The 144,179-nt window shown below is 46.7% G+C and overlaps 1 protein-coding gene across 1 annotated transcript; it reads left to right on the plus strand.

Annotated features, from left to right (window-relative positions):
* Positions 1-3,221: 3,221 nt before the first annotated feature.
* On the plus strand, positions 3,222-119,545 carry LOC142295086 (sulfotransferase 6B1-like). The gene is made up of 7 exons (XM_075338155.1): positions 3,222-3,432; positions 63,180-63,289; positions 73,885-73,974; positions 93,068-93,194; positions 97,195-97,289; positions 110,486-110,642; positions 119,415-119,545. The coding sequence occupies exons 1-7, from the start codon at positions 3,222-3,224 to the stop codon at positions 119,543-119,545; spliced, it is 921 nt and encodes a 306-aa protein (XP_075194270.1).
* Positions 119,546-144,179: the final 24,634 nt, after the last annotated feature.

Below are 144,179 nucleotides of genomic sequence, written 5' to 3' on the forward strand. Positions count from 1 at the left end.
TAAGTCAACAGTAAAGAGAAGACTCCATGAAAGTAAATACAATGGGTTCACATCTAGATGCAAACCATTCATCAATTCCAAAAATAGACAGGCCAGAGTTAAATTTGCTGAAAAACACCTCATGAAGCCAGCTCAGTTCTGGAAAAGTATTCTATGGACAGATGAGACAAAGATCAACCTGTACCAAAATGATGGGAAGAAAAAAGTTTGGAGAAGAAAGGGAACGGCACATGATCCAAGGCACACCACATCCTCTGTAAAACATGGTGGAGGCAACGTGATGGCATGGGCATGCATGGCTTTCAATGGCACTGGGTCACTTGTGTTTATTGATGACATAACAGCAGACAAGAGTAGCCGGATGAATTCTGAAGTGTACCTGGATACACATTCAGCCCAGATTCAGCCAAATGCCGCAAAGTTGATCGGACGGCGCTTCATAGTACAGATGGACAATGACCCCAAACATACAGCCAAAGCTACCCAGGAGTTCATGAGTGCAAAAAAGTGGAACATTCTGCAATGGCCAAGTCAATCACCAGATCTTAACCCAATTGAGCATGCATTTCACTTGCTCAAATCCAGACTTAAGACGGAAAGACCCACAAACAAGCAAGACCTGAAGGCTGCGGCTGTAAAGGCCTGGCAAAGCATTAAGAAGGAGGAAACCCAGCGTTTGGTGATGTCCATGGGTTCCAGACTTAAGGCAGTGATTGCCTCCAAAGGATTCGCAACAAAATATTGAAAATAAAAATATTTTGTTTGGGTTTGGTTTATTTGTCCAATTACTTTTGACCTCCTAAAATGTGGAGTGTTTGTAAAGAAATGTGTACAATTCCTACAATTTCTATCAGATATTTTTGTTCAAACCTTCAAATTAAACGTTACAATCTGCACTTGAATTCTGTTGTAGAGGTTTCATTTCAAATCCAATGTGGTGGCATGCAGAGCCCAACTCGCGAAAATTGTGTCACTGTCCAAATATTTCTGGACCTAACTGTATTCATAGTGAACGTTCTTCCAGGTATCAGACCCCATTACACCAATACATGGAGTCAACATGATCAAATCAAGTCTATACTGGGTGTTTGTAGAGTCTCCAGTATAGGTAATACCACATGGAAAACATTGTACATTGGATTGTACTGGGGCCTGTATATAAAGATATATTTCATATATGGATTTCTAAATACAGGTAACTCTACAAAAATTACAGCAAAAGTCACTTCATTACCAGCGCATAGAGCCTGACCCCCAATAACAGTGCCAGGACACTAACCCCACTGACATTAGTGGTAAATAATGCCCCAATAAATAATACCGGCAGCAGTGTCTTGTGTAACCTAAACTTAAACTTCTTCTTTCCTGCAGCCACTATGGGGAGCACAGTGCCCCAGTAAATACAGATTACACTGATAGCACCCCCTAGTGGTCGGTGACAGCAGCCGTTGTGGCAGAATTCTCTGCTATGCCCGTTTTTTTGCCTATTTTGAGTTTAGGTGAAATTATAAAATCATCAGCGGGTTCCAGATAACAGGAAAGAAGCATTGAGGAGATTAGATAAATCAATATCAGGTCCATCAGGTGATGTGATGGCAGCTACTCACCGATATACAACTCCACTCGTCACTGTCTGTGAAAGACTGAGGATGAGTGACAGCTTGTTTGTATTTTGCATCAAATTCAAATCCAGCAATCTTATTGGCTGCTGACGAGGGTCATGGAACACACAGAATTTAAAGGTACAGGACGCCCTTATCTCTGCACAGTGCATGGACGTGCTATAACTCAGCTTAATATATGAAGCTATGGTGATAATCTGGGGGAGCAGCTTTCCATTTTCATACACAGCAATTAAAATGTCACTATCAATATTATGTTCTACATATTATTAGAGTATCTGTGCATGAAGCAGTTAATTATAAATTATATTATTTTCAATTACCTCTTCCTGAACAGGGTATTTTACCAAATTTTCTTTTTATCACACGGCTGATGGTTATTTCTACATTATTGTAATTTAAATGAATGAAGCTGACTGCGGCCGAGGTGTCAGCCTGACTCCAATATCATAACTGGGATCCATGGTTGCAATAAATTCTGAGCTGATGGCGCCGAGGGATATTTTCTGATCTAGAAGGGAAGTGATCATGTTATGTCTTTCATCTGCTGAACTGTTTCTTTGACTGACCACTGCATGTATAATGCTCACCGTTGCCCATTACTTGGTGCATCTTTAAAATTACTTGAACAACAAATCTTGAAACCCCAGTCTGCTTTGAAATTGTTGCCACTTTTTGCTGTGCTCTGTCTTGGCATGAAATTGTTTTCATCAGCCTCACCTTTGCAGTTGAGTACATAATAATGTATATTTCCAAAAAAATGACAAAAAAATGAGGAAGAAAAAAGAAGAAAGGAAAAGAGGAAAAGGAAAAAGATGAAACTGACGTGCGATATTTAGATAGGGTGAAGCTGAAGAGGATAAAGTGCTGGAAGGAAAAAATAACAACACTCAGGTAAGTGGAGTGGAAGAGGATTCCAGTGGCTCCTGTGAAGCTCTAGTGAACTCCATGTCTGAGAAAGTTAGGGCAGTGCGTGAAAGTAATGGTAGCCACATGAACTATTGACACTTTGGCTACAATTTGACTGTTTTCATTTAGGGATGTACTCACTTTTTTGTTAGCAATTTTTACATTAATGGCTGTGTGTTGAGTTATTTAGAGGGCACACCAAATTTACACTGTTATACAAGATGTACACTGACTACTTTACATTGTATAAAAATGTCATATCTTTAGTGTTGTCCCCTGAAAAGCTATAATATTTACAAAAAATGTGAGGATATTCTTTTGTGATATACTGTATATTAGAGGCAGCATCACAGCCTACTATGTACAGGAGTTACACAGGCTTCATCAAAATAGTAGGAATTTTTTAATTAATATTATTTGGCTAATTTTGAATTTGGGAAGCAAGTAAGCAATACAAATAAATCGACTCTAAATCTTTTATTACCATGCAGTAGCATTTATTACAGGTGTAAAATACTTATACAATTGGTAGCTGTTTCCCTGGAATATTATGTTACACATACACTGGTAAATGACTTGAAGATTATTGGCATTTCTTATTCCCTATTGTATACACACACCTATTGCCTATATAAGCCAGATGCAGCGGAAGAGAGTGGATAATCCTGGTCAAGTTCACACTGCAAAAAGATGAGTGATTCTAAGCATTCAGGTAAACATGATCGGGAAATGTTGCTGGAAATGATGCATTCTACTACCAAAACTTCAGCTGAAGATTTGCTAATTTCTTATAAAGGAATATTATATCCAAGCGTTCTGTGCTGCTTAGAGACATTTCAAGCACTAGAAACCTTTGAGGCCAGAGAAGATGATATATTGGTTGTAACCTATCCAAAAAGTGGTAAGTTATGTTATATGGTATTATGCTTTTTCGTTGTTCTTTCTGATAATTCAATTTATGTTGTACCAAGTGTTTACGTAAACATACAGTAAACACTTTATATTCTCACATCTTTGCAAACATCATTCTGAAAAACTATGGTCACGTTAGCATTCTGGCTCTCATTTAAAATATAAGCCATAATACACTGCTGATTCTTTCATACAACAGTCAACTTTCTTCTTCTTGCGCTCTGTGCACACTGAGTGATGTGAATAATGCCGCTGTAAGAGCAATAACGATGAAGTTCAGGATGAATGGCTGCAGTCTTGGAATTGTCCAGAAGTTAACATTAATTTTGCAATAGCTACATAAACACTTATTTATAATAAAGACATGGATACAAACATTATGGGGAGGCTGATATATTGCTCCAAACACATTACCGTATGTTTCGGACTATAAGACGCACCGGACCATAAGACGCACCCTGGTTTTAGAGGAGGAAAATAGGAAAATAAAATTTTAAGCAAAAAATGTGGTCATGACACACTTATGGGGCAAGGATCTGCTGCTGACACTCTTATTGGGGTAATGTCCCCAAATTCTCTACTAAGGTACCCCAGCCTGGTAATGATCCTCCTGCCTTGTATATACAGTATATGTCCCTTATCCTGGTATAGCCCCCATCCTGCTATATACCGCCATCCTGGCATATGGCCGCAACCTGCTATATGCTTGCATATGGCCCCATCCTGCTATATAACCAATCCTGGCATATGGCCCCTCCTGCTACATACCTCCATCCTGCTATATACCCCCATCCTGCTCATATACCCCTATCCTGCTCATATACCCCCATCCTGCTCATAATATACCCCCATCTTGCTATATGCCCTCATCCTGCTATACACCCCCATCCTGCTATACACCCCCATCCTGGTATACGGCCCGCATCCTGTGGCACACAAAAAAAAATAAACGTTCATACTCACCTTTCCTCACTCCCTGCAGCATCGCTCCTCCTCCCGTCTGTGTCAGCAGCAGCGCTGGAGTGTGGAGCCGGCCAAGCTCCATGCAGCATTGCAATGTCCTCCTGTCTGTGCCGGCGGCGGCTGCGCGTGGACACGTGCGCACAGCGATGACGTCATTGCTGTGCGCACCGTTAGTCTTCACACAGCCGCCGCCGGCACAGACAGGAGGAGATCGCGATGCTGCAGGGATCGTGCAGGGTGAGTTATACTGATTAACTGCACCCCGCGCTGATGATGATGCGTGGGGGGCCGTGAATACAGCCGCACATGATCACTCCAGGCTGTACTTGCCAGGGGTGATCATGCGGGCAGACTGTTTAATATACTCGCATTCCCCGCCCATCACCCCGCCCACCTGTCAGTGCCGGCTTCAGTGCTGAGAGATGATGGGCGGGATGATGGGCATGCATAGTATATGAGTGGGTCCACGTGGTCACGGCAGGCTGCTACAGCCTGCTTGTGCCACTGGTGACCCGCTCCACCGCAGCACCCTCATTCCCCGGAGCCCTACATTTAGACTATAAGACGCACCCCCCACTTTCCCCCAACATTTGGGGGGAAAAAAGTGCGTCTTATAGTCCGAAAAATACGGTATATAGATAAATCCTGATAATAAATTCCTTTTGGTGTAGACACATTAGCGCATAATCTTTTGTGCAAGAGAATTGGATGGATTATGCCAATGACACTCGTCTCAATCTCTGATCTGCATGTGAGCCGAAGGAGCAAACTGGGCAAACTGGGCTACACTAATAATAATATTGAGACAATTAAAAAAAAAATTGTATTACTGTGTTTCTTAAACGTCCGCTCTATCAAAATATAAAGTAAATTAATTTGATCAATGTAACGCGAAAGATAATAAAAACGCCAGAGTTTCATTTTTTAGCCACCATAACATTGCAATAAAGTGCAACAGGAGGCGATCCAAACATCATGTCTACCCTGAGATGGTGCCAGTAAACATGTCAGCTCAGGGCACAATAAATAAGCCCTCATACAGCCTCATATCCCAAAAAATGGAATCATTACGGGTCTCGGAATTGCAGAATGTTTTTCACCACAAATAAAAAACAAACAAAACTGTACATGTTTAGTGTTAATGTACTCGTACTGATCTGAAGAATCATATTGACAGGTCAGTTTTACCATATAATGAACATGGTAAATTAAAAACTCAAGAAAACTTTGTGGAATTGCAGGTTTATTTTTTTAAATTTCAATTAACTTGGAATACTTTCCTGTTTTCCACTACACTATATGGTAGAATGAATGATTTCACTCAAAATTACAATTCTTCTACAAAACAAAAACCCTCATACAGCAATGGAAGGAAAAATAAAAAAGTTATGGCTCTTAGAAGAATGGGAGGAAAAACCAAATTTGCATAAATGGAAAATTCCTTGGGAGTAAAAGGGTTAAAATATTTCTAATATCCATATAAGAAGAGCAGGAGAACGCCCTACAGGCTCCATTCATCAGATGTTCATGGTGGGTTTACTAAGTAAAAAAAAATCAAATTATAAAATGTAATAAGGGTTAAGGTACCTCCTTAATTCCTAAATTTGTAGACCGTTATCAGGCAGGCAGACCTTACAAGGGGTCTGCCTTGTCCCTCATATTTTGATACACAGCCAAGATGAAGCACTCAGCTGGGGGCTGCAGCCTGTAGCCATATGCTTTATCTGTGCTGGGTACGAAAATATGAGGGACCCTGCACAATGTTTTCAAATTATTTATTTCTTTTTAAACTCCACTTCTGGGATCTAGATAGCTAGTGTGAGGGCAACCAATCACAGATGGGGCACAGAAGGTGGGTGGGGGAAGCAGGACTGCAACCAATCACTGACAGCATTACAGAGGGTGAGTGGCGGAGGAAGTGCATATTCATGAACTTTAATGATTGGACTTAAAAGCAGTGTGACAGCTCAATAATTATTATTCATCTGCTTTAATGAACACAGTACACTTTCTTTTTCATTGCTACTCCCAATCAGAGCAATGCCAGTAGCAAAGATTGCTGCGGCATTACTGTAATTACTGGCAAGCAATCCCCACATGTTTAGTGGCTGAAAATCAAGGGCAAACATGCAGGGAGGGGACTCGAAACTAGCGAGACTAGGACCAAAATACTCGACGAGTAATGAATATGGCGAATATCTTAACCCCTTCACGACCGGCCGATTTTTCGCTTTCCGTTTTTTTTTCCGCCATTCTTTTTCTAAGAGACGTAACTTTTTTATTTTTCAGTCAATATGGTCATGTGAGGGCTCATTTTTTGCGGAACGAGCTGTACTTTTCAATGAAACCATAGGTTTTACCATATAGTGTACTGGAAAATGGCAAAAAAATTCCAAATGCAGAAAAATTGCAAAAAAAGTGTGATAGCACTATTGTTTTTGAGATATTTTATTCACTGTGTTCACTGTATGGTAAAACTTATGTGTGGGTGTGATGCCTCAGGTCAGTGCAAGTTTGTAGACACCAAACATGTATAGGTTTATTGTTATATAAGGGGTTAAAAAAAATTCGGAAGTTTGTCTGAAAAAAGTGGCGCATGTTTTACGCCATATTCCGTGACCCGTAGCGTTCTCATTTTTCAGGATCTAAAGCTCAGTGATGGCTTATTTTTTGTGACTCGAGCTGACGTTTTTAACGGTACCATTTTTGCGCAGATGCTACATTTTGATCGCCTGTTATTGCATTTTGCGCAAAAGTTGTGGCGACAAAAAATGTCATTTTGGCGTTTGGAATTTTTTTGCCGCTACTCCGTTTACTGATCAGATTAATTGATTTTATATTTTGAGAGATCCGGCGTTTCTGAACGCGGCGATACCAAATGTGTATATTTTTTATTTTTTTAACCCTTTAATTTTCAATGGGGCGAAAGGGGGGTGATTTGAACTTTATATGTTTTTTTTTAATTTTTTAAAACTTTTTTTTTTTACCTTTTTTTTTATTTTACTAGTCCCCCTAGGGGGCTATTGCGATCAGCAGTACGATCGCTCCGCACTATCTGCTGATCACAGCTACACAGCTGTAAACAGCAGATACGTGCACTTTCTGCTTCCCTGGCCTCCGTGGAAAGCGAAAGTGAAAGTAGTTCATGTCTAGCACAGGAGTCATCACATGACCCTGTGCTACCATGACAACCATCGAAAGTCACGTGATCATGTCACGTGACTTCCGGTATCGGGCGGTAAGTAAAACTTTACCGCGATCGAGTTTATAATGGCGATGTCACATATTGACAGCGCTATTACAGGGGTTAAACGGCACGAGCAGATAATGATTCTGCTCGTGCCTAGCAGGCACACATCTCAGCTGTGAAAATCAGCTGAGAAGTGCACCGATCGCAGCATGCTGCTGCCAGGAGGCCGCGGGCAGTAACGTTATGACCGCTCGGACGTAATTTTATGGCCCGCGGTCGTTAAGGGGTTAATATTCGTGTGACTAACAAACAATGCTAAGTATATTCGCTTATCATTAAACACCATCTGTAAAAAAGCTGAAGTTGAAAAGAGGAGGGCTTCTACAAATTAATGATCCCAAACACACATCAATATCCACAATAGACTGCTTCAAAAGGCGCAAAATGAACCTTTTTGCAATGGCCCTCACAGTCCCCTGATCTGAACATCATTAAAAATCTGTGGCTACACCTCAAAGGAGCAGTGCAAGCAAGACGACCCAGGAATCTCACAGAACTGGAAGACTTTTCCCAGGAAGAATGGATGAAAATCCCTCAAGGAAGAATTGAAAGCCTTTTGGCTGGCTACAAAAAGTGTTTACAAGCTCTGATAGCTGCCAAAGGGGGTACTACTAGGTACTAATCATGCAGGGTGCCCAAACTTTTGCATCGGCCCATTGTCCTTTTTTGTTCATTTTAAAATGTAAAAGATGAAAATGTATATATTTTTTACCTAAAATACAAAGGAAACGTGTCATCTTTATCCTTATGCTTTTCAGAGAACATTTCACAATTACAGTAATTTTGACCAGGGGTGCCCAAACGTTTGCATGCTATATGTGGCCCAAAATGGTACCAATTAAAATGCTATCCTGCAAAAAACAAGCCCTAAAACAACTCATCTGAAAAATAAAAAATCCTATAGCATTCACAATTTGGTGATGCAAAAAACTTTTATGTAATAAAAAAAGGGCGGTTTTAGTGTGATAGTAGGCAAAACCAAAAAAATCTATATAAAGCTGGTAATGCTGTCATCGTACTGACCTGAGAAATAAAGCCGCCCTATCACGTATACCACAAGGTTAACGGCATAAAAATAGTAATAAAGCCAATTCTTCATCTGTTGTTGATTTATTATACCTCCTCCCAAAGATCACAATAAGGTGAGCTTCACATTTATCCTGCGCTAAGGGCTTACACTGGTAATTAGGTGTACATCTCTGGAAAACATGATTCAGACAAAATTCCCAACCAAAAATTCACTGTAATGAGGCAAAGGGAGTCATTCTAAACTTTTGTCTGATCTGTGATCCGGCGGTGTCCACCTTTTTTATGTGTTTTTTTTAGGCGTGCACAAAAGTGCAGTCAACAATAGTTTTGTGCACCTTTGAAAAAAAGGAAACTTAGAACAGAGGCCAAACGGAGTCCGACATAACTGCTGTCTCATTATAGGGATTAATTGTTGGTTTTACCTGAATCAAATATTTCGGAAATATAGATAGAAACCCTGATTTAAGTGCTCAGCATAAACCACAGGATTAATGTGAACTAATCCAATACGTTCTGTACCCCAAATTGCCTACAATAGTATTCAACTCTATCCACAAAAAATCAAGTCCCCACATCATCTGTTAACAGAAATATAGTGGGCTTCCACATTACTGCTAGTACAAACACTCTGGAGAAGCGCTATAGATCCCCCTCAAAAAGAAAACCAGCAAAATCTGCACTTGTGTGCTGCCCCGGTCGAACCGCTCGGATCCGGGGGTGATGATTACTCATGGCTCGAGGATCTCCGGACCCGGGGGCTTGGGACCACACTCAAATGAAGAGGGGGGTATTTACAGGGGAGATATAGTTCGTGACGCCAACCGTGGTGTACGGTAATTGGGAGTTTCGCCGCTGCCGTTGAGAGTACCCGGGGTGATGGAGTGGGGCAGCTAGATGTCGTCACCCTCCACGGGTAGGGGAAGGCCCCAGGACTCTGGATGGTGGGGACAGTGCAGGGGGAGTGCAGGCTTGCTGGTTGCAGGGGTTAATTAGGTTCTCACTCAGCAATAAAGCAGACACTGACAACAGGGTAAACCAAGTCTTTGACTGCCGCTGTCTCCTGAGGGGAGCTCGTCCGGGTCACATCCCCTGCAGCACTGCCTGGTGGTCCATGACCTGCGTCCTGGCACATTAGTTTTAAAGTGTCCTTTGTGGCCTGTCAGCTTAGAGCTTTCCGGGCCCCGCTCCCCACTATGGCTAACTGAAGGAACCTGCTCTCAGGAGCTCACGCTTAGGATTTCAGTGGGCCGCTTGTTTGGAAAGCCCTATCCACCTCGTTGCGCTAGTGCCCCCGATTTCTGAGCTTCGTGGGAACAGTCCATAGAGGTCCTGTCCTTCGCAGGTTAATTGCCGGGTCGCCTGAAGCTTCTCCCCGACCTAGGGTCCGTGTACCCCACCATGCCTTCGGTCCCGGTCTGGTGATTAGGCCCAGGCTACAACTCCCAGCTTCCTCAGAGCTCTTCACAGCTCGAGGGCTATTCTCCTTCTCCAGGGAGCTGCTACTACTAGCTCCTCTCTCACTGGGATCTACTGTCTGCCTGTCAGCTCTGCTCTGTGCTCCACTTCCTCGCTGACTTCCCCCCTCCCACCACTTTGTCTGACTCCTAGATGGACTGCCCTATATCAGCTTAAGCAGCCCACTGGTGTGCCTGACAGGTGTGGTGCGAGGTGTAACTAGGATTTGTGAATGCTGGTGGAGGCAGTACTTCAGGATGGAGACCCAGAACCATGGGGGCTTGACCGCTGCACGGGGAGAGAAAGATTGTGCAGAACCCTGTGACGACCTGAACAGTCCAGGGCGTCACACTTCCAAATCCAAATGCCCTACTCCCTTCTGTGTATCTCAAGAAGCATGAGCTAGTCACAATGTAAAGGCTCTACGCACAATATAAAGGCTCTAGGTTGCAGTGGGCAGTACAAGGGCTTATTTGCAATTTTAATTTTGCAAGATTCACTTTGTTTGACTATATGTTTTCCAGAGACAAAATCATAATTTCACCGGTAGATAAATTCCCGGAGGGGTGTAATTCAAAAAATAAAGTCACTTGACGATGGTTTCTACTGTTCTGGCCATTAGGGGCTCTACAAATGTATTGCAAAAACTATTCTAGGAAAAATACTACTTCCCTCTCTAGCCCTGTGCTGCAGTCATACAGTACATACAGTCAAATGTGGAGTATTGCCACGTTCAGGAGAAATTATGTGATATTATGGGGTTTTTTTTTTTACCTATTCCCCTTGTGAGAATTGGATATCTGGTTGAAATACCATTTTATTGGCAAAAATATAAATATTTTTTCTTCACCTCCCAAAAGTATAACATTTTGTGACAATCCTGTAGTGTCAATATGCTTACTGCACCCCTGGAAGCAATTTGTGCTGTTTCAACACCTCAGTAGACCTGCCCATGTAACATGGCACCCGCAAACTAGTTAAGCTAAATTTGAACTTTAATATGGTGCTTTTTTTCCTTCTGAGCTTTGTACTGTCCCTTAAAAGTACGGTAGTTTTCAACCTCGTATGGATTATTGGTGAACTCAGTAACAAATTCTTCATTGGCAACAAATTCTTTTATTTAATTTTCTCCTATTACCCCTTTCGACAATTAAAACTTTGGTGACCAAAAGAACAAGTTTGGTGAAAAAAATGGTGTTTTATTTATTTTCACAACCCAATGTTATACAATTCAGGGAAACACCTAAGGAATAAAATTGCTTGCAGCACTTCAAGATTAATTCCTTGAGATGTGTAGTTTACAGAATGGGTTCACTTGTTGGCAGATTCTGCTCTTTTAGAATGTTAGGGGCTCCTTAAATGTGTCATGGCATCCACAATGCATTCCAGCCTAAATGGCGCTCCAAAATTCAAATAATTTCACGGCTCAATGTTATAAAATTCTGTGAAGCACCTGGGGGTTCAAGGTGTTCACTACACAGCTAGATAAATTCTTTGAGGGGTTGAGTTCCAAAAGGGGGTCACGTGTGAGGGTTTCCACTGTTTAGGTACATTAGGGGCTCTGCGAATGTGACATGGCATTTCTAGATTCCTGACGATTTTGCTCCTTCCATTCCAAGCCCTGATGTGTGCACAAAGAGTAGTTGTCCACCACATATGGGTATCGGTGTTCTCAGGACAAATCTCTCAACAAATTGTATACTTTCTCCTTTTACCTTTTTGAAAATACAAAATATAGGGCTAAAATAACATTTTAAGGAAAAATGTGATTTTAATTTTCACGGCTCAACGTTATAAAATTCTGTGAAGCGCCTGTGGGTTCTATGGGCTCATCACACATCTCAATAAATTCTTTGAGGGTTCTAGTATCCAAAATGTGCTCTCACTTGTGGAGGATTTCCACTGCTTAGGCACATCAGAGGCTCTGTAAATGCGACGTGGTATCTGCTATCGATTCTAACCGATTTTGCATTCTAAAAGTAAAATGACACTCTTTCCATTTCTAGCCCTGCAATGTGCCAACGCAGTAGTTTTTCCACCACATAGCATACTCAAGAGAAGGTGAGCAACAAATTGTATGGTACATATACTCCTGTTACCCTTGTGAAATTGCAAAATTTGGGGCTAAAATAACATTTTTGTGTAAAAGAGTAAAATTTTCATTTCTTCCATCCGCATTGCTTTATTTCCTGTAAAGCATCTGGAGGGTTAACAAACTTCTTGAATATGGTTTTGAGCACTTTGAGGGGTGCAGTTTTTAGAATGGTGTCACTTTTGGGTATTTTCTGTCACCTAGGCCTCTCAAAGGTACTTCAAATGTGATGTGGTGCCTAAAAAATGGTTTTGTAAATTGTGTTGGAAAAATGAGAAATTGCTGCTAAACTTTTAACCCTTCTAATTTCCTAAGAAAAAAAATTATGTTTGAAAAATAATGCTGATGCAAAGTAGACAAGTGGGCAGGGCCGCCATCAGGTCATTACTACTGGGACTCCTGTACTGGGCCCGGTGAGCAGCAGGCAGGAGGGGGGGCCCGGACACGCTGACAGGCCCCTCCCCTTTCATTCCTCTGCTTACCGGGCCCCAGGGGCAGGGGGCATTCACAGTACATTTCGCAGGGTGGGCTGGCCGTGCAGTGAGCAGGAGGCAGGAGAAGGGGCCCGGACACGCTGACAGCCCGGGCCCCTCCCCTTTCATTCCACTGCTAACCGGGCCCCAGGGGCAGGGGGCATTCACAGTACATTTTGCAGGGCGGGCTGGTCATGCAGTGAGCAGGATGCAGGAGGAGGGGCCCGGACACGCTGACAGCCCGGGTCCCTCCCCTTTCATTCCTCTGCTCACAGGGCCCCAGGGGCAGGGGGCGTTCACAGTACATTTCGTAGGGCGGGCTGGTTGTGCAGTGAGCAGGAGGCAGGGCCCGGACATGCTGACATTCTGGGCCCCTCCCCTTTCATTTCTCTGCTCACCGGGCCCCATGGGGCAGGGGGCGGGGACGTTGCACTGACAGCACCTGCAGTCACACAGGGGCCCCAAGCGGGAGCGGGCCCCTAGAGCCTGAAAACGTGTTAACCCCTTAGCGACCTATGATGTACTGGGTACATCATAGCTCCCTGGTACTTAAGGACCCATGACGTACCCAATACGTCATGGCAAGATCGCGGCCCTGGTAGCTGCGATCGCTTTGCAAATATCTTAGATTCGGGGAGGAGGGGCCCTCTGCCTGACCTCAGGAGGGGTGTTGTCTCCTCCCCGGACCTAAGGAGGCTGTGATTGGCTGACAAACGCCGCTCAGCCAATCACAGCCACTGTAATGTTTTAGCCATTGAAAATGGTTGAACATTAAAATCCAGCCATGTTCAGTGCAGCTATAGCACCGATCATTCGCTGGAGCTGGGTGACCTCAGTTTCACCCGTCCCCAGCTCTGATTGGAGAGACCGGCTTTGTGATCGCTCTCTCCAATCACTGTGGATCCGGGGCCGGAGACCGCCCCCTCAGCTTCACTCTGGAGTCTGTGGAAGGTGATGGGAGCGATCGGTAAGTTACAGACACTGTCTCCTTTCAGCCACCGCCATTGCCCAGCAGTCACTGCCCCTGATCCAGCGGCACTGAACCATTCTGCTTCATCCCCTCCATCTGCCACCGCCTCCCCCATCAGCCGCTGCCCCCTCCCTCATCTGCTGCCCCCCTCCCTCATCTGCTGCCCCCTCTCCCACCTCTCACCTTCCTCCATCTGCTGTGATCCCCCCACCTGCTGTGATTCCCCCCCACCATCTATCCGTCTCTCTGTCTATCCGTCTCTCTGTCTATCCGTCTCTCTGTCTATCCGTCTCTCTGTCCATCCGTCCCTCTGTCCATCCGTCCCTCTGTCCATCCGTCCCTCTGTCCATCCGTCCCTCTGTCCATCCGTCCCTCAGTCCATCTGTCTCTCATCTATATGTAGCACCCACGGGGCAGGGGTTAAATGTTACTCGTCGCCGAGCCGGTGATGTCGAGTCAGGGATGTCACAGGTGGCCCTGACCAGCTTCGTGGCCCCGAGGTGTACAATAAAAGGGGATTTGGATGATGGTGGGAATGATGAGGATGATAGTCTTGTGACGCCACCTGTGGTATGTGGCCAAGGATTAGCCGCTGCTGCTGTCGCCCTCCTTCGGGGCGGATGGTGTTGCAGCAAGGATGGTTCTGCTCCCCACAGGGGGAGCGAGGCCCCGGGGAGGATGATGAGGAGAGTAGTGCCCGTTGGCGCAGAAGTAAGAGGCGACGGCAATCAAAAAGCTGAATCAGATGCTGTGGTTCCAGCTGTGATGGGCCCCAGCCAATCCCGGATCCGTTGGAGGTTAGAACCGGTATGGTGGTCGATGGGCCCTTCCTTCTTGCGCCTTTCAAGATGGATCCCCGTGGCTTGAAGCTGCTTGGGGACCCCGGTTTGTGTAGTGTTAGTTCCTGTCCCGTGTGTAGGTGACGCGGGGCCGCTGTGGGGCTTGACTGTAATCACGACTCTGGACCCCATGTGGAACTGTGATCTGGGATCTCGTGGTGGCCAGAGGGACATGCAATCCCCCTGTCCTGCAGATTCTGGTGATACAAGGTGAAGTCTGTTCCACCCTAAGGCTCTGCACCCTGAACCGCACCAGTCCCGCTCCTGTTCTCTCCTGCTGGAGAACACTAACTGTTGTGTAAGCTCCTAACTCCCCCTGGTGGCTGCACCTCCCCCGGTTCCCTGTCACTAGTGGGAGGCTGCCCCCCATGTTTGGTGACAACCTTAAGACCCGACCATAGCCTGGTCCCCAATGGGGAGGGCAACCTGGTTGTGTATATGAGTTTGTGTTGTGGAACTGGTACCGACCTCCTCTGGATCCAGGATGAGTACTGCACCTTAAGTGAGGTGCAGTACCCTGTGGGAACTGAAGCATCAGGGGCGCCACATATTCCTCTATCTATCTATGATTCTATCTATCTAGCCATCTATCTATGATTCTATCTATCTATCTGCTGAAAGAGCCTTAAAGTGAATCTGTCAGCAGGTTTTTGCTCCCCCATCTGAGAGCAGCATAATGTAGAGACAAATACCCTGATTCCAGCGATGTGTCACTTACTGGGCTGTTTGCTTTCATTGTGATAAAATCAATGTTTCCTCTGCTGCAGATCTAGCATATATACAGAGCTCATAAATATGCTGGATTACCTGCAGCATGACGAGTAGCCCTGTAATGATAATCTCCTGCTGATTAATCAGTGATGTTATCAAAACTATACTAAGCAGCCCAATAAGTGACAATCGCTGGAATTAGGATCTCTTCCCCTATGTTATGCTGCGCTCAGATTAGGTGTTAAAAACCTGGTGACAGATTCCCTTTGAGGGGGTTGTCAGGTCTAAATCCACAAGTGTGCATTATCACAATTTGGTTTCAATTACTTTAAAAACTGTATGTGACACATTCCCTTAAAGAAAAAAATAGATATACCAAAAATAAATATATACCAAAGAAGTTAGACTTAAAAAGAAAAAAAAAAAAAGTTAGAGTAAAGTAGGGCCCTTCCAAAAGAGTCTACCTTGTTGTGGTAGCAGACTTAAAAAATATTTTGGCCAAAACAAAATCTGATGGCTGCGTGTGTGATACGGTGTTCAATGTAAAGGGTTAATGTGTGATTGGTGAGGCTGTAGTGCAGAAGTGAAGTTTTTCCAAGAGTGGCGGTGGGACTGTGGAAGATTCGCGGGGCGGAGGCGGAGCTGGGGTGGAGCCTCAAGGGGGCTCCGAACTTTTGCCAGTATGGGGCCCTGAAATTCCTAGTGGCAGCCCTGCAAGTGGGAAATGTTATTTATTAGAATATAATACTACCGCGCTACCAAATAGAATGGGAAAAGGATGTGGAAGACTAGGTAAGGTGTGTAGTAAATAAAATAAAACTAGTTAGAAAGTGTAACTTGCACAATACATAAGGAAAGGTAAGTGAAATAAAAAATGTTTATTAGTTTCTTAAAATTAGATAATTAAAAAATATTTTGTCTAAAAATATCAATTGAAAATGCCAAGCTCCAGATGTCCGGGCAGGGAGCTGGGTCGGTGTAGGACCTGTAAAATGAAAAGAGGAGGGCTGTGTGAGTGTCAAAAAATTGACAGGTATTATGATATGTTGTACAGTGTTTAAATGAAGTTAAAACACTATATGGATAAATTTACCTGCGTATTGTATAGAATAAGTTCAGATACAGGTTAAGAGGGGGAACGTGTGGCAAAAATGGCGAGGTTGAGGCCTAAGATAAAAAATATATAGTATATACACAATGTTAAATAGGTGGTCTAAAATCAATTGACTGAACTGTATAGGGTGAGCGCACTTACCACGGAAGTGGTTAATCATGAAATGAAATGAAAACCTTCTTGAGCGAACACTAGTTCTGGATGTTTGTAAGTAACGGAGGTTTCAGTTAGAAGGCTGGACTTCAGAATGAAGGTGCCTTTTTGTGCAATTTTATACAGGTTGAGTGCTGCTGGCTTTTCCTGTATCTGCAATGTAAATATATGTTGTATGGTACTTTTGAAAAACACTTTTCTGTGATGTGCACAATAGCTTGATGAAAGTTACCTGGTAAATGATCTTTTGAAAGATACTTTTCTGTGATTTCTCTATGTGCACAATAGCTTGATAATAGTTACCTGGTTAATGATGAAAGACACTTTTCTGTGATTTCTCTATGTGCACAATAGCTTGATAATAGTTACCTGGTAAATGATGAAAGACACTTTTCTGTGATTTCTCTATGTGCACAATAGCTTGATGATAGTTACCTGGTAAATGATAATGATATGGTACCATACACCACATATTTACATTGCAGATACAGGAAAAGCCAGCAGCACTCAACCTGTATAAAACTGCACAAAGAGGCACCTTCACTCTGAAGTCCAGCCTTCTAACTGAAGCCTCCATTACTTACAAACATCCAGAACTAATGTTCACTCAAGGGGTTCATTTCATTTCATGATTAACCACTTCCGTGGTAAGTGCGCTCACCCTATACAGTTCAGCCAATTGATTTTAGACCAACTATTTAACATTGTGTATATACTGTATATTTTTTATCTTAGGCCTCAACCTCACCATTTTTGCCACACGTTCCACCTCTTAACCTGTACCTGAACCTATTCTATATGTGATGGTGGGATATGGGGGGAGGTGTATCTTGCTGTACAGATTCCTATTTTAAGCTTGGTTCACTGTCCATTATTTGTACTGCTTCTGTGTACATTGTATTGTTTGTAAGTAATCACCCCCTATAATGCAAGGTTATAGCCTCTTGAGGTGCTTCCGTCCCTGGGTGTGGGGGGAGGTGGGCCTAGAGTCCACCTACTGTAACCTTTTTGCTTACCTGGGGCATGGGCAGTCTGTTTGAGAACTTCAAGAGTGAAGCAGGAAGATTCAACCTCCGGGAGAAACTGGCTTCTCAGAGAGACCTGGATATTTATTGGTTACTGGACTATATTTGTGTTACTGGACTAATTTTACCCTCTGTTTTGTGGATTATGTTATAGACCATTTGATTTGCTTGCAATAAATGCTCTTTGGATTGTACAGCTATCTCTCGCTCTGTTGATTGTGTGATATGGGAGAAGGACCCCGTCACACTATACAATACGCAGGTAAATTTATCCATATAGTGTTCTAACTTCATTTAAACACTGTACAACATATCATAATATCTGTCAATTTTTTGATACTCACACAGCCCTCCTCTTTTCATTTTACAGGTTCTACACTGACCCAGTTCCCTGCCCAGACATCTGGAGCTTGGCATTTTCAATTGATATTTTTAGACAAAATATTTTTTAATTATCTAATTTTAAAAAATTAATAAACATTTTTTTATTTCACATACCTTTCCTTATTTATTGTGCAAGTTACACTTTCTAACTAGTTTTACTTTATTTACTACACACCTTACCTAGTCTTCCACATCCTTTTCCCATTCTACTTGGTAGTGCGGTAGTTTTATATTCTATTTTCTAGTCAGTGTTTACCACTTCCAGACAGGATACACGCGGAACCCGTCTACTACCTGCGGCTTCCGATTAGTTACCCTTCTGTCACCAGAGTCCAACACTAACCCTAATCTAATTCCCTGAGGTATACGTTACCTACTCCGATTTATCAGCCAGTTCATCCACCCACCCCAAAATCCTTCGCCTGTGAGCGCCGGTGTCCATTCAGTCTAAATGTTATCTATTAACTATTTTATCTGACATACTGTAAAGGGGGCTTTACACGGTAGCGATATTGCTAGCAATTTGTAGCGATAGCGAGCGTGTAAGTACCCGCCCCCGTCGTGCATGCGATTGTTTGTGATCGCTGCCGTAGCGAACATTATCGCTACGGCAGCGTCACACATACTTACCTGGTCGGTGGCGTCGCTGTGACTGCCGAACAATCCCTCCTTCAAGGGGGAGGGACGTTCGGCATCACAGCGATGTCACCGCAACGTCACTAAGCGGCCGGCCAATCAAAGCGGAGGGACGGAGATGAGCAGGACGTAACATCCCGCCCACCGCCTTCCTTCTGCATTGTGGCCGGCGGCAGGTATGGAGACGTTCCTCGCTCCTGCGGTGTCACACATAGCGATGTGTGTTGCCGCATGAGCGATGAACCACCTGGATAAACAACCCTTACCGATTTTTGAGTTTGGGACGACCTCTCCATGGTGAACGATTTTCACCATTTTTGAGGTAGCTTAAGGTCGCTGGTCAGTGTCACATGCTGTGATATCGTTAATGACGCCGGATATGCGTCACTAACAACTTGACCCCGCCGACCAAACATTAACAATATCCTAGCGTGTAAAGCCCCCTTTACTCTCTGGTTTAACAGCATATAAACTCAAAGTTTGAGAATGGTCACATTTTCAAAATATTCACCAAATTTCTGATATGTTTACAAATAAATATAAGTAATTCCATCCTAAATGTACCACTAACATGAAATACAATGTTATGAAAAGATATTCTCAGAATTACCAGAATCTGTTGAAGTGTTCCAGAGTCATTGCCTCATTAAGTGACACTGGTCAGAATTGTAAAATTTGGCCTCGTCAAGAAGGTAAAAACAGGCTGGGTGGTGAAGGGGTTAAAGCACTAAGCATTGGACAAAAAATAGGTGCAAATACAATAATGAATTGGACCCTTAGTTTTGTCAATAACATAGGTATTGAACTGTAGCACCTTCTGTCAGACGTTCTGCTTGCAAACATTCATTAGAGAATCTGACAAACTTATAGAGGGGGGTGTTCATAAGGGCTTCAAAGTAAAGCTTCATTGCAACATTGCATGATCAAGAGAAAATTAGGAATGCATTAAGAAAACATGCCGCACATTGTAGGGAGCTTTGCTCTCAAGGGCTCACGCTTGGGATTTCAGTGGGTTGCATTGGGCCAGTCCATAAAGTCACTATCCTCTGCAGGTTAATTGCCGGGTTGCTTGAAGCTACTCCACGACCTAGGGTCCAGTACCCTGCCGTGCTTTCGGTCCCGTACCGGCTACTGAACTCGAGCTGCTGACTGTCCTCCAGAACTAAGGGGTACTTTACACGCTGCGACATCGCAAGCCGATGCTGCGATGCCGAGCGCGATAGTCCCCGCCCCCGTCGCAGCTGCTATATCCTTGTGATAGCTGCCGTAGAGAACATTATCGCTACGGCAGCTTCACATGGACTCACTTTTCCTGCGTCGTCGCTCTGGCCGGCGACCCGCCTCCTTATTAAGGGGGCGGATCATGCGGCGTCACAGCGACGTCACACGGCAGGCGGCCAATAGGAGCGGAGGGGCAGAGATGAGCGGGATGTAAACATCCCGCCCACCTCCTTCCTTCCGCATATCCTACGGAAGCCGCGGTGACGCCGGTAGGAGATGTTCCTCGCTCCGGTGACTTCACACACAGCGATATTTGCTGCCGCAGTAGCGAGGAACAATATTGGACCGTCGCGTCAGCGTAATTATGGATTACGCCGACGCTGCACCGATGATACGATTACGACGCTTTTGCGCTCGTTAATCGTATCATCAAACCTTTACACACTACGATGTCGCATGCGATGCCAGAAGTACGTCATTTTTAATTTGACCCCACCGACATCGCGCCTACGATGTCGTAGTGTGCAAAGCCCGCCTAAGTCTAGGCACCCAGTCCCAATATCCTGCAACCGGGTCTCCGACTCCTCTGGCCCAGACAACCGTCTGCAACCCAACCTTTTGCTCAGCTACCCTGGGAGCTCCAACTCCCAGTCTCCTCTCCATTAGCGAGCTTCTACTTCCCTTCCTCTCACTTTGCTCCCCTGGAGCCAATTCTCAGCTCCTCTCTCCTTGCTCTCCTGGAGCCAACTACTCTAACCCCTCCTACTAATCTTCCTGACCACTAGGTGGGCGGCCCTATCCCAGTTTAGCACCCCACTGGTGTGTCTGACAGGGTGTGGTGTAAGGTGTGATTGGGATTTTTGGATGCTGATGGAGGCAGTACTGTAAGTTAGGAACCCAGAACCAAGAGGAGTTGACTCCTGCACTAAGGATAAAGAGCGTGCAGTACCCTGTGACAAACTGACTAGTCCAGGGGCGTCACATTGGAGTTGCCCGGCAAAGAAGCAGTCCAGACAAAGAGGGACGTTTGATGGTTTTTAGTCACTGGATTCATGCCCTGGGGACATACTGGATCTCAGGTGCGCCTGTGTCACTGATGACCGTGCCAGCTGACCTGGTGCTGCTCTCCATCTGTGCACTTTAGTGTATGTGGGTCCTCTCTGGCGTGGAGCACTTGGAAGTCCTCCTGGTGTCTGGATCCTACCGCAGGCAGCTTGGACTATTTAAGGGAATATGTTCTTGTCCCCTCTTTGCTGCTGGTGGCTCGGACGTTAGTGGTGGCAGATGAGTCCTGAAAACCACCCGCCTGGCAGAGTTAACAGATGGCTTGAAGTCCTGGTCTCTTCTGAGATCTGCAACCCGTGCGTGCAAAGTACTGTGAGCCCTGGATGTCCAACCCACAGGATTCCTCTGTCCTTGGGGCTTGCTATCTCGCTCTCCAGGTATTTTCCTCCTCTGAGTGGCTGATCTTTCTCCTCAGGTCTTTGCAGTGTCTTTACTACCACTCCGCCGACTTTCTTACTTCTCACTTTCCTTTCTGTTTCCTTCCACTTTTTCTCTGTGTCCCAAGAGTCTCTGGTCTGTCTTGACACCTTTCTTACTACTCCTCTCCTCACAACCTTCCTCTTTCACTTCCTAAACTTAACTGACTGTCCCACTGTCTACCCACACTCCCCAGGTCATTTTCTCCTCCCCCAGGTCTGGTCTCTTCCTCCCAGTTGGCTGTCTGTTATCTGTTAGGGCCAGGTGGACGGGCAGACCCAGGAGGTGGATCCACTGGGCTGAACACCTCACCGAAGGCAAGGTGTCCGGTAGCCGGAGCACTACAGGTAGCAGGACAGTCCGTTCAAAGGGGTGGAGTGTAGAAGTCCCTGGGACCACGGAGTCACTGAAGGTAGTCCGGGTGAAGTAGGTGTTGGAGCGCACCACTGATACTGGAAAGAGTATATTGTTTGGGTGCACACCAGTGCGGAAAAAGGAATCTATGTGAAAAGGGAGAAGAAGATTCCGCACATATAAGCAGAGGCACACCAAAAAATTTGTACTGTATATACAGTACAAATTTTTTGGTGTGCCTCTGCTTATATGTGCGGAATCTTCTTCTCCCTTTTCACATGAAGGTAGTCCGGGTGACGGAGCTCAGGTTCGGAGGCCGAGATGTTGTCAGGCAGAGTCCAGAACCGACGGAGCGAGAAGACGGGTCACCACAGGGATCAGAGATGGTATGTACTGACGGGATGGCGGACAGTCACCGTTCGGGGTTCGGGAATCGTCAGGACCGGATGGCGAGGCAGGAGCGGCTCTAGGAGAGAGATAGGTAAGTATACCAGAAGACACAAGGAGACATGACTCCTAGCTTAGCAAAACACGAAGAACAGGCCCCGCCCACTTGGAAAGGATCCCCCTATATACCCAGTACCTGATCCTTCAATATCCTGTTCGAGGACACTGGCCCTTTAAGAAAGGGTCAATGACCGCGCGCGCATCCTAATGCGCATGCGCGAGGCCCGGGTGCCAGAAGCCAGGGCAGGGAGCGGTGAACAGGAGGCAGGAGAGCCGGGCTGGAGCAAAGCTGCCGACGGGCGCCGGGAGCGGGGACCGGGCCACCTGGGAACCGCAGGTGATGGGGCCTGGAGGCTGTGGAGCGGGGGACGCCTGACAGAGGAGCCGGGGAGCGAGGCAGGGAAGCCGGGGAGCGTGGCAGGGGAGCCGGGGAGCGAGGCAGGGGAGCCGGAGAGCGTGACAGGGGACCCGGGGAGCGTGACAGTACCCCCTCCCCCACGCCCCCCTCCCCGCAATCGGGACAGGAAGGCACGTATCAGGGGAGTACCCACATTCTCCCGGGGTTCCCAGGACCTATCCTCAGGACCATACCCTGCCCAGTCCACCAGGAAGAACTGTCGGCCCCGTACGGTTTTCATGGCCACGATATCCCTTACCGCATAGATGTCATCATCAGCAATAGGAGGAGGAGCAGAACTGGCAGCAGCGGAGAAGGGACCAAGGACAACCGGCTTGAGCAGGGAGACGTGGAAGGAGTTGGGTATTCTCATCGTGGCCGAGAGCTGCAGCTTGTAGGAGACCTCATTTATTTTGCCGATGACTTTAAACGGCCCGATGTAGCGAGGGCCCAGCTTGTATGATGGTAGCTTCAATCGGACGTACTTGGAAGCAAGCCAGACGAGATCTCCTGGAAAGAAACACGGAGGATCCAGATGCCTCTTGTCTGCGTGTCTCTTCATCCGCTGGGAAGCACGTCCAAGGGACGCCTTGACAGAGTCCCAAATTGTTGCAAAGTCACGGATTACAGCATCAGCAGCAGGGACATCCGAGGAAGAGGATACAGGTAATGGGACGGAAGGCTGAAGTCCGTAAAGGACATGGAAGGGAGAGCTGGAGGAGGACTCACTGACGTGGTGGTTATGGGAGAATTCAGCCCAAGGAAGAAGCGTGGACCAGTCGTCGTGATGGGCGTTGACGTAGTGACGTAAGAAGGAGGTCAAGATCTGATTGACTCGTTCCACTTGGCCATTCGACTGAGGATGGTAGGCTGAAGAAAAGTCCAGAGTCACTCCCAGATGTTTGCAGAGAGCCCTCCAGAATCGGGAGGTGAACTGAGTTCCTCTGTCGGACACAATGTGTGATGGAAAGCCATGCAAGCGGAAGATGTGTTGTATATAGGCGTCAGCGAGTTCCTGGGCAGAGGGCAGTCCAGCCATAGGGACGAAATGAGCCATTTTGGAGAACCGATCCACCACGACCCATATGACTGTGTGTCCGGAGGACAGGGGCAAGTCCGTAATAAAGTCCATTGCAATGTGTTGCCACGGAATGGAGAGTATAGGCAGAGGCAGAAGACAGCCATATGGCAGGTGTTTGGGCGTCTTGTTCCTGGCACAAGAGGAGCAGGCTGAGACAAAAGAAGCGATGTCCGTGCGAAGGGATGGCCACCAGTAGTGACGTACAATTGTACTCCATGTTTTCTTCTGACCAGCATGGCCGGCTATTTTCGAGGCATGGCCCCAGTGCAACAATTTTTGCCTGTCAGTCTCAGAGACATAGGTCTTCCCGGGCGGTATCTGGGCCAGGGTGACAGGGGCCACCGGAATGATTTTACTAGGGCAGATGATGGGCTGGGATGTCTCCTCCTCCTGCTCCATGGGCATGAATGACCTGGACAAGGCATCTGCTCGTACATTCTTGTCCGCGAGTCAAAAATGGAGCTGAAAATCGAACCTGGCAAAGAACAAGGACCACCTGGCTTGCCGTGGGTTCAGTCGCTGAGCGGACCGCAGGTATTCCAGGTTCTTGTGGTCCGTGTAAATGATCACGGGGTACACTGCTCCCTCCAGAAGGTAGCGCCATTCCTCCAGAGCCAGTTTGACTGCCAATAGCTCTCGGTCACTGATGGTGTAGTTGCGTTCAGGCGCTGAGAAGCTCTTGGAGTAGAAACCGCAAGTAACCATCTTCCCGGAGGAGGACTTCTGCATGAGCACTGCTCCGGCTCCCGAGGAGGAGGCATCCACCTCCAAGGTGAACTGTCGGTTTAACTCAGGACGGTGGAGCACAGGGGAGGAAGCAAATGCCTGTTTCAGGGAGCCAAACGCGGCGTCGGCCGCAGGTGACCAGTCCTTTGGATTAGCCCCCTTCTTGGTCAAGGCGGAGAGAGGTGCAGTCAGAGCAGAGAAGTGAGGGATGAACTGACGGTAATAGTTTGCGAATCCCAGAAAGCGTTGGATTGCCTTCAGTCCGGAAGGAGGGGGCCAGTTGAGAATTGAAGAGACCTTCTCCGGGTCCATCTGCAGACCGGTATCGGAGATTACGTAACCCAGGAAGGGAAGAGAAGACTGCTCGAAGACGCACTTCTCGTACTTGGCGTACAGACGATTCTCTCTCAGTCTTTGTAGTACCAGCTGCACGTTCTCTCTGTGGGTCTGGAGGTCCAGAGAGAAGACCAGGATATCATCAAGATACACCACCACACAGACGTAGAGAAGGTCCCGGAACACGTCGTTCACCAATTCCTGAAAGACTGCTGGTGCGTTACACAGGCCGAAGGGCATCACACAGTATTCATAGTGCCCATCGCGAGTATTGAATGTGGTCTTCCATTCGTCCCCAGAGCGGATGCGGACCAGGTTGTAGGCACCCCGAAGATCCAACTCAGTAAACACACGAGCTCCTCTAAGCCGATCAAACAATTCGGGGATGAGCGGCAGGGGGTATTTATTTTTCACGGTGATTTGGTTCAATCCCCGGTAGTCAATGCATGGGCGTAGGTCGCCCTCTTTCTTCTTAACGAAGAAGAAGCCTGCTCCAGCAGGAGAGGAGGATCTCCGAATGAATCCCCTTGCCAGGTTCTCCGTGATGTAGGTAGACATGGCCCTTGTTTCAGCAGGAGACAGCGGATATATCCGTCCTCGAGGTGGTGTAGTTCCCGGAAGTAGGTCGATGGCACAGTCGTAAGGACGATGTGGCTGCAGTACCTCTGACTCCTTTTTATCAAAGACGTCCGCGAAGGACCAATAGGCCGAGGGCAGTCCCGGTAGGGACTCCGGAACCGGAGGTCGTCGGATGGGCTGTGCTGTGTTACGAGGGGGACCCGGGGAAGCGTGCCAAGATGGTATATGGACAGCTTCCGCCGGTCAAGGTCCACTGTGCGGTGTAAGGGACCGCTGCTATGGTGGGAGAAGAATGAGCGGGTTGCTGCTAGCGATCGTCTGGAATGTCACAGACGATCTGCGTACACCTGTCCGCCCTAACCCGTGAGGGTTGTATGGCACGGGGCTCACAACTCGGTGTACCTGTTGCACGGGGACGCACAGAGGTGCCTACGGACGTGTGCCAGCGGGAGTCACAGGAATATGGCACGAGGGTAGCACAGAGGTGCCCACGCACGTGTGCTTCAGAAACCAGGTGAGTCCGACAGAGATTCAAGGAGCTCACCTGGGACAGGAACACAGCCTATTAAACGGAATACTGCCGGAGCAGCAAGGCAGGGGCGAGACCTGCAAAATACAATGACGTCTGTACAGTGGCGTGGCAGCACGCTGCCAGACATCCAAACATAGAAGGACGGTCGCGCGCCGCCATGATGGCAGGAGGGGTTTTTAAGGAGATGTAGCTCCAGCCAAGGGCGGGCGCGAGACGGATGTGACCCAATCATGATCTGTGACGTCCTGGCCCGGCCAGTCAGGATTCAGCACATCACCAGCCTCGTTATCTGGCCGTGTGATACCAGTGAGCGAATCAGAAGACGTCACGTGTGCTCAAAGGCTGCTACCAAACCCGGAGCGTGGACATGATCCTCCAATTCCCAGGTCCTATGCTTCGGTCCACGACCGACCCACTCCACGAGGAAGTACCTCTTGCCCTGAACGATTTTTGTTTTAACCAACCTCGCTACTTCAGGGTTGTCGGACGAGGAGTCGGCCGTCGGCCACCAATCATGCCTGGCCTCTAGAACTCTGGTCCTTTTGGACCTGAAGAGGCCCACGACCTTGGAGGTATGGTCCCAGGAAAGTACATCGTTCCGTAACCTAGGGGGAACGAGGGTCTGGCCAGGTGGCACCAGGTCTAGGGGAGTGGGTGACCCGGTGGTCCCGAGGTGTTCCTTACATGACCCTGCCCAGGACGAGATTTCCCCTGTTGTCCAGTTGAGTATCGGAGCATGCCGTTTCAACCAGGGGAGTCCTAGTAGGATCTCATCCGTCCTTTCTGGAAGCACCAGAGAGGACACCTGCTCATGGTGGCCTGGTGGTACTTCCATCCTGAGAGGGACGGTGATCTGGGTAATGGGTTTGACAAGTAGGGACCCGTTGAGTACCTGGATACTGATTGGTTTAGGCAGCAGGACCAGGGGAACAGAGTACCTAGTTGCCAGGGAGGCTGAAATGAAATTGCCGTCAGCGCCAGTGTCTAAGCAAGCCAGGGCAGGGAAGACAGTGGTGCTGAACTGCAACTGGGCGCTGAGGGTTAATTTAGAAGGAGAGGCAGCGTCTAGGGTTCCTCCTCTGATGGAAACCAGACACTGTCTCTTTTCCGATGGTTTTGAACATCGGGTAGCTACATGTCCCCTCTGCCCACAGGCAAAGCAAACGACCGGCGGCCGAGAGCCTGTGGTAGAGGAGACCACTTTGGAGACTTCCATAGGCTCCACAGAGTCATCAACAGAACTGGCTGGGAGACTGGTCTGGTGGGGAAGGAGAGTCAGAGGCTCTGTAGGCCAGGTAGACGTGGGTGCCGAAGAGACCTCGAGCCTCCGCTCCGCGTGGCGGATGTCTATGCGAGAAGCAAGCCGTATCAAGGCCTCTAAGGTGGTCGGCACATCACGCGTGGCCAGCGCGTTTTTGACGAACCCTGACAGACCCTCCCAGAACACAGGGACAAGGACTTTATCTGGCCAGTCCAGCTCTGCGGCGAGTTTCCTGAACTGCAGTGCAAAGTCCCCGACTGAAGTGGACTTTTGCCGAAGGCGTAGGAGTCACAGCGCGGAGTCATGGGTGACTTGAGGCCCGAGGAACACCTTTCTCATGGCCTCAAGATAAACTGGAAGGTGATTCACCACCCGATCTCCGCGCTCCCACAATGGCGTGGACCATTTTAGCGCTCTCCCTGTGAGCAGGGACTGGACGAATGCTACTTTCACCTTCTCAGTAGCATAAAGAGTGGCGGACATCTCCAAGTAGGTGGTAACCTGGTTTATGAAACCACGGCACTCGGAGCTGTCGCCGTTGAAGCGCTCTGGGAGCGCAAGGTGAGGCGACTTTCCGCTCAATTCCACAGCCTGAGTAGCCGCTTGGGTGGCAATTGTCGCTAGAGCAGCCTTATCGGGGGAAGACCGCTCCACAGCTGCCAATCGTGACTCCAACTGCTGCACATAACGCAGCAACTGCTGCTGCTCTTCTGCCATAGCCAGACCTTTGGCGCGACCGTAATGTTAGGAGGGGGACCCGGGGAAGCGTGCCAAGATGGTATATGGACAGCTTCCGCCGGTCAAGGTCCACTGTGCGGTGTAAGGGACCGCTGCTATGGTGGGAGAAGAGTGAGTGGGTTGCTGCTAGCGATCGTCTGGAATGTCTCAGACGATCTGCGTACACCTGTCCGCCCTAACCCGTGAGGGTTGTATGGCACGGGGCTCACAACTCGGTGTACCTGTTGCACAGGGACGCACAGAGGTGCCTACGCACGTGTGCCAGCGGGAGTCACAGGAATATGGCACGAGGGTAGCACAGAGGTGCCCACGCACGTGTGCTTCAGAAACCAGGTGAGTCCGACAGAGATTCAAGGAGCTCACCTGGGACAGGAACACAGCCTATTAAACGGAATACTGCCGGAGCAGCAAGGCAGGGGCGAGACCTGCAAAATACAATGACGTCTGTACAGTGGCGTGGCAGCACGCTGCCAGACATCCAAACATAGAAGGACGGTCGCGCGCCGCCATGATGGCAGGAGGGGTTTTTAAGGAGATGTAGCTCCAGCCAAGGGCGGGCGCGAGACGGATGTGACCCAATCATGATCTGTGACGTCCTGGCCCGGCCAGTCAGGATTCAGCACATCACCAGCCTCGTTATCTGGCCGTGTGATACCAGTGAGCGAATCAGAAGACGTCACGTGGGGCACATGCTCAACCTCCTGCATCTGGGTCATAAAGGCGGGATCTTCGGTTTCACAATGTGCAGAGCTAAGGGAAGTCTTGCTGCTTCCCTGAGCATCTATCCTTTGCACACTGTGCAACCACTCCGACCCTCTGCGATGCCGAGCAGGAGGGCACATGGCAGGCAAGGCAAGGGATGGGAGACCACTCCATTCCTTACAAGGAGTAAACCACTAGGTGTCACCCTTCTGCTGCATCTAGGAGGAGGAAACTCCTGCAGTCTCCCAGGCCTTTGGCGCTGCTGAGCAGGAGGGCTCGCGGCAGACAAGGAATGGGGGACCACCTCATTCCTTGCAAGAGGAGAGCCACGAGATGTAACAGGGCTGTATAGTCTTCAGACAGTTCTCGTGGCAAGAGGAGCCCCATCGGGTGATTTCACCAGTACCCCAGCTGACTGACGGTTCGTGTGTCCGTAACCAGGGGAGTCCCAGCAGGATTTGATGAGACATGTGTGGGAGGATGTAGAGAGCGATGTTCTCGGTGTGCAGGGCACCGATACGTAGTTCCACCGGCTTGGTGATCCACGAGATGGTGTCAGAGAGGGGTCTCCCATCTACAGAGGCAATCACGAGGGGTTTGTCGAGTGGAGTAACAGGCACCTGGTACTTGTCCACCGTGGTCTGCTGGATGAAATTGCCTGCTGCCCTGGAATCGAGGTACGCCTCGGCCGTGAACCGCGTCTCTCCCGTTGTTACTTGAACAGTCTACGTAACCGGGTCTGAGAGAGTCCGAGCACCTAGGGTGGCCTCTCCTACCAGCCCTAGGCTTTGGTGTTTCCCGGCCTCTCTGGACAGGAGCGTAGAAGGTGTGTGCCCTCTTCGCAGTAGAAGCAGAGGCCCTTGGCGAGCCGTTCTGCTCGGCGTTGTTCGGACTGCCGCAAACGGTCAATCTGCATGGGCTTGTGGACAGAGACACCAGACGACGTTGACTGAAGTACAGCGGGCTTCTGCGGAGGAGAGGAATGCCGTATCGGACGTCTCTCACGGGACACCTCTTTGGATCGTTCCTGGAATCTGAGGTCCACGCGGGTGGCTAGTGCGATCAGGGCATCCAGAGTAGAAGGAACATTGCGGCCTGCCAGCTCGTCCTTAATACGACTGGAGAGTCCTTCCCAGAAGGCGGCGGTGAGGGCTTCATTGTTCCACCCCAATTCTGAGGCCAAAGTGCAGAAGCGGATGGCATACTGCCCCACCGTCATGGTCCCCTGGCGTAGCCTGAGGAGTGATGAGGCGGATGCGGCGGCACGTCCGGGTTAGTCAAAGGTGGTTCTAAACGCCTGCAGGAAGTCCTGGATGTTAGTGGTTACAGGGTCCTCCTTTTCCCACAAGGGGTTCATCCAGGCCAGTGCCTCACCCTCTAGATGGGACATCACTTGGTCGGAGGCAAACAGGTGCGGAAGCAGCTTGAAATGGAGGGAGCACTGGTTTAAGAATCCTCGGCAGGTCTTGGGATCTCCGGCATATCGGGGTGGAGAGGCCAAGCGGAGTTTAGAAGCTTCCGAGTGAGCCGCTGCGGGAACCGTGACCGTGGACTGTGCAGTGGTAACCTGAGATGCCAGGGACGTGGCAGTTGCTTGCAGCGTGTTCAGGCGGGTATCCACCGAGGTCCTGAAGGCCAGCATGCGGGACTGAGTCTCGCGCTGTCGTCCGAGTTCCTGCTGCAAGTTGCCCAGCTGGGCCACTAGTGCTTCGGCGGGATCCATGGCCTGTTCTTACTGTTAGGGCCAGGTGGACGGGCAGACCCAGGAGGTGGATCCACTGGGCTGAACACCTCACCAAAGGCAAGGTGTCCGGTAGCCGGAGCACTACAGGTAGCAGGACAGTCCGTTCAAAGGGGTGGAGTGTAGAAGTCCCTGGGACCACGGAGTCACTGAAGGTAGTCCGGGTGACGGAGCTCAGGTTCGGAGGCCGAGATGTTGTCAGGCAGAGTCCGGAACCGACGGAGCAAGAAGACGGGTCACCACAGGGATCAGAGATGGTATGTACTGACGGGATGGCGGACAGTCACCGTTCGGGGTTCGGGAATCGTCAGGATCGGATGCCGAGGCAGGAGCGGCTCTAGGAGAGAGATAGGTAAGTATACCAGAAGACACAAGGAGACCTGACTCCTAGCTTAGCAAAACACGAAGAACAGGCCCCGCCCACTTGGTAAGGATCCCCCTATATACCCAGTACCTGATCCTTCAATATCCTGTTGGAGGACACTGGCCCTTTAAGAAAGGGTCAATGACCGCGCGCGCGCCCTAATGTGCATGCGCGAGGCCCGGGTGCCAGAAGCCAGGGCAGAGAGCGGTGAACAGGAGGCAGGAGAGCCGGGCTGGAGCAAAGCTGCCGACGGGCGCCGGGAGCGGGGACCGGGCCGCCTGGGGACCGCAGGTGATGGGGCCTGGAGACTGTGGAGCGGGGGACGCCTGACAGAGGAGCCGGGGAGCGAGGCAGGGAAGCCGGGGAGTGTGGCAGAGGAGCCAGGGAGCGAGGCAGGGGAGCCGGAGAGCGTGACAGGGGACCCGGGGAGCGTGACATTATCTAACAGTGCCCAGCCCTGTCATCTGGCTAGGTGAGGCTCCTAGCCAGGTACAGCGAGTGTAAATGTCCTGGTGTGCTAGTGTGTTTGTAGTGGCTGGCACAGTTATGTTGGACTTGGGCTGTTACCTTATTTTTGTGACACCTGGTTACCGCAGGGGCGTCACATATGAATCGCTGGTGCTCAAATGCCATGCTTGAGTCTTGCTCCCACATTTTTTGCGGCTGCTTTTCAGCCCCTAAACATGTGCAGATTGCCTGACAATCACGGTAATACCGTAGCCATGTTGACTACTGGCATTAATGTAATTGGCCTAAGACCCAATAACACGACATTCGGCTCACTCTACCCCAAAACAGTGTCTGGAGAGCTGCTGGAGAAGGTATAGTGTATTACAGTGATTATTGCGTACACTCCTTGCTGCTGCAAAATAAAAAATCTATTCTATTCTCTAATAGTACTGCTGTTAGCTTTATTTAGTGTAGGGCCTAGCTGCTGAAGAAGGGATTGTTTAATAGAGGCATCTAGGAAGAGAATATATTCTTAAAGTTCTTGCTGTTACAACATAAAACTAACAGACCTTTTCAGTGCTAACTCTAATCTATTTTATTCACTAATAAGATCACTTAGCTGAATTTAGTGTAGGGAGAGTTGCTGGAGAAGGGCTAGTGTAGCATTAGAGGCATCTCGGCAGGGGTTATTGTCTAATATTCCTTTCTGCTGCAATATAAAAGCAAAAGTACTTTTCAGGCCTACATCTATTCTACTATAGTCCCTATTAATACTGCTTTTACCTGTATACGTAATTTAAAATGCGCAAGTGGGGTGTGGTAATGGACAATAAAGTAAATGTTCCACTGATGATGGTGCATGCAAAAACCATGGTCGTGCGCCAGGGAAAACTGTGCCTGCTGCAGTAGCACAATTAACACACACATCATCTACATATAGCTATCTGTCCCACTTTTCAGGGGTGCACAAGATACCACTCTTGAAGCCAGAACATAGCTAACAGGTGTGGGGTTGGATGGCAGATAATGCTTCCAGTCTATTTCCCAGCAACACCCTATCTTCCACACAATCCAGTCTCAATAGCCAAGAGTCTGGACCACATAATCCTCACCCTGATCCTCCTTCCTCCCACCATGACGAGTCCCAGTAGACAAGTGATCCCATACTAGGATACTCCAAGGAGTGCTTTACATTTACATGTATTGATTCTGGCCTCTCATCCTGCACATTTCAAGAGGGACAAGAGCAGATTGGGTGCAGTGATATCCAAATATATAAGCAGCCACAGTCAGAAGAAGATGATGGTGGCGAACCGCAATTACTGTCTATAGAGATGTATGAGGATGACACAGTTGTTGTCAATAAGTCATGATGTTAACTCAACAAGTCAGGAGGGAGACCAGAGTACAGATGTGGAAAACGAGGTGGTGGATGATGAAGTCACTGAACCAACTTGAGAAAGTTTCATGCAGAGCAAGGACAGCAGTGCAGAGGGGAAGGCATCCGCAGCACCACTACAGGCTGGAAGAGGCAGGGGAGTAACCAGAGAGAGAGGATGGACAACTATTTCCCCAGAGCACCCACATGTGCCAAATTCCCATGCCAAGGTCAGATGTTCCCCAGTCTGGCACTTTTTCAAGAATGTGCAGATGACAAAAGAACGCTCATTTGTAACCTGTGCCATACCATGGAAAAGTGACAGTTTAGTCCAGGAGGTGGAAGTGAGAGGAGTAAACACTTGGGTGTCTGGGTTGGAGCCCAGGCACTGACAGCAAGGTTGGCAGACGGTGGTGGCCGTCTGCAGGAGTGGTGGAGCAACGCGGAACTGTAGGACCGGGGTCGGGCGTTGATCCGCCGGTACCGACCAGGGAGCGAAGTGAAGCCAGCACACACAGGCAGGGCCATCGGACCCCAACCAGGCTTGGAGCTGCTGACAACAGTCAAATCCAAATGTGACTGGAACCCCAGGGGTTTCCTAACAGCAAAAGTCCCGATTGAAGGCAACCGTCTGCACCGTGAGGGTATACAGCCACCGCCAACGGCTAGAGACCCAAGGGCCAGCGCCTGCGGGCAAATGGGCTCCTCCGGCATCCACACACTGGGGAACGGACTACCGTTGGGAATCCATCGTAGTCGAACAAGAACACTAAGGTGCAGGGAGAGACAGCCACCATCACCTGTCCAGGGGATCCGTCCATCCAGCCGTTTGGTTTACTGGAGACTTTGTGCCTCATTTGCTGAGTGAGTACATCTGTGCCTCACCGGCCCTGCAGCCCCATCATATCACCGGGCCCTGGGACCACCAACCCCTACCCACGGAGGGGGTAAACAACATCCCAGCTGCTCCCCACCATCGCTCCCGGGATCCCAGTCACCAGCAGCGGTGGTGCCCATCTTCACCACGACTCGTGGGTGGCGTCGCGGACTAAATCCCCCACACCAAATCACCTCCCCTTTCACTCACGGTCGAGGAGCGCCGCTCGAGTCACCGGATCCGGCCCACCGCTCGAGCCACCGAGCAGCAGCAGCAGCGCCAGACCCGAGCGTTAGCGTAGCGCAGCGGCATCCCCTCCTCCGCCCGCGACACATGCCATTTCACATTTTAGTGGTGACCTCAAGCTGTCGTAAATGAATGGGTCGAATGTTGCAGTGGTGCATTGAGGCAACTAGGTTTGCTAAACCATGGAATAGTAAAAATGGCCAAATCTTGAATGGGTTATTATGATATCATGCTTCATTTGGTCTTCAGCAGTAGCATCTGTTTATACGCTTGCATGGTAGTTCATCTGAAAATACGATATGCCTGAGAACAGTGAAAATGAAGCCAATATTTTCCTGCACAGGTGTCTTTGACAAAAGGATTAAGTGTATAATAGCTTTATATAAATTCTATGATAGAACTTGAACACCTTGAACTTTTTGTTGGTTGTTGTTACCATAGAATAAAGAGGATTATAGTTGGAAAGAGATATGTATTTGTTTGGGCACTAGGCATGGGACCGTGATGGGGACAGTAGTTAAATGAGCTATAAATGGAAGTGTAGTGGCCCGGTCCAGATTGTGTCTGTTTCTTTAAGAACATTTACTTATATGTAATATTATGCTATATGTTATAAGTAAAGCATTTTTCATTTGTTGTGTTCTAGCACCATCTACTGGTGAAAACTGTAAGAATCTGAAGTGTTCATTGGGTGTTATCCTATTGGCTAGTTCTTGGTCACATGGCTCAATAGGTGGAGCTATTCTCCAGCCTCTGTCTAGAAACAACTGGAATGAGCTGGTTCTGGCTGAGTCTCCTCTGAGGGAAGACATTATGTGGAGAATCTCTTCACCACAAGACTCCTCCTAGGCCCGAGGCCTAGAATTTCATCATTTCCTGATTTTTACAGCCAATATGCTGAAGGCTTCCTATCCTGACATTGTGCATCTCTTCAGACAGTAGGGCATACTGACTATATACCAGACCCTACTGCACGCAGATTGGGGAAGTTTGAGGGTCTCCCGCCCCACTGCAATATTAGTGGCTTTCGTGCCATTGTCCACGCACCAGCCGTCCACTCCCCATAGCACGCTGGGCAACTGTCTTCATTTGCTTACAAGTACTGCACGTGTCTGAACTAGCAGTGAAATTAACCCCAGGACTCCAGGTCTGTACAATCTTATCATATCTACCCTCTAAACTCAAAAGACTCTGAACCTAAAGCATACCAGTATTAATTCTGAAACAAATCGTGCACTTAAAGCTCCAGTACCCTAATTGCACTTCAGCATTCAACTCCAAGCTGTATTTGCCGTGGCCTACCCACGAGAGACTGTGAAACATATATTCTGTATTGATTTGCTTTGTTCCTGCTATATTAAAGCAACTGTTATCCCCAAGACCGTGTCTGTGGACTGTCCATCAGCTGTGGATACTGTGTGGGGGTGGATAGCAGGGAACATCTGGGCCCTTACAGAAGCACATATGGAGGGAAGGTGGGAAGAAAAAAAAAAGGTAGTGGGAAAATGGGATTGAAAGATATGTTCCACGCTTTACCATGTTATGGGTTTGACGTTATAGCATACTTGCCAACCTTTGAGAAGGGATGTCAGGGAAATTGAGAAGATGGGGAAAAAAAAGAAAGGTATGAACAGTAGAGATGGTCAAACCCAAATTGAAAAGTTTGAGGTACATTCATCGACCCTGAATATGGACTTCTCAGAAAAGTCTGTGTTACTGTTCAGGTTCGGACACCAGATTAATGATAAATAAATAAATAAAATAAAACAAATGGAAACAAAATGATGATTAAAGCAGGATAGTTACACTGAACGAGTCATTGGTTGCAGTCAGACTGTGATTGATTGCCTCAGGACGTAGCAGAGCCAGGATCGTCGTGCGACGTCATGGTGTGGATTATGTCAAAACTGCAGGGTGTTCGGGGGTTAATAAAAAGACTGGGGTTTTTTTTTTGTTTTTTTTTATTCTTTTATTCGGCGTGTCCGCACAGTGTCGCGCGGACACTCCGAATAAAAGGGGGACATATTTGTACGGGATTGATTGTAGAATGTCTGTGATGCCACCCACGGTGTGTGGTGAAGTGGGACGCCACCGCTGCTGTTGTGGGATACCCGGGGGAGATGTAATGGCAGCCGGATGTTAACCCCTCCGTGGGTAGGGATGGTTGCCCCGGGGCCCAGTGTCTCTGTGCAGGGTATGGCAATTGCAGGGGCTTCCACGCCCAGATGGACCAGGGTATAGTTGGTTACTCACAATTGAATGAATCACACGAGTCTTTTGGTAAACCAATGTGCTGGTGGCCGGCCGCCGCGGCCAGTTGTACTCTGGTCCGCCCACCTGGGCTGGTGGTCGCTGTCCTTTCCTCTGCACTGTTTTGGTGTATTGTGGGCTGCCTGGTTTGGAACTCAGGAGTTCGCTCCCAGGTTTCTGTGTGCCCGCTGACGCTGACCCGTGGGATCTATGGTCCCTGGCGGTTTACCTATCCCTCTCTGTGGGTGGTTGTCTGCTTTTGGGACTTTGGTTGGGACAGGACCTGTAATCCTGCCCTCAATCGGTTAATTAGCTAGGCCGCTGTTTTCGGTCCTGGCTTCAGGGTCCGAGTACCCCCTCTGTGCACGGTTTCCGGTCGGGTTTCCGGTGTCGGTACCGGTGGGCTCCAACCCTTCTCCGGTCCTCCTTGGATCTGTCCAGCCGTCTTCCCATCTCCTGCTGATGGAGACCACCGTCTGCCAACTAGCCACGGCACCAGGGCTCCAACCCTGGCACCGTTCAACTTGACCTTCCTCTGCTGGAGCTACACCTAGCTACAGCCCACACTCCTCTCAACTTGAACTCCAAACTAAACTACTTCAGACTCACTCTTTTCCCGCCCCGGGCTGTCTAGACCCCTGGGTGGGTGTTCCCTAACTGCCTGGTCCCGCCCAGTAGTGTGCCTGTCTTGCCCTAAGGGGGGGTGACTAGGGTTTCAGGTCAGCTGAATGTTACCTAGGTGAGGGAAGGTGTAATGCGGGGGCCTATGTGTGACTACCTGGGAGAGCGGGAGGTTCCAACATACTTGGTGGAACAACCGGCTCAGTCCTAACCATTCCATTTTGCTGCAGTGACTGGAAAACCTGGTCCAGTCTAGGAACCAATTTATTCAATTCATTTATGTCATTGTCCTTGTCTTGGTTTGATTCACTTATTGCACCTGGTTTCTTGGTGGAGGGATTAGGCCAGTGAATAACAGGGATAGTGAGGGTCAGCCACCCGGAGTGGGGGGGTACCCTAAAAATTATGATACCCTCCGTTGACAGGAAGGGCAAGTGGAGGATTTAATTCAGTCCCCTCTAAACGCTATCTAGCTATTTATCTATCAGGATTTTTCCCTCACACCATCCTGTTTTTCATCTGATCTTTCACCAGCACACTGTCCATGTCATTTATGTTATCCAAGACACATTATGTCGTATTTTATTTTTTTTTATAATAAAGATATTTTTATAGAGGTATTGTCTCTAGTGGTTTCATGACTACCTGGTTTTGCCAGGCCGTCACATTCCCCCTTAGTTTAATACAGACCGTCCGCGGGCTGTCCGGCCACCAACATTTATTTAACAGGAACTGTAGAAAAAGGTAGAAAACATAATTACAGGTATAATAACATAATGACTCCCTAACGAAGCTACGTGAAACAATGGTTGGAGTGGTGTGGGGGGGTCTGTCTACACTAGGTAATGTATCTCTAAAACTATCTGTATGGCTAGGTTCACACACTGAGTTTTTTTGACGCTGCGTTTTTGTGCGTTTTTTGTGGCAAAAACCGCACAAAAACGCTCCCGCGTCAAAAAACGCGGCAAAAACGCACGCGTTTAGCCGCGATTTGGTGCGGTTTTTTGCTGCGTTTTGCTGCGTTTTTGCTCACTGCGTCTTTATGCGTTTTTTATCAGTGAACAATGCCATTAAAGATTGTTGAAAAAAAAAAAGGTCTGATGTAATTTCCTTCTTCAATATGTTCTTCATTCTACACTAGTGTATGCAATAGAGCAGACAGCTGCAGAACTACAAGGCTCAGCATGCTCCATACAGGACTGTATGCTGGAGGGAGAGGCAGAGGGAGCAGAACTACAAGGCTCAGCATACTCCATCCAATAGTGTATGCAGGAGAGCAGACAGCAGCTGCAGAACTACAAGGCTCAGCATCCTCCATCCAGGACTGAATGCAGGAGTTTTTTGCCCCCCAAAAAAAATGACGTGGGCTTCGCCATATTTTTGTATGCTAGCCGGGAACCAAAAATATAGGGAAGCCCTTTTTTTATATTTCATGAATTTCATGAAATAATTTTTTAAAAAAATGACGTGGGCTTCGCCCAATTTTTGAGTCCAGCCGGGTACAACTAGGCAGCTGGGGATTGGAATCCACAGTGCAGGGAACCCCCGCTGTGAATTGCAGTCCCGCAGCCACCCCAGAAAATGGCGCTTTCATAGAAGCGCCATCTTCTGGCGCTGTATCCAACTCTTCCAGCTGCCCTGATGCCGGGTGGCTCACTGGGTAATAATGGGGTTAGGGATAGCTGTATATTATCAGCTGACCCTAAGCCCGAAATTCATGGTGTCATGCCAATATTAGACATGGCCACCATGAATTTCTAGTAAAGATAAAAAAACACCACAACACGCAGAAAAATATTTTTATGAAAAAAAACACAACACAATTAGTGACTCCATCTTTATTGAAATAAAGAACCCCCCTCCGCAGTAATCCTGGGTCAGGGTCCCGCGCCGTCCAATCCGGATCCAATATCATCTGATGGGTTTGCTGGAAGGCAAAGCGATCAGATGATGTGTCAGGTTCTAGGGGCTGAAGCACATCACACATCAGCTGATTGTATAAAAACCGTTTATACAATCAGCTGATGCATCGGTGCAAAAAAAAAAAAATACTCACCTATGTGCTGATTACCGGCAGCTCCTGCAGCGGAGTCTGATCCCGTCCGATCGCTGCAGCAGCTGCCGGTAATCAGGGATGAAGTCTCCTGACGCATCCGCTGATAGGTTAAACCGGCCGGGCGCCCGCGTCACCGCGATACTTACGATCAGCTGATGCGTCAGGTGACTGCATCAGGTGATCCATCGCCAGGTCCTGCATCTATCGGAGGTGTCCCGGCCATCTGCACACAGCTGGAGCGGCGATACCGTGAGAGGAGATGGGAGCGGGCATGGCACCGAGACTCTGCAGATAGGTGAGTATGACTTTTTTTTTTCTACTGTTCACTTTTGTTTTCGCAGCCGCTTCCACCTCCCGCCCGAACATGGCGCCGCACGGCAGCATACATGCACAGGACTGGAGGTGGACGCGGCGGTGACGGTACCGGGAGGATTCACGCTTCTGTGTTTACTGACAGAAGGAATCCTCTTCCTGTACACGTCACTTTACTACCCACCTCCTGCGTTTATAGCTGCGTTTTTGGTCTTAGAAATGCACCAAAACGCAGCTATTTGCGTTTCTCATTGCGTCTTTCAACATCCCATTGCACTCAATGGATGAAAAGCGCAGTGAAAAACGTGGGAATAATTGACATGCTGCGTTTTTGTGGCACCACAAAAACGCAGCTGAAAAAAACCGCTGTGTGGGGACAGCAAAAATGAAAACTCATAGACTTTGCTGGGGAAGCAAAGTCATGCAGTTTTCTGAGCAAAAACGCACCCGGAAACTGCGCAAAAACGCCGCGCAAAACGCACTGTGTGAACTTACCCTATATCAGTTTTATATGGACTTTGTTCCTTGACTATATGAGTGATACCCCCCAGGTATATTCATTGAATATGATACATCTTTAACTCAATTGCATTCCTTTACATGGATTTTGCTTCTTTGATATATAAATGGTATCTCTATCTAACATATAATCCTATGGATGCATTTAATTCTTATTCCTCAATGGGGATATCATATATAGCAATTTAATCTTAGTGATATACATTTTCCTTTCCTTGCTTATTAACCCTCACAGAGAAGGATTGTGAATATATGTCTTCATGCTACAATTATGCTAATTAATTACTATGACAGACCCTCCATGTTACACCTTATCAATTTTTAATCATGTCTATTGTGTCTCTTGTGTTTATATTTTTTTTTAATCATGGTAAATAAAGATTTGTTTGTATATACATTTGAAATGGTCTTTGAAGTGATTTATATGGGTTCTATGTGTGACTACCTGGTTTTGCCAGGGCGTCACATTAGTAATCGGGGTCCCATTGCTAACCTCGGTTTTGATGACAGCTATGATTCTTTCACAAATCACAGTTATCATTAACCCTTATATTACCCTGATTGCCACTGCTCCAGAGTAGTAGGGGTCAGCTGGGTAAGCGCCAGGATTGACCCATTAATGGATGCGCCAATTCTGGGGTGGCTGGGGGCTTCTTTTTTAAGACTGGGAAGGGCCGTTTTTCAAAAATGAATTATTTAAATATTAATTAAAAAAAGCCACATGGGGTCCCTCGTATTTTGATACACAGCCAAGATAACGAACACAGCTGGGGGCTGCAGCTTGTGGCTGTCAGTTTTATCTGCACTGGGTATCAAAATATGGGGGACCCTAAGCCATTTTTTCAATTATTTATTTTTACACTCCACTTCGGGGACCCAGATAGCTACTGTGAGAGCAAGCAATCACAGATGCTGGCACGATGGCAGTCTGACTGCAACCAATCACAGATGCTGTCACAGAAGGTGCATAGGGGAAGCAGTCAATATGCAAGAGATTTAATGCGCAAACCCAGAAGCAGTGTGACAGCCATGTGCAAACTCCTTAAGTATAATTGTCCTGCTTAAATGCCCATTTTGCTTCCTTTTGCAGACCCCTAGCCCTTACTTCCACCATTTTACAGCACACAAGATTGGGTCCCCATAAACTTATATAGGGTTCAGGGTCTGGGCTCAAGTTCCGGTTCAAGTCCAGTCCTGAACCAGGACTTTTTTTTTAAAGTCCGTATGGTTCCCCTGAACCTCAACATCTGCAGGTTCGCCCATCTCTAATGACCAACTGTAAGACCCTCTTCAGTGCTGAACCCAATGAGGGTGAGTATCATCTAATGTTATTATTATAACCAAGCAGTGACCATAAGAAACCAGAATAATATACAGGATTTGGAAAACCCCTTTAAACAAATATAGACCACATATCAGATCTTTTAAAAATCTGCAGCCTTTTAGCTTTTTCTATTCTAGCCCTTTATACTGACGCCAGCCCTTTGTACAAACACATACCCAGAACATCTTCTATTCAGATCCCAGACCAGATCCTTCAGTTTACAAACCCATGACCTGTTTATAGGCTCCAGGTATCTCATTTACAGGCTTGGATTAGAACCTCACCTTTCCTTATTCATATGCTTCTATCTACTCCCAAACCAGGGTTAAAAGTTGATTTTTATTTGTTTTTAAAGAACAAAAAACAAAATGACAAAAGGGCATTATATATAATTTTTTTTTTTTTTACAAAAACCTATTGGAAAACCATTGCATCTCGTGAGGAGCATTTTGACCACTTTGATACTCATGATCTATCCTGAAGATAAAACTTCAGATAATATTAAATAATAAGGGCTGATCTGTAGTTCTTGTCAGCAACCGTTAAACAATGTGACAGGGTGGTTACGCGTCATTCTCCACATTGTTTACATTGAGTCACTGAATAAATTGCTAACTGTGCCGCCCCGTGCTCGGCGCCGGCGGCCCCTGCAGGCGGATCCTCGCGGGCTGATAGGGCGGACTCCACTGCCGGTGTTGGGGGCAGCGGACCAAGTGGGGGAGCAGCGGCAACCGGTATGGACAGCAAGGGAGGCAGTATAGAGGGCAGGGGCAGACCGGGTCCCTCAGCCTGATCGGCCGGTCCCTCGGGGACATAGGGGCATGGGTCGCTTACCTGCTCCTCTAAGGTTGTCTCCACTTCGTGTGCTCGCACAGCCACAGCCACCTCCTCCATCTCAGCCACCCACCGCTCCATCAAGAAGCGCTCCTGGGCCTGTAGGTGGCGACACATCTGCGTCGTCCGGGCTTCCACCCACGCCGCTGTTCCGGGCTTGTTGGATGGGTCAGCCATGTCGCTCTCTCGGGGTCCAGGAACCAGAAGGGTGGCAGGGTCCCTGCCCTTTATCTGCTCGGTCACATGTCGCAGAATCTTTACCCGCACCCCTTGGTCTTTTCGTGGCTCTCCTCTCGCCGGCCAGTAGGTTTAGTTTTCCAACTTCCGGCTTTGCTTTACGGCCGTCTTCCCAGGGGGCGAGGCTTCAGTTTTCGCGCTCCTTTCGCGTGGAAGAAGACTCTGGCGGGAATCTTCGCACCAAACAATGGCGGCAAGATGGCGGACTTTGAAAATTTTGCAACGGATCACCGCTGACTTCTCTACAAGGTGCACTTTCACCAGGTAAGTGAATGGGTAAGTATCCTGTTCGTGACGCCCCGTGCTCGGCGGCAGCCGAGCCGCTCGGGTCCGGACCTTCAGTGGGTGGCTCGAGGGTCTCCGGACCTGGGGGTCCCACAGTCACTCCGATCTAAAAGGGGTTGGCGGTATGGGGACATAGGTGTACGGCCGGAGCAGTGTTCAAGTTCGTGACGCCACCCACGGGATGTGGTGAAGGTGGACACCACCGCTGCAGTTACAGGGCACCCAGGGGAGATGTTGCGCAGCAAGTTGTTAACCCCTCCATGGGTAGGGATGGTGGCCCCGGGACCCATTGGGGCATGGGCGGTGCAGGAAGATGGGCGGCCGGAGGGCATTGATGTACTCACAATTAGTAAATACACGAGTCTCTGGTAAACCAAGGTGATGGTGGTCGGTGCCCACAGCAGACTGCAGTCTGGTCCCCCACCCGGTTGGTGGTCTCTGCCTTTCTCCTGCACCCGTTTGTGATGGTGGACTACCTGCGCTTGCAACTTCAGTAGTCCGCTCCCCGGCTTGTGGTTGCCTGAGGAGCCCTTTGCCCGCAGACGCTGGCCCGTGGGATCTCTCTGCCGTGGCGGTGGCTTTCTATCCCCATCATTGGGCTGTTGCCTTTAGTCGGGACTTTGGGTGGGACAGGACCTACAGTCCTGGCCGCAATCAGTTAATTAGCTAGCCCCCAGTAGCTTCTGGACCTATCTTCAGGGTCTGAGTACCCCCTTTTGTGCTCCGGTTTCCGAGTCGGTTCCCCGGGTCGGTACCGGCGGGCCACTACCCTGTCCACCACGGTTCATCCGAGCCGTCTTCCCGGCTCCTGCAGGCAGAGGCCTCCGTCTGCCTCCTAGCCAAAGGTGCCCGGGCTCCTACCCTGACACCTGTCACTCTGCTACTGGCCTGTCACACAGGCCTGACCTCCTCCACTGAATTCTCAAACTGATCTACTGTCTTTTCCAACCTCAGGCCATCCGAACTCCTCGGTGGGCGTGTCCAACTGCCTGGCTCCGCCTCCTGGTGTGTCCATCAAGCACTGAGGGGGGTGACTAGGGTTTAAATATGTGGCTGCTATCACCTTGTTAGAGGACTGGTGTAGTGCGGGGCCCTATCTGTGACTACCTGGCGTCACATAACCACTAACTGGGGGGTGGAACGGTGCAGTTTCGGACTTTACTCAGTGGCTTATCTTGAAACTCAAGGGCCCCAAATGCAAAATCTTCAAGGGTGCTCCCAATAATTGAGACTCTTTGATAGTATTAATCTTTCTCTATAGGAAAAAGTGACTTTTGAGGCCTTCGGAGCTCTTAGGCCCAGGTGTCATTGAAACTCCTGCACCTATTGTATTTACACCTCTGACCTCCCTGATCTAACATTAATGAACTAAGGATAGCTCATCAATGTTAAAGTGGTAGAAACCACATTATGATATGTAATATATGTCTCCAGCATAGAATACTAATATAAACACATTAGCCGGATTTCCTGTGAACCATGACATTATGCCCTGGAGTCAGTTAGATACAGTGCCTTGAAAAAGTATTCATACCCCATGATCTTTTCCACAATTTTTCACATTACACCCACAACCTTAAATGACTTTAATTGGACTTTTGTGTGATATAAAAATACAAAGTAGCAAGTATTTGTGATGCATAAAGGAAATTTTATATCATTTTCATCTAAAAATTATGACATACATTTGTGTTCAGCCCACTGTAGTTTGCTATCCCTAAATAAAATCCTTTGAGTCCAAATGATTCCAGAAAAGGAATAAACCAGACTCTACTGCAAAGTTGTTAGTGCTATGAAGTAAACAGAATAAAGGCCACTTTACACACAGAGATAAATCTGCGGCAGATCTGTGGTTGCAGTGAAATTGTGGACAATCAGTGCCAGGTTTGTGGCTGTGTACAAATGGAACAATATGTCCATGATTTCACTGCAACCACAGATCTGCCAAATATTTATCTCTGTGTGTAAAGTGGCCTTAAATTAAAGAAGAAAATAACTTTGTCACTCATACAGGAAAAAAGTGCTGGAGATAATAAAGAGTCTGTTCATTTTTCTTTATTGTGATGAAAAAAATGAAGACAGTCCCATTATTACCAACGTTTCAGCCCAAACATGGGTCTTTGTCACGGTGGTAGGGATCTGTGTATTATAACAAGTGAAAGAATTAAAAATCACACTCCAAACCAATACAATGTGAGATATTACAAGAAAAGAATATTAATGTTTTTCATGTACAAAATGAAAAAGAGGATAACAAGAGAAGAGATATAACATCGCATACCTATCAACAACAATGATAAAATATGGTTTCACTTGTACTGTCAAGCATAGCGGATAAAGGTCTGCCTAAAGGAAAAAAGTCATATAAGGCTGCTTTCACACATGCGGTTTTTGCTGAGCGGCAAAATACGGCGCTTTGCAGAAAAAACGCAACTGATTTTTTTGCCGCCGGTTGCGTTTTTTCCTCTTAGACTTGCATTAGCGCCGTATTATGCCGCATGGCCTTGCGTTGCGTCCGGCTTTTGCTGGATGCGGCATATTTATCCCATGCGGTGGCCGGATGGAACAATGCATGGCACGGTTTTTTGTGCGGTGAAAAAAACGCATTGCGTCGGATGCGGCGCGATGCGGCGTGATTTACAATGCAAGTCTATGGACGCCGGATGTGATGTCCTGCGGCAAAATCCACATCCGGCCGCCGGATGCGGTTTTTTGAACTTCGCATGCTCAGTATCAAGCCGCATCTGTCAAAAAACGGACGGGCCGCATGGAAAAACGTATGCAACGGATCCGTTTTTTTTGCCGCATCCGTTGCATAGGTTTATGAGCCGGATTGAGCCGCACTGCAGAAACCGGATGTGTGAAAGCAGCCTAAATAAGCTGAACACATGATAAACAAATAAGCCACAAGAGGGCAGTAGTGATACACTCAAGAAAACACAGAAGATAAAGTAAGAAGAATTAAAATGTTCAAGGGCTGGTCAAGAAGTTGCGAGAATGAGTACTCATACCTTATTAGTAGACAGGAGAGAAAAAAATGTACCAGAAAAAAATCCCCGCGTTCATCAATATGTAGAAATAATCTTTTAGAGATAAAAAGTAAAGAAGAAAAACCTCCTAATGAACTTAGACTAGGAAATCTGTACCAATGTGTGCCGACTCGGCATTCCTGTAAGGAAAATATATAGGTATGAGATTCAGTGTAAAGTATAAACTTAACAAAACTATGGAAATTCACATACCTGATATGACCATATGACCCCAAACTGTATACTTATCCATGCAATGGGACTATTATGTGTCTTCGGCAATACAGAGTATCTATGTCGGGATCTGCTGTGACACGTGACAAAGGCAGGAGAATGTAAACATGATACCTGTGATGATATTATAATATTGCATATGTAACATGTGATGCCCCTGAACTAGTCAGGGTGTCACAGGGTACTGCACTTCATCTTCTGGTGCAGGACTCAACCCTCCATGGTATATAGGTACGCTATAGGTTTCGATCTAATGCCTTCTTCCGGAAGAAGGCATTAGATCGAAACCTATAGGTCGGGGTTTCTTGGATCCTCACTCCACGACTCAGATATATGCTATATTATATTGTATTTGAGAGCTTTTCTGCTTTTTCAATTGCACCCGCCTGGTGTCCTCTGAATACCACAACTCTCTACTTTTGAACATTTGATCTTTATGGTATGTGGCATTTAGCCATTCACATTTAACTTTATAAGTGGTAGCCGGTGGACATCTTTGTGTGGTGCTCTTGTTTAGCTGCATTTAATGTCTCTCTCAACACTTTTTTTTTTCTTTCTCTCATTGCCTTACTGAGCTGTGGAGTGAGTACGCCACCTGCTGGTCCTCTCACCAAAGTTCTCTTTTAATCCTTTTATGCATGTTTCTGTCTGGATTAATTATTTAAATAAACTCATTTTCTATTTTCACAAAAAATTGCCGTTGTACAGTTTTTCTTCTCTTTTCTTCTGATAATTAAGCTGTGGAGAATAGTCTCTTTATGAACTTTCCCCAAGAGCTCAGAGATCAAAGGCATCAACACAAAGAGGGGGATAGGGCTTTCCAGCTTATGCTTCCCACAGAAATCCCAAGTGTCAGCCATTGAGAGCACAGCTCCTCTAATTAACAGTACGGAGCGGGACCCCGACAGCTTCAAGCAGAGGGGTCACTCAGAACATCTAAAATACAGTGCATGGAGGCAAGGTACAGACCATCAGCAATACCAACGGGAGAGGACTCCCGAACGAGCTCCTCTGAAGTGGCAGCGGCACCCAGAGACTTGGTTACTTCTGTGTCAGAGTCTGCTTTGTGGTCGCATCACAACCAACACTGCCTGAGTGAGTACGCTGTCCTCCCCTGCTTCCAGTATGCACCACGCTTCCCTACACCTCCACCGTCCAGAGTCCTGGGGCCTCCCCTACCCGTGGAGGGAAGGGCTGTCCCACCCCATCTCTCCCGGGTACTCCCATTGGCAGTGGCGGTACTGCCCTTACCGCTAACCACGAGTGGCATCACAAACTCTTATCCCCTGTAAATACTCCCTTTGCATTTGAAGTGGCCGTGAGCCCCCGGGTCTGGAGACCCTCGAGCCAGAGCAACCCCCAGATCCGAGCGGTTCGACCGCTGCAAGGGCAACACAAACATACCTGTACAGTGATGAAATCACCCATGCGCTAGCTGAATGTGTAACTAAGAAGCAGTCACAGGGGTTAATGGTCTATTAAGAGAATTAAGGGTTAATCAGATCATTCAATGAGGGAATGCTTACAAGCCCCCAAAAATAAAAGTGAACATACCCTGGGATATGAGTATAGGCAAAAGGCTAGATTTTAAGAGCAGGACCTAATATACGAGGGATGAACCCTGGAAGGAATAAAGGTACAGTGAAATAATAGAATCAACAGCAACATAGTGCACAGTGGTGTTACAAACGGGACATACCACTGGTTCAGATGAAGGTGGGAACCGCCATGAACTACGGCATCCCACGTTTTAATGGAGGCTGGAGGTGATGCTGTGGGCTCGCGTGCTTCCTGCTCAGTGGAACGCAAGTGCAGAAGATGGAACGCACGCCGACACGTGCATAGTGTGCCCGCATCACTGAAGGGGTCCGCGCATGCACAGTAGATCACGCTGTGCAGAAACTGTGAGCAGGCAAAGAATAGGTGCTGTGGGGATGCAAGGGAGTGAAAGGGAATGCTGATGATGGAGTAAAACTCAGGGACATCCTGTGTAGGTGCTGTTAATGCCTAAGGAGAGGGGAGAAAGATATATCATTATTAAATAAGGGCAAAGTCCTAGAATATATTAAGGGCAATATAGAAAAAAACTATATAAGTAATAATAGAACTTTAACACCAATGATAGCCTTGAAATGTAAAGAAAGTATATATGAGATGGAAAAAGAACGTGTACTCCAATATCAACATAAAACAGATAATGAGACATATATAATGTGAATGTAAAAATGTGAAGGGAGAACAGGGAAAGGAAGTATATTTAATGTATATAGACTGTTGGTATATGCCATATAGCATTTTTATTTTTAGCTAATCTATTTACTCATCATACCCACATAGATGGTAACACCCGCTCAGGGAATTAAAGCAGAATGCAGAAGCAGAAGGGAAAAAAAGTACAGGTAAGTATACAAAACACAGTAAAAAAATAATACATATTGTGGTGCTAGATACACTCATATCAATGTATTAAAAAAAGAGATCCACAGAGAAAGCCCAAGTACCTAGGTGTCCCGGGCGGAGGAGGGGACACTGCGCTCTCCCACTGCTCGGGTTCGGTCGCTGGTGCTGCTGCTGCTCGGTGGTGGCTCGAGCGGTGGGCCGGATCTCGGGGACTCGAGCGGCGCTCCTCGCCCGTGAGTGAAAAGGGGAATTTGATTGATTGTGGGGATTTATTGTCCGTGACGCCACCCACGGCTGTGGTGATAATGGTGACACCACCGCTGCTCTGGACGGGGATCTCAGGAGCGGTGACAGGGAGCAGCTTTGTTGTTAGTTCTCCCCTCCGTGGGTAGGGGGTTGGTTGTCCCGGGGCCCGGTGATGGGGTAGGGATGGATGGCAGGCGGGTTACGGGGCCTGGCGAGGTGCAGGGTCGCAGGGGCAGCGCTGTACCGCACGGCACGGTGGTACTCACTCAGCCCAATGATGAAGACACAGTTCTCGGTAAAACACTCGGCTGGATGGACGGGTCCCACAGACGGCTGCGGTGTTGTTTCTCCCGGCAGGTTGATGGTGACTGCCTTTCCCTGCACCTAAGTACAGTTGATGGTTCCGATGGGTTCCCACCGGTAACCCGCTCCCCAGCTTGGATATGGGCTGGAGGAGCCCCTCTTTGCCCGCAGGCGCTGGCCGTGAGAAACGGTTGCCTTGGCGGTGGCGGTGTCTCCCTCGGTTGATTGGACTGTTGCCTTCTGTCGGGACTTGACTGTTTGGAAACCCAGGAGGTCCCCTTCACTAACGGATTCGGCAAATTCACGGCGACTCCTAGCCTTGCCGGGGTCCGAAAAGCCCCTGCCAGATGGTGCTGGCTTCTCTTTGTGTACTGGTCCGGTACCGCCGGGCCACCGCCTGTCCACGGTCCTTACGGTAACTCGGATAGGCCACTCCTGCAGACGGTCACCACCGTCTGCCAACCTTGCTGATCTGTCCGGGCCACACACCCGGACCAACTTCAGGCTGCTCTCTCACTACTTCCTTCTGCTCACTTTCACTACCAAACTCTATCTGCCTGGTTTTCCCGCCTCCAGGACTGTGAACTCCTCAGTGGGCGGGACCAACCGCCTGGCCCACCCCTTGGTGTGATCATCAGCCCCTGGAAGAAGGCAACAAGGGTTTTGTGTCTGACTTCGGTGTGCCTGCTGGGAGTGTGGGGTGTGTTGGTGTTGTGCTCTGTGGCCCCTGGCTTGTCCAGGGCGCCATATTCCCCCTTAGTTAAATGCAGACCATCCGCGGGCTGCCCGTCCATCACCGGTTTTATTTTCACCAACTGAAAAAGATAGAAAACGGTAACACACATACAATTATAATAACTTCTTCCCACATCGGGAGGTACTCTTACTTAAAACGTTACGGTTGCAAAAGTTGCCCGAGCGGGTTCTGTTCTTTTCAGGGGAGTCTGGGGTGTGTTGATGTTGTGCTCGGTGGCCCCTGGCTTGTCCAGGGCGCCACATAGGGAACAGTGGTTTTAAGTTATGAAACTGTCATAATGTGAATAAGAATATACTTTAAAGTGACACGGACTGTAAGATTAGTTCTCAAATGGGATATAAGTTCTAATAAAATATTTCATACTCCCGATTAAGGCTATTGGGTTCAAGAATCTGAAGAGTGTGAATCCAAAAGGACTCACGTTCTTTAAGTTTATGTATCCCATTGTGTCCTCTTCTGGATCATGCTCAATAACCTGTTAGCGGAGCTGGGAAACTGTATGTCCTTGGGAGACAAAATGTGCTGGGACCGGTAACAGTGTCTGTTTGCATCTGATTGTCGATTTATGCTTACTAATGCGGTCACGGATATGCTGGTTAGTTTCTCCAACATACCAGAGACTGCACGGGCAATTGATCAAATAGATCACAAAAGATGAATCGCATGTATAAAAATCATGTATGTGAAAGATCCTCCCAGTGCGCGGATGAGAAGAGGTCTCACCCTTTTGTAATGTTGCAGCACTTTATACAGTGTAAGCAGGGATAATACCCTTTACATGCAGTGGCCAGTGTGGTTTACTTCATGGAAGTCTTAAGAGACCCAACATCCGCCCTAACTAATGTGTCTCTAAAGTTACTCAGCCTCTTATTACAGAAGAGGGGAGGAGCAGGAAACTCAGGAATTGAAGGGTATGAATTACCCAAAGTGGCCCAATGTTTAAGGATGACGCCTCAAATTAATGACTGGAAAGGATGGTAAGTATTTACAAATGCCACCCTAGGACCTGCTTGTGATGCCCGGGATCTACTGGTAGAGGTAAGAACAGCAATGTGGGAAGGATAGACTCTTGCCAGGAATTTTCTTCCATTTCTCGATGACGTATTGTACGTTGTGTGGAGTCGAAGACTATAAAGTGCACTCTCATATTTTGCAATATTGGCAGTGAATTTTTGGTGTGCTTAGGATGACAGCTTGTGAAATATAACTGACTGTTCCTATCGGTGCTCTTGGTATAGAGATCAGTACTAAATATGACCGTCATGTGAAACATACCATTGTATCCAGAAAATTAATCCGGTGCGGATTGTGATGCAAGTACTGGTCAGATTGAGTAACAAAGTGTTGATTTCACAAAAAAGGCCTAAAGTGATGCCAAATCGCCCCGCTAGTCGACAAATATGTCGTCGATATAGCGTTTCCATGTACTAACATAGTGACTGTACATGGGATGCGTATAAATGTAGAGGTGCTCAAAATGCACCATAAAAATTTTGGCATAAGGTGGTGCCACATTTGATCACATAGCTGTACCGCAGCACTGCAAGAAGAACTGATCCTCAAAGAGGAAAAAAAAAATTCAAACCCAATCTGTGGTAAGTCTACACAGAATTGTTTCTGTGTCTCCGAATAATGGCTGAACTCACCAAGAAACCATGTAACCACCTCAATACCATGCTGATAATCTATGCTCATATACAAGCTGTTGACGTCAAGGGTTACCAGAAAACTATCAACAGGAATCATGTTCAAAGTGTGCAGATGAGAAAGAAAATCAGAAGTGTCCTTGATATATGAGGGAATACATTGGACAAGAGGGGTGAGTATCTTCTCCAACGTGATTGACAGAGGAGAAAGTACAGATTCGTTGATACTACTTTAGGGTAACCTGGGGGTTTGTATAAGTATTTATGTACTTTTCGTAAAGTGTCTTTTTTCAACCTAAGTAACTATGTAACTATGTAACTATGTAGAAATCCGGCGTAATAGGATGAATTTTTGATCACAAATTCCACTAGTTTATTATCAATGGTGCCCATTTTCTTATAGTGGTCTACCTTCTCTTTAAAGAGTGTCCTAATCTGTGGGGTGGGATCATGTGGACTAGGTGTGTATGTAAAAGCATCATTAAGTTGGCTGTAAATCTCGGATAAATAATAAGATTTATCCATGACCAAGATTGCACCAACTTTATCAGCTGGCTTGATGATGAGTTTTTTGTTGTTCTTGAGGCTATGGATAGCCCGACTTTTAACAGGTGTAAGATTGTTTTTCAGTCACATGTTGCAACTCTCTATATTCTTGGTCACGTTAGAAATATCTGCTGTAACCAAGGATATGAAAGTCTCAACTGGATGATAATTCTTTGGGGACAGAAAGTACTGGGAATCCTAAGGTTCAGTGATTTGAGATAAAAGGTGTCTGATTGAAAGGGTGTAGCTCCAGAAGGATCATTATTGATCTCCTGAGTATGAAAATGTGCCTTAAGTCTTATCATTCTGAAAAAACATTTGCGTTCCTGGTCCAATCGAAAGGAATCAAATGCCTGGATGGGACAAAACGAGAGTCCCTTCTGTAGGACCTGGACCTTGTTTGGTGACAAACTTTGGGAGGAAATATTATAGACAAGGTCTGACCTACTTGAGATCGTGTCTGTATTCGATAGGATGTACTTGGGTTTTCTCGTGCTCCTCCTCATTTTCACGAGGCTGGTGTCGTGGTCCTAAAAAACTGGATGGACGATGTTGGCTCTGGTCGCTGTCCGAACTTGCTGATGTAGAGGATTGTCCATAATGTCTGGGATATCTACTTGAAGGTTCAATAAAATGCCATTTGTAAACATGCTCCTTGAGATAATCATCCTGATCCCTTAGGGTAAGTTCACACAGTGCGTTTTTCGTGGCGTTTTTGCGAGTTTTTCGGGTGCGTTTTTGCTTAGAAAATTGCATGACTTTGCTTCCCCAGCAAAGTCTATGGGTTTTCATTTTTGCTGTCTGCACACAGCTTTTTTTTTAGCTGCGTTTTTGTGCTGCACACAAAAACGCAGCTTGTCAATTATTTTTGCGTTTTTCACTGCGTTTTCCACCCATTGAGTTCAATGAGATGTTCAAAAATGCAATGAAAAACGCAAATTGCAAATATAGCTGCATTTTAGTGCGTTTCTATGACTAAAAACGCAGCTATAAACGCAAGGGGTGGGTAGTAAAGTGACATGTACAGGAAGAGGATTCCTTCTGTCAGTAAACACAGAAGCGTGAATCCTCCCGATACCGCCACCGCTGCTTCAATCTTCCGTGCGGCGCCATATCAGCTCCCGTGCGGCGCCATGGCCAGGCGGAAAGTGGAAGCAGCTGCGAAAACAAAAGTGAACAGTAGAAAAAAAAATGTCATGCTCACCTGTCTGCAGACTCCCGGTGCCATGTCCGCTCCCAGTTCCTCTCCCGGTACCGCCGCTCCGGCAGTGTCCAGTCTCCCCGGGCACGTCCGATGGCTGCAGGACCTGGCGGTGGATCACCTGATGCGGTCACCTGATGCATCAGCTGATCGTAAGTCTCATAGTGACGCCGGCGCCCAGCCGGTTTCACCTATCAGCTGATCCTGCCGTCAGGAGGCTTCATCAGCTGATTACCGGCAGCTCCTGCAGCGATCAGACGGGATCAGACTCCCGTCCAATTGCTAAAGGAGCGGCCGGTAATCAGCACATAAGTGAGTATTGTTTTTTTGTTTTTTTTGCACTGATGCATCAGCTGATTGTATAAACGGCGTTTATACAATCAGCTGATGTGTGATGTGATTCACGTCCTTTAACCTGACATCATCTGATCGGTATGCCTTCCTGCAAACCGATCAGATGATATTGGATCCGGATTGGACGGCGCGGGACCCTGACCCAGGATTACTGCGGAGGGGGGTTCTTTATTTCAATAAAGATGGAGTCACTAATTGTGTTTTGTTTTATTTCTAATAAAAATATTTTTCTGTGTGTTGTGTTTTTTTTTTATCTTTACTAGAAATTCATGGTGGCCATGCCTAATATTGGCGTGACACCATGAATTTCGGGCTTAGGGCCAGCTGATAATATACAGCTATCCACCCATCACCAGGGCAGCTGGAGAGTTGGATACAGCGCCAGAAGATGGCGCTTCTATGGAAGCGCCATTGCTGGGGTGGCTGCGGACTGCAATTCACAGTGGGGGTGCCCAGAAAGCATGGGCACAATGCACTGTGGATTCCAATCCACAGCTGCCTAGTTGTACCTGGCCGGATTCAAAAATTGGGCGAAGCCCACGTCATTTTTTTTTTAATTATTTCATGAAATTCATGAAATAATTAAAAAAAAGGGCTTCCCTATATTTTTGGTTCCCAGCTGGGTACAAATAGGCAGCTGGGGGTTGGGGGCAGCCCGTACCTGCCTGCGGTACCTGGCTAGCATACAAAAATGTGGCGAAGCCCACGTCATTTTTTTGGGGGGGGGCAAAAAACTCCTGCATACAGTCCTGGATGGAGGATGCCGACCCTTGTAGTTCTGCAGCTGTCTGCTCTCCTGCATACACTATTGGATGTAGGATGCTGAGCCTTGTAGTTCTGCAGCTGCTGTCTGCTCTCCTGCATACACTATTGGATGGAGTATGCTGAGACTAGTAGTTCTGCTCCTCTTGCCTCTCCCTCCAGCATACAGTCCTGTATGGAGCATGCTGAGCCTTGTAGTTTTTCAGCTGTCTGCTCTCCTGCATACACTAGTGGAGAATGAAGGACATATTGAAGAAGGAAATGACATCAGACCTTTTTTTTTTGTTTTTTTTTTCAACAATCTTTAATGGCATTGTTCACTGATAAAAAACACATAAAAACGCAGTGAGCAAAAACGCAGTGAGCAAAACGCAGCAAAAAACACACCAAATCGCAGTAAAAACGCATGCGTTTTTGCCACGGTTTTTTGCCGCGGATGCGTTTTTGTGCATTTTTTGCCGCAAAAAACGCACAAAAACGCAGCATAAAAAAAAGCAGTGTGTGAACCTAGCCTTAGAAACTTAGATCTTTCGCGAATCTGGAGATTCTTTCTGAACTCGGTAATATTGTCCTGTGCTTTGGTTTTAACACTATTCCAGTCCATCCCTGAAAGGGCATTGGTAAGTTGTTCCTCGATGCTCTTGATCTTGACATCGACCTCCATGATTTTGTTCTGTAGAAAATCAATTGTTAATAAAATAATGTCTATCGAGCACTTATTCAAGATCATCTCAAACTTAGCACAATATGCAGTGTGATCAGAGAAGAGGGTTGGTTGAAGAGAGACCTTTAAGCCACGTGGAATCCTGTGGGTTCTATGATATCCTGCCAATTTTATGTAGTGCAAATCCAAGGCTGCGTGTCTCTTGAGTTCTCTTTTGTAGTCACGTGTCCAGATTTCATCCGTGGGAATGGAAAGAAACACATTAGATGTAGTCACTTTTGATAGGATGTTAGAAATAGATACATCTTCATCTCTATAGGAAAATGTTGTAGAAGACACGAATCCTTAAATGGGAACACAAGAGCACAGGTATAAAAAGGGCAGTCAAAAGGAATCAACCTGGCTCTGTGGTTCTCTATTTTTTTTAATACATCGTTATGAGTGTATCCAGCACCACAATATGTATTAATGCTTTACTGTGTTTTGTATACTTACCTGTACTTTTTTTCTCTTCTGCTTCTGCATTCTGTTTTCATTCCCTGAGCAGGTGTTACCATCTATGTGGGTATGATGAGCAAGTAGATTATCTTGAAAAAAATGCTAGAAGCATTTACAGTCTATGTACATTAAATATACTTCCTTTCCTTTTTCTCCCTTCATATTTTTACATTCACATTACATATATGTTTCATTATCTGTTTCATGTTGATATTGGGGTGCACTTTCTTTTTGCATCTCATACATACTTTCCTTTCTTTACATTTCAAGGCTATCATTGGTGTTCAAGTTCTATTATTACTTATATAGCTTTTTTCTATATTGCCCTTAATATATTCTAGGACCTTTGACTTTATTTAACCCTAGAACGCATACCTGGGGCCTCGCAGGCCTACTAGCCCAGGTATGTGAAAGTGTACATTTCTATGGTTGCGCATTCTAGGGTTAATAATCATATATTTTCTCCCCTCTTCTTAGGCAGTGACAGCACCTATATAGGATGTCCCTGAGTTTTACTCCATCATCAGCATTCCCTTTCACTCCCTTGCATCACCACACTGTGACGCCCCTGGACTATCAGGTCGTCACAGGGTATTGCACAATCTGTCCTCCCGTGCAGTATCCACCTCCTTCTTAGTTATGGATCCTCAATTATATGGTGTTGCCTACATCAGCTAATCAAAATCCTAAGTACACTCTGCACCACACCCACCAAACACACCAGTAGACGGCTTGAATAGAATAGAGTTGCCCACTTGGGGGGTTGGAGAGTGAGGCTTGAGAAGTGAAAGAGAGAGGAGGTCAGGGGCAGGGCTCCAAGGAAGCTATCTAGGTGGCAGACGGTGGTCTGGGCCTAGAGGAGCTGGACCCCTGGTCGCAGGGGATTGAGGCAAGGGGCACGGAACTGTCAAGGAGTACATAGATTATAGATTAACACCCCGCATCACCAAATAGGTGCTCTGGAGAAAGGTACAGTAATCTTAAGGAGGAACTTCGGCACACTACCCCGAAAAATAATAAAGAAAAAAAGAAGAAACAATGTCCTTGCAGTCACAAAAAGAAACATGTATTGGTGTACAGGTGGAAAATTGCAGTTAATCTGACATATTGCTCAATCTAATATATTGTGACGTTTCAGCATATTCGGCTTTCATCAGACAGGGCTATCTCTAATGAATCTAATACAGTTACGGTGAGTAGTCCTCTGGGAGGGGCAGTCAGACGCCCATCAACCAACAGTTACTGGTTGGGATAGAGCCAGAGCAGAGATGGCTAGGAAAGATGTGCTTATTGATATGAGGGGCTGCAGTAAAGAACTGGCCTAAATAGATAGCTGACGGATGCCGTTATATGGTTTAAGACCTGTGAATTAGACCGGATATAGATGCCCGGTTGCTATAAAGACTACAGATGCCGGAAAAGGACAGCAGCCTGCAACTCAAGCAAGCTAAAGTGAATAGAAGCTACTGTATATCGTGCGTGAACTTCAGTAATGGGGACCTCCCGCTTATACTGAGGAAATGGCAGCCTGCTATTAAGAATATGAGGCATATGGAGAATTAACCCCAAAGGGGCAGAAGCAGGGTCAGATGCCAGTCGTGTTAATCGCGTGTGTGGCCCACAGCACAGCAGGACACACATGTGGGACCTACCTGTGGAGGGTCACAACACCTAATTGCCCCATTCCATTATCCCCAGGTACTCCCAAATGCAGCGGTGGTACTCCTAATTACCACATACCACGGGTGGCTTCACGAACTCTAATACATCCCCCAGTAAATACCCCCCTTCATTTGAGTGGCCGCACGACCCCTGGGTCCGGAGACCCCTCGAGCCACCGCGGATCCGGATCCGAGCAGCTCGGCTGCTGGCACGGGAGCGGCACAATAGCACTTATTCTTTGCTTGCTCACAGTTTCTGCACAGTGCGATCTACTGCGCATGCACGGACCCCTTCAGTGATTCGGGCACACTGTGCATGTGTCCGGGTGCGTTTCATGTTTTGCACTTGCGTTCCACTGAGTAGGAAGCATGGGAGCCCGCAGCATTACCTCCAGCCTCCATCAAAACGTGGGACCCCGTAGTTCATGGCAGTTCTCACCTTCATATGAACCACCACTGCAGGCATGTCCCGTTTGTAACAACACTTTGCACTATGTTGCTTTTGATTTGCCTATTTCACTGAATCTTCACTCCTTCTAGGGTTCATCCCTGGTGTATTCGGTCCTGCTCTTTTCCTCTGGCCTATACTCATATCCCAGGGTATGTTCACCTTTATTTTTGGGGGGTTATAAGCATTCCTTCATTGAATGATCTGATTAACCCTTAATTCTCTTCATAGACCATTAACAACGACAAGCCTGCAACCTACAATAACTGTGAGACCAGTACACCACTCTGCAACCAGCTCTGTCCTCACCTACTGTCCTCCTCACCCATCTCCTGTAGACTGTGAGCCCTCATGGGCAGGGTCCTCTCTCCTCCTGTACCAGTCTGTTTTTGTAATGGTAATGATTGTGGTACTTATTTTTATGTATACCCTTTTCACTTGTAAAGCATCATGGAATAAATGGCGCTATAATAATAAATAATAATAATTAACCCCTGTTAATGCTTCATACTTACACATTCAGCTAACGCATGGGTGGTTCCATCACTGTACAGGTATGTTACATATGCAATATTATAATATCATCACAGGCATCATATTCACATTCTCCTACCTTTGTCACATATCACAGCAGATCCCGAGATAGATACTCTGTAGTGCCTAAGACACCTAATAGTCCCATTGCATGGATAAGTACACAGTTTGGGGTCATACGGTCCCATCAGGTATGTGAATTTTCATACTTTTGTTAAGTTTATACTTAACACTGAGTCTCATAGCTATCATATATATTTTCCTTACAGGAATGCAGAGTCGGCACACATTGGTACAGATTTCTGTAGCGTTCTGTCCAGATGTGCATCCACGGGACCATGCACCGGACTCCCACAGGGAAGCCACCAGGAGCGAACCCCTATACAGGGACTGTCTGGCGACCACCCCAGAGGGCCTAGATGCACAGCAGCCAGAACACAGGCGAGATACGGGGAGTGTCCTTGGAAAGTCCGGGCAGAATACGGGGGCCGCTCAAGCGGTGACTTCGGACCGGAGGAAACCTGGACGGATGACCGGAGTCGGGCGAAGACAGCAGGTGAAGTCCGAAACCAGTGATGAATGCAGGCTGGAGACATCGGATGTAATCCAAAGCGAGTAGCGGAGCAGAAGGAAGATGGTGAGGTCCACTGCTAACGGGCACTGGTAAATCTCCAGGGAGCCGGAAGAGCTGAAGCACACGCTGGGCGTCAGGATCTGAGGGCAGAGACAGGGTTAATCCAGGCACAAAACAGGGATTGAACACTAGCACAAGAGACTAAGCTGCAAGAACTTGTTGAACAAGCACTGCCCGTATGCAAAAGGAAGTCTTTTATACCCTGCACCTGTAATCGGCCATATCCTGTTCCAGGGACACTGGCCCTTTAAGAAGAGGTGAATGTACCCTAATGCGCATGCGCGAAGCCCGGGAGCCGGAGACAAGCACAGGAGGCTGGGGACAGGACGCAGGGGAGCCGGGGGCAGAGTCCCGAGCCGCAGCAAGCCGGCGGGAGCAGGGGAGCAGGAGCGGGAGCAGCGGCTGCGGTCAGTATGCACGTGGACTGGATCAGTGGCTAAAGAGTGGCACCAAGATCCCGAGACCGGATCAGTGAGTAAGGAGCGGCGCCGGGACCCCGGGAGCGTGACAATTTCCTAGTCTAAAGTCTGCTTTACATCGCTAGCGACAATAGCGATCGCACCCGCCCCCGTCGTGCGTGCGTTACGGGCTAATCGCTGCCCGTGGCGAACAATATCGCTAGTACGCGTCACTTGAACTTACCTTCCTAACGACGTCACTGTGGCCGGCGAACAAACTCTTTTGTAAGGGGGAGGTTCGTGCGGCGTCACAGCGACGTCACACAGCGGGCCACCAATAGAAGCGGAGGGGCGGAGAGCTTCCGCACTAACGTCACTCCCAACTCGTTGCCAGAGGATGCAGGAACGCTGTTGTTCGTCGTTCCCGGGGTGTCACACGTAGCAATGTGTGCTGCCTCAGGAATGACGAACAACCTGCATCAAGAACGAGCAACGATATTTGGAAAATGTGTCAACAATCAAATATTTTGTGAGTATTTGGGATCGTTAGTGGTCGCTCGTAAGTGCCACATGCAACGACGTCGCTAATGAGGCCGGATGTGCGTCACGAATTCCGTGACCCCATCGATATCTTGTAAGCGATGTTGTTGCGTGTTACGGGGCCTTAAGTTCATTAGGAGTTTTTTCTTCTTTACTTTTCACCTCAAAAAAATTATTTCTACATACTGATGAACGTGGGGATTTTTTTCCAATACATTTTTTTCTGTCCTGTCTACTAATAAGGTATGAGTACTCGTTCTCGCAACTTCTTGACAAGACCTTGAACATTATAATTTCTTCAGGTAAAATATATCTTTGTACCGTGTTAGCCAGTAGAGATAAAGAATTGTTTAAAAGAACTGAAGTCCTCAGTGGTTGATACCTTTTAATGGGCTAACTGAAAAGATGGTAATTTCTTTTCAGTTAGCCATTAAAAGGTATCAACCACTGAGGACTTCAGTTCTTTTAAACAGTTCTATAATTTCGTCTTAATTTATCTTGTTTTCTTGAGTGTATCACTACTGCCCTCTTGTATCTTATTTGTTTATCATGCGTTCAGCTTATTTAGATGACTTTTTTTCCTTTAGGCAGACCTTTGTACGCCATGATTAACAGTACAAGTGAAACCATATTTTTTCATTGTTGTTGATAGGTATGCGATGTTATATCTCTTCTCTTGTTATCCCCTTTTTTCATTTTGTACTATGTGAAAAAAATTATTATTCTTTTCTTGTAATATCTCACATTGTATTGGTTTGGAGTGTGATTTTTAATTATTTTACTTGTTATAATACACAGATCCCTACCACCGTGACAAAGGCGCTTGTTTGGGCTGAAATGCTGGTAATAACGGGACTTTCTTCATTTTTTTCACAACAATAAAGAAAAATCAACAGACTTTATTATCCACAGTACTTTTTTCCTGTATGAGTGACAAAGTTATTTTCTTCTTCAAATGCCTCCAGGAGACACCTAATTAGTAAATTGAGCCCACATGTGTGTAATTTATTCTCAGTATACCGACAGCTGTTGTGTGGAGCCCTCAGAGGTCTTTTGGGATCAAACAGTATCATGAAAACCAAGGAATACACTAGACAGGTCAAGAATAAAGTTATGGAGGAAAGTAAAGCAAGGTCCGGCTATAAATAGCTCAGGCTCTGAACATCTCATGGAGCACTGTTCAATCCATCATCAAAAAATGGAAGGAGTATGGCAGAACTGCAAACCTACTGTGACGCTCTGGACTAGCCAGGTAGTCACATACATACCAACATACACACCCCCATCCTAGGCAGATACACCAGCCAAACACAAAACCCTTGTTGCCTCCCTCCAGGGTCTGATGTCCACACCAGGTGGGGAGGAGTCAGGCGGTTGGCCCCACCCACCGAGGAGTTCACAGGCCTGGAGGCGGGAAAAGTGACAGTTCAGGCTTGGAGGTGAAAGAGAGAGGAGTGAACACTTGGGTGTCTGGGTTGGAGCCCAGACACTAACAGCAAGGTTGGCAGACGGTGGTGGTCGTCTGCAGGAGTTAGTGGAACTCCGCAGAGCGGTAAGGACCGGGGTCGGGCGTCGGCCCGCCGGTACCGGACCGGGGAACGGAGTGAAGCTAAGCACACAGGCAGGGCCATCGGACCCCGACCAGGCTTGGAGCCACCGTCAATAGTCAAATTCGAATGTGACAGGACCCCCAGGGGTTTCTCAACTACTAAAGTCCTGATTGAAGGCAACTGTGCACCCAGAGAGGATATACAGCCACCACCACAGGCTAGAGATCCAAGGGCCAGCGCCTGCGGGCAAAACGGGCTCCTACAGCACCTATACGCCGGGGAGCGGACTACCAGTGGGCAACCACAGGAGTCAAGAACATTCTCACAGGTGCAGGGAAAGTCAGCCACCATCAGCCGTCCGGGGAGAGCACAACAACAACACTGCAGCCGGCTGCGGGACCCGTCCATCCGGCCATTTTGGTTTACCAGAGACTTTGTCAGTGATTGTCTGAGTGAGTACACCAGTGCCGTCAGGCACCGCGCCGCACTGTCCCTGCAACCCTGCACCCCAGCCATCCAGCCTCCCCGTCTCCACCATCGGGCCCCGGGATCACCAACCCCTGCCCACGGAGGGGACAACATCTCAGCTGCACCCTACCATCTCTCCCGGGATCCCCGTTACCAGCAGCCGTGGTGCCATTATCACCACAACCCGTGGGTGGCGTCACGAACAATCTCCCTAACCAATCCACCCCCCTTTTCACTCACGGGTGAGGAGCACTGCTCGATTCCCTGGGTCCGGTCCACCGCTCGAGCCACCGAGCAGCAGCAGCTGAAGCCCCGGACCCGAGCGTGGCGAGCGCGTCCCCTCCGCCCACGACACTACCAAGACATGGCTGTCCACCTGAACTGACATCCCAAGCAAGGAGAGCACTAATTAGGCCTAATTAGGCCACACGGCGAGAAAAACGTTGTGAGTTGAATGCGATAAACAAATCTCAGACCAATATAACTCTATGGGGCCACTCCCATGAGAGATTATTTTTTCAGCTCTAATCGGACTGAGAAAACAGTCGCAGCATGCTGTGAGTGGAACGCGATCCTGTTCCACTCGCACCCATGCAAGTCTATGGGGCGAGAGAAACATCGCACTGCTCTCGCATTACACCAGCGTAACGCGAGAGCAGTTCGAGAATCACAATTGCTGGCTATTGAGGAGAGAGGGAGATAAATCCCTCCCTCCTATCCGCAGCGTTGGCCCTCCCCTCCGCAGTGCCGGCCCGCCCCCCGCAGCTGTGGTCTGATTGTACGATCGGACCACAGTCGCAATGACCCTCGCATGACACTTGGCTCCCGCTGTGCTGCCAGCGTGAGTGCCATAATCTGCAATCTGAACAGAGTCCAATGCCACCGTTACAGTTGGCAATGTTTGTGCAAAACTCCATGTGACAGAACACCTAAGAGGGGCCACTGGACCCTAAGGATCTGGTCACTCAGTATGGAGACAATGGAATATTCTAACCAGGCGCTCTGAATGGATATCTGAGAGGCTGATACCCAAGTCCACTCCTCAGGACCATAACTCACCAATTAACCAAATACTGTACTATAAAGATCGGTGAACGAAGCAAGAATCATTGAATTTGGACATCTGAAAATCTAATGACACCTAAGAAGAATTTTTTGGGCTAAATTCAAAAAGCTATGTGTGGAAGAGAACTAAGACTGCACATTACTCTGAAAACATCATACCTACCATCAAACATGGTGGTTACAATACCTTACAATGGGAAAATTCATAGAATTAATTTGACTGTTACCTTGATATACTGACAGAAACCTTTCCTAGAATGTTATAAGGACAGATGCCTATGAACATGTACACTAGGAAGCTACACAGTTCTTACCTGGATATTGCTAGAAAGTTTACTGTATAAGGCATTTCCAGGTCACAGCAACTGCTCAACATTCAAAAAGATAGGATGGACCGCAATATGAACAGCCTCTTCTTTTCGCAGCAACCCTAGCATGTCCAGTATTAGTATTGCTGTGGGCAGCAATGTGAATAGTCTTTTTTTTTCTTAACATGCCTCTGTATCTCCAATGTTAGATCAGAAAGACAAAATTGACATCAGGGTAAGCAGCCTCTTCTCACCAGAGTTCTCGTGTCAACTATTGTATTAGATCAGAAAGACATGGTGGACGACAACGTGAGTTGTCATTTCATTCCTCAACACGTCTGGTAGCCTCAGTATTGGAACATAAAGACAGGGTGGATAGCAGTGTGAGCATCCTTTATTCCCCTCAGTGCTTATGGTATCTTCAGTATTAGATCAGGACAACAGGGCGGACAGCAGTGTAAGCAGTCTCTTTTTGCCTCAGCACTCTTGGTATCTTCAGTATTAGATGAGATGCGCAGGATGGATAGTAATGTGAGCAGTCTCTACTTACCTAAACACTCTTGGTATCTTCAGTATTAGATCAGGAAAAGACAGAAGTATGAGCAGCTCCTTTTTGCATCATCATCCTTGGAATCTCCAGTAATAAATCAGAAAAACTTTAAGTAGAGTAATGTGAGTGTCCACATCTTTTACTCAGCACCCCTGGTGTATCTAATATTAGATCAGAAAGACATGGTGGACAGCAATGTGAGCAGCCTCTTCTTTCCTTAGAACCTCTTGTATTCCCAGGATTAGATCATATAGACAGGGTAAACAGCAGAGTGATATATATTTTTTTTGCTGTGCCTACTGTGTAATTTACTATTGTGGAATATAATTTTCTTAAGTGAGGAAAATGAAAGAGATGTGATTTTAATATGAGTACTGGTATCCAGAACGTTTCTTTCACGGCACAATAAATAAGTATAACAAAATCACTACTATAGAGTATATATAGAAAGTAAATAAAGAATAGTTACATTTAATAAACATGTTATTTTTTTCAGGAACAAATTGGTTAGTACAGATACTGTATGAAATGGTGTCCATAGTTCACAATAAAGAACCATTGCTTGATACAACAATGATTGAATTTGGGAGTCCAGAAATACTTGCGGTGAGTAAGGTGTAAAGGAAATATATAACTTAAGGGGAAATATATGACAGCATTACAGTAACTGAACCAAGGAGGGTTTACATGAGAATTTAGAAAGTATCGTTTATGACACCTCGACCTGGGACACTGAGCTACAAAGCCTGAACAGATGGTCTCTTGTAGCCAGGCTTGACATTTTCTACTCAATATAGGAAGGGGGTGTTTGGAAATAACAGGGCATTTAATATGCAAGATAGTCACCCCTAAATTAGTCCACGGTCCACTCACAGCTCTGAGATTGGAATATTAAAATCTAGGCCATCCTGGAAGCACGAGCCAAGGGTCAAGCATGTAAAAGCTGAGTGCAACAAGAGAAAGCTGTTCATATGTAGGGGTCGATCTATACTGATGTGATCAATATTTCATTTCTCCTTCCCTCAGGGAAACGGAAGATAATTTTAGACTGGAAAGTTTAGGTATTTCTGTTATTTCTCCATTTTTATTTTATAGCTGTTTTGCATATTTGTACATCACTTTATTTTTATCTTTAGACTTTTTCATTGTAAGCACTATATTTTTTAAAATAAAGCTTAAAACCTAAATAAGTTTCAGTCTTGTATGCTCTAATGCAGGGGTCTCAAACTCAGCTGGGTGTATGGGCCGCACAGAGGAAAAAAATTATTTGGCGGGCCGCATTCTTTGCAGGACAAAGTGACATTTTTATTCGTACTATATATAATATAATTTATTTTTTTTACACACCTTTGGATCACTAATTTTGAACATTTTCACTTGGAAATTTTGACCAAAATCTTTCAGTAATGTTCCCCATCTTGTTGTAACGTGCCCATCCTTGTCCCCTTGTAGTATTGTAGTATTGTGCCCCATCCTAGTCCGCATCCCACAGCATCCCACAGTAATGTGCTCATCCTTGTCCCCATCCTAAAGTAATATTCCCCATCCTTGTCCCCTTTTAGTAATGTGCCCCATCCTACTCCCCATCCTACAGTAATGTGCCCATCCTTATCCCCATCCTATAGTAATATCCCCAGCCTTGTCCCCATCTTATCGTAAAGTGCCCATCCTGTACTAATGTGTTCATCCTTGTATCCATCCTATAGTAATGTCCCCAATCTATAGTAATGTGTCTATCCTTGTCCCCTTGTAGCAATGTCCCCACCCTATAGTACTCTCCCATCCTATAGTAATGCCCCTATTCTATAGTAATGTGTCTATCCTTGTCCCCTTGTAGCAATGTCCCCATCCTATAGTACTGTCCCATCCTATAGTAATGTCCCCATTCTATAGTAATGTGCCCATCCTATAGTAATGTGCCAACCTTGTCCCCATCCTATAGTAATGTCCCCAGCATTATCCCTATTCTATAGTAATGTTTCCCATCCTTGTCCCCTTGTAGTAATGTCCCTATCCTGTAGTACTGTGCCCATCCTAGTCCCCATCCTATAGTAATGTGCTCACCTTGTCTCCATCCTATAGTAATGTCCCCAGCTTTGTCCCCATTCTATAGTAATAATGTCCCCATCCAATAGTATTGTGCCCATCCTTGTAATGTCCCAATTCTATAGTAATGTCCCAATCCTATAGTAATGTCCCCAGCCTTATCCCCATCCCATAGTAATGTGCGCACTTTGCCCCCATCCTGTATTAATGGGGGGGGGCAGTGGCTATAACTTACCGATCGCTCTCGTTCTCACCTTCCACAGACTCCGGAGTGAAGCTGAGGGGGGCGGTCTCCGGCCCCAGATCCACAGTGATTGGAGAGATCGGTCACATGGTCTCTCCAATCAGAGCTGGGGGCGGGTGAAACAGAGGTCACCCAGCTCCAGCCAATGATCAGTGCTACAACTACACTGACCATGGCTAGATTTCAATGTTTCAGCCATTTTCAATGGCTGAAACATTACAGCGGCTGTGATTGGCTGAGCGGCGTTCGTCAGCAAATCACAACCTCCGTAGGACCAGGGAGGAAACACCACCCCTCCTGAGGTCCCCTCCTCCCCAAATTTAAGGTATTTGCAAAGCGATCGCAGCCACCGGGGCTCCGGGCTCGCGATTTCGCCATGACGTACTTGGTATGTCATGGGTCCTTAAGTACCAGGGAGCCATGACGTACACAGTATGTCATAGGTCTCTAAGGGGTTAATGTGCCGTCCTTCACACACACTCACAAAAAAAGCCAAAAAACACACCATTCATCTCACCTGTCCCACGTTCCCTCGGCTGCCTCATCTTTGCTTCGTGCGGCCCCCAGGCCCGTGCCCCCGGTGACTATCGCAGCCAGTGCAGGGGCCGTAGCCACTGACATAAAGCGCAGACAGCGGCTGCGACCCCTGCACCAGCCACGATAATCACCGGGGGCACGGGCCTGGGGGCCGCACGAAGCAGCCTGAGGGGCCGCATGCGGCCCGCGGGCCGTGTGTTTGAGACCCCTGCTCCAATGAATGTAGAGCCTTACAGAGAGTGCGTGACCCTGTTAATTATTAGACAGCAGTATATTTCAGGAACTCATTACCCCATGTGTTTGATGAGTGGTGGCAACGTCTTGTGTCGTGTAGCCGAGTGTGTGGATTGTGTCGGGGTGTGATGTATGCTCACTTAACCTATAACAGAGATTGGGTGATGGACTGAGTGATGAGAGATAAAATAACACAGCCACAACCCATGTTACATGCTGAGGAGTGTGTGTACATGACATAAAGCATGAATCGGTAACATGGATGCTAGTTTCTATAATGCATCTGAAAGTTTTTATAATGTTGAATCACTGGTTCAATAGAAGTGACTGATTGTAGCAGCTCTCTACTAAAAAACTGAAATCATCAAACAGCTGTTAGGCAACATATCTTGAGACAGTGTAACCTAGTACTTTAATCAATTTCCCACTGACTGAAATGAGGTGAAGAGTCTATGAGATTCTAACTTTGGATTTAACCCCTTAACGACGAATGATGTACATAACATATCATGAGCAGGTGTCAGTTCCTGCATCGTGCTATGTACGTAATGGCTTTAAAACACACAGTGAATGCTTCCCGATGACAGCGGTGACTGACAGCAGGTTGGCACAGCCACAGATTCAGGGACCCATTTCAGCTCTCTGATTGCTGTAATTAGTCTGATTGATCACACCATGTGATCAGCAGGAGGTGCTGAAATATCATCACTTACAGCATAATCACTACATGAGCTCGACTTAGCTGACAGTCGAACTTCTTCAGTAACGGTGCTGTTCCTACCGGTTTTCTTTAAAACCTTTAATGACATATCTACTGTTATTTAATTAATGTTATTCAAAATATATACGTTCATGCTTATCCTTTGCTGCCATCTACTAGTCAGACCATTCTGTTCCCCTGGTTCTTTTTAGTCCAGCCTGTGGGAGTGTTTTCAGCCCTACATGTGACCTCACATCCTGACTCCAAGTTACTTTCACTTTTAGTCAGTGCATCATGAGGAGCACATCTCTGTCCTTTGGGATTCAGAAAGGAACGTTTTTTGACCATAGTAGCAGCTCTAGGACAACCATCACAAGACTACCACAGTTACAGCCCCTTGATCACTTTACTGCTGCATGTTTTGTTCATGGAGGAAAAATAAACCACCGTTGTTTCACCTCAGCGTGTGTACATTTGAATACATCCACCCTGGTTGCGATCTGGTCATGTCTTCCCCATCTAGTGGAAACAAAGGTAAGACTCCTCACATCTCTACCGAACTACCTACCTTCAATCGCCTCTAAGTGGGGACAGAACAGTAACAACTAGGATTGACACACACGCTGACCCAGCTGATTAACCTTCTAGATGCTGCGATCGATAGTGATCATTTAGAATGTTGTAGGATCGGGCTCCCTCTTTCACCCCCATCAGCTCCCCTGTGACAAAATAATGGCAAGCCAATGGCTGTCATAGTACCCGGAGGTCAAACAATGACTTCCTGGTGTGCCAGGTATGGTTGCTTGTAAGACCCTGCCATAGGCAGGGTCTAACAGGCACTCTGTCACTGTAACCTGACAGGTCTCATGTATTGCAATACATGTTTATTGCAATGCATAAGACCAGTGATTAGAATAATAAAAGCTAAAATCCCATACAAGGACTTAGTAAAAAAAAAAGTTTAAAAAATTGCAAAGATTATTAAAAAAAAAAAACACCCCCACCAAATAAAGAACAAAAAATATTACACCAATAAATATGAACATTTAAGTACAAAGAAAAATAAACTAATAAAGTAAACATAATTGGTATCACCCCTTCCAAAACCACACTATCATTAAAACTGTCCCACTCTTTAACCCCTACAGTAAACACTGTAAAAAAAGTTACACAAAAAGATGCTTTTTCATCATAAGTCCAAAACGAAATCAAAAAGACAAATAGAAATAAAAATGATATAGCTGAAAATGTCACCACGTCCACCAAAAAACAAGCCATCAAACGGCAAAAAAATTAAAAATCTATCGTTCTCACAATATGGAGATACAAAATCAATACTTTTTTCAATAAAATTGTTTTATTGTGTAAAAGTGACAAAACATAAAAAAAATCATATCAATGTGATATCACTTTAATCATACTGACCTGAAAAAAGTGTTAAACGGCATGAAAAAAAAATATGAATTGCTGTTTTCTTCATTCTGCCTTCCACAAATCTAAATAGAAAGTGATAAAAAAAATATTATGTGTCCAAAATTAGTACAATAAAATGTAAACTCATCCTGCAAAACACAAGCCTTCACATGATTCTGTCGGCATGAATATAGAAAACTTATAGCTGTCAAAATAAGCTGACGCAATTGGAAAAAAAATACAATAAAATTTAAAAAAACGATTTTCTAAAGGCCACTTTACACACAGCGACATCGATAGCGATGTCTCTGGTGAAAGCACCAGCCCCCATTGGTTGTGCGTCACGGGCAAATCGCTGCCCGTGGCGTACAACATTGTTAGTCCCCGTCACACATACTTACCTGCCTAGCGACATTGCTATGGCCGGCGAACCGCCTCCTTCCCCCATCGGTTGTGCGTCACGGGCAAATCGCTGCCCGTGGCGTACAACATTGTTAGTCCCCGTCACACATACTTACCTGCCTAGCGACATTGCTATGGCCGGCGAACCGCCTCCTTTCTAAGGGGGAGGTTCGTTCGGCGTCAGTAAGTGGCCGCCCAATAGAAGCGGAGGGGCGGAGATGAGCGGCCGAAACATCCCGCCCACCTCCTTCCTTCCTCATTGCCGGCAGCTGCAGGTACGATGTTGTTCCTCATTCCTGCGGTGCCACACATAGCGATGTGTGCTGCCGCAGGAACAACGAACAACCTGCGTCCTGCAACAGCAACGATATTTGAGAATAGAACGACGTGTCAACGATCAACGATATGGTGAGTAATTTTGATCATTAGCGGCCGTTCGTGCGTTTCACACGCAACAACGTCTCTAACGAGGCCGGTTGTGCGTCACGAATTCCGTGACCCCAACATCTCGTAAGTGATGTCGTTGCATGTAAAGCCCCCTTAAGTGTGTGATGGTTGCCAAACATAAAAAACCTATATGAATCTTGTATAGCTGCAATCGCACCGACCCACAGAATAGAGCCGTCTAATCACTTATAACACACGGTGAGAAGCTTAACAAAATAAATAAAAGCAATTCTTGAGCTGCTGTTGATTTGATCATTCTGCTTCCCAAAGATCGTAGTAAAGCTCAGCTCACATTTATCCTGTGCTCTATGCTGAACACTTACATCTGGGTTTCCATGTAAATCTCTGAAATACATGATTACATGATTGAGACAGAACGCTCAATGGAATATTTACTATAATGAGGCAGATAAAAACATTTTGACCTATGATCTGAAAACATTTTGACCTATGATCTGGCCATGCCTGTCTTTTTAGGCAACATCTTTTGTGCACAGCTTCAAAGCCAGACACCTTTGAACAGAAGCTACACAGAACTCAAAGTATCTCTGCAGCCTCATTAGTGAATTGACCAGTCGGTGTTTCATGTGAATTACCTATTTTGTAAATTTAGATGGATACACAGATGTAAGTGCTCAGCTTAGAGAATAGGATAAATATGAACTGATCCAAAATGTTCTGTATCCAAAATGCCACCAACAACAGCTTCTACTCAACCCACAAAAACAAGTCCTCACTAAGGTTTGTAATCTATTTATAGAAATATAGGGGGCTTCCATGTTACTGGTAGCACAAAGGCTTTCTACTATGGCTCTCCCCAAAATAAATCTAGTGAAATCTGAGCTACCAAATACTGCTCAAGTCTTGCCAAACAGTCCTGTACAGTCACATATATTGTCACATTCAAGAGAAATTATGTGAAAATTATGTGGTTATTTTCATCTATTTCCCCTTATGAAAATATAAAATCTGGGCTAAAACAACATTTTAGTGGTAAACTTGCAATTATTAGTAATGAGCAAAGATATTCAGCACTATTCGTTACTCGCACGCATATTAAGGTATTTTGGATATTTGTTACTCGTTGAGTATTTTGGTATTCATTCATGCATTTTGAGACCCCTCACCACATGTTTGGTGCTTGATTTTCAGCCACTAAACATGAAGTGATTGTCTGCCAATCACAGTAATGTTGTAGCCATCTTTGTTTGCTTCTGGCATTAATGTGATTGGCAGGCACAGTTAGATAAAATATAAATGACGTGAGGTCCCCTGAACATTTGTGATAATTACTGCTAGTAAAGGAAACAGCTGGGGACTGGTATTTTTAGGCTGGGAAGGTCCATGGTTATTAGACCCTCCCCTGCCTGAACATAGCAGCCCGTAGTCACACCACAATTGGCGCATCCATTAGATGTGCCACTTGTGGTGCGTTACCCAGCTCATCCTTATTGTTCTTGTGCGATGGCAATTGGAGAAATATATGCGATTGATGTAAGCTGTGATTTGACCATACAGAGATACATACCTAGCCAGGACCCCCATTTTCCTGTAAAGTGGCGGGACATAGTAGATGAGTATTTCGCCCACAACTACTGCCATTGGACACTTTACACTAAGACAATGGCTAGGTTTAAGTTGTAACTTTATTTCAAATTATCTGTCAAATTAAATGTTCCATAAGTAAAGTGATTTGTAGATTACTTACCTAGCATATTAGGTTGTTTTACCCTTAAAACATTACGCAAGTGTCAGCCATAAGGTGCTTAAATTGCTGTTCACTGCTGTTTTGCCAAGTGTAATCCATTTTTAGCAGTTCAAAAGTATTACAGGAGATGAGGGTAGGTTTTTAGTCTCTGTTTTACTCTTTGTCTTTGAAACTATGTACAGGTACAGCCTGAGGTGGCATCAGAAAATCAAACCTCCATTATCACCCCCTTCTTTATTGTACACATCGGGGCCACGAAACCGGGCAAAAGGGCCACCCAGTGACATGCCCCTGACCCGACATCACCGGCCCGGTGATGAGTAACTTAACCCCTTGCCCAGTGGGTCCTACCCATATAATTGAGAAAAGTCCAGGCAATTCTTAGCCCGTCTCCTCTCAACTCTCTCTGAATGCTTCTGATTTGGAAAACTTTCCTTTTAGGGGTGTCTCTCTTAAGTCTTTCCATTCACTGGCCTCTCTTCAATTTTTCCACTCAGGGGTCTCGCTCCAATCTTTCCATTTAGGGAGTCTCTCTCCAATCTTTCCACTCAGGGGTCTCTTTCCGATCTTTTCACTCAGAGGTCTGTTTCCAATCTTTCCACATAGGGATCTCTTTCCGATCTTTTCACTCAGGGTTCTCTTTCCAATCTTTCCACTCAGGGGTCTCGCTCCAATCTTTCCCTTCAGAGGTCTCTCTCCAATCTTTTGTTGTAGAGGTCTCTCTCCAATATTTCCTCTCAGAGGTCTCTCTCCAATCTTTCCACTCAGGGGTCTATTTTCAATCTTTCCATTAAGGGATCTCTGTCCAATCTTTCCACACAGGGGTCTCGTTCCAATCTTTCCATTCAGGGGTCTCTTTCCAATCTTTCCACTCAGGGGTCAATCTTCGATCTTTCAACTCAGGTGTCTGTCCAGTCTTTCCACTCATGGGTCTCTCTCCAATCTTTCATCTTAGAGGTCTCTCTCCAATCTCCCCACTCAGGGGTCTCTCTTTAATCTTTCCACTCAGGGATCTCTGTCCAATGTTTCATCTCAGGGGTCTTGTACTGTCTTCCCATAAACCCTCTTGTATGCCTCCAAGCAGCTCCTGTCTCTCCCAACTGTCCATCGAGTAGCTGCGCCCGCTATATTCCAGACCTAGAACTGGGAGGACAAAAAAAAGAGTATAGTGAAAAATGTAATAAATTGAATTTTAATAATTAGGACTGGCACAAAATGAAGTCAGCAGCACAATTCATGGGCATGTGTAAAGTGAAATGTACAGATCGACGCACGTTTCACAATCTTTACAATTTGATCATTTCATCAGGGGGAGGTGGAACACTGCATATAAACCACGTTCTTAAACATGGCACCAGACCGCCCTCGCCACTAAGATTTTCAGAGTGTGCTATGCAGGGTGGGAATCGTTTCCCTTCCCTATAATCTGATTTATGTATATTTGTATATATATATATATGTATATATATATATATATATATATATACAGTTAGGTCCAGAAATATTTGGACAGTGACACAATTTTCGCGAGTTGGGCTCTGCATGCCACCACATTGGATTTGAAATGAAACCTCTACAACAGAATTCAAGTGCAGATTGTAACGTTTAATTTGAAGGTTTGAACAAAAATATCTGATAGAAATTGTAGGAATTGTACACATTTCTTTACAAACACTCCACATTTTAGGAGGTCAAAAGTAATTGGACAAATAAACCAAACCCAAACAAAATATTTTTATTTTCAATATTTTGTTGCGAATCATTTGGAGGCAATCACTGCCTTAAGTCTGGAACCCATGGACATCACCAAACGCTGGGTTTCCTCCTTCTTAATGCTTTGCCAGGCCTTTACAGCCGCAGCCTTCAGGTCTTGCTTGTTTGTGGGTCTTTCCGTCTTAAGTCTGGATTTGAGCAAGTGAAATGCATGCTCAATTGGGTTAAGATCTGGTGATTGACTTGGCCATTGCAGAATGTTCCACTTTTTTGCACTCATGAACTCTTGGGTAGCTTTGGCTGTATGCTTGGGGTCATTGTCCATCTGTACTATGAAGCGCCATCCGATCAACTTTTCGGCATTTGGCTGAATCTGGGCTGAAAGTATATCCCGGTACACTTCAGAATTCATCCGGCTACTCTTGTCTGCTGTTATGTCATCAATAAACACAAGTGACCCAGTGCCATTGAAAGCCATGCATGCCCATGCCATCACGTTGCCTCCACCATGTTTTACAGAGGATGTGGTGTGCCTTGGATCATGTGCCGTTCCCTTTTTTCTCCAAACTTTTTTCTTCCCATCGTTCTGGTACAGGTTGATCTTTGTCTCATCTGTCCATAGAATACTTTTCCAGAACTGAGCTGGCTTCATGAGGTGTTTTTCAGCAAATTTAACTCTGGCCTGTCTATTTTTGGAATTGATGAATGGTTTGCATCTAGATGTGAACCCTTTGTATTTACTTTCATGGAGTCTTCTCTTTACTGTTGACTTAGAGACAGATACACCTACTTCACTGAGAGTGTTCTGGACTTCAGTTGATGTTGTGAACGGGTTCTTCTTCACCAAAGAAAGTATGCGGTGATCATCCACCACTGTTGTCATCCGTGGATGCCTAGGCCTTTTTGAGTTCCCAAGCTCACCAGTCAATTCCTTTTTTCTCAGAATGTACCCGACTGTTGATTTTGCTACTCCAAGCATGTCTGCTATCTCTCTGATGGATTTTTTCTTTTTTTTCAGCCTCAGGATGTTCTGCTTCACCTCAATTGAGAGTTCCTTAGACCGCATGTTGTCTGGTCACAGCAACAGCTTCCAAATGCAAAACCACACACCTGTAATCAACCCCAGACCTTTTAACTACTTCATTAATTACAGGTTAACGAGGGAGACGCCTTCAGAGTTAATTGCAGCCCTTAGAGTCCCTTGTCCAATTACTTTTGGTCCCTTGAAAAAGAGGAGGCTATGCATTACAGAGCTATGATTCCTAAACCCTTTCTCCGATTTGGATGTGAAAACTCTCATATTGCAGCTGGGAGTGTGTACTTTCAGCCCATATTATATATATAATTGTATTTCCGAACATGTTTTTGTAAACAGCTAAAATAACAAAACTTGTGTCACTGTCCAAATATTTCTGGACCTAACTGTATATATATATATATATTTCAGACCTGTCTCTAGCGGCCTGTGGGGGCTGTTTGGGCATACTCAGTGCGATTTGTAACATGCACCATCCACCAACACATTACTCTACATTTATACAACTAGCAGGGCAGAAACCATAACAATACAACATTATTATATCATATGTACAATACAACAGTATACACACTTCACAGATGCCACAGTTATATAATCCAGATTTGTTTCTCCTTCTTATAAACACATAACTGTATGCAATGTAGTTTATTATTTATTTGCTACGTGATCTACCACATTTTATCCAGTAATATTTTAAAATATTATTTTCTCCATTTAGAGATTTAAAGATCGACCTTCACCAAGGATTATTTCAACCCATTTGCAATTCAAGAATATTCCAAAGTCTATGTTTGAAAAAAAGGTTAAGGTAGGTACCCGAAAAACAATCCAATTCCTCTTTTAATTCATTGCATCTACAATGAAAAATGGCTCTGTAAAGGTTCCGATTGCATGACCATAACCAGAAATTCTTAAAATTCTTAGAAATATGTCAGAAATGCAGAATTTATTAAAAAACAGCTTTCTGTTGTATAACTTAAGGTATATGAATATGGATTGTTCTAATCAGAAAAGCCTTTTAAGTAGCGTAGATAAAAATTATTATTTTTTATTATACTTTTATAAGGTTTTGAGTATCTTTGCACCAAGTTTGTTTATTTAACTTTATATAGATGCAACTATACTGCTCTTTGATTACCATTATTACATGCCAAGTATGGAAATATTAAAGTGTACGTTCAAGGGTATTTATAAATAGTAAGACATCCTTCAATTCTCAGAAAACACCTATTTGCTTTTGCATCTCCTTACTAATGATTTTGCACAATTCCTTTCTTACTGCTGCCTTCATACTCTAGTACAGCAAACTATACAGGCAAGGGACATAGACATCCATCATTTGGCATCAAGCACTGGTGTTATTCATGGAGAGGCATCTATCAGATACCCCCATTACTAAAAAAACCCTACAAAAATATTTTATTTAAAAAAACCCACACCCCGACTCTAGCCCTGGTTTACCAATTTATTAAACTAACAAAAAAAAGCCATGCAGATCCAGCTGCAGACTATTATTTTTAGGGTGGGAATGGCCCAATAGCCATGGACTTTCCCAGCCTGATGATTTCAGCCTGCAGCTATCTGCTTTATCTGTACTTGTTTAAAAAATAGGGGGGAACCCACATTGTTTTGTTTCATTTATTTATTTATAAACAAATTTAATAAACTACATATGCAGGGCACTAATTATATATCTGACAGATATCTATGTGTCTTGCGTGTATAGTTTACTGTAATAAATAAATAAACGAAAAAACAATGTTGGGTCCCCCTATTTTTGTGGTAAAGCAGACGGCTGGGGGCTGATATTATCAGGCTGGGAATGCCAATAGTTTTTTGGCCCTTCCCCATCTAAAAAAAACAGCCAGCAGCCACCCCAGAATTGGCGCATCCATTAGATGCGCAAATAATGGCGCTTCGCTTGGCTCTTTCCGAATACACTGTTGTGGTGGCAATAAGGTAATAATTTTGGGGTTGACGTCAGCTGTGTAGTGTCAGCTGGCATGAAGCCAAAGGTTAGTAATGGAGAAGCATCCATCAGACACCCCATTACTAACCCAGTCATAAAAAACACACACAGGAAAAAATAGTTTATTTTAATAAAGACTCACCCCCACAATCCCTCGTTCCCCAATTTATTATCAAAAATGTTCCCACAAAGTGACTATGAATAGCAGTAAACCACAGCTTTTCACAGGCGCTGGGTAGTGATGACAACTCTCATCAGAGACACTGGCTCAATGTTGCACTCAGCAATAACTCAGAGTGGGGCTTGTCAAGAGAAGATAAAAGAAGGAGGGAGGGTTTTGCAACACTGGCGGACATAGACTGAAGAAGGCCCCTGTGCAAGAGTAATATGTGGGTCCTTTGCAATTGCCAATTCAGTTAAGTGATGTCGGATGCACAAGGCGTCTGAAAGAGATAAAGAAAGATAAAAGAATGAAATATTATGTTGGGCTTAGTTTGTCTATTAACAATAAAAATGCATTTACTGTGCTTTCACCAAGCCCACCCGAAAAAAATGGTACATTCGCCAAATTGTTCGTCGAACCGAATCTGAACCATTATTGAACCTTACCGAACCTCATTGGATTCAATGGGAGGCCAAATGTAAGAGAGAATACACCTATGGGGGGGTTGAAAATCTTCCAAAACAGCAAAACTTCATTTTATAGTGTAGTACCACTGTTTGGCATAGCAATTAGCTTCCTAGACTGTCGACATAAGAAATATAGAGGTGAATGAGAGAAAGGTGTAGGTCTAGTGCTCCCATATCCCTGTCAGTACAGACAAGACACAACCTTTAAGATCCATCTTGGAATCTTGACATTTAAAAATCTTTCAGGCAGAGAGCAGTACAGTAGTATTAATTGCTCTCCTCCCCATAGTATCTTTGCACAACAGAAAGGTACGGTCCATGCAACAGACGTGCTATAGCCCAGCATTTCAATTTTAAAAATGAAGACAAGTTTGAGTGGCAGGTGTAGGCCTGTTGCTCATAGAATTCTGGCTCTACCTACAAGACACAACTTTGACATCTATCTTGAAGTCTCAACATTTAAAAAACTTTGAAGAAGAAAGCAGAACAGTAGCATCAATTGCTCCCCTCCCCATAGTGTCTTTGCACAGCAGGGAGGTACGGTCCATGCAACACACAGGCTGTGGTCTGGCATTTCAATTTTAAAAAGTGAGCACACAGCTACTGTGCATTCTGCAGCAGCGCATGTAATAGTGCCCTAGAAATTTCTGTGCAACCAGGTTGATCCATGGAGTGCATATGTGACGTTGGTCATGCGTAGAGCCGCCACTGGATTTGCACCGGAATTGCACATGGCCTTCCCTGGCTCCAGGTTCAGTGGAGACAATCATTTATCAAAGTCCGCCTGTAAAGTGTTCCACAACTCTGCAGCTGTGTCACTGCATTCTCTAATGCATATTAATTTAAGCACTGCCTAATTGTGACAGCAGGACAGTGACATCAATTGCCTCCCCCCATTTCACCATAGTGTCTTTGCACAGCAGGGAGGTATGGTCCATGCAACACACAGGATGTGGCTTGGCATTTAAATGTTAAAAAGTAAGAGATGCATGACAGACAGGTGTAAGCCTCTTGCTCCTTGAAGACTGGCACTACAGACAAACTTGGAGACCCTACTTGGAGTTTCCACATTTCCAAAAATTAAGGTCAGGCAACAAAAAAGTGTCAACAATTGGCACACATTACAAATATCCCAACAAAGCAACATTGCTGCATGGGACCAGCCCTGGAACAAGGCCTGAACCAGCATTCCTACCTTCACCAGAAACAGCAAGATGACAGACAGGCATAGGCCTCTTGCTCCCAGAAGACTCGCACTACAGACAAAACACTTTCTGCATGTGAGGTGGAAAGAGAGGGTACCTTTTTCATGTAGACTGCAACAACATCATCAGACTTGGAGTTACTCATTTTCACCCTAGTTTGGCAGTGTTGCTGCGCTTGCATACACAGATGAATGAACACCCCATTTGGAAAGGCCGCAGCTCAGCGATCAAGAGCTAATGCAACACAAGCATGCGTTTCTGCAAATATGATGATGAAAAGGACCTCTCAAAAGAAACATTGAAGCAATATTTGACCAAGTAAACAGATTTCTCAACCAAGAAGAAAAATTTTAGGTTGCAGGATACAGCATGGCTGGAGAGAGGGCCGTGGTCCAATAACTCAATGGAAAGGAACTAGGGATCAGTACCAGTCAAGTCTCCTATTTATCTTATAAAATATGATAGCTTTGATAGTGTGTATGGATTTAAGCATCACAAAGATGAAAGGGTGTCTGCTCTCAAAGCTCTACCAGATAGAGTTGCATCATCCCGAAATTAGAAATGCTCATTTAGCAGGGGGGGGGGGGGGCGGCACCAGGGGTACCTGCAGGAAAGACCTCCGTGAAGACAACCTGCCTTTTGGGGGCACTTCATGGTTGAAAATCTCTTTGCATGTGAGGTGGAAAGAAAGGGCATCTTTTTCATGTAGACTGTAACAATATAATCAAACTTTGAGTGACTCATTTACACCCCAGTTTGGCAGCATTGCTGTCCTTGCATACACATATGAAGGAAGACTCCATTTGGGAATTGTCAACATAACCTCCTCGGCTTCCTCCTCTTCCTTATCTGCTGAGCTACACAGCTACATGCCTCTGGGTTCACACCAAATGGGATCTACAACTTCATCATCAGGCTCTATGTTGTCCCACTCCTCCTCTTCCTTACCTGACAAGACAGTATGCACTAAGTCTCATCATCATGACCTAACAGGGGTTATCAGTTGACAAGGGTGGGGATCCTGCTGGGACCCTACTTTGTATGGGTCAGGATTCAACTCACAAAGATTTTAGGCATCAGTGCAGATGATTTTCTCCCCTTTAATCTGGGAATCCTTGGAGCGGACTTGTGATGCCCATGGGATAGAACAGCTCTAGAAACTCGCCCATGTGTGGTTCCCTACAGTCAGTTTGCCGGTTGGAGATTTGTGACGTGGAAGCAAGAAGTGTAATTGGAGTGGCTCCTTTGAGGAATGAACTATATGTAATGTTGAGATTCAGGAAAAGGAGGAGATGCCACTTGATGCAGCACTCGCCATCCACTCTAGCACCTGCTGTTTATCAGCCGCATTTCAAAGGTGAAGCGATGTGCAGCTGCCAAAGAAATCTAGTTGAGTAAGCTGTCCAGTAACGGAAGTTGTTCTCATTTCTTTTGTGATAGGATGAGCTGATGTTTGCTCACTAGACCTTTGACTAACAGAACTTCCCACAGGTACACCTCCAACACCCCACCTATTCCCCCTTCCATGACAACCTCATCATGATTTACTACTCATAGTTAATGTACCCTTCCCCATTCAAACAGATGTTTTGCAAACCTATGCCCACACCTGTCAGACACCTGACACAAAAGATAAATTATTTCTTTCCTGCCTGAGTTGGCAATATTGTGAAGGCACTAAAAAGCAGCACTACCTACAAGACCTTTTTAACTTGTTCAATAGCATATTTTCAGCAGCACTACTAACAATACTATAAATGTGTTTCACTGCGGAATATTGATCAGGCAAGTAAAATTGCCAAAAACAACCGTTTAGCTAGTTGCCTAGAAAATTTACAGCAGCTCAGGCACTGCTAACAAACAATACCTATAAATGTGTTACACTGCAGAATTTTGAGCAGACAATTAAAATTGCCAAGAACAACTTTTTAGTTAGTTGCCTAGAAAATTAACAGCAGGTCAGGCATTGCTAACTAGTAATACCAATGAATGTGTTTGCATAATTTTGAGCAGGCAATTCAAATTGGCAAGAACATCTTTTTAGATCCTTCCCTAGCAGCTTTTTAGGCCAGGCACTGCTAACTAGCAATACCTATAAATGGATTTGCGGGATTTTGAACAGGCAATTAAAATTGGCAAGAATACCTTTTTAGATCCTTCCCTAGCAACTTTTTAGGCCAGGCTCTGCTAACTAGTAATACCTATAAATGTGTTTGCGTAATTTTGAGCAGGCAATTAAAATTGGCAAGAACTACTTTTTACATACTTCCCTAGCAACTTTTTAGGCCAGGCACTGCTAACTAGGAATAACTATAAATGTGTTTGCATACTTTTCAACAGGCAGTAATACGTAGGAATATCTATTTAAATGCTTCACTGGCAACTATTTAGCAGGCACTACAAATGCCAATCCCTATTTCTACCATGAAATGTGCCGATTTGTGGCACACGTACACCTTTCCCTACACTGCACATCCCTATTCTAAACTATCGCTTTCCTATCTCTCTCAACTACCTAGCGTTAAATACCTAGCTAAGCTGACCTACACTGCACATCCCTATTCTAAGCTATTGCTCTCCTATATATCTCAACTACCTAGCATTAAACCCCTAGCTAAGCTCATTGTCTAGGAGCACCAGCAGCAGCACATTTCCTGACGTTTTAAATTCACAAAATGGCGCTGACACAACATGTCCACAACCTATATACACGTGGACATGTGACTTAGGCAGCCAATCACAGAAGCCCTTGTGTCTGAACCTTGTAAATGTTTGCTGCACCGTGATTGGCTGCAGGAACATCCGCAAATAAAGTTAAGGAAAAAAATGGTGCCGTGCACCAAAAAAGCCTTCTCCTGAATCCCCACCCCCTCCACTGATTTGACACATTCCCCCATTCATCAGACAGCACCACAATCCTATGCAAAAGTAGAAAATGTTATTATAAAAGCATTTTTGGAAATGCGGACAGCGTTAGGGGGAAAAAACAAACAAAACAGAACATCAACGAATTTTGCGGAAAGTGCTCGTTGTTACCAAGCCCGAAAGAACATACTAAGGCTCAAACCGAATTTGAAATTGGAGAACCTTTATCGAACAGGTTTGCTCATGTCTACTTTCAACTTTTTCTACTGTGGTCTCATCTCACAAGAGAGAATGCAGTAGACAGACTAACATGATGTTTTGGCTTCAACATGTCTACTGGAAGTCAATAACAAAATTAAACGTGTCTCTCAATTTTCTTTTTTTTAACTCCTGAACCCACTATGACATGAAAATAGGGGGAGAAAATTTGTCAATTATGTTGCTGAATGAAGCTCTATACTCACTTGCCGCTGTCTTCTCTGGTATCCACCGTCATTCCGCTCCTCTTCTGAGTAACGTCACTGATCTTCAAACTATTCCTATCACTCTTTGCTCTATTCATGAGCCGTAAGTCACTTTTACAATGTAAGACTATGGAGCCTCACTCTAACACTCCATAGGCCTACACTGTAAGGCCTGTTTCACACATCGGTGATTCTGGTACGTATGTGCTTTTTTATACTACCAGAATCACGGACATACCTGGACCAATTATAATCAATGGGTCTGCTCACATATCAGTGATTTTTCACTGACAGTGTCTCCGTGCGGCGTACATGCGTGTCCGAAATTGCTGCACGGAGACATGTCCATTTTTTTCTGGCATCACTGATGTCGCACGGACCACACTATGGTGTGGTCCATGAAACACGTAGCAGAAAAAAATGTACATTGAAAATAAAAAGCAGCTCTACCTGAAAAAATTATGAATATATTTTTTCAAAAAGGAGTACAAGAGTCCACATTAGCTCAAACTTAATTTTTATTTATTTTTTATTGCATCAACCCAAACCAACCAATTCCCCACACAGTATAAAAGAGATAAATGCAGAAAAAAATGTATTCTAGACAGGACCGGCAGCATAACATATATTGCACATAATAAAGTCCAAAATGAACATGTAAAGTGACCAGTGCCTCTATACATAGAGAGCTATATTTAATTAGTAAAAGACTATGTTATAAGTATATTAAATAAAGTGTCCACGTGCATATTCATTGCACATATTCCAATTACCAATTGCTCAAGCACTGTATGAATATGAATCCTCACATGAGGACTATCAACCTGCCACTTACTGATGTATTCAAGGAATTACGTGCTACCACCCGGTAAATGTAACAACCCTGACTGCGGTGTTGAAATCACTTGGTTATCAGATGAAGCTACACTGGCCTCAACATATATCCCCAGGAAAACTCCTATGTATAAGGGTGAAGAGTGTGTCCTACAATATGACATACGCTAATGATAATGACGCAACCAAGGCAAAAGATCATAGTAATTACCTGGGTGGAAAAAGTGTCCGGTTGCTGCCGTCCTATTCCCCGACATACCTTTCGCTAACCCGGCTTCTACAGGAGGCGTGCCAGGCAAGAGGAAACGAAGAGATTAAATGTATACGCCCAGCCAATCAGGAATTTCGTAGCGCTTACGTCATCCACACACCTCCTTCATTTAAAACAGGACTTCCTGCCGGGCGACCGTGGAACGCAACCTGTGTGTCAAACACAGGAACTGTGCAGCGACGCAGGTTGGTCCCACATTATGCGCTCTTCATTTAGTTCCAGGAAGATTTGGGCCGCGCAAGCGCATAGTTCAGACGCAATGAAATTACTAGCGTGTATCAATTGGAGATCAATGTTAGATCTCAACAGTGCCATATACAAATATATAGTCCCAACACATAGTTAGACATTTATCGCAACACCCACATTAAAACGTGAAATTTCATAATACTCCCTACATATATCCACTTTGGCAATTGCTACATGGTGATGTAAGATATCCAAAGAGAAATTTATATATATATAAATATGCTATCTAAAAAGAAAAACATAAATCAATACCTATACATCACACCATTACATCACCCATGGTGTATAGAACCCAATCCTTTATACATATAACTGCATTCATAAGAAGAGTCCAAATATGTGTGCAAATGTGCGTGTGCACACATTTACGTCTACAATTTGTTGATGGATCCTGATTTCAAATATTCAAAGGAGACGATATCAGCATTGCCTATACAGTATAATGGAAGATCCCGATATGGACTGGGGACAGATGAATTTATCTACCAGGAGAAAAAATGAAATATTTAAAAAAGGCACAAACAACAACATGATCAATCCCAACATCCCTCCCACACAAAACACAACAATTATTTCACTAAAATTTATTAAAAACTATTAAAACCAAAGGAGCTGGCAAACCAACACAGGAAAACGCTCACAGAAAGGCCCCAAAGCCCAGGGTCTCATTGAGGCCCTGTGGGTTGAGGGTACCCAGCCGAAAAATCCAGCGGCTCTCTATTCTCGCCAAAACTTTCCCCAGATCTCCTCCCCTAATGCCAAGGGCCACCTGATCGATGGCCTTGACCTTCAGGGAGTGGGGATTACAATTGTGGAATTCCCTAAAATGCCGTGGTAACGTCTTCAGCTGTTTAATATCCTCAACAGTCTTGGCCTTAGCTATATCCCTGCAGTGTTTTCGGACTCTGATCTTAAGTTCCCGAGTGGTGAGATCCACGTACAGTTTTTTACATGGACACTCCCCCAAATAAATAACTCCTTTTGAAGAGCAGGTGAGTTGTTTCCTAATAGTAAATTTCCGTGACCCATCAAAATTCTCAAAACTTTTCGATTTGACCAAATTAGCACAAGCCTTGCAAAGGCCACATGGGAAAAAACCCTGATCCGACACAGGTACAACCCTTTTATCTTTCGATTCCGGGTCGAAGTGGCTAGCCACTAACATATCCCTTAAATTTTTCGACCTCCTTGCTATAATAAGGGACTTTGAGGGCAATACTTTTTTCAAAATTGGGTTGGAACAAAGGATTCCCCAATACTTGGACAAAATATCTCTCATTTCACCCCACCGATTATGGTATGTGGTACCTGTACCTGTTTGGAATTTGTTCGGACCAAAAAGCCTTTGAAAAACAATCTGGCATACTGGCGCAAAGATTCTTAGAAAGAGGATATAGCAAGAAGGTTATTAGGAAGGGTTTCCATCGAGCTACACATGCTTCTAGAAGTTCGTTATTGTTCTCTAACAATTATAAATCGGTGGATCTCATTGCCAACAAAAAAGAACAAACCGAACAGGTACGGTTTATAACCACATACCATAATCGGTGGGGTGAAATGAGAGATATTTTGTCCAAGTATTGGGGAATCCTTTGTTCCAACCCAATTTTGAAAAAAGTATTGCCCTCAAAGTCCCTTATTACAGCAAGGAGGTCGAAAAATGTAAGGGATACGTTAAGGGCTAGCCACTTCGACCCGGAATCGAAAGATAAAAGGGTTGTACCTGTGTCGGATCAGGGTTTTTTCCCATGTGTCGTGGTAGATAAATTCATCTGTCCCCAGTCCATATCGGGATCTTCCATTATACTGTATAGGCAATGCTGATATTGTCTCCTTTGAATATTTGAAATCAGGATCCATCAACAAATTGTAGACGTAAATGTGTGCACATTTGCACACATATTTGGACTTTTGTTATGAATGCAGTTATATGTGTAAAGGATTGGGTTCTATACACCATGGCTGATGTAATGGTGTGATGTATAGGTATTGATTTATGTTTTTCTTTTTAGATAGCATATATATATATATATATATATATATATATATATATATATATATACAGTTAGGTCCAGAAATATTTGGACAGTGACACAATTTTCGCGAGTTGGGCTCTGCATGCCACCACATTGGATTTGAAATGAAACCTCTACAACAGAATTCAAGTGCAGATTGTAACGTTTAATTTGAAGGTTTGAACAAAAATATCTGATAGAAATTGTAGGAATTCTACACATTTCTTTACAACCACTCCACATTTTAGGAGGTCAAAAGTAATTGGACAAATAAACCAAACCCAAACAAAATATTTTTATTTTCAATATTTTGTTGCGAATCCTTTGGAGGCAATCACTGCCTTAAGTCTGGAACCCATGGACATCACCAAACGCTGGGTTTCCTCCTTCTTAATGCTTTGCCAGGCCTTTACAGCCGCAGCCTTCAGGTCTTGCTTGTTTGTGGGTCTTTCCGTCTTAAGGCTGGATTTGAGCAAGTGAAATGCATGCTCAATTGGGTTAAGATCTGCTGATTGACTTGGCCATTGCAGAATGTTCCACTTTTTTGCACTCATGAACTCCTGGGTAGCTTTGGCTGTATGCTTGGGGTCATTGTCCATCTGTACTATGAAGCGCCGTCCGATCAACTTTGCGGCATTTGGCTGAATCTGAGCTGAAAGTATATCCCAGTACACTTCAGAATTCATCCGGCTACTCTTGTCTGCTGTTATGTCATCAATAAACACAAGTGACCCAGTGCCATTGAAAGCCATGCATGCCCATGCCATCACGTTGCCTCCACTATGTTTTACAGAGGATGTGGTGTGCCTTGGATCATGTGCCATTCCCTTTCTTCTCCAAACCTTTTTCTTCCCATCATTCTGGTACAGGTTGATCTTTGTCTCATCTGTCCATAGAATACTTTTCCAGAACTGAGCTGGCTTCATGAGGTGTTTTTCAGCAAATTTAACTCTGGCCTGTCTATTTTTGGAATTGATGAATGGTTTGCATCTAGATGTGAACCCTTTGTATTTACTTTCATGGAGTCTTCTCTTTACTGTTGACTTAGAGACAGATACACCTACTTCACTGAGAGTGTTCTGGACTTCAGTTGATGTTGTGAACGGGTTCTTCTTCACCAAAGAAAGTATGCGGCGATCATCCACCACTGTTGTCATCCGTGGACGCCCAGGCCTTTTTGAGTTCCCAAGCTCACCAGTCAATTCCTTTTTTCTCAGAATGTACCCGACTGTTGATTTTGCTACTCCAAGCATGTCTGCTATCTCTCTGATGGATTTTTTCTTTTTTTTCAGCCTCAGGATGTTCTGCTTCACCTCAATTGAGAGTTCCTTAGACCGCATGTTGTCTGGTCACAGCAACAGCTTCCAAATGCAAAACCACACACCTGTAATCAACCCCAGACCTTTTAACTACTTCATTGATTACAGGTTAACGAGGGAGACGCCTTCAGAGTTAATTGCAGCCCTTAGAGTCCCTTGTCCAATTACTTTTGGTCCCTTGAAAAAGAGGAGGCTATGCATTACAGAGCTATGATTCCTAAACCCTTTCTCCGATTTGGATGTGAAAACTCTCATATTGCAGCTGGGAGTGTGCACTTTCAGCCCATATTATATATATAATTGTATTTCTGAACATGTTTTTGTAAACAGCTAAAATAACAAAACTTGTGTCACTGTCCAAATATTTCTGGCCCTGACTGTATATATATATATATATATATATATAAATTTCTATTTGGATATCTTACATCACCATGTAGCAATTGCCAAAGTGGATATATGTAGGGAGTATTATGAAATTTCACGTTTTAATGTGGGTGTTGCGATAAATGTCTAACTATGTGTTGGGACTATATTTTTGTGTATGGCACTGTTGAGATCTAACATTGATCTCCAATAGATACACACTAGTAATTTCGTGCCGTCGGAACTATGCGCTTGCGCGGCCAAAATCTGCCTGGAACTAAATGAAGGGCGCATAATGTGGGACCAACCTGCGTCGCTGCACAGTTCCTGTGTTTGGCACGCAGGTTGCGTTCCACGGTCGCCCGGCAGGAAGTCCTGTTTTAAATGAAGGAGGTGTGTGGTTGACGTAAGCGCTACGAATTTCCTGATTGGCTGGGCGTATACATTTAATCCCTTCATTTCCTCTTGCCTGGTACGCCCCCTGTAGAAGCCGGGTTAGTGAATAGTGAAACGTACGTCAGGGAATAGGACGGCAGCAACCGGACACTTTTTCCACCCAGGTAATTACTATGATCTTTTGCCTTGATTGCGGCATTATCATTAGCGTATGTCATATTGTAGGACACACTCTTCACCCTTATACATAGGAATTTTCCTGGTGATATATGTTGAGGCCAGTGTAGCTTCATCTGATAACCAAGTGATTTCAACACCGCAGTCAGGGTTGTTACATTTACCGGGTGGTAGCATGTAATTCCTTGAATACATCAGTAAGTGGCAGGTTGATAGTCCTCATGTGAGGATTCATATTCATACAGTGCTTGAGCAATTGGTAATTGGAATATGTGCAATGAATATGCACGTGGACACTTTATTTAATATACTTATAACATAGTCTTTTACTAATTAAATATAGCTCTCTATGTATAGAGGCACTGGTCACTTTACATGTTCATTTTGGACTTTATTATGTGCAATATATGTTATGCTGCTGGTCCTGTCTAGAATACAATTTTTTCTGCATTTATCTCTTTTATACTGTGTGGGGAATTGGTTGATTTGGGTTGATGCAATAAAAAATAAATAAAAATTAAGTTTGATCCAATGTGGACTCTTGTACTCCTTTTTGAAAAAATATATTCATAATTTTTTCAGGTAGAGCTGCAATTTGTAATGGGAGTGTCCTTGCTCTAAGGTTGACCATTTTGTGTTGTTATATATTGAAAATAAAAAGTATTTTCAACTCACCTTCTCCAGCGACGCTATGTACAGCCTCTGCGCTCTGCAGCTTCCTGGCCGGCTCATTATGGCATTCATGTATGCAGCCAGAGCCGACCTGGAAGTAGCTACAGAGGTGAGAAACAGCGGGGGCCAGGTGCAGTAGAGCCAGAGACTTCAGCACCACAGACAGCAAAAACGGGATAGGTGAGTATATGTCCATATGCAATCATGGAGTACGGATCACGTATCACGGATTGCACATGGACTACCCACGTGTGTCGTGAATCACGGCACACAGAGAACCATATGTGCTTTTTACACATCAGTGAAAAACGTCTGTGTTTTTCACTGACGTGTGAAATAGACCTAAAAGACACTTCCAGGTTACGCAGAAGAGCTGTGGAATGGCGGTAGATATTGTAGATGATGGTGCTAGCTCAGTATATTAACACACTAACTTTAAAGCTCTGTGCACATGTTGCGGTTCTTGATGCAGTTTTTTAAAATCTGCATCAAAATATGCATGTGTCGCGGGCGGGGAGGAGGGTGTCAGCACACCGCGCTCACCCCCTCTGCTCGGGTCCGGCAGCTGCTCAGTGGTGGCTCGAGCTGTGGGCCGGATCCCAGGGTTTCTCGAGCGACACTCCTCGCCCGTGAGTGAAAGGGGATTGTGGTTGGGTGTGGGGGATTGTTATAGTTCGTGACGCCACCCACGGTTGTGGTGATTTCACCACCGCTGCTCAATTCGGGGGTCCCGGGGATGGTGATGCGGAGCAGCCAGGTGTCGTGTTGCCCCTCCGTGGGTAGGGGTTGGTGATCCCGGGGCCCGGTGGTGGAGAAGGAGGTGCGGGGCCTGGTGGGCGCAGGGACGCGGGGGCAGCGCTGTGCCTTGCGGCACTGTGGTACTCACTCAGCCTGAGACTTGGACACAGTTTGTACGGTAAACCAAACGGCTGGTAGGACGGTCCCACAGACGGCTGCACCTGCACTCCCGGTAGTTGACGGTGATGTCCCTCTTCCTTGCACCTATGTTTGACTGATGGTAGCGGTGGATTCCCTCCGGTTACCCGCTCCCCGACTACAATCTGGGCCGGAGGAGCTCTACACTTTGCCCGCAGGCGCTGGCCCTGAGAAACTGGTGTCTCTCCGCTTCAGGTTGGGCTGTTGCCTTCAATCGGGACTTGGTTGTTGGGGGATCTACGTCCCCTTCACTGACGGATTCGGCAAATTTGGCGACTCCTAGCCTTGCCAGGGTCCGAGAGGCCCCTGCCCTGGTGCTGACTGTCCTTCGGAACACTGCTCCAGACCACCGGGCACACAGCCAACGGGGTCCTTCCAGGAACTTCCAAACGGTCCCCCTCCAGACAGTCGCCGCCATCGCTGACCTTGCTGTTCTGGCCCTACACAAAGCTGGACCCTTCAGGCTTTCCTTCCTTCTTGTCACCTCACTTGCTTTCCTCCTTTTCCACTTTTCTACTTTCCTCACTTTCACTTGCTGTTTACTCTTGCCCTGCCTGGGCTTAACTCTGTTCACTCTTTCATGTCCCTCACTGGATTCTACTCTCAAGCTCTTCCCTGAGCTGTCTGCCTGGTACTTCCCGCCTCCAGAGCTGTGATCTCCTTGGTGGGCGGAGCCAACCGCCTGGCCCACCCCCTGGTGTGAATCATCAGCCTCTGGAGGAAGGCAACAAGGATTTCTGGTTAGCTGTGATGTGCCTACCTGGAGTGTGGGGTGTGGTGGTGTTGTGACCTGTGTCCCCTGGCTTGCCTAGGGCGACACATTCCCCCTTAGCAAAATGCAGACCGTCCGCGGGCTGCCGTCCTACACCGGTTTTATTTTTCTGAAAAAAGGGGTAACAAGGTTAAGCAAACATGAATAACATTTTTAATAACTTCTTCCCAAGACGGGAGGCACATTTACTTTTAACGTTGCAACGGTTTACGGTTACGGTTTCCGCTCTCTCCCACCCAAGTAACCTGGCCCTGATGCTGCCCCTAAAACCCAGGCAGCACCCCTTGACCCACAGTCCAGCACACGGTACCCGAGCGGGATCTGTCCTTCCCTCCAGAGGGTAGCCACCGGTTCCTTTGGTGGCTGGGCCCCAGCCTGCTCTGCTGAGGGCCCTCCCTCCAACCTGCCTCTCCGGAGGCGGCATTGCGGAAAACGGTAACGGTAACCAACATATTTACAAGCCACTAACGTTTGTGGTTGCCCTGCAAGTTCACGGGCTTGTCCATGGATAGTTCCCATGCATTTTTAAACGGTCCCCACGGGGACAACGGTGCCGGCTCCAGCCGGTTGCAAATCACAGCAGACAATCAGGTTAAACTTCGGTAATTTTCATTTTCCTTATCATTCTTTCCAAAACTTTTAAACAAACAAACAACACAACTTCTGGTGGTCCCTACGGGGACGGTGCAACGGGCATCCGCTGCCCTACTCCGGTCCTTCTGCTGCTTCATCCGAGGGAGGGGGTGCAGGGCTCACCTTGCTCTCTGTGCTGCCCCTGAGCTTTACATCCAGGGCAAACCACCCCCTCTCTCCGCAGTGCCGGGTATACCGCACCATGTCTCCCGGTATGAGATTACGGCCAGGATGCTCCTCGGGCAGATGGGCATTCACGTCCCGCTGGGCCACAAACACTTCGGCCTCCAGGCCCGGTTCGTATATGAATCCGTAGCCCCGGCGGACATCAATCCGCCTCACCTGCCCCTCGTACAACGGGCGCCGGACACGGAAGGTCGCTTGCCGCAGATTTTCCTTTTCCCGAATGGCTCGGGCCACCAGCTCGGCTTTCCTTCTCTCCCTCTCCGCGATCTCCAGGCCCAGCTTTGTCGGCTCCCTTTCCCAGTATGGCGCTGCTGCCAGCGCCGGCGCACGGGTCGGGCCCCGCGGGACATCCAGAACGTTACCCACTGTCAGGAAGGTGGGCGGCGTATCCCGTGGTGTCATGGCCTTGGGCGCTGCCTTGCAGCAACAACCCGGCGCCACCTCAGCCGAGGTGTGGGGGATGGGCACAGGGACTTTCCGCAGCTGGGTCTTCGGCTCGGAGTGGGTCATCAGCTCCGGCTCGGGAAACTGCTCGGGGACTGTCTCTGGCACAATCTTCGGGGCCTTCCATGGCAAAACCTCCGGTTTGCTACGGGCTCCGGCTACAGGTCGGTCCGCTGGGGCGGACGGGCTGGGTATCGCGACCGGTTGCGGTGGTAGCGGGCCTAGTGGCGGGGTCACGGCCTCCGAGTCGGGTGGCGAGGGAGGCAACGGGGGGAGAGGGCTTGGACCGGGTCCCTCAGCCGCAGCGACCGGTCCCTCCGGGACATAGGGGCGTGGGTCACTCACCCTCCCTTCCTCCGCTTCCTCCTCGCGTCTCCGCACGGTGGCTATAACGTCCGCCATGTCGGTCTCCCACTCCTCCAAGAGGAGCTGCATCTTGACCTGCAGCCTTAGGTGGAGCTGCGCGGTCCGGATTTCCACCCACTCTGCGGTTCCCGGCGCGGGGGCCACGGTGTTTCGGGACGGCATCCACATGGTGACTTTCTCTCTTTCTCCCAGGAACGGTATGTCCGCAGGGTCCTGGCGTCCCTGCTTTTATAGCCGCGACTACATGCGGCCAGCCGCCATCGCGTCCCCCTTAGCTCTTTCCGGCCCCTCCTCTCTCGGGGCGGGGTCTTGGCCTTCGCGCCTCTACTGCTCGAGAAGACGCTCGAGCGGGAACTTTTCGCGCCAAAGATGGCGGCTTCTGCAATTTTTCTGCCGGATACCTCCGGCGGTAACAAGGCGCACCTCTCCCAGACGGCAGAGCGGTAAGATCCTGTTCGTAACGCCAAATTGTCGCGGGCGGGGAGGAGGGTGTCAGCACACCGCGCTCACCCCCTCTGCTCGGGTCCGGCAGCTGCTCAGTGGTGGCTCGAGCTGTGGGCCGGATCCCAGGGTTTCTCGAGCGACACTCCTCGCCCGTGAGTGAAAGGGGATTGTGGTTGGGTGTGGGGGATTGTTATAGTTCGTGACGCCACCCACGGTTGTGGTGATTTCACCACCGCTGCTCAATTCGGGGGTCCCGGGGATGGTGATGCGGAGCAGCCAGGTGTCGTGTTGCCCCTCCGTGGGTAGGGGTTGGTGATCCCGGGGCCCGGTGGTGGAGAAGGAGGTGCGGGGCCTGGTGGGCGCAGGGACGCGGGGGCAGCGCTGTGCCTTGCGGCACTGTGGTACTCACTCAGCCTGAGACTTGGACACAGTTTGTACGGTAAACCAAACGGCTGGTAGGACGGTCCCACAGACGGCTGCACCTGCACTCCCGGTAGTTGACGGTGATGTCCCTCTTCCTTGCACCTATGTTTGACTGATGGTAGCGGTGGATTCCCTCCGGTTACCCGCTCCCCGACTACAATCTGGGCCGGAGGAGCTCTACACTTTGCCCGCAGGCGCTGGCCCTGAGAAACTGGTGCCTTGGCGGTGGCGGTGTCTCTCCGCTTCAGGTTGGGCTGTTGCCTTCAATCGGGACTTGGTTGTTGGGGGATCTACGTCCCCTTCACTGACGGATTCGGCAAATTTGGCGACTCCTAGCCTTGCCAGGGTCCGAGAGGCCCCTGCCCTGGTGCTGACTGTCCTTCGGAACACTGCTCCAGACCACCGGGCACACAGCCAACGGGGTCCTTCCAGGAACTTCCAAACGGTCCCCCTCCAGACAGTCGCCGCCGTCGCTGACCTTGCTGTTCTGGCCCTACACAAAGCTGGACCCTTCAGGCTTTCCTTCCTTCTTGTCACCTCACTTGCTTTCCTCCTTTTCCACTTTTCTACTTTCCTCACTTTCACTTGCTGTTTACTCTTGCCCTGCCTGGGCTTAACTCTGTTCACTCTTTCATGTCCCTCACTGGACTCTACTCTCAAGCTCTTCCCTGAGCTGTCTGCCTGGTACTTCCCGCCTCCAGAGCTGTGATCTCCTTGGTGGGCGGAGCCAACCGTCTGGCCCACCCCCTGGTGTGAATCATCAGCCTCTGGAGGAAGGCAACAAGGATTTCTGGTTAGCTGTGATGTGCCTACCTGGAGTGTGGGGTGTGGTGGTGTTGTGACCTGTGTCCCCTGGCTTGCCCAGGGCGACACACATGCCTCTCCTGAAGCCAGCAAAGTCAATGGGATCTTAGATTTGCTGTGCACACAGTGCGTGCTTTTTTTTTTGCGGTTTGGGTGCAGATCTGATGCAGAAAAAAATCTGCAGCATGTCAATTATTGGTTAGGTTTATCAGCGTTTTTTCACCCATTTACTTCAAATCATTGACTCTCTTGATGGCCCAAAAAAAGCACCAAAATGGCATCAAAACTGCGTCAAAACCGCATCCAGTTTTGATGCATTTTTTGCCACAGCATGCAGGTCTCATGTAGAAAAGTTCTGCACCAAATCGACATCGTGTACACATAGACGATAGGAGAACTTCTTTAACTAGAGTATGCTCCAGTCAGAAATAGGACTTTCATTTCTACGAAACATTCCCCATCAGCTTCGCATCCCCCAATTAGAGGGTTCCTCTCTGGTGTTATCATCTTAAAGTTTGAAAAGTACTTACAGTATCTACAGTATTTTATATCCATCAAAGCACTAAGGCCCTGATTTACCCAAGTGTATTAGATCTGAACAACAATCCTGCAGTGTGCGCTGCCCTTCTCAGGATAATCATTTTATCAATTTGTGTTTGTTGTTTTGCTGTAAGTCCATCTAATCAAGAAGACTTCATACTTTCCAATAACGGTTAAGTTTTAGTTCAGGGATAGTTATCTAGATCAGAGGTCCCCAACTCCAGTCGTCAAGGCCCACCAACAGTGCAGGTTTTTGGGATTTCCTTAGTATTGCACAGGTGTTAATGTAATTACCTGCCCAGGTGCTGGTTCCAACAGCAGTGCAATGCTAAGGAAATCCGGAAAACATGCACTGTTGGTGGGCCTTGAGGACTGGAGTTGGGGAACCCTGATCTAGATACACTGCTCTACATCATCATCATCAGTTTTTTTCTTTATTTCTTTGGTGAAAAAAAAATCTGTGAATTTGTCAAAAACTATGTTTTATTTCCACATTTTTTGACATTAATAAAATTTGAATTCATCCATCTATAAACCTGTATGAGGGCTTGCATCGTAGGCAACAACTTTAGCTTCCAAGAATGGGAGAAATTTCTCTTCTCCCATGTTTTAACTTATTTTCTTCTTCATCAAAAGAACATTGCACAGGTGCAACTACACAAACTGCATAATCTGACCCACATTTTCTGACATTTGGGAGGTATGGTAACTATTATCATGAAAGATAAATTCACAATTAATCAGATGACTTCTAAAAAAATCAAACCAAAAAGCAAAAACCAAAAAAAAAATAGGAGGAAACCCAAGCTCAAACAAGAGGAAGATAGTAGATTGGGCCCAACAACAAAATTATAAAAATGTGTAAAATATGCCAGAACAAATGTCAAAAATGTAATATTTATTTTTTTTATATTTTCACAGATATTGCTTGTACTTCGAAACCCAAAAGACACGGCTATCTCCTTTTATAATTTTCATAATAGCTTGCCTCCTCTTCCTTCCTATAATTCCTGGAACTTGTTCTTTAAGGACTTTATAAGTGGAAAAGGTATTTATCCTACAGATACTAAAAGCTTAAAGCGCACCAATCACCAGGATTTTCCTATATAACCTAAAGCCAGTGGTATACTGGCGCTATCATGCTGATTCTATACATACCTTTAGTTATTAGCTAGGATGTATAGGTTTTGAAACACAAGGAAGTAAAGTTTATAAAATGAGCAGCTTTTTGAGTGGCAGCAGCTGCTGATCAGCTGATAGCTGGGGTGGGTATTCATAGTGATTCCCACCCCCCTGCCTGTCCATCTTCCTTCTATCTGTTTTTTTTATGCTAATTCTATAGAATTGTTTTACTAAGTAGCTAGAAGGACCTGTGCTGATGTCATACCAGAAGGGGTGGGGTCTCAGCCAACATAGCTGATACCAGGAAGCAATATTATTTTTCTGTTGCTGAGGCTCCGCCGCTTCTGGCTCAGTGATTTCTTATTTTTGCGTCTTGACATCTTTAATTATACCATTTTTTTGTAGATGCAATGTTTTGATCGCCTGTTAGTTTATGTATTGATCAGGCATTTGTGAATGCAGCGATATAAAACGTATCTTTTTAATTATTTTTATTGTTTTATTTTCAATGGGGCAAAAGGGGGGTGGCTTGAATGTTTAGATTTTTTCGTATTTTTTTAAACTTTTTTAACTTTTTATTCATTTTACTAGTCCTCTAGGCTTGCACTATCTGTTCGCTTTTGCTGATCAGAGTGGTGCTTCATCAGCATCCCTTTAAACAGCAGAAATGTTGTTCTCCTGTAAATGCCAGTGCTCTCCCGGCATTCACAGGAAGCACATCATGACAGCAACAGGAGTTTTCAGCTAACTCCACGCTGTCATGACAACCAATAGGTGCACCGTGATTGCTTCATGGGAATGCCGATGGCGACGGAGAATGGTGTGATCCCCGCCGGAGCGTATTAGATCGCACTGTCAGAGTTTGCCAGCGAGATCCAAATAATTAACAGGCGCCTCTGGTGGATGTCTGATCTATCCACGCCTGTTAGCTGCATATGTCTGCTGTTCAGATCAGTAAACATGTGTGGATAATAATATGGGCTCGCATTAAAGGGACATATATGATCTAGGATGTATAGGTACGTTCTAGGTCGTAAAGGGGTTAAAAATATAAATGTAAACTTCACATGCTAGCTGTGACCCTTATATGGCATATGAAGAAAGGTCCTCTGGTCAGATGAGAACAACGTAGAACTTGTTGAGCAAAATGCCATGTATGGCGAAAAACCAACACTGGACTATCACCCTGAAAACTCCATCCCCATTGTCAAACATGGTGGTGGCAGGATCAAGCTGTGGCGATGCTTTTCTTCAGCAGGAACAGGGAAGCTATTGAAAGTTGATAGGAAAATGGATGGAGCTAAATACATGCCAATTCTTGCTGCAAACTTTAGACTTTGCTGTAGATTCACCTTCCAGCAGGACAATGACCATAAACATACTGCCAGAGCTACAATGGATGGTTTAGATCAAAGCATATTCATGTGTGTGAATGGCCCAGTCACAATCCAGACCTGGATTCCATTGAGAATCTTTGGTAAGATTGGAAAATTGCCTCCATCCAATCTCATTGAATTATATTTCAGCCTCTAGATAGGTAAAGCTTGTAGAGGCATACCCCAAAAGACCTGCAGCAGTAATTGCAGCTAAAAGTTGGTCATGCAAAGTATTGAATTGTGGGGGGTAGGGTGGGCTTAATAACAAGGGCATGTCACAATTTTCATTTTTAAAATATTTATAAAACTATGTACCATTTCCTTTACACTTTACAAATACTTGGTATATCACATAAAGCTACATTTGAATTTGTGGGTATAACATGAAAAAATGTGGAAAGGTTCATTAGGTATGAATACTTTTCAAGGCACTGTACATGTAGATTTCCTGAAACAACAAGAAGTTAGAGTCTCAAAAATCCCCAGTGGTCAGTGTGAAAATTGTAGAATTTCAAATTATTATTTTTATTAAAGATTGTGATATGACAAAAAATGCAGGAGAAAAAAAGAACCTGCCCCCCTTTCCTCACTGATTTCTGCAGCTATTCAACAACCACTATTCCATGATGTGGCCAGTTTAACTTGCCGAAACTGATGAAAGACCATCTTTAATACCTGAGGAGTGCATTAAAAGATACCTTCAAACTTTACTGCCAATCAAGACTTTCAAACAATTTGATCTTATTTGCTTAAGATAACAAATATTAGATCACAGACAATTTTCAAACCACTTTGTTTAAATCAGTTCACAGTGCACTTCAATGGTATGGTATCTCCTTTAAGTCCAGATGGCTGTCTACTGCATCTAATCAAGTGTAAGCTGTCGCCAGTAGTGATGGGCGATCCCCCCGATGGTCGGGATCGGGAGCCTCGTCGGATCGTTTTGTAAAGGTTGGGATCGGGATCGAGATAATGTTAACTTGCATCTGATCACTGATCTCGATCCTTACAGTTATGGGATGGGGCGGGGGGCTGTAAAATAAAGAATATAGTTAATAATAAACATTGTCATTATTATACTTACAGGCCCCGCGACGCGTCCTGCAGACTCTGTCTCCTGGCCACTTCAACTTCAGAGTCTGATCATTGCTGTGCCCCCAGGTTAAAGGACCTTCTGTGACGTCATGGCCATATGACCAGTCAGGTGTGAATGTTGTATTACCTTGTTGGTTACAGACTGGTTACATGACCATGATTTCATCAAAGGTAATGTTAACTGAATGTCACTGTGTCACATCGCATCAGGGCGCACAATCTCCCGACAGGAGCGGTCAGCTGCATGTATTTCAATGCAGCTGACCACTCCTGTCCTGAGAGCGTCAGGCTTTGCAGGGTGATACAATGTGAGACGCAAGTGCAATCATACCATCACTGTCAGCCTGCTTCTTGCTCTGTACAGAGCAATGTAGCAGAGCTGATATGGCTCTCTCTGCTTCTCACTTTGTATAGACTGTGTCTGTGCACAGTGATGAAGCAGGGTTGACATTGCTGTCCCTGTGGATTACGTCGGACTAAGGATTTTTTATTATAAAGATGGAGCTTTTAAATGTTTTTTTTTGTTTTACTTATAATAACCCCTTTATTACCCAATGTGCCACCACCATCATGGCCGCTGGATGAGCCGGGTAATGGTGCTAAGAAACAATGCTAAGAAACTATGTGGTTGGTACGATCCCCGATCTTTACAGTTCGCGATCGCCCATCACTAGTCACCAGCAGTAGAGACTTTGAAGTTCCCCATACTCATTGGACTAATGTCGGCCAAATCAGTATCAACAAGTTTGGCTCATTGTCTATTGTGAATCGGGGAATGCCACGCTGCATAACTTATGGTCTGAAAAGATGTCAATTGAGAATGTCTCATTATGAACTACCATTACCTTTAGTCTTCAGGAGGTACAGTAGCTGCTGGAAGAGATGTCTGTCAGCAGCTTTCTCATAGAGAACACATGAGCGCTCAGCCAAGAAAGCACTCATGAGTAAAGGACAGATGGTTGAGATGATTGTCGGCAGATTGATAGGATTAAGCATCGTTCGGCCAGCAGCTATGTAATGTGTATGGCCGTTTTGAGACAGATTGCAGGAAGTTAGATCTGTCCTTCGTTAATAACGAAAGAGTGGAACAGCATTCCTGGCTTATCTAATATAAAGGACAAGGCAGCACTCTAAATCAGATGCAAAAAAAGTGTATTTTAGTCCAAAATAAAAACTGTGCTTCAGCTGCATCTTTGCCTTCATGCTTGATAAAGCCTAGTAGGTGACTAAATTATTGAACCTTTGTGGATTATGATACTTTTTTTTATGAGATCTGTAGTGCTGCCTTTATCTTTATATTCCTTATTTCTTAGTCTCTCTGCTCATTTGATGTGAAAGAACAGGTAGACTTAAAACAGTCTTGAGTGCAGGCAGAATTTGACATTGTGATTTGGTTTTCTTTGCTTCAAATTTCTTATCTAAAGACTAATGTGGTTTTCTATATTTCTTCTATAGTATGTTATGGGCCATATTTTGAATTTGTTGCAGCCTGGGACAATCACTTCAATGACAAAACTATGATGGCAATAACATTTGAAGAAATGAAAGTGGTGAGTGATACTTCCCGTTCCTTAAGGTCACTTTACACGCTGCAATATCGATATCGCTAGCGAGCGTACCCGACCCCGTCAGTTGTGCGTCACGGGCAAATCACTGCCCATGGCGCACAACATCGCTTACACCAGTCACACAGACTTACCTTCCCTGCGACGTCGCTGTGGCCGGCGAACCGCGGTTCGTGCGGCGTCACAGCAACGTCACATGGCAGCCGTCCAATAGAAGCGGAGGGGTGGAGATGAGCAGGCGGAATATCCCGCCCACCTTCCTCCTTCCTCATTGCCGGTGAACGCAGGTAAGGAGATGTTCATAGTTCCTGCGGTGTCATACATAGCGATGTGTGATGCCGCAGGAATGACAAACAACCAGCGGCATGCACCACCAACGATATGAAAAGGAGCGACGTGTCAACGATCAACGATTTTTGACGTTTTTGCAATCCTTGATCATCGCTCCTAGGTGTCACACGCTGCGATGTGGCTAACGTCGCTGGATGTGCGTCACAAACACCGTGACCCCAACGATATATCGTTAGCGATGTCGCAGCGTGTAAAGCATCCTTTAAAGTCTGATCTGATCCGCCAGCAGAGCTATTTAGAGCAAGAGGAACGGAGCAGATGGATGTGGGAAGATTTAATATAAAGTGTATTTTATTTATTGAAATCTCTGCTCTGTCAGGGTAGTCATAATCAAAAATTTACAGCTATTTCTGTAGATAAGGCTGTGAGACATTATTAAGAAGGTTGCATAAGGCTAAATCTTGGGCCTATTATCTACTGCATAGAGGAAGAGACAGAGTAAAAATATGTATCTATTTATATGGACTGCTCAGCATTACTTTCATGCAGCCCATGGACAGCATTGGTACGGTTTATGAAAAAAAAAAAACAACTTTTTTTACTTTCATACAACTCATGTAATGAACCATTTAATTTTGGAACTTGAAATAACAGGAGCAAGTCTTCAGCCTTTGGATACAAATAATGTAGTTTCTTATTACAGAATGGAAACAGAGATCCTAATAATAAATATGAGAAGTTCTTAAAAATATTAATTTCAATAATGATAAAGGTTTATTTTACATAAAGCCAGAAAAAAAATAATCCTGTACTGCAACCTCCACAATCCAGCCATGATTTATTTTTGTTTGGACATTTCAATTATGTAATACTCTTTTTGGCCTTTAATCTAATCATATTGAGATATACAGCAAAAAATGGCACTGACACTTCTTCACCACCTGCCTCAGATTAATATATGTTTTTCCTCTAACTCAAGTTAATATGCTATTTGTGAATTACCATTCACATAAAACACACTTACCTGATGTTTATGAAATCCATTGTTCTAGACAGGGAAAACAGGTATATTTTATATGACATATTAAATTATTGTGTTATTTAAAGGGCTTGTCCCAGGGTAATCCTATACAGGGAAAGGGCGCAGTCATATGGCCGTATGACTTGTCCAAAGATCGTATAGCAATGCTTGAACTGGCCAGCGGCTCTCCTGACCAGAGCTTCAGCGCTCTATAGAAATACACATACACACTGGCATGTGCAGATCAGGAGAGACAGTGGCCAGTCAGCGCATTGCCATGGGATCCTCGGACAAGTCATAAGTCCCAAAGGGTGATCATCTGATCACTGGAGGTCCCACCTATAATTGCTGCACTTGGCTGTTTCTTTCAGCCATATAGAAACGTGGACTAGTAGGGGGTATGTTTGACCAGAACTCAATTCACACTTAGGCTATGTGCCTACGTTGCGTCGAGGTAGTTGCAGTTCAAAAAGCATCATCTGGCAGAAAGGGCAATGCTTTTGGCTTTAAAAATGCATGTAAAACGCAAAGAAAGTAGGCTATCCGCACCTTGCTGTTTTCATGAGTTTTTAGTGCTTTTCCGGTGCTTTTAGAAACGCTGCAGTTTTGTATTAAATTGAATGGATGGAAAACGCAGCCAAAATGGCAAAAACAATTGACATGTTGCTTCTTTAAACGCAGAGTTTTTGCCCAAAAATATGCAAATTTCACACAGCATTTATAACAGCATGGTGTGCACAAGAAATCCCTATTTCTCATAGACTTTGCTGTAAAATCAAAACGCATGCATTTTGGCATTAAAAAGGTGCAGTTGAAAACGCTGCTAAAAAGCATGAAAAAACGCAACGTGGGCACATTGCCTTATTCTCATACTCAATCTAGTTATGCAGTGCGTCAGAATGGGGGACTAATGATCAGTTTGGTTCTCAGTGGTAAAGCACTTTGCAGTCAGGCATAAGTCACACATCTTGGAAAAGGCTTTTAGGCCACCTACACACATTGAGTATTTGGTGAATTTTTTTACCTCAGTATTTTTAGCCAAAACCAGGAGTGGAACAATCAGAGGAAAAGTATAAAAGAAACATGTTACCACTTCTGTATATTACCCACTCCTGGTTTTGGCTACAAATACTGAGGTAAAAAACTCACCAAATACTTAATGTGTGCATATGGCCTTAGGCTATGTGCACCCACCGTCTTAAACTCAGGTAAACCTACCATGCTTTTCAAACAAAACATGGCATTTTTCAGGTAACTTCTGAGCCTTCCTATTGACCTATATCGTAAAGAACAGAGCATCTTCCATTTTTATGAACTTGAAATGGTAGAAAGGCATTAAAAAGCCTGAATGCATAAACAGAAAGTCATTTCTATACAGAAATGCGTATGTTCATTCTTTTACATGTTTCCTAATGGGTTTTTCAGGCCGTTTTCACGGCGCAATCTGCCTGAAAAGGGCATTGCATTCACATTCCATTAGACACACTGTATTTGATAAGTTCAGAGATCCACTAGATGGCACTGCTTAACTTTCTAATGTGAACAGGTGCATGAAACATCGTAACAAAGACAGTTCCATTCTAAAGGGTGCTTTACACGCTGCGACATCGCTAACGATATATCGTCGGGGTCACGTCGTTAGTGACATCGCAGCGTGTGACACCAAGGAGCAACGATCAACGATTGCAAAAACGTCAAAAATCGTTGATCCTTGACACGTCGCTCATTTTCATAATATTGTTGGTGGTGCATGCCGCTGGTTGTTCGTCGTTCTTGCGACGTCACACATCGCTATGTGTGACACCGCAGGAACGACGAACATCTCCTTGCCTGCCTCCACCGGCAATAAGGAAGGAGGTGGGTGGCATGTTCCGGCCGCTCATCTCCGCCCCTCCGCTGCTATTGGGCGGCCGCTTAGTGACGCCGCAGTGACGTCGCTATGACGCCGCACTCACTTCCCCCTTGATGGAGGGATTGTTCGGCGGTCACAGTGACGTCGCTGAAAAGGTATGTGCGTGTGACGCTGCTGTAGCGATAATGTTTGCTACGGCAGCGATCACCAAATGTTGCACGAACGATGGGGGCGGGTGCTATCGTGCACAACATCGCTATCTATCGCTAGCGATGTCGCAGTGTGTAAAGCACCCTTAGGGTATGTGCGCACATTGCTTTTTACCTGCTTTTTTGCTGCTTTTTCTTCTGCGCTGTTTAATGCCAAAATGGATGTGTTCTTCTATTCAAGCAAAGTCTATGGGAATTTGGGTTTCTTGTTCACACTATGTTGTTCAAAATGCTGCCTTTTTGTGGCAGAACTTTGGTCAAAAACTCAGCTTTGCAGTGCAAAACCCAAATGGCAAAAACAATTGACATGTTGCTTCTTTGAAAAGCTGAGTTTTTGACCAAAGTTCTGCCACAAAAAGGCAGCATTTTGAAAAACATAGTGTGAACAAGAAACCCAAATTCCCATAGACTTTGCTTGAATAGAAGAACACATCCATTTTGGCATTAAACAGCGCAGAAGAAAAAGCAGCAAAAAACCAGGTAAAAAGCAGGTAAAAAGCAACGTGCGCACATACCCTTAAGGCTGTGTGCGTTTTGTGGGCGGAGAAGGGGACGCTGCGCTGACCCACTGCTCGGGTCCGGCTGCTGCTGCTGCTCGGTGGTGGCTCGAGCGGTGGGCCGGATCCCGGGGTCTCGAGCGGCGTTCCTCGCCCGTGAGTGAAAAGGGGAATGATTTTGGGGATTTATTGTCCGTGACGCCACCCACGGTTGTGGTGAAGTTGGGGCACCACCGCTGCTCTGGACGGGGAACCCGGGAGCGATGACAGGGAGCAGCTTGGATGTTGGTTCTCCCCTCCGTGGGTAGGGGGTTGGTTGTCCCGGGGCCCGGTGAGGGTTTGGGGATGCAGGCGGGTTACGGGGCCTGGCGGGGTGCAGGGTCGCGGGGGCAGCGCTGTGCCGCACGGCACGGTGGTATTCACTCAGCCAGTAATCCACACAGAGTCTCTGGTCAAACAAACGGCTGGATGGACGGGTCCCACAGGCGGCTGCGGTTGTTCTCCTCCCGGCAGGTTGATGGTGACTGCCTTTCCCTGCACCTGTGTTGTGTTATGGTTCCAATGGCTTCCCACCGGTAACCCGCTCCCCAGCTTGGATGTATGCTGAGGGAGCCCCTTTTGCCAGCAGGCTCTGGCCCTGGGAACTGTAGCCTTGGTGGTGACTGTGTTTCCCTCTACGGTGTGAGCTGTTGCCTTCAATCGGGTCTTGGCTGCTGGGAAACCCCGGAGGTTCCCTTCGCTAACGGATTTGACCGGTTTTACGGCGACTCCTAGCCTGGTCGGGGTCCGTAGGCCCTGCCGGATGGTGCTGGCTTCTCTTTACTCCCCGATCCGGTACCGCCGGGCCACCGCCCGTCCACGGTCCATACGGATTGCTCCAATTAGCCTCTCCTGCAGACGGTCACCACCGTCTGCCAACCTTGCTGAGTGCCCGGGTTACACACCCGGACACGGTCATTGTGCTCCTCTACCACTTCTCTCCAAAACTGATCTGACTACCTTTTCCCGCCTCCAGGACTGTGAACTCCTCGGCGGGTGGGACCAACCGCCTGGCCCACCCCCTGGTGTGGACATTAGCCCCTGGAGGAAGGCAAGAAGGGTTTGTGTTTGGCTTCGGTGTGTCTAGCCGGGGTGTAGGGTGTGTTGGTGTAGTACCTGTGACGACCTGGCTTGTCCAGGGCGCCACATTCGACCTTAGCAAAATGCAGACCGTCCATGGACTGCCAGGCCATCACTGGTTTAATTTTAACTGTAAAAGATAAAACGGTAAAAACATGGAAAACAAGCATTTTCAATCTTCCCACATCGGGAGGCACATTTCTTAAACATTACCAACATTTTAATAAATACAGTTACGGCTTCCGCTCTTCTCCCACCCAAGCAACCTGGCCCTGATGCTGCCCCTAAGAAACAGGCAGCATCCCTTGACCCCAGTCCAGCACCAAGTTGCCTGAGCGAGTTCTGTCCCTTTCAGGGGACCCACGTCCATGGGGACCCCTGAGATCCCCGGAGGATTGCCACCGGTTACGGTAGTGGCGGGCCTGGGCCATCCCTTTCCTCCAGGCCCATCCTCCCAAATCAGCCTCTCGATAGACGGTAACGGTTTTAAACCAACAACAATTTTATTTACATGCCACTGAGTTTGTGGTTGCCCTGCCAGTTCTCGGGCTTGTCCGTAAGCAGTTCCTTACGCAAGGTTTGCAGACAGTCCCTAAGGGGACAACAGTGCTTTGTAGCCAACGGGCTACCACAAACAAAACTGTAGGGTCTCAACGGAGACTTGCCGTAGGGTTCCAACGGGGACTGTCAGCTGGGTTCCAGGGGCCATCCACAACACCTGGCTCCGGTACAGCTTCCTCCTGCCGCTTTCCCACAGTCCACCATCGAACAGCACGAGCCCCCAATGCCACCCTCACACAAGGGTGACACTGTCCCACAGGACTCCATGCGGGTACGACTGCTCCTCCAACTGGACTCCTTAGCCTTGAGGGCCGTCTGGAACGTCAGCAGAGTCCCAATGGGGACTGACAGCAAGGCAACCGGGAACCGCTACCATGCTCTAACTTTTCTTTCTTAATCAGCAATCCCGCGGCGTAGCTGCCTTTGCTGCCGCTCCCGGTGCGGAGCACTTTCTGCTTGCTCCGGTTCAGGCGGGGTGGGGGATGGGCCCAGCCGGAGTCCCCCCATGCCGGCTACGACTGGTACCTTTGGTAATGAGGGACCCCGCTGTAACATGGCGTGCTCTGCCTCCTGGCAGCTGCATCCCCGCCGTGCCTCAGCCGAGGCCGGGTGTCTGGGAGTGGTCAGCGGGACTCGCGGTGCTGGCTTCTGGGCGAGGGTCGCCTCCGTTGCGGCCGGGCGGGCTGCCAGGGCCGTCGTCCTCTCCATCGTGGCTGGGATGGAAGCCGGGACGGGTGCCAGGGCGGTGGTAAAGGTAGGGCCCAGGAGCCGCAGGTCTGGGCACTCTCCCACAGACACTGCGGGCTCCGCTACCGGTGGCAGGGGTAACGGGTCGGTCGGGGCATTGGCCGCGGGCATGGGCAGTGAGAGAGGTAGCGTGGTGGACGGCAGCAGGCCGGGCCCCTCAGCCATATCGACCGATCCCTCGGGGACATAGGGGCGTGGGTCGCTTACCCGCTCCTCTGAGACCACCTCCTCTTCGGATGCCCAAATGGTTGCGGCCAGGCCCTTCATCTCCGACGTCCACTTCGCCAGCATGAAGTGGACTTGGGCCGGGAGCTCCTGGCACATCTTGCTTCTGGATCCAGGAACATGTTTTAGCAGAGTCCTGGCGTCCCTGCACGCTGCAGCGCTAGTTACATGCGGCTGCGACCACCGCTCCTCCAGCGGCTCCGTCGGGCGCAGACATCTTGTTTCCATCCCCTTTAGCCTTTTTCCGGCTCCTCCTCTACAGGGGCGGGTTTTGGCTTTCGCGCCTCCACTGCTCGAGGAGACGCTCGAGCGAGGATTTTTCGCGCCCAAAATAGCGGCTTCTCCAAATTTTCAGCCGGACACCTCCGGCGGTCACAAGGCGCACCTCTACCAGACGGCAGAGCGGTAAGATCCTGTTCGTGACGCCAAGTTGTCGCGGGCGGAGAAGGGGACGCTGCGCTCACCCACTGCTCGGGTGCGGCTGTTGCTGCTGCTCGGTGGTGGCTCGAGCGGTGGGCCGGATCCCGGAGTCTCGATCGGCGTTCCTCGCCCGTGAGTGAAAAGGGGAATGATTTTGGGGATTTATTGTCCGTGACGCCACCCACGGTTGTGGTGAAGTTGGGGCACCACCGCTGCTCTGGACGGGGATCCCGGGAGCGATGACAGGGAGCAGCTTGGATGTTGGTTCTCCCCTCCGTGGGTAGGGGGTTGGTTGTCCCGGGGCCCGGTGAGGGTTTGGGGATGCAGGCGGGTTACGGGACCTGGCGGGGTGCAGGGTCGCGGGGGCAGCGCTGTGCCGCATGGCATGGTGGTACTCACTCAGCCAGTAATCCACACAGAGTCTCTGGTCAAACAAACGGCTGGATGGACGGGTCCCACAGGCGGCTGCGGTTGTTCTCCTCCCGGCAGGTTGATGGTGACTGCCTTTCCCTGCACCTGTGTTGTGTTATGGTTCCAATGGCTTCCCACCGGTAACCCGCTCCCCCCCCTTGGATGTATGCTGAGGGAGCTCCTTTTGCCCCTTTTCCCAGGGCTCTGGCCCTGGGAATTGTAGTCTTGGCGGTGACTATGTTTCCCTCTACGGTGTGAGCTGTTGCCTTCAATCGGGTCTTGGCTGCTGGGAAACTCCGGAGGTTCCCTTCGCTAACGGATTTGAACGGTTTTACGGTGACTCCTAGCCTGGTCGGGGTCCGTAGGCCCTGCCGGATGGTGATGGCTTCTCTTTACTCCCCGATCCGGTACCGCCGGGCCACCGCCCGTCCACGGTCCATACGGTTTGCTCCAATTAGCCTCTCCTGCAGACGGTCACCACCGTCTGCCAACCTTGCTGAGTGCCCGGGCCACACACCCAGACACGGTCATTGTGCTCCTCTACCACTTCTCTCCAAAACTGATCTGACTACCTTTTCCCGCCTCCAGGACTGTGAACTCCTCGGCGGGCGGGACCAACCGCCTGGCCCACCCCCTGGTGTGGACATCAGCCCCTGGAGGAAGGCAACAATGGTTTGTGTTTGGCTTCGGTGTGCCTAGCCGGGGTGTAGGGTGTGTTGGTGTAGTACCTGTGACGACCTGGCTTGTCCAGGGCGCCACATGCGCATGTTGCGTAATTTCATGCATTTACGCTGCGTATTGCACTGCAGCGTAAACACATGCATTCTGCATCCCCAGCACAATCTATGAAGATTGTGCATAATCCATCCGCATGTTGCATTTGAGAGCACAGCGATTTGCATGCTGAAATTTTGATCCAAATCGCTGCGCTCAAAAAAGCAACATGTCACTTATTTTGTGCGCTTTGGATGCTGCTCCCACTCTGTCTATGGGAGAAACAGCATCCAGAGCGCATGAGATCGGCATCTATTCTGCAGACACACTGCATCCATTATACAGTGTTTCTGCAGCGATTTGAAGTGCACAGGCGCGCAGCCAAATCGCTGCAGAATATTTGTCACGGCAGTACGCAATGTGCGCACACAGCCTAATGCTAAGATATGTGTAATAATGAGTACAGATATGTAATACTGTTGTGAAAAACATATAAAAAATGAGATAGCATACAAAAATCGCCAGTTTTATGTGAGCCCAACAGCCAACGCCAATGCGACCTCTTATTGTTGGGTCCCTGCCTTCTCTAATGCCTCACTTTGGGTTTAAATAAATCTCCAATTTATGGATGAAGAGTAATTTGCAAATGAAGAATTAAAATCGCCTAAAGGGGGCTTTACACGCTGCGACATCGCTAATGAGGAGTTGTTGGGGTCACGGAATTTGTGACGCACATCCGGCCGCATTAGCGATGTTGCTGCGTGTGACACCGATGAGCGATTTTGCATCGTTGCAAAAACGTGCAAAATCGCTCATCGGTGACATAGGGGTCCATTCTCGATTATCGTTACTGCAGCAGTAACGATGTAGTTCGTCGCTCCTGCGGCAGCACACATCGCTATGTGTGACGCCGCGGGAACGAGGAACCTCTCCTTACCTGCCTCCCGGCCGCTATGAGGAAGGAAGGAGGTGGGCGGGATGTTCCGGCCACTCATCTCCGCCCCTCCGCTTCTATTGGGCGGCCGCTTAGTGACGTCGCTGTGACGCCGCACGGACCGCCCCCTTAGAAAGGAGGCGGTTTGGCGCTCACAGCGATGTCGCCGGGCAGGTAAGTATGTGTGACGGGTCTGCGCGATGTTGTGCGGCACGGGCAGCGATTTGCCCGTGTCGCACAACAGATGGGGGCGGGTACCCATGCTAGCGATATCGGGACCGATATCGCAGCGTGTAAAGTAGCCTTAAGGCTGAAGAGCAGGAGTGCTCAATCAAAAGGCATGATCCTATCATCTAAGAAAAAAGACTGATGACACATCCTATTTATTTAATGTGTACAGGTGCAAACTGAACCTGAAACATAGTAACAAAAAAAGGAGACAGTTGCACTCTACTTAGATATTTAGAACAATGAGTAGGATCCACTAGCGTTTGATTTCACCATTGTTGTTTTAAAATGTATTCTCTTATTTAATAATGACTGAAACAACATAAGTCCTTAATATGTTTTTATTAAAAGTTTTTTTTAGTTTATAAAATACTTTTTTAAAATACCCTTTTTATTAATTTTCAGTAAAGGGGGCTTTACACGCTGCAATATCGCTAATGCGGAGTCGTTGGGGTCACGGAATTTGTGACGCACATCCGGCCGCATTAGCGATGTTGCTGCATGTGACACCGATGAGCGATTTTGCATCGTTGCAAAAACGTGCAAAATCGCTCATCGGTGACATAGGGGTCCATTCTCGATTATTGTTACTGCAGCAGTAACGATGTAGTTCGTCGCTCCTGCGGCAGCACACATCACTATGTGTGACGCCGCAGGAACGAGGAACCTCTCCTTACCTGCCTCCCGGCCGCTATGAGGAAGGAAGGAGGTGGGCGGGATGTTACATCCCGCTCATCTCCGCCCCTCCGCTGCTACTGGGCGGCCGCTCAGTGACATCGCTGTGACGCCGAACAGACCGCCCCCTTAGAAAGAGGCGGTTCGCCGGTCACAGCGACGTCGCCGGGCAGGTAAGTATGTGTAACGGGTCTGGGCGATGTTGTGCGGCACGGGCAGCGATTTGCCCGTGTAGCGCAACAGATGGGGGCGGGTACCCACACTAGCGATATCGGGACCGATATCGCAGTGTGTAAAGTAGCCTTTAGTAAAAAATAACAATAAATAATGGCCACAAATCATCAATAGCAGTGGTTTTCCTGACAGTCTTGATAAGGGGTGTGGTGGAGTCAGACTACAGATTCATGAAGGATGTGCTCATCTCTTCATGAATCAGGAGCATCTGAGTGGTGTCTGCCTCTGGGCCCCACATCAAAAATCTTACACTAATCCCTTAATGGAGTGCGATTTCTGGCGTAAGGAACACCACAAACTCGTCATGAATTAGACAAGGCTTGGCATCATGCCCCCACTATACCCGATTACACCCAGCTCCACATGTTTTGGTGTAGTTAGGAGAAACTGGCATGAAATGACCAAAAGTTGAAAAATGTTGCACCACAACTTTATGCCTCGTCAAAGCAATTTATACTACAATTGTGGCAAAATTGGTTTGATGAATCAGAGTCAATGTGTGTAAGGGTATGTGCGCACGTTGCTTTTTACCTGCTTTTTACCGGCTTTTTTGCTGCTTTTTCTTCTGCGCTGTTTAATGCCAAAATGGATGTGTTCTTCTATTCAAGCAAAGTCTATGGGAATTTGGGTTTCTTGTTCACACTATGTTGTTCAAAATGCTGCCTTTTTGTGGCAGAACTTTGGTCAAAAACTCAGCTTTGCAGTGCAAAACCCAAATGGCAAAAACAATTGACATGTTGCTTCTTTGAAAAGCTGAGTTTTTGACCAAAGTTCTGCCACAAAAAGGCAGCATTTTGAACAACATAGTGTGAACAAGCAACCCAAATTCCCATAGACTTTGCTTGAATAGAAGAACACATCCATTTTGGCATTAAACAGCGCAGAAGAAAAAGCAGCAAAAAAGCAGGTAAAAAGCAGGTAAAAAGCAACGTGCGCACATACCCTAAGACTGCTGTAAACATTGGAATAGTGGAAATAAGTGTGGCTGTAAATCCAGTATACAGTTGAAACCAGAAGTTTACATACACGATCAAAAAAGACACTTCTGCATGTTTTTCTCACTATCTTGAATAAATGAAATCAGAATAAACCTTTCCAGTTTTAGGTCAATTAGGAACCAAAATTATTTGCCAAATGACAGAATAATGAGAGAGAAAATGCTTTAAGGCATTTTTATTATTTTCTGCAAAGTCGAAAGTTTCTCTCTCTCTCTCACTCTCTCGTTTTTGCTCCCCCATCTGAGAGCAGCATAATGTAGAGACAGATACCGTGATTCCAGCAATGTGTCACTTACTGGGCTGTTTGCTTTCATTGTGATAAAATCATTGTTTTCTCTGCTGCAGATCTAGCAATTATACAGAGCTCATGAATATGCTGGACTATCTGCAGCATGACAAGTAGCCCTGTAATGATAATCTCCTGCTGATTAACCAGTGATGTTATCAAAACTACACTAAGCAGCTCAATAAGTGACAATTCCTGTGATCAGGATCTCTTCCCCTATGTTATGCTACGCTCAGATTAGGTGTTAAAAACTGGTGACAGATTCCCTTTGAAGGGATTGTTAGGCTATGTCTGCACTTTGCATCGTCCTAGTTGCAGTTCTATCCGCATCCTTTGGCAGAAATTGCTTTTGCCAAAGTTGCTTTTGACCACTAAATCGCGATAAATACGCATGCGTTTTTACTGCATTTTAGCGGCGTTTTAGCGCTTTTTACATGCTTTTCCATTGCGTTTAGACAGATGCGTTTTGATTACACAGACACTACTAAATAAAGTTTATACAGTCAAACACAATGAAAAAAAGGGAAAAAAAGGAACACATTTAATTTTTGAAATCATAACGAAAATTGTTATATTTCATATAATTATAGCAGTTTTATACTATTTTTCGCAAAAATAGCAAAAAATAATATTTTTCATTAATTTAATTGTCGGACTATGTGTGTGTGTAAAGGGACATATCATTTCATTATTTTGATGTCAGAAAAGCATGTGTTTATGTTGTCCAAAACGCATTCTATCTGCAGCTAAAAAGCAGGTAAAACTCTGGAAGTTTGATGTTGCTTGCTTTTTACAACTTCTCATTGACTTCAATGTTAGCAAAACGCAGCCCAAATGGCAAAAACAATTGACATGCTGCTTCTTTGAACGCAGAGTTTTTGCCCAAAATTATGCAAATTAAACGCTGCATTTGAAAACACAAAGTGCGGACTAGAAATCTACATTTCCCATAGACTTTGCTGGAAAATCAAAACGCATGCATTTTGGCATGAAAACGCTGCAGTTCAAAACGGACCTAAAAAGCAGCTGAAAAGCAGGTGGAAACGGAAAGTGCGGACATAGCCTTAGGTCTAAATCCACAAGTCAGCATTATTTGCACAATTTGGTTTCAATTAGTTTAAAAACTGTATGTGACACATTCACTTAAAGAAAAGAAAATAGATATACCAAAAATAAATATATACCAAAGAAGTTAGATTAAAAAAAAAAAAAAGTTAGAGTAGGACCCTGCCAAAAGAGTCTACCTTGTTGTGGTGGCAGGCTTAAAAAATATTTTGGCCAAAACAAAATGAGATGGCTGCGTGTGTGATGCGGTGTTCAATGTGAAGGGTTAATGTATGATTGGTGAGGCTGTAGTGCAGAAGTGAAGTTTTTCCAAGAGTGGCGGTGGGACTGTGGAAGATTTGCGGGGTGGAGGCGGAGCTGGGGTGGAGGAGGAGCTGGGGTGGAGCCTCAAGGGGGCCCCGAACTTTTGCCAGTATGGGGCCCTGAAATTCCTAGTGGCAGCCCTGATTCTGTTTCCTAATTGACCTAAAATTGGAAAGGTTTATTCTGATTTCATCTCATATACTGTAGTGAGAAAACCAAGCATATGTGTCTTTATAGTGATTGTATTTCAACTTCAGGTTTCAACTGTATATTGATTAAACCATGGGCATGGGCAACATGTATCAGACAGTGACTGCATCATTTCACTCATGTTGGTCAGGTTCCCTTCAAGCAATACAAATTATTTTTATTTATTTTCCCTTAAACTAAGGACTTTCCCACAGCACTGAAAAAAATATCTGAATTCTGCCAGCTTCCATTGAATGAGGAACAAATTGATTTGGTAGCAAGATGCACTTCTTTCAACTCTATGAAAGAGCAATCTGAAAATACTCACGGAAAACTGGGAGACTCGTTCTTCAGAAAAGGTAGGTCACCATCGCAAAACGGCAGAGGTTCTGTCTCTTATAGTTACTTATCCATTTTTTCAATATATATTACTGGCTAAAAGAATACACATTGCCACTAAATATAGGACCTATTCTCTTTATATGACGTATGTATATGACTCTACTCTGAGAAATCTAATGCCACCATTTCAGATAGGAGGAACAACATTATGAAGGTTTGGTTCTTAAGAGAACTAAAATGCCTATTCTACATTTTTAAGTTGCCATCAAACCCTTTCATTATCACCTTTAATCAAATATGACCCTTTAAAGAGAATCTGTCAGCAGGTTTTTGCTATTTAAGCTGAAGCCACCACGCTGCAAGGGTTACACAGAAAGTTCAAGCATGCCTGTCTAGTTACATTCTGATCTTTTGTTTATTTGCTATGTTTGTTTAAGCAGCAGCATTCCTATCATTATAGGACTAGAAACTTACATGCAGAGAAGTCTGACACGCCCCCAGCTGTGATTGACATCTCACTGTCAATGTACAATCTCTATAGAGAGCCTGATGTGGGCGGGGACAGCTCCTTGGGTTGAGCTACATGACTAAACCTAAAAGTTCAGATTGCGTCAGAACAGCTGCAGCCAGTAATCTAAGTGATACACCGGTAGACTCAGTATCTCTTTGGCTACATCATGCTGCTTTCACTCACTGACAGATTACCTTTAATATTCAGGGTGAAAATTTGAACTTTTTTGTACAAAGTGAACTAGGCCCTCACTCCTCTTGGTATCTGAATATTGTTTTTCTGTAATGTCTCATATTATCTGTACACCATGTGCCGAATTATTAGGTAAGTTGTATTTTAGAGGATTTTTTTGTTATTGATCAACAACTATGTTCTCAATCAACCCAAAAGACTCATAAATATCAAAGCTTAATATTTTTGGAAATTGGAGTGTTGTGTTTTTTTTAGATTTGGCTATCTTAGGAGGATATCTGTTTGTGCAGGTAACTATTACTGTGCAAAATTATTAGGCAACTTAATAAAAACCAAATATATTCACATCTCACTTGTTTATTTTCACCAGGTAAACTAATATAACTGCACAAAATTTAGAAATAAACATATCTGACATACAAAAACAAAACCCCCAAAAAATTAGTGACCAATATAGTTCACCTTTCTTTATGATGACACTCAGCAGCCTAACATCCATAGATTCTGTCAGTTGCTTGATCTGTTTACGATCAACATTGCATGCTGCAGCCACCACAGCCTCCCAGACCCTGTTCCGAGAGGTGTACTGTTTTCCCTCCCTGTAGATCTCACATGTTCACATTTTATGAGGGACCACAGGTTCTCTATGGGGTTCAGATCAGGTGAACAAAGGGACCATGTCATTATTTTTTCATCTTTTAGACCTTTACTGGCCAGCCACGCTGTGGAGTAGTCGGATGCATGTGATGGAGCATTGTCCTGCATGAAAATCATGTTTTTCTTGAACGATACCGACTTCTTCCTGTACCTCTGCTTGAAGAAGTTGTCTTCCAGAAACTGGCAGTAGGTCTGGGAGTTGAGCTTCACTCCATCCTCAATCCGAAAAGGTCCCACAAGTTCATCTTTGATGATACCAGCCCATACCAGTACCCCACCTCCACCTTGCTGGCGTCTGAGTCGGAGTGGAGCGTCTGGCCCATCCATCTGGCCCATCAAGAGTCACTCTCTTTTCATCAGTCCATAAAACCTTTGAAAACTCAACCTTAAGATATTTCTTGGCCCAGTCTTGATGTTTTATCTTATGTTTCTTGTTCAGAGGTGGTCGTTTTTCAGCCTTCCTTACCTTGGCCATGTCCCTGAGTATGGCACACCTTGTGCTTTTTGATACTCCAGTAACGTTGCAGCTCTGAAATATGGCCAAACTGGTGGCAAATGGCATCTTGGCAGCTTCACGCTTGATTTTCCTCAATTCATGGACAGTTATTTTGCGATTTATTTTTTTTTTGCCCAGCTTGCTTCTTGCGACCCTGTTGGCCATGAAATGCTTGATTGTTCAGTGATCATGCTTCAAAAGTTTGGCAATTTCAAGACTGCTACATCCCTCTGCAAGACATCTCACAATTTTTGACTTTTCAGAGCCCGTCAAATCTCTCTTCTGACCCATTTTGCCAAAGGAAAGGAAGTTGCCTAATAATTAAGCACACCTTATATAGGGTGTTGATGTCATTACACCACACTCCTCCTCATTGCAGAGATGCACATCACATGATTTACTTAATTGGTAGTTGGCTCTCAAGCCTATACAGCTTGGAGTTGGACAACATGTATAAAAAGTATCATGTGATCAAAATACTCATTTGCCTAATAATTCTGCACACAGTGTATATGTCCCCTTTGAATTTTAAAGCGCTGCAGAATATGTTGATGCTATATAAATAAAAAATTATTATTCTAGTTTGTATATGTTTCTACTGTTCATTCTTGTTCCTTTTATATTATTATATCCTGTGTAACTAGAAGCCCAGTAAGTGATGCATCATTCTAATCAGGGTCTCTGCGAATACATTATGCTGCTGTCAGATGGGTTTGAAAAAAGCCTGCTGACAAATTCCCGTTAATCCCTTTACAATGCACAGGCAATCGGATAATGCAGGCATAAAGTCCCCTAGGGGACTAGTAAGATCAATAAAAAAAAGTGAAAAAAAAGTTTTAAATACGAAAAAATAAAAAAAACCTGAAAGTTCAAAGTACTCCCCTTTGCCCCATTAAAAATAAAAGAAAAAAAATACACATATTTGGTATCACCGCGTTCATAAATACCCAATCTATCAAAATATAAAATAAATTAATCTGATCGATACATGGCGTGGTGAGAAAAAAATTCTAAACACTAAAATTACATTTTTTTGGGAGCAACAACATTTCTTTAAAATGTAATAACAGGCGATCAAAACATCACATCTACAAAAGAAATGGTAAAATTAAAACGTCACCTCAAGACGCAAAAATTAATCCATCACTGAGCCCAAGATCCCAAAAAATGAGAACGCTATGGGTCTCGGAAAATTGCAACAAAAGCGCAACAAAATTGTCTTAACCCCTTAGATAAAAGTAAAAGTATACATGATTGGTATCTATGAACTTGTACTGACGTAAGGCATCATAATGGCAAGTTAGTTTTACCATATAATGAACATAGTGAATAACCACGCAAACCATTGTGGAGTTTCACTTTTTACACAATTTCTCCACATTTGGAATTTTTTTCCCATTTTACATTACACTATATGGTAAATTCAATGGTGTCATTCAAAAGTACAAGTCATGCTACACAAACTAAGCCCTCATATGGCTATATTGATGGAAAAATATATATAAAGTTATGGCTTTCAGAAGAAGTGGAGGAAAAACGTAAATGAAAAACAGAAAAATCGCCCGTGGGTAAACAATGGAACAATTCTCCAATTTAATGATATTTACCCAAATATCCGTGACATACTGTACATATGTATGACACAAATGTAGGTATTGTTAACTTGGCCATCCGCTTTTATCGTATATGTCACGCCCCTGGACTATCGGGTCATCACAGGGTATTGCACAATCTGCCCTCCCGTGCAGTATCCACCTCCTTCTTTGTTTAGGGTCCCTAACTACATGGTGTTGCCTACATCAGCTAATCAAACCATAGATACACTCTGCACCACACCCACCAAACACACCAGTGGATGGCTTGAGTGCAATAGGATCGCCCACCTGGGGCGGTTGGAGAGGGGAGGTCAGGAATGTCAGAGAAGTAGAGAGGGGTCTGAGAAGTGAAAGTGAGAGGAGGTCAGGAGCCGGGCTCCTGGGAAGCAATCTAGGTGGCAGACGGTGGTCTTGGCCTAGAGGAGCTGGACCCTGGTCACAGGGGATCGTGGCAATGGGCATGGATCTGTCAAGGAGGACAGCCGGTGGCCTTGCACCATCACCGGGCTGGGACCAAGGCATGACGCGTTACGTAGACCATAGGTCAGGGAGTAGCTTCAGGCAACCCGATAATTTACCCGAGGAGAACAGAGTCTTCAAGAGCCGTTCCCACCCGCTCCAAAATCGGGGCATTAGCGCAACGAGGGGGATAGGACTTTCCAATTCAAAATGGTCCAGAAAATCCCAAGTGTGAGCCCTGAGAGCAAGCTCCCACACTTAGCCATAGTGTGAAGCGGAACCCAGCAAGTTTCACAATACCGGGACCACCAAAGAAGTAAACTTAGTGCAAGGAGGCAGGTCACAGATCACCAGGCAGCACCAATGGGGATGGGACCCGAACTAAGCTCCCTCAGCAGCAGCGGTGTCCAGAGACTTGTTTGACTAGTTGTCGGTGTCAGCTTAATGGACTGAGTAAGTACAACAGTGACCCCCTTGCATCCAACGACACTCCCCTACCATCACCAAGCCCCAGGGTATTCTCCCCCTACCCGTGGAGGGTCACAACACCTGGCTGCCCCATTCCATCATCCCCGGGTACTCCCAACTGCAGCGGTGGTACTCCTAATTACCACATACCACGGGTGTCGTCACGAACGCTATAACCCCATATATTTTTAGAATTGCATATAATGTAACCCGCAAGGGCAGGGTCTTCTCCCCTCTGTACCAGTCTGTCTATTGTAACATATGTATACCCTTCTCATGTACAGCACCATGGAATCAATGGGGCGCTATAAATAAATATTAATAATAATAAAATAGGGTTTCTAGGTAAAATTGCCAACATTTTATTCTAGGCTGAGCCTACAGCATAATGGAGTTACCTAAGATACATACAAGTGCATCTCAATAAATTAGAATATCATCGAAAAGTTAATTTATTTCAGTAATTCAATACAAAAAGGGAAGCGCATATATTATATAGAGTCATTACACACAGAGGGATCTATTTGAAGTGTTTATTTCTGTTAATGTTGATGATCACGGCTTACAGACAATGAAAACCCAAAAGTGATTATCTCAGAAAATTAGAATATGAAATAAGACGAACTGAAAAAATGATTTTAAAAACAGAAATGTTGGCGCCTACTGAAAAGTCTGTACAGTAAATGCACTCAATACTTGGTCGGGGCTCCTTTTGTATGAAGTACTGCATCAATACAGCATTGCATGGAGGCGATCAGCATGTGGCACTGCTGAGGTTTTATAGAAGCCCAGTGTCTTGATTTACTCCTGGCTCAGCTGCAGCTGAGCCTTTTTTTTAGTTTCACTTCTAATACAGGTCACGTTAGGGGTTAATCCTTCCTGCCTCGTTCTGGAGGTCAGGCTACTTTATTAGGGCACTGTCTCTCTGGGACTAGGCCAGTGATATTTCTGGCTCTGCTGTGTTCTGCTCGTGAGTGACCTGTTGTCTGCCCTGCCCCCTCCTGACCTCCGTGTTCACTTGACCTGTTGTTAACCTCCTCTGTTCTCTGTTTCCGTCTTGTCAGTGTCTCTCCCGCTGTCTCCCTTCAGCTCCCTGCTCGTCTGCCTCCCTGTTCGTTCCTTATCTGTTTACCTTGATTCTGTTCTTATCTTCCCATTCTCCCTCGCTTCTGAGTTCTGATTTCCCGGCTACTTACTGCTTGCTTCCCTCTGACTACGTTTAGACTTTGCCCCTGTGTATTGACAAGGCCTCATGTTGTGATACGGCTTTCTAACAATTCTACTGCCATCTGGTGGGCTTGACTAGTATTACCTCTGCTAGGGAATTCTCTGCTGTTACGTTTTCTCCATTCTAATGCCCCCTAGTGGTTTACCAGCTAACTACTTTCTCAGGTAGTTCCAGAAATTCTCTCTGTCCCACATTACTGTGTGTACTGCTATTGTACATCTTAGAGTACAGCGTGACACCCAGATTGCTTTGATAGCAGCCTTCAGCTCATCTGCATTGTTTGGTCTGGTGTCTCTCATCTTCCTCTTGACAATACCCCATAGATTCTGTATGGGGTTTAGGTCAGGTGAGTTTGCTGGCCAATCAAGCACAGTGATACTGTGGTTATTAAACCAGGTATTGGTAATTTTGGCAGTGTGGACTGGTGCCAAGTCCTGCTGGAAAATGAAATTTCCATTTACAAAAAGCATGTTGGCAGAGGGAAGCATGAAGTGCTCTAAAATGTTCTGGTAGACATCTTCACTGACTTTGGTCTTGATAAAACAGAGTGGACCTATGACGCACCCTAGGGCCTTGGGGTACTCGGTCCTAGGCCTTGAGTAACAGGGACGTATCACAGGTGCCTGATGCCCGGTTCCATGATCCTGCAGGTTGCTTAAAAAGGGGAAAAATAAAAGGGAAAATAAAAATATAGTGTTTTCGTGACACCACTTGCGGTGTGCGGCTATGTGGAGAAAGCTGCCGCTGCAAAGTGTCTCACTACTGGGGCTGGTGGTATTAAGCAGCTTGGGTGTTATGGCTCTCTGCAAGTAGAGCTAGGCCCCAGGGTAGGATGATGGTGGTTGTAGTATAGTGATGCAGAGGTACAGGAAGAATTTAGACAACACAGGGGCTGCGGTTTAACCGGGGCTTTACTCATTGGTTTGGAGTAGCTGCAACCCGGCTGGTGCTGGTCTCTACTAATCTGGGCCTCAGGTAATTCGGTATTCCCTTGATTCCAGTGCCGATGTGGTGACCTGGTGAGCTTTACTTCCATGCACCCGTCTGTAGTTGGTGGGTCACCGTGGCCTGGAGCATTTTGGGGTCCCCTCCTGTTGTCACAGTCCTGGCCTGTATGGCAGGCAGCTTGAACCTCTCCTGGGTCGGACATCTGTTCCCGGGTTCTCTATTTGCTGCTGTGCCTTCGGACACTAACGTTGGTGTCACCGGGCAGATGTATCAGGTGAGCTTGAAGCATCTTCCTGAACTAGGGCTCTGCACCCTGCCGATGCTCGGTCCAGTGAGTACTCACACTGTACTCTCCCTGGCACCCGTACTCCTTTAGCCCAATAAGCCACTTTACACTCTCTGTCTGTGTATTGACTTCTGACTGACCGGATGTCTTACTGACTGCACGTCTTCTGACTTACTGTCTGACAAGAGGTCTGTCTCCCATAGACTCCACTGACTAGCCCCTCCTCCTCCCAGGTTTCTGACTAGCGGATTGTATATTGGTCACGAGTGGCTTGACACAAGGAATGTGACAGTTGTAGCACATGTCCTGGGTACATCTGTATGTGGTGGCTCTTGAAGCACTGACTACAGCAGAAGTCGACTCCTTGTGAATCTCCCCCAAATTTTTGAATGGCCTTTTCTTAACAATCTTTTCAAGACTGTTTTTCCTGGTTGCTTGTGCACCTTTTTCTACCACACTTTTTCCTTTCACTCAACTTTCTATTAATATGCTTGGATACAGCACTCTGTGAACAGACAGCTTCTTTAGCAATGACCTTTTGTGGCTTACCCTCCTTGTGGAGTGTGTCAATGACTGCTTTCTGGACATCTGTTAAGTGAGCAGTCTTCCCCATGATTGTTTAGCCTACTGAACCAGACTAAGGGACCACTTTGCAGGTGTTTTGTGGTAATTAGTCTAATTTTCTGAGATAATGACTATTGGGTTTTCATTAGCTGTAAGTTATAATCAACAATATTAATAGAAATAAACACTTGAATTAGATCACTCTGCTTGCAATTACTCTATATAATATATATTTTCCCTTTTTGTATTGAATTACTGAAATAAATTAACTTTTCATTGATATTCTAATTTATTGAGATGCATTTGTAAGCTACACACATCTCTGTGGTACAAATGATCTCTTTCTAGAAGGAGGGGCAATATTCACAGAATACTAACAAATGGGATGTCTATTCAAGGGTGTGCGATTCGTGTCTTTTTCTTCCAGGTGTGCTATTTTGCATTCTATGCCCCTCTGTTGTTTTTTACTTGAATCAGCACTCCTCCCATTTGGCACAGGCATTTTTAATTAGCAGGAGACTGCAAAGAGGGTTCTGCTATTTTTGCTCCCAGTTCACACACTGGGAGCTTGTGGATGGTGAGTGTACAGCTCCTTTCACAGAGTGCTGGTGCTGTGTGGCAGCGATTGTTGTAATGATTTTGTGACGGTGGGGCGGTGTGGCCTTGAGTCATGGGGACTCTGCTTTGCAGCATGGGTGTTGTGAGGCACCAGGTCACCTGCCCTGCTGGCGCATTGTCGCCATAGAGTAGGGACCCACCCAGAAGTTCGCCGTGACATGGCAGTGGGCTTCATACAGTCTGATCAGAATGTTAAACCAAGAACCTCATGTTCAGGTATTTAATTTTTGCCTAGCAGCTTTAGATCAAAGTATGATTTTGGGATGTGCGATTCATGTCTTTTTCTTCCAGGTGTGAAAAGTAAATAGATATTACCTTGGCGTTGGTTTGGAGCTCTTTTGCATTGACCAATACAATGGCTAAACATCTCTTATATTCCTATTTTTCATAGCAGTTATGCATATTCCATTTTTCATGTTTTTTTCACTTTTTCAGATAGTTTATTGTAATTTTCAGTCTAGTATTTCCATAGCAGTTTTTCTTTTCATCATTCCCATGTACATTGTGACTTGTCTTATCCTATTGTATAGTTATGTTTTTTGAGTTTTGCACCATGTTCACACCATTGGTGTTCCAGACATACATTCTTTAGCTTGTGTTTAATAACAACCTGAAGATATTTGAAAAACGGGTTGGTAGAACACAAGCTGCCATTTTTTTTTATGAATATTTATGTTTTTAATCTTCCTATCATGTTGTAATATCAATAATTGTTTAGTTTTGATATTATTGAAGATAATACTTTGTACTTATTTTTATATAAATAGGAGAGATTGGTGACTGGAAGAATTGCTTTACTGAAGATCAGAGCAAAGTAGTGGATGAAATGTTTGAAAAATATCTTGCAGGAACTAAACTGGGAAAGATGCTGAACTATGCAAAGTACTGCAAGTGGTAGATACTTCAGAAGATGGAATAAAGAATCGTCTAGCTGGAGTCATATTTGAACGTTACTTAGGACAAAATAATATATGCCTTAGTTGAGTTTTCCTCATTTATATTTTGACATTTTAGAATGTTCCTTAGGGCTGGGTCCAGATGGCTGTATTTAATAGTCTGGTATACGAGCTGCATATGGCCCCATGTCCGGATTGACCATGGGTCTCCTTACTGAACTTAAAGACTCGTATATACCTATGAAACTGTAAGTTCGGGTCAGGAGACTCATGGCCAGTCCATCCATTGTTGTTCATCGAGATGTTAGGTATCATATCTATACTGATATTAAATTCTCATATGTAATCAACATATTTAATCAGTCAATAAAAACAATTTAAAGAATTGTGTTTTTGTATATTTATCAACCCTATGGTAATAAAATGCCACATATTAAAATTAAAGGGAACCTGTCAGGTCCCCTGTTCCCTCCAACTCAACAGCATTCACACCTGCATGCCTAAATTCCCTCTGTAACGAGCCCTGTATAATGCTATTTACGAATATGAATGTTTAAAAAAACGACTCCGCTGTCCCTATGGTAATTAGGACCTTGACTTGTCGAAGGGGCATTAGTTCCCCAGCCTATTCGGCCCTCTTCCCCTGTGGGTGTGATAACAACATGATTTCAATGAGCCGGAGTCACCGCCAGCTAATGGAAATCTCGTGCATGTGCGCAGCTCGTTTCAGCCACAGCAGTGTGTAGCACCCACGGGTCAAAGGGTTGAAATACTTGTCGTCGGGTCTGGGATGTCACGGGTGGCCCTGCCTGGCTTCGTGGCCCCGAGGTGTACAATAAAAGGGGGATTGGAATTGGATGATGGAATGAAAGTTTGTCTCGTGACGCCACCTGTGGTACGCGGCCAGGATTAGCCGCCACTGCAGGTGATATCTTCCGGGGCTGATGGTGTTGCAGCAAGGGTGGTTCTGCTTCCCACAGGTGATGGGGAAGATGGTGGCCATTGGCGTTGAAGTGCGGGGTGCCGGCAATAAAGGAGTGACATGGCAATTGCAGTTCCAAGTCTTTTACTCACAGTTCGTAGATTGCCCGGAGGCACCGGTCTCCGCTGCGATTAAGCTCCAGTCAATCCCGGGTAAGTCAAAGTTCAGAACCAGTGTGGTAGTCTGTGGGTCCTTCCTCCTTGCGCTTTTTAGTGTGGATCCCCGTGACCTGAAGTGCTTGGGAACCCCTGTGTAGTGTTAAAGTTCCTGTCCCGTCTGCAGGTGCCGCGGGTCCGTGGTGGTGCCTGACATAGATCTCAACCCATGTAGCACTGTGCTCCGGGAACTGTGGTGGCCAGAGGGACATGCAATCCCCTTCTCCTGCAGATTCTGGTGACCCAACGTAAAGTCTGTTCCACCCTAGGGCTCTGCACCCTTATTAGCTCTCACCTCGGCAACTGTGTTTCTCCTTCGTCCCACAGGAGCAACAGGTCACCCAGCTCCTCCACTGTTGTCTCCTGCTCCTTCCAGTTTGCCTGGTCCTAACTATAGAAGCTCTGATGCACTCTGAATAGCGACCATGTTCTTCTGAGTCTTAGACTATTCTGAGGTGAATGTGTGTGTGTGTGTGTGTGTGTGTGTGTGCTCTCACTTCCCCTGTGCTGCCCCCACTCTACTGATTACTCACTGGTGGATGGGAAAAACCCGTTGTTATGGTGACCACCTTTAGCCCAGTTTCAGTGAGGCTGCTAAGCTGTGTGTGTGTGTGTGCGTGTGTTGTGTAAGTGAAAACCAGTGGTTAACCTCTTCCTTACCCGGGATGAATATTGCACCTTAAGTATGATGCAATACCCTGTAGCAACTGAAGCCTCAGGGGCGCCACAAGTGCACCTCAGAAGCAGGGTGTACACTTCCTGGCTTCATTAGGCGATCTGCGCATGACTGGAAGTTCAGAAGACAGCTCAAGTACACTTTATCTAAACTTCTGGTCATGCGCAGTGTGCCTCATGAAGCCAGGAAGCATATACCCGGCTTTAAAGACACACTCACACAGCCGAAATGAGTTGCTCTCATGCACAACATTTTCAGAAGCTGGTCGTGATGCCTGCTGATGGAAATCCTGTTATCACACCCTCATGGGAGTGATAACATGGAAAAAGGGCCGATTAGTTAGGGGAAACAACACCCCTTCGACTAGTCAAAGCCCTAATTACCATAGGGAAAGCTGAGCTTTATAAGTTGTTTTTTTAAACATTCATATTAGTGAGTAGCATTAAATATGGCTGGTTAGGGGGGAATTTTGGCATATACATGTGCATGCTGCTGGGTTGGAGGGCACAGGGACCTGACAGGTTCCCTTTAAAACATAAAAACAAAATCAAATCCACAGATTCTGATTAATTTGATCTGGCAAATACTTTACCATATATGTGGGGAAATGTGCATAAAATGTGCAAACTAAGGCAAAATCGCACTACTAGGTACATATGACACGCCCAGCTCCAGGGCCGGGGGGTACTCATTGTGGGCTGTGTATTTGCCAGGGCAGATTATGATGGCGCAGCTGAGGTGATATTGCTCCCCACAGGTGGAGCAGGACCCCGAGGCAACCGTTGGAGAGTCTATTTTTGGGCAACTGGTGGGCTTCAGGGTGCAGGGCCAGGAATGTTAACAATAATGGACAAGGACTGCAGTTTCGTTACCTTTCACTTTACTTGGTAACCGGTGAGAAAGTCCTGGGAGACTGGTACAGGTGGTGATGATGGTGGTCCGAATAGCCTGGAAGCAGTTGGGGAAGCCTTCCTGGCCAGGTGGATGAGAGGCCTACCCGCTACGCTCTTTCCTGGTTTTCAGGGCCCCCGCTGCATTAGCTAGGCTGAGGCTCTCTCCTCTGTCACTTATGGTACTTCTCTCACCCATATGGTAGGCTGCGCGGGCCATCGCAGGCAGGGTCGGATTAAGGGTAACCAGGGCCCCAGACTGTTCAGGACCTGTGGACCCCCCCCCATCCCTATACACGGGTCATGTGACGGGTCCATCATCATACACCTGAAACAGATAATTTCTGAAAAATAGTTGGTGAAACTATAACCTAAGAAACATCCACTAATTAATAAATATACCCTTCAGCTAAAAAAAAACAAAACCACTAAGGCTTAGTATTGAACAGTCCAACTTTAATCTGTAAACAAGACTATTGCAAAAAAAAAAAAAATGAAAAACTGAGCAAAAACCCCCTGTGTGAACATAGTTTAACAAATACTGAAGAAATATACTTAGCAAATTCTCAGCGTGTGCACGAGGCCTTACACATACTGAGGTAAAAATAAAAACCTCACCATTACTGAACATGGCACATGAGCCTAGGCTATGTTCACACAGGGTGGTTTTTTTCTGCAGCAAAATCTGAGCAAAAGCTGCAGCTTATTATTAGCATGTATCCACTTTAATCCAATGAAAACAATGAAAAAAAACCCTGAAAAACCGCCCTGTGTGAACATAGCTTAACAAATACTAAGGTAACAAAAAACTCTAACACTGAACGTGGGCACGAGGCCTTGCGGCACGTGCACATTGAGTATTTGGTCATTTTTTTACCTCCGTATTTGTAAAAAATACTGAGGTAAAAAAAAACAGACAATGTGTGCAAATGTCCTTATTGTAGTAGTGAAAATATATATGGGGTATGGGATTGGTGTGGGCAGATGTTCCTGGCCTGCACACTGTGTGCCCCTCTATTCTGCTTGTATCATGTGTTTATATCCACTACATACATCATGATACATGCAGAATATACTGATGGAGGGGCACACACAGTATGTGGAGGCAGACATTGAAAATATCCAAGATGGAGGGAGGGCCAGAGGGGCACAGTGTGCTGGGGCGTTTCACCCATGGCGTTTCAATCCTCCATTCCCAATCTATACATACACAGTGTATGTATTGGTAATGGAGAATTGAAACTACATAGATCAGATGCGCCAGAACAGTTTAATAGAAGACACCCTCGTCCCCCGACCTTACAGAAAATTACATTCCCCCCTTTCACATAGTGTGCCGTCATTGCCCCCCCCTTTCACATAGTGTGCCACCGTTGCTTGCTGCTAGTGAACACGTCAGCAGGCACCTCCACAGAACAGGTCACCACTCAACGGTCCATCTTCACAGGGGCGGACACTGACAGTTTGGGGCTCCTGTGCAAGAAATTGTGCCTGCCCCCTCCCCTCCGTTTATGGCGACAAAGCTACAAATACAGATATAGATACAATATATTATATAGTTCCCTTTCTTGTTATGTACATTACCATACCTTCCATATAATGAATTGTGGAGTGGGGAGGACACTGAGGACTATATAATGAATTGTGGGTTAGGGAGGACACTGAAGACCACATAATGAATTGTGGGGTGGGGAGTACAATATCAGGGCTATATTATGAATTGTGGGATTGGGAGGACACTGAGGACTATAAAATAAATTGTGGGGTAGGGAGGACTTCCCCACATATGTAACACACCCCCTTCTCTACACACGTAACATCACCCCCTTCTCCACATATGAAACATTACCCACTTCCCCACATAAGCAACCATAGTCATAGTCCTTCCCCATTCAGGCCCACTGGCACGGAGCCCCAACACGTATAATATAATCCCCTTCCCTATACTGCCCCATGCATATAACATTACTCCCTTCACCACACAACCCCCCAGCAAGCAGCATCACCCTCTTCTCCATGTAGCCCTTCTAGCTTGCAGCCCCAAGCATTTTCTACATGAAAAATAATAACCTTTGAAAAACAACAAACGAAAACACAGATACCTAACATACTGTTAGGATATTACACATTTTAAACCACCGGGTCCCGTAGGCATGCTTCTTTGCGGCTACGCACCACTGACGCCAGCACAAACTCTTCCTCAAACATGATGGGCTTGGTCACCTCCAGGGCATACCAACCCCGTTCTCCACAATACCGAGTGTAGGTAACCATGTCTTCGGGCTCTAAATTCCGCTCGGGATGTCCCCTGGAGAGGTGCTGTGCGACATCCCGTCGGGACACGAACACCCCGGTTATGAGGCCTGCCTCCCGTATGAACCCCCATCCTTGCATGGGGTCAAATCGATCTACTATACCACGGCACCGTGACCCACGGACTCGGAAAGCAGCGCTCCTTACCTGCTTCTTCTCTTGCTGTGTACGGGTGGCAAGCTCCCTTCGCCGCTGGTCTCGTGTTACTATCTCCTGTTGCAGATTCTGTTGGTGTCGTTCCCAGTAGGGGGCGTCAGTGTCCGGCCTCGGCTCCATAGCTGGCATAGGCTTTAGGTGAACTCTGGTGGCCCCAACAGCTGTTGGGATGCCACGCAGCGGTGGGACCGGCAATTCTTCAGGCTCCACCTCCGCTACATCTGGTAGATGTACCGACTGCTCCGCAGCCGGGGTGGCAGAGTCCGGGTGCTCCGCCTCTAAGGACGGGCCCGGTGATGCGGCCGGGTCTGGTCTGGCCAGTGTCGGGGTGGCCGCTGTCGTGACCGGGTCGAGGGCCGGAACTAGAGGTTCTGCAGCTGTATCTTCGTACACAGGGGCTGAAGGTTCCACTGCCATGGTGGGAGTAGGCAGCTCGGCGTCCGCTGAGGACGGGGTTGGTTGCGGCGGAATGCTCACCAGGAGCGGGGGCGGTCTGGATCCCTCAGCCACATCGGCCGGATTAGGACAATCATCTGGGACTGGGTAACAGCTTACCCTCTCATCACGTGGGATTTCGATCTCACGGGCTCGCACCACCACCGCCAGGCTTTTCATCTCTTCCCTCCAGTGGTCCAGTATAAACAGGAATTGCGTCCGCATTCTCCTGTAAAGCTGCTTCGTCTCTTCCTTAATCCAGGTTGCGGTCCCGGGAACAGCACGTTCCGGTGACCAGCTCCACTCCGTCATCTTTCCTCTGCGCTGTCCAGGAACGTTATGGCAGAGTCCTTGCGTCCCTGCTTCTCCTCTGCTGCTGCTACATGCTGTCATGCCCCCTCGGTTTTCACTCAGCACTCCTCTTGATGCTGTGGCCCTCTGGGAACTTCCAGGTTCCGCGCTCACTCTCAGTCCCTAATCTGCAGCTTTTCCTTCAGGTGGTCTCTGGGGGCCAGGAGACTTGTAATCCTCCTGCCCTCTGGATTTAGCTATCGGGGCTCGAGTACCCGAGCAGCCATAGACTCTGGTGTCCGGTTTCTAACGTGCCTCTTGGGGTGAGTCGGCTTAGCTCCACTCCCCAGTCTTCCTCCTTTTTGCCTCTTTGTCAGACTCCATTCCCACAGGTCGAGCTTCTCTCAGCTCCCCGACGTCAGGAAAAAACGGTCTGCTCTTCTCAAATTCCTGGTTCCAACTCCTCTCTCTAACGGTCAACTCCCAACTGTCACTCCTCTAACTCCTCCCCCAGGTCAGAGCTTCTGGGAAGCTCCCCAGAACACCAGGTTTAGAGCTCCCTCTGCTGGCCCGGAGTAGAAACTGTGTTGAATGTAGGTACTTGCTGACCAAGGGACCCCTCGCTTCCTTCCAGGCTTAGTATTAACCCCAATGTCGGGGCAACACTACTATGACAACCAGGCCATTGGGGTGCCACACATGTCTTGACAGATAAGCACATGTAAATTAATGCCTAGGGCACCCTAAATAATTGATCTGGTCATTACTTGACTATGTATGTGGGGAGATGAGCATAAAACAGTTTGGGATAACTAGAGAAATGGCCAAGGCAACAGGTAGGTATGCCACCTGGCAAAAGGGAGGGATGGGGGCATTTTTATTGAAAAAAAAAACATCTATCAGCAATACACTGCTTTAAAAGAACCTGTCATGTAAAAAAAATGCTATTAACCTGCAGAAACAAAAACAATAGACTGTCCCTCGTTCACCAAAGTTCCCAGGGCTGACGTAGTCCAGTTGTTCACACAATGTTCCTCAATTTTGTAAATCAAAGGCTATGGAGCCTCACAACAAGGCTACAAAGGCTTTGAGCAGAAGCTGCGCTCCGCGAGACCCGGCGACTGTGGCGATCAGTGATGATGTCCTGCTGTCACCAGGACACACAGAGGGCAGTGTGACTCCCAGAATGTCTGATGAGTGTGAACATCAGTAATGTCACCTCTCTTCAGAGATGTTGGGTCTCACTGGTTAAACACCCTTTAGTGCCACATGAAAGACACTTTTGGGTGCAATATGTAGGGAAATTGTAAAATTAAATATCTGCATATCTATGCATATCTATCTATCTATCTATCTACCTATCTATCTGTGTTTTTTTTATTTTTTTGTCAGGAGCGTTCTGGCTGTGAACTGTGCATAAAAATCGGATTGGCATACTGATGGTCCGTGTGCTATCCATTTTTTTCCACGCACCCATAGACTATCATTGGCAAGTCTCATCTGATATACAGGGTTAGTTGCAGCATGCTGCAATTTTTTACCCTGCCTCATTGAATAACAGTGCAATGCGTTGTTTTCTTGCATTGCATTCCTCTGTATTATAACCAGTGTGAGCGAGCCCTAAGGGTATGACCGCACTTTGCGTCGTCCAAAACGCAGTTCAAAACTCACCCTCTGGCAGTACTTGATTTTCCCAAAGTTGCTTTTGACCACAAAATAGCACTAAAAACGCATGCGTATTTACCGCGTTTCAGACGCATTTTTAGCGCTTTTTACATGCTTTTCCATTGCGTTTGGAAAGATGCGTTTTGAACATTAAGACACTGCTAAATAAAGTTTAAACAGTCAAACACAATGAAAAAAGGGGAAAAAAGGGACACACATATAATTATTGAAATTATAAAGAATAAAGTTATGTTTCTCATAATTATAGCGGTTTTATACTATTTAGCAGTAAAATAGCATTTAAATTATATTTTTCATTATTATAATTGTTGGACTATGTGTGTGTGTGTAAAGGGACATATTATTCCATTAATTTAATGTCAGAATAGCATGCGTTTTGATAGTCCAAAACGCATTGTTTCTGTAGGTAAAAAGCAGGTAAAACGCTGGAATTTTGATGTTTCTTGCTTTTAGCTACTTCTCATTGACTTCAATGTTAGCAAAACGCAGCCCAAATGGCAAAAACAATTGACATGCTGCTTCTTTGAACACATGGTTTTTGCCACAAATTAAACGCAGCGTTTATAAACACAAAGTGCGGACAAGAAATCACCATTTTTCATAGACTATTATGGAAAATCAAAACGCACGCCTTTTGGCAAGAAAAGGTGCAGTTCAAAACGGACCTAAAAAGCAGCTGAAACTCAGGTGGAAACGCAAAGTGCGGACATAGCCTAATGTCATACAAAATAATTATTCAAATTTCCCACATGTCTACTTTAGATCAGCGCCATTTTTGAAATATAATTTTTTTTTGTTAGGTAGATAGGAGGGGATAAAAGTTTGAGCCATTTCAAATTTTTCGAACTAAATTTACAAAACCATTTTTTTAGGGACCACATCACATTTGAAGTGACTTTGAGAGGCATATGTGACAGATCATACCCAAACGATACGCCATTCTAACAAGTGAACACCTCACAATGCTCAAAAACACATCCAAGAAGTTTATCAACCCTTGAGGTGCTTCACAGGAACTGAAGTAATGTGGAAGGAAAAAAATAAAAAAAATTACTATTCCCTCAAAATATTACTTTTGACCAATATTTTGCACAAGGCTAACAGGAGAAAAAGCATCATAAAATTTGTTGTGCAATTTCTCCTGAATACACAGATACCCGTTATGTGGTGGAGAACTACTGTCTGGGCGCACATCAGGGTTTGGAAGGGAATGAGTGCTATTTCACTTTTGCAGTGCAAAAGTGGCTGGAATAGATAGTGAAGATCATATCGTGTTAGCAGAGCCCATGATGTGCCTAAATAGTGGAAACCCCCACAAGTTACTACATTTTGGAAACTACAGCCCTCTAGGAATTTATCTAGAGGTGTGGTGAGCCCATTGAACCCACAGGCGCTTCACAGAATTTTATAACGTTGAGCTGTGAAAATGAAAAAAATACACTTTTTACCACAAAAACGTTGCTTTTACCTAAATATTTTTCATTTTCACAACATTAACAAGATAAAGTGAACCATACAATTTGTTATGCAAGATCTCCTGAGTATACTGATACCCATATGTGGTGGAAAACTACTGTTTGGGCGCACAGCAGGGCTCGGAAGGGAAGGAGCACCAAGCACCAATTGACTTTTGGAACGCAAAAATGCCTTGAATCGATAGCACTCGCCATGTCGTGTTTGGAGAGCCACTGATATGACTAAACAGTGGAAACCACCCTACAAGTTACCCCATTTTGGAAACTAGTTCCCCTCAAGGAATTTATCTAGATGTGTGGTTCGCACCTTTAATAACTAGGTGTTTCAAATTATTTTATAACGTTGAGCAATGAAAATGAAAAAAAATATGGTTTTCCCACAAAAATGATGTTTTAGTTTACATTTTTTTATTTTCACAAGGGTAACAAGAGATAATGCACCATACAATTTGATGTGCAATTCCTCCTGAGTGCATCGATAGCCCATAACTGATGAAAAACTACTATTTGGGAGCACAGCAAGGTTCAGAAGTAAAGGAGCACCATTTTACTTTTTGGAACGCAAAATTGGCTGAAATCATTTGCAGACACCATGTCACATTTAAAGAGCCCCTGATATGCCTAAAAAGTAAAAAAAACAAAACATGAATAACCCATTTTGGAAAGTAGACCCCTTCAGAGAATTTTATAACATTGAGCTGTGAAAATAAAATTCACATTTTTCCCACAAAAATATTATTTTAGCTCCAAATATTGTATTTTCAGAAGAGTTTAAGGAAAAATGGATCACACACTTTGTTGTGCAATTTATCTGGAGTACACCAATATCCCATGTGTAAAGCCTGCTTTACATGTTACGAATCTGCATACGATATCGTATGTGATCGTAACCGCCCCCATCGTATGTGCGGCACATTCAATTTTGTTGATTGTGCCGCACAAACGATTAACCCCCATCACACGTACTTACCCATCCATACGACCTCGATGTGGGAGGCGAACGTCCACTTCCTGGAGTGGGAGGGACGTTCGGCGTCACACTGACGTCACGCGGCAGCCTGCCAATAGAAGCGGAGGGGCGGAGATGAGCGGGACGTAAACATCCCGCCCACCTCCTTCCTTCCGCATTGCTGGCCGGGAGCCGCAGGACGCAGGTAAGATCTGTTCATCGTTCCCGGGGTGTCGCACACTGCGATGTGTGCTACCCCGGGTACGATGAACAACCTGATGTTCAATTCATGAGGAATAAACGACGTGCGTGCGATGAACGTTTTACTGTTCATTCGCAATCGCACGTAGCTGTTACACACTACAATGTACCGTACGATGCTGGATGTTCGTCACTTATGACGTGACCCCGCCGACACATCGTAAGATTTATTGTAGTGTGTAAAGCGGGCTTAAGGCTCCTTTCACATTGCATTTAAGTGGCTCCGTCAGGGCATACGTCCGAAATCCCACCCCACCCCCATAAAACGTGTGTCGGACGTATGCGCCGACAGGGCCATTGAGTATAATGGAGCAGACAAAGCAAGCGTGTGCTCTGTCTTGCACCATTTTCAGGTCTATATGCTTTCTGCAGGTGGATGCTCAGACATAGCAAACTACGTTTGGATGTCCGCTTGCAAAAGGCGTATACACCCGAAAATGGTGCAAGACAGAGCACATGCTTGCTCTGTCTGCTCCATTATACTCAATGGCCCTATCGGCACATATGTCCGAAACATGTTTTGTGGGGGGAGGGGCGGGATTTCCGACGTATGCTCCGACGGAGCCACTGAAACTCAATGTAAAAGGAGCCTAATGGAAAACTACTGTTGTGTGCACAGCAGGGCTCGGAAAGGAAGGAGCAGCTTTTTGCCTGGAAAAAAAAGTAATGAGAACCATACAATTTTTTATACAATTTTCCTTAGTTTGACAATACCCAATATGTAGTCAAAAACTTCTTTTGAAGCACAGTAAAAGTTCAATATTGGAGTTCAGATTTAGTTGGAATAGTTTGGGGGTGCCATGTCATATTGGCAGAGCCCCTGACATGCCAGAAAAACAGACCTCTAAAAGTGACCTCATTTTACAAAGTACACCTTCAATGAATTCATCTAGAGGTGTGATGAGCATATTGACACTACAGGTGTGACACAAAATGTTATACTATTGAAGGTGAAAAAAATGTAAATTTTTACCCCTAAAATGTTGTTTTAACCCCAGATTTCCAAATTTCATAAGGAGAATAGGAAAAAAAAGACCCCATAATGTGTTACACAATTTTTCCTGAACGTGGAAATATCCCACATGTGACTGTATGGTAATGTTTGGCCACAACACAGCGCTCAGTAGTGAAAAATCACCATTTGACTTTTGGAGCACAAATTTTCCTTGAATAGCTTGCAGACTTCATTTACAGAGCCCCTAAGTACCAGAACAGCTGAAACCTCCTAAAGTGACCTTTCGAAAAATCGCATCACTATCGCATTAGAGCCTCATCGTGTTTTGATGCATTTTTTTGAAAGAAGATGCAGATTTGAATATGGTTTATAAATTTCAGTATCAAATCTGCATTTCTTGGCACAAAAATGGATGCATCAACCCTGGGTGGCTGCAAGCTGCTATTTTTAGGCTGGGGGGCAATAACTATGGGCCTCCCCAGCCTGAGAATACCAACCCCCAGCTTTCGGCTTAATCATGGCTGGGTATCAAAATTGCGGGGATACCCAATTTAAAAAAGGTCGCATGGGTGTGCTGGGCATCATAATGTGGGGGACACTATGCCAGTTTTTTTTAATTTATTTATTTTTACACCAATATAGATATGCAGGCAGCATGTGCTATTGTAAGCAATCAGACACACTGTCACAGAGAGTGGGGGTGCAGTCTTACTGTAACCAATCACAGACGCTGGGAATGCGAGTGGGTGGGGGAAGCAGTGAATATGCGTGATGTTAAAGAGCATCCACAGAAGTAGTGTTGCAGCTGCGCAGGAGACTGGTAAGTATGACGCGCCTGCTTTATTCTTATTTTCTTTCTTTTTTCTGTATTTTTTTTAATTACCCCGGAGGCCAGATCCAGATAATTATCTGGAGTTTTCCTGAGAACGCCAGGCCCAGGATCGGTGCATGAGTACTAGGCAACCCTGGCGGATCCAGACTTTTACATTCCGGCTCCGCCTATAATTACAAGAACAATTTTAAAAAAATTGTCTACATTTATTTGCCATATAGAGAGTATGTGTACCACTGCAAAATTGTCATCTTATTACTTTTGGCCAGCTCTGCTTTCCTTCTGCCATTCACATGAGCTATACCCCTTAGCTTTCTGAAAAAGTATTCCCATGCCACCTATTGGCATTGCCTCTAGCATGCACAAATGCTGCATAATCAGATGTGTTGGGGAACAGAATTTTCTAGAATAGAGGATATTCGGGAGAGGTCTTGGAGATGATTGAGAGAACTTCTCCAACCTGTTGTAGGAGAATTTTGATTTGCCTGAACTTCACAGTTCTCCATTTGCCATCTTTTACTAGAACCCACCAACTGACATTTGATACTAATTTACACTACCCTGGGATACGGCCTGAAGATTCCTTGCTGCGAAATCCAGATCCCAAAACAGCGATTGTGAGTGAATAGCAATTTCTATTTTCAGTTTAGCCCTAAGATAAATCCGTTGCAACCCAGGGAGGTTAAGGGCTCATGTGCACGTTTTTTTTGCGTTTCTGCAGTGATTTAAGCTGCAGCGTCACATTGGCAAAATGCATGCGTTCTGCTTCCCCAGCAAAGTCTATGAGAATCATGCAAAATCCGTGCGCACGATGCTTTTTTAAACGCAGCGTTTTGATTGTCCAAAAATGTGATAAAATCTCTGCGTTTAAAAAAGCAGCATGTCAATTGTTTTGTCCGTTTTGGCAGCATTCTACACTCAATGAAATCAATGAGTTGTAGAAAAAGGCTACCAAAATGCTAAGCAATGCGTTTGCACTGCATTTTTGTTGCGATCCGCATGTTTTTTTTTAACATAACAAACGCAGTTCTTTCGGTCTTTCTCTCTCTGTCCATGTCGGTCTCTCCCTCCCACCCCCTCGCTCATACTCACCGATACACGATCACCGGCGCTGCGCTGCACGGCGTTCACACTGGGGCGGCTTCTCCTCTTTTGAAAATGCAGGCCGCTCATTAATCCATCTCGTATTCCCTGCTTCCCCCGCCCACCGGCGCCTATGATTGGTTGCAGTCAGACACGCCCCCACGCTGAGTGACAGCTGTCTCACTGCAAGCAATCACAGTTGCCGGTGGGTGTGTTTATATCGAGCAGTAAAATAAATAAATAAATAATTAAAAAAAAACCGACGTGCGGTCCCCCCAATTTGGATACCAGCCAGGGTAAAGCCAAACGGCCTAAGGCTGGTATTCTCAAGATGGGGAGCTCCACGTTATGGGGAGCTCCCTTGCCTAACAATATCAGTCAGCAGCCGCACGGAATTGCCGCATCCATTAGATGCGACAGTCCCGGGACTCTACTCGGCTCATCCAGAATTGCCATGGTGTGGTTGCAAACTGGCTAATAAGGAGTTATTGGCAGCAGCCCATAGCTGCCACTAAGTCCTAGGTTAATCATGGCAGGCGTCTCCCCGAGATACCTTCCATGATTAACCTGTAATTTAAAGAAAATAAACACACACATCCAAAAAATCCTTTATTTGTAATGAAAGACAAAAAAACACCCTCTTTCACCTCTTTATTAACCCCTCAAAAATACCTCCAGGTCCGACGTAATCCACGCAAGGTCCCATGACGCTTTCAGCTCTGCTACATTGGAAGCTGACAGGAGCGGCAGTAGAACATCGACGCTCCTGTGAGCTCCATGCAGCAACTGAAGTGAGCCGCGCGATCAGCTGTGCTGTCACTGAGGTTACTTGCGGCCACCGCTTTCAGGTGGAGGACTGCAGCTGTGGCCACGAGTAACCTGAGTGAAAGCACAGCTGATAGCGTGGCTCACTGCAGTCACTTGGGGGATTTGCGATCACAGGTGAGTCCTTCACGTGTGACCGCAAATCAGGCTGTGACACAGAGAGAGAGAGCTGCGCGATGTCAGTGAAATCGGGTGAAGCTCTGATGTCACTGCTGCGGACTCCTGTGTCCTGGCACTGACCTCGAAGGTTCATCTGAGTTCATGACAGCACACAGAGACAGAGCGGCGGCATGACAATGAAGTCGGGTGAAATTCATCCAAGTTCATTTTCATTGCCCGTCTCTGTCTGTGTCTGCTGTCAGCGAGCATGTAGCATAGCCGAATTTCCGGGGGACTACACTGATAAAAATGCATCCAAAACGCATGTAAAATGCATGCAAAATGCATCCAAAATACATGCGTTTTGGATGCACTCTTTTTGTCAACACAGCGTCAAGTCTGCCAGAGGGTGCATTTATTTCTGCACTGGCCAGGACGTAACGTACACATGAGCCCTAAACTTCTCAGAAGCCTAATGTCTCACTATTCAAACAACATACTGAGAATGGCTTAAAGGGGACCTGTCAGGTCCCAAGTGCACCCAGAACCATAAGCTGCTAACAAAATGCGGTTCCTTGATATAGCAGAGCCGGCAATGTGTAGAGGTCGGCAACACCTAGCTTTGAGGCCTTATAATGTAAAGAATATGTTTAAAGGGAATCTCTCGCCAGGTTTTTGCCACCTAAACTAAAGGCCGATTTACACGCTGCGATATCAATACCGAAATCGCTAGCGTGGGTACCCGCCCCCATCTGTAGTGCGACACGGGAAAATCGGTGCCCGTGCCGCACAACATCGCCCAGACCCGTCTCACCACTTACCTGCTCGGCGACGTCGCTGTGACCGGCGAACAGCCTCCTTTCTAAGGGGGCGGTTCATTCAGTGTCACAGCGACGTCACAGCTGCGTTGTGAAGCCCCGAGAACGCTGTGTCGGTGCATTACCTTCAGGGACTCCACTGGCTCAGTCTGGTCACAGGTAGGAAACCTTCTTGTAGGATTGTCGTGACGCCACTCTCAGAATTGCGGTCAGTGCGGACCGCCACTGCAGGTTAAGGGGCGCCTGGGGCTGATGGTGGGTGCAGTTAGTTGTAATAGCCTCCTGAGAGTGAGGCAAGCCCCAGGGCCCTGTGTAGGTGTGTAGAACCACAAGGCGCAGAATAACTCCACACAAGCAGGATGTCTTTCAGGGGTTTTACTCACAGTTGATGGCAGGGTGAGTAACCCGGGCGTAGCTGGGATGAACCAAGCTGGAACCAGGTATCCTTCAGGCTGACTGATGATGGTGACTACCGACTCGCCTTCCTTAGCCCTTGGTGGTTTGGGGTAGCCCCGACTTTTAGTCCCTATGGGGGTCACCCAGGGAAGTTGCTGAAGCCTCTCTCCCCTTCGTTTGGTTGCCGTTTGCTTGTCGCCTGGACCAGATCACTCCAGCTGCTTGCCTCCTGTGAACTATGGGCCCTAACTGTGGCTACGTGGCTGCGGCTTTTGGGTGTTGTGGTGTGGGCTTTAAGGGCCCCACACCGGCAGGTTTAGCGAGGAAAGGTAGATCTATCCCCGCTCCGGGATCTGCCGCCCGTTTGGGCCTGGTACTCCCTAGCAGTCTCCTTACTTCCCACTCCGTGCTCTCTCTTTAGCTGAAGATGGATTTCGGGTAGCACTCCTAGGTGACCGTTCTCCCCCGTCGGTAGCCACTGCGCGGGCGCTGTTAGACTGCAACAGCCCCAGGGGTCTGCTCTCCTCGGAGCTCCCTGGACTCTGCACTAAACCGGCTCACTGCTCCTCCTCTCCTGTTCTTGCCTACGCCACCTAGCAACCAGGCTCTCTTACCACACCCCTTGAGTGGAGATGGAGGCTTTTGGCCCCCTCCACTATTCCAGTGGAGGTGAAGGCTTTGCCCCCTCCTGGGATCCCCAGGGGTCCTCCCAAAGGTACATGTGTGAGACCTGATCACTATGCGCCTGTGTAGTCACACCTCGGTCAGCCTTCTGGATTACCTGTATTGTACTGTCCCCAGCATGGGTGCAGTACTCAGTGGTGCCTGACCAGGTCAGGGGCGCCACATTCCCCCTTAGTTATCACCAGCACGTCCTCGGGCTGCAAGACAACATTTTAAAATGCATAAAACATTAAAACATGGTAAAACATTTTAAACCACCAGGTACCATACATCACCACCCTCCACCCACAAGTCCGTTAACCCACCCAAACCCTTTCAGGAGGCAGGTCACCGGTCCTTTTGGTAACCAGGTCTGGGCCATCTACTTCCCCAGACCTTTCCTCCAATCTGCCTCTCCTGTTGGCCGCGCCTTCAGCCACTTCTGGCAGGATGTAGAGGCGGCTTTCATGGTCTGGTGGTCTTCAGGGCATACCTGGCCTGGTGAAGCCGCGCCTTCAGCCACTTCTGGCAGGATCCAGAGGCGGCCTTCACAGTTGGTGCTGACCAGGTACCCTCTTTGTGGTGGAGAGCCAGGCCCCATAAACAGGCATGCTCTCTGGTTGCAGGTAAGCCAAGGCCCTATATACGGACGTGCTCCCTGGTTGCAGACGAGCCAAGCCCCTAAACAGGCTGACTCTGGTGGTGGTGGTGCCCTCTGGTGTAACTATTTACACTGCGAGAGTTTGTGGCTATAGCCAGTTCATAGCCTTAAGGTTCATTTCTCACATTCGTTTATGTGGGCACATCTCTTAAACAGTAACGTTGCAAACTTTCAAACTGGTCAAAACAGTAACTTGTTGTACTTCTTACTTTATGCAGATTCCTCCTCACCAGGGCTTGGGCCTGTAGGGCTGCGGCACCTGCTGCTTTCTCGGTCTTTTTCATCGTCCGTGGTGGTCTCATCGGTGGGTTCTTTGTCGGTTCTTTCTCTATCTTTCCTTTCTTCCTCTGTGTCTGTTTCTTTTCCTTTAGGACATGGCGTAACATCTAGCGCATACCAGCCTCTTTCTCCTTGATGCATGGTAAACTGCACTGTGTCTCCCATCCTCAGGTTCCTTCCAGGATGTCCTCTGGGCAGATGAGCTCTAACGTCTCTTCTGTTGACAAAAATGCCTTCTTTCATACCAGGTGCTACTATAAAGCCGTATCCTGATTTTAGGCTGAAATCTTCTACTACTCCTCGACAAAGGGGTCCTCTGACCTGGGCTTTGGCTCTTCTCAGGAACCGTTTCTCCTCTAGGTCTCTGGCCGTTATTTCATCTCTCTGCTCTGGGGACTGCGGTGCAGGGAAAGACTGGGTTCTGTTACGGCGCCGTGTCTTGCGGGCTGGATTCTGCGAGGTACAGCTTACAAGCTCCCAGGTGAGGCTTTTGGGCCGATCTTCTTCAGCGGAAGGTATCGGGTCTTCCTCGTCCCAGCGGGAGTATGGCAACATCTCTGGCTCGGGGTATGAATCCACTGCTGATGACTCCGGGGTCAGCTCCTCAGCTTTCTGGCCTCCCCTCCCCCTTAGTTCTTCTGAACACTCCTGTCGTGGCAGTGCTGGGGATGGACTTTCATCAGCAGGCCCGGGCGGGGGACTCTTTGGCGTGGTTGCTGCAGAAGTCGCCTTGGGGGTGTGCGGAGGGAGCAGATACCGGTCCACCATCTCCTGTGGGAACTTGGCCTCCAGGTCAGCCTTCAGTCTCCAGTATTCGGGGTCCGCACCTATCAGGGACTTCCTAGCAGGGACTTCTTTAGACTGGGGAGCGGTGTCTGCTCTGGCCTTGCAGGCCGGGGTAAACAATGGTACGTCTGTCTTGTCTTGGCGGGCCGCGCCCTGTATGGCGGCGGCCTGGTCTTGGCGGGCCGCGCCCTGCATGGCGGCGGCCTGAATTGGCGTCGCAGCTGCGATGAAATCTGTGCAGGCTGGGCTGGGCGTCGCTGCAGCGACCGGAGCTTGGCGGGCCGCACCTGGCGTGGCTGCGGCCTGGTTCAGCACCTCGCCCGCGGCGTGGATGAGCGTCGCTGCTGCGGTGGGGTCTTGGCGGGCCGGGCCTAGCAAGGCGGCGGCCTGGGTCAGCGTCACACCCGCGGCATGGATGAGGGTCGCGGTGGCAGCCGGATCTTTGCGGGCCAGACTGGGCGTTGCTGCAGGGACCGGGTCTCGGTGGGCCGAGCAGGGCATCGCTGCGGCGGCCTGGGCTTGGCGGGCTGCACCTGGCGTGGCTGCGGCCTGCTTCAGCGTCGCCGCACCGGACGCCTCTTCAGGGACCGCGGGCATGGCAGCAGGGATCGGGGCACTCGCGCTGGCAGGGGCAACACTGGACTCACCCATCGTTGGCAGCATCGGGGTCTGAGTCGTCACCGCCCGGTCTGGCACTCGGCGCGCGGCTCTCCCCTCATAGGCCTGAACCGCCGCGGTCATTTCCAGAAACTCCGCACGTCCCTCTCTGATCTGCCTTCCGACCCTGGCCTCCAGTTGATCGCAGAACTCGGCAAGCTCCCGACACCACCAGGCAGTGGAGCCTGGCTCTGGGTCTCTGTGTTCAGACGTCATTTTCTCTAGCAGCAGACTTCTGGCTGCCTTTCTGTCCCGACGTCTCTGAACGCTTCCGCTCTCTTTACTGGCGAGGTCAGAACTCTGCAGGGGATCTCTGGGTAGCCACGCCTCTTCGTGGGCGGTAACTTCTCCCAGCGCGGGCTGCTGTTGTTTTTCAGCGCGCTTTTCATGGTGGCAATATGGCGGCGCTTCCAATTTTTCAAGCGGACCGCCCAGGCACATGGTCACCTGTCTGAACAGGTCTAGTCCTTATCCTGTTCGTGACGCCAGATGTGAAGCCCCGAGAACGCTGTGTCGGTGCATTACCTTCAGGGACTCCACTGGCTCAGTCTGGTCACAGGTAGGAAACCTTCTTGTAGGATTGTCATGACGCCACTCTCAGAATTGCGGTCAGTGCGGACCGCCACTGCAGGTTAAGGGGCGCCTGGGGCTGATGGTGGGTGCAGTTAGTTGTAATAGCCTCCTGAGAGTGAGGCAAGCCCCAGGGCCCTGTGTAGGTGTGTAGAACCACAAGGCGCAGAATAACTCCACACAAGCAGGATGTCTTTCAGGGGTTTTACTCACAGTTGATGGCAGGGTGAGTAACCCGGGCGTAGCTGGGATGAACCAAGCTGGAACCAGGTATCCTTCAGGCTGACTGATGATGGTGACTACCGACTCGCCTTCCTTAGCCCTTGGTGGTTTGGGGTAGCCCCGACTTTTAGTCCCTATGGGGGTCACCCAGGGAAGTTGCTGAAGCCTCTCTCCCCTTCGTTTGGTTGCCGTTTGCTTGTCGCCTGGACCAGATCACTCCAGCTGCTTGCCTCCTGTGAACTATGGGCCCTAACTGTGGCTACGTGGCTGCGGCTTTTGGGTGTTGTGGTGTGGGCTTTAAGGGCCCCACACCGGCAGGTTTAGCGAGGAAAGGTAGATCTATCCCCGCTCCGGGATCTGCCGCCCGTTTGGGCCTGGTACTCCCTAGCAGTCTCCTTACTTCCCACTCCGTGCTCTCTCTTTAGCTGAAGATGGATTTCGGGTAGCACTCCTAGGTGACCGTTCTCCCCCGTCGGTAGCCACTGCGCGGGCGCTGTTAGACTGCAACAGCCCCAGGGGTCTGCTCTCCTCGGAGCTCCCTGGACTCTGCACTAAACCGGCTCACTGCTCCTCCTCTCCTGTTCTTGCCTACGCCACCTAGCAACCAGGCTCTCTTACCACACCCCTTGAGTGGAGATGGAGGCTTTTGGCCCCCTCCACTATTCCAGTGGAGGTGAAGGCTTTGCCCCCTCCTGGGATCCCCAGGGGTCCTCCCAAAGGTACATGTGTGAGACCTGATCACTATGCGCCTGTGTAGTCACACCTCGGTCAGCCTTCTGGATTACCTGTATTGTACTGTCCCCAGCATGGGTGCAGTACTCAGTGGTGCCTGACCAGGTCAGGGGCGCCACAGCGTCACTGAACCGCCACCCAATAGAAGCGGAGGGGCGGAGATGAGCGGGACGTAACATCCCACCCACCTCCTTCCTTCCGCATAGTAGCCGGGAGGCAGGTAAGGAGAGGTTCCGCGTTCCTGCGGTGTCACACAGAGCGATGTGTGCTGCCGCAGGAACGAGGAACAACCTCGTTACTGCTGCAGTAACGATTTTTGAGAATGGACCCCCATGTCACCGATGAGCGATTTTGCATGTTTTTGCAACGATGCAAAATCGCTCATAGGTGTCACACGCAACGGCATCGCTAATGCGGCCGGATGTGAGTCACCAATTCCGTGACCCTAACGAGTTCGCATTAGCGATGTCATAGCGTGTAAAGCCCCCTTTAGAGCTACATAACATAGGGACAGAAATCCTGATTTCAGCAGTTTTACTTACTGGGCTGCTTAGTGTAGTTTTGATCAGCAGTACAACATCATTAGAGAACTACTTGTCCTGCTGCTAGGTAGTCCAAAGTATTCATGAGCTTTATATAACTGCAAGATGTGCAACAGAGAAACACTGATTTTATCTAAATGACAGCAAACAGCTCAGTAATTGACATCACTGGAATCAGGGTCTCTGTCTCTACATTATGGTGCTCTTAAATGAGGTAGCAAAAACCTGCTGACAGACTCCCTTTAAGTAAGGCCCTATAATAATATATAATATCCTAGCATTGAGGCCTGATAATGTAAAGAATATGTTTAAGTAATGTTTAATGTGTTGCAACTGTAATAACAACGAATTAGTTATGGGTTTCGGTAGTCATAAACAATGTTTATGTTAATGTTTACCCTTCCTGATATGGAGGGGGTTCATAGTCATGAGGGGAGGAGTGACAGGTGTCCAGTGGGTTGTTTAGAGAGCAGGCCTGGTGAGGAGTTCCTGGACTAAAGATGCTGCATCAACTGAGTGCCAGTAAGGGCACCCGGAAGTATCTGTCGCGGGCGGAGGAGGGGACGCTGCGCCCTCCCACTGCTCGGGTCCGGCTGCCGCTGCTGCTGCGGCCGCTGCTGCTGCTCGGTGGTGGCTCGAGCGGTGGGCCGGATCCCGGGGACTCGAGCGGCGCTCCCCACCCGCGAGTGAAAAGGGGGGTATTTGGTTGTGGGGGTTTTTGATTATGGATATTGTCCATGACGCCACCCACGGTTGTGGTGATTTTGGTGACACCACCGCTGCTCTAGACGGGGATCCCGGGAGCGGTGACTGGGAGCAGCTTTGTTGTTATTTCTCCCCTCCATGGGTAGGGGGTTGGTTGTCCCGGGGCCCGGTGATGGGGTAGGGATGGATGGCAGGCAGGTTACGGGGCCTGGGAAGGTGCAGGGTCGCGGGGGCAGCGCTGTGTCGCACGGCACGGTGGTACTCACTCAGCCCAATGATGAAGACACAGTTCTCGGTAAAACACACGGCTGGATGGACGGGTCCCACAGACGGCTGCGGTGTTGTTGCTCCCGGCAGGTTGGTGGCAACTGCCTTTCCCTGCACCTAAGATGTCTGTACGGTTCCAATGGGTTCCCACCGGTAACCCGCTCCCCGGCTTGGATATGGGCCGGAGGAGCCCCTTTTGCCCGCAGGCGCTGGCCCTGAGAAACGGTTGCCTTGGCGGTGGCGGTGTCTCTCTCACTCGGTTGGACTGTTGCCTTCTGTCGGGACTTGACTGTTTGGAAACCCAGGAGGTCCCCTTCACTAACGGATTCAGCAAATTCACGGCGACTCCTAGCCTTGCCGGGGTCCGAAAAGCCCCTGCCAGATGGTGCTGGCTTTTCCTTGCGTACCGGTCCGGTACCGCCGGGCCACCGCCCATCCACGGTCCTTACGGTAGACTCCGATAGGCCACTCCTGCAGACGGTCACCACCGTCTGCCAACCTTGCTGGACGTGCCCGGGCTCCAACCCGGACACCTGCAGTAGCTCAGCACGCTTTTACTCTCTGCACTTAACTCTGCTCCGCACTCAAGCTCTGTCTGAGCTAAACTGACTACAGTTTCCTGCCTCCAGGACTGTGAACTCCTCGGTGGGCGGGACCAACCGCCTGGCCCACCCCCTGGTGTGGACATCAGCCCCTGGAGGAAGGCAACAAGGGTTTTTGTGTTCTGGCTTTGGTGTGCCTGCCGGGAGTGTGGGGTGTGTGGGTGTTGTGCTCTATGGCCCCTGGCTTGTCCAGGGCGCCACATATCCTCATAAGGTCCAGAGCCTACAACTCACCCCGAATGGGCTAAGGGAAATCGTTTGACTAGACAACCATCGGGGCAGGGGAGCAGACAGCGTTGAGACTAGAGTAGGGAACGGAGACACAGGCCTAGCAGCTTGAGGACGAGAGGTCCAAGATAGAGTAAGAGGGAGTACCCCAGAGAATAACAAAAGCAGAACCGTAGGAGTGAGGTCATGTCTGTCATAATGGTGAGAAGGAAATAAACTGTTCAAGTTATGATTGCCAAAAGAACTCCTGTGTGAAGGGTTTCACCATTGTGCCTACGACAAGGACCGGCTGTGGGATGATGTATATCGCCCTAAAGAGAACAGTAAGTGCCATACACCTTGCCTGAAGTGATCCACCCATGGACCGACATCCGCATCTTCCTACAAGTGACGCTGTTTGCAGGGTCGTTCGCAGCACAACCTTTCAAGATGGGCTGCATGGAAGATGCCAAAGATGCAAATGTTACTGGCCATTCAAACAAAGATCACAGTATATGGCCTGGGACCGACTGCAAGCCCCATATTTCATGGATGGTACATCGGGTTATGGTCCGGAAAATGGAGAGTTCCCCAAGAATGCAGTCCAACGTTATTTCGGGACCTGGAGTTACGGAAGATGGACGGAGACTGAACCGAAGAGCCTTTCCATATGTGAGAGAGCTGATGGTATGGGTTACATGCCTATAGTGGTCGAGACTGGCTCGCCCAGCGGACAGCAGAGACCAATGAAGGGCAGCCTGCGTGCCTGCAAGTTTAGAAAAGAACCCCTGAAGACTGGGACCCTTGTCGGCAACTGGCAGTCGCGGTGAAGGTGGCACTGCCACACAAAGCACCATTGCAATGATGGCCCATCAGCCAGTCCTTAGCCCAGAGGAGTAGACCTGACAATTGCTGACAGCCTAGCCGGAGCGGAAGCCCGTAGCCCAGGACACCACACCTGTTCACAGGTGCACCCTGAGCCTAAGTTACCGTCACCCATAACCACAGAAACTGTACCCTGACCCTGAAGTCCTTGTCCCGACACCCTCCAGACGAGAAACCCCTGGCCCTACATTCAGCAGAAGCCAAGTAGGTAGCCCGTTTGATTGAGGGGAAGAAGAAGCGGCAGGGTTGGGTGCACACCCAGCTGGCACTTCCGGGCAGCGATGCCATCAGTTGCCACGTGACCTACAGGGTTATCCGGCACCTTGATCACAGGCGGGGCTACAGGTTCATCCAAGAGGATGGGACTGGAGAGAAGTTGTATGTAAATGCCAGCTGAGTGTGCAAGGATCCCGCTCTGACCTGGGGGACCGAGTCTGCTTTGTGAAATAAAGACGGCCCCATGGGTGATATGTGGTGGCCATGGTCTATACGATGAGTGAAGGGGTGATCCACAAGTTGTTATGGGCAGAAGAGGAGCGCCCCAGCAAGGTCCTCCTGCCATTGCAGCAGAGAGATGGAATCCAGCTTTATGAAATCAGCTCTTGAAGTTCGGCCTGAGACTGGCAGTTTCGTTTTACTTCGTTGATCAGGGTGCATATTTAACAGTGTACGTTAAAATGGCCACATCTAAGACCACTAGAGTCTGAAGGACAACCACAGTCCTTGTGAATCAGTTAGAATACTGGCAACTGACACCCCACACAGTAGTACTGGTTGCACGAAGCAGTACAGACTCTTCAATGTTCCATAGAAGTGGGATTGGAGATTCGGTCTCAGAAGTTGGCCCAGAGCGGCTGAAGGTTAGTTTTGTTTCTTTCTCCATTTTATTCTAAAATTGTTTTGCACATATTGTGCTCCCCTCTGTTGGATTGACGAACTGTCAGGCAGGTGATGAATCCACTCATCCCCTGCACAATGAACACTGCCCTGGCCCCATGGACTTTGTTTCCACTGTGAGGTCAGTACAAAGTTTCAAAGGCTCACGCGTAGGATTTCTGTGGGCTGCTTGGGTTGGAAAGACCTATTCCCTCGTTGCGCTAGTGCCCCTGATCTCTGAGCTTCTTGGGGACAGTCCATAAAATCACTGTCCTCCGCAGGTTAATTGCCGGTTTGCCTGAAACTACTCCCCAACATAGGGTCCAGTGTAACATTATATCCCCCCAGCCTGTATCATATTGCGATCAGGCTTCAGCAGTAGCTATTGTCCTTGATTTGGTGGGGGTTGCATATATATTGTTCTCCTCTAAAGGGGGCTTCCCTAATACACAATCTCTGGAGACTGTGTCTAGGAACTTCTTTCTAACTAGTAGCTACAAGTAGCAAATGTTAAGGGGGTGGATCTAAGGAGAGGTGGGAGATTCAGACACATGTTTTTTAGTTTAGTTATGCTTTGTTGGGTAAAGGGCGAGGACCTGTGCTCAGGCCAGCTCCTTTTTGCCCGTACATGGACGATTGGACATTGAGGATCAGCTGCCACGCTGCTGGATTAGGGAACGCATCTGAGGACTGTTGCATTCTCCT

This window comes from Anomaloglossus baeobatrachus, chromosome 3 (assembly GCF_048569485.1).
Source record: "Anomaloglossus baeobatrachus isolate aAnoBae1 chromosome 3, aAnoBae1.hap1, whole genome shotgun sequence".
NCBI lineage: Eukaryota > Metazoa > Chordata > Amphibia > Anura > Aromobatidae > Anomaloglossus > Anomaloglossus baeobatrachus.

Coding starts and splice junctions, on each gene's coding strand:
- LOC142295086 (XM_075338155.1), top strand. CDS start 3,222: ATGAGTGATTCTAAGCATTCAGGTAAACATGATCGGGAAATGTTGCTG. Junction 93,195..97,194: donor GGACTTTATAAGTGGAAAAG/GTATTTATCCTA, acceptor TTTCTTCTATAG/TATGTTATGGGCCATATTTT. Junction 97,290..110,485: donor CATTTGAAGAAATGAAAGTG/GTGAGTGATACT, acceptor CCTTAAACTAAG/GACTTTCCCACAGCACTGAA.